This window comes from Thalassophryne amazonica, chromosome 7 (assembly GCF_902500255.1).
Source record: "Thalassophryne amazonica chromosome 7, fThaAma1.1, whole genome shotgun sequence".
Lineage (NCBI taxonomy): Eukaryota > Metazoa > Chordata > Actinopteri > Batrachoidiformes > Batrachoididae > Thalassophryne > Thalassophryne amazonica.
The window spans coordinates 53,375,104-53,519,282 of NC_047109.1; the positions used below are offsets into that span (position 1 = coordinate 53,375,104).

At 42.0% G+C, this 144,179-nt stretch overlaps 5 protein-coding genes across 6 annotated transcripts in view; 2 read left to right on the forward strand and 3 right to left on the reverse strand.

The window, feature by feature from the left end:
* The first annotated feature begins 29,343 nt into the window (after positions 1-29,343).
* On the forward strand, positions 29,344-73,751 carry si:ch211-225p5.8 (uncharacterized protein LOC555567 homolog). The gene is made up of 5 exons (XM_034174175.1): positions 29,344-29,464; positions 69,061-69,227; positions 69,720-69,954; positions 73,346-73,514; positions 73,695-73,751. The coding sequence occupies exons 1-5, from the start codon at positions 29,422-29,424 to the stop codon at positions 73,738-73,740; spliced, it is 660 nt and encodes a 219-aa protein (XP_034030066.1). The 5' UTR covers positions 29,344-29,421; the 3' UTR covers positions 73,741-73,751.
* Positions 36,898-56,218, reverse strand: LOC117513926. The gene is made up of 4 exons (XM_034174174.1): positions 55,923-56,218; positions 54,852-54,967; positions 45,664-45,741; positions 36,898-38,970 (listed from the first exon to the last, which is right to left on the reverse strand). The coding sequence occupies exons 1-4, from the start codon at positions 56,186-56,188 to the stop codon at positions 37,802-37,804; spliced, it is 1,629 nt and encodes a 542-aa protein (XP_034030065.1). The 5' UTR covers positions 56,189-56,218; the 3' UTR covers positions 36,898-37,801.
* Positions 73,752-98,729: 24,978 nt separating the features above from the next.
* On the forward strand, positions 98,730-99,405 carry LOC117513930 (potassium voltage-gated channel subfamily E member 1-like). The gene has a single exon (XM_034174177.1). The coding sequence runs from the start codon at positions 98,791-98,793 to the stop codon at positions 99,196-99,198; it is 408 nt and encodes a 135-aa protein (XP_034030068.1). The 5' UTR covers positions 98,730-98,790; the 3' UTR covers positions 99,199-99,405.
* A 2,562-nt stretch (positions 99,406-101,967) lies between these two features.
* dnajc28 (DnaJ (Hsp40) homolog, subfamily C, member 28) lies at positions 101,968-103,258 on the reverse strand. The gene has a single exon (XM_034174176.1). It carries the CDS (start codon positions 103,230-103,232, stop codon positions 102,087-102,089), a length of 1,146 nt encoding a protein of 381 aa, XP_034030067.1. The 5' UTR covers positions 103,233-103,258; the 3' UTR covers positions 101,968-102,086.
* A 10,651-nt stretch (positions 103,259-113,909) lies between these two features.
* pycard (PYD and CARD domain containing) overlaps positions 113,910-144,179 on the reverse strand; it is a 76,288-nt gene continuing 46,018 nt past the window's right edge. Inside the window, exons 1-4 of one of the 2 annotated variants that reach the window (XM_034174180.1) lie at positions 130,729-131,043; positions 116,558-116,596; positions 116,133-116,186; positions 113,910-114,579 (exon numbers count right to left, since the gene is read on the reverse strand). In XM_034174180.1, coding sequence (XP_034030071.1) covers positions 114,323-114,579; positions 116,133-116,186; positions 116,558-116,596; positions 130,729-130,981 — 603 coding nt within the window. In that variant the 5' untranslated portion in view covers positions 130,982-131,043 and the 3' untranslated portion in view covers positions 113,910-114,322. Of the gene's footprint in view, positions 114,580-116,132; positions 116,187-116,557; positions 116,597-130,728; positions 131,044-144,179 lie in introns of those variants that run through there. The other variant, XM_034174181.1, reaches the window with a different exon arrangement.

Below are 144,179 nucleotides of genomic sequence, written 5' to 3' on the forward strand. Positions count from 1 at the left end.
ATTACATCCTCCAGCCGACCAGTGACGCATGCTACATTGCTTACTGAACTGCTACAAGCTGTTAAACTCCCATCAGAACTTGCTCTGTGCAAATGTGCTGCACACACAAAAGGGACTTATACTGTATCCAATGGAAATAGATTAGCTGACAAAATTGCTAAAGAAGCTGCTGCCGGGCAATTTCCAACTTCTGACAGTTATATTGCCACCACGTCCACACCATCGTTCATTGACTCTGTCATCCTAAAAAGTCGACAGAGACAAGCCACACCCTCTGAGATTCAAGTGTGGCTCAAAAAGGGTGCTGTTCTCAACTCTGATGACGTCTACATGCATGATGACAAACCTGTTCTCCCACGCAGCTTGTTTAAAGCTGCCGCTATTGTGACCCATGGACCTTGCCATGTGTCAACAGGGGGTATGGTGAGTATGGTTAACAACCATTACGCAACGTTTGGCTTTGATAATTTCTCAAAAACTTTTTGCAGACCATGTACTACATGTGCAAAATACAACCCACAGAGTAATGAAAGACCAAAATGGGGTAGATTTCCACCTCCCCCATATCCATTCCACACTGTTCATATGGATTTCATTGAGCTCAACCAAAGCGGACCATACAAATACTGTCTGGTCCTCATTGACGCATTTTCAAAATGGGTTGAAATAGTGCCATTGAAGCATGCAGACGCCATCACAGTTGCCAAGGCTTTATGCAAGCATATAATTCCAACATTTGGCATTCCACGGCGACTCCGTTGCGACAATGGAAGCCATTTTGTGAATGCTGTCATCGACAAACTCTCAGATAATCTAAACATGGAAGTAAAACATCATTGCTCCTACCACCCACAGAGTGCAGGTCTAGTGGAAAGGACAAATGCTACAGTTAAGAGCAGACTAAAGAAATGCATGGAAACAACAAAAAGGCCATGGCCAGAATGTCTAGACTTAGTCATGATGTACATGCACATTACACCAAACTCCACTGGATTGTCTCCTTTTGAAATACTACATGGAAGGCGATTTCATTTACCTGACCTCAGTGGTAAGTCTCCCTCCCCTGAGGATGAACAAACACTGGCAGATTACATGAGGAAAGTTTTGTTACAAAAAGATGTTCAGGAAGCACATACGCTGCCGAATGACTCTGCGTCCCCACAGGTGACTAACAACATCCAACCTGGAGACTGGGTGTTCATCAAGGTCATCAAGCGAAAATGCTGGTCCGATCCATCCTGGGAACGCCCCTATCAAGTGCTCCTGACTACACCTACTGCTGTAAAAATCGCTGAATGTCCTACCTGGATACACCTGAGCCATTGTAAGCTGCAGCGTGTCCTGGAGCCTCCCACCGAGTAGAGGGGAAGTCCAGCTGCAAAGGGGGTTAGTCTCCAACGCTGGTGAAGCAGGGAGATCCCTACTCCTTAGGGTGAGGTTTCAGGGACACTGTAGCCTAGCAACTTTGACTGACCCTCAGCCTCCATCGGGTAGACGTGCCAAGCGCCGTCTCAACCATGGAGCTGGAGGAGTAGTCTGTTGTGTTTTGGTCTCAGCGTGTTTCGCTTTCCTTATTGCTGGCATATGGCCATTGCTGACTGAACCCTATGTGCCAGACCCCCGTTATGCTCCTGAACTATACAATGACACTCCAACACCAATGACGTCAACATATACGCCATCCTCTGCTCACAATCGACACAAGCGCTTCATCTACGAATACGACAAGGCAGAAGGCGTCCCTCACATTTACCATACCAATTCCTGGTACAGATACGCGTGGCTATTGGCTCAAACCTATAACAAAAGTAACTGTTATGTCTGTTCGCATATGCCAGTGTCATCAACACACCCAACATTGACAGCTCGTCCCTTTGCCACTACCCATGCTGATTGTATAGTTTTACGGGCAAACACAAGAGGCAATGACACAGTCAACATGCAGTGGAAACATCTGACATTAAATTATACCTGTAAACAAGGCTCGAACGCCTCATTCCGATATACTAATAACACACTCTCATGCAATAGATACCCTCCTTTTGCCCGTTTGAAGGCCAGCATCAAAGTTTCGCCACGAGTGCATGTGAAGCTAAAAACTGTTTTTTCCATTTGTTACCACAGTAAAGGAAATGTGTCTTTCGGAGCATTACGTCAACATCAGTGCCGACAAACATTTGTTTCTGTGATGATGACTAAGAATAACACCGGCTGGGCCAGTTATGTTAGCCAGATAACTGCATACTTACGGAACGGTAGTTCCTTGTTCTGGACAGTCACCATTAACCCAGTAAACTGCACCACCATTAGCAGTTTGTGTCCTTGGTCCAACACGTCGTTGTCAGGGGCCTGCCAACTAGTGCCTGAAAGCCGCACCCCATCTGTCAATGGTACCACCATTATGGATGGAGTGTACTGGCTCTGTGGGCACCGTCTATACCTCAGACTTCCTCCTATTTGGGATGGTGTGTGTGCACCTACCCAGGTGACTGACCATACCTATATTGTCTCAGCTGAACAAGCGACTGAAAAAGGTGGCAGCACCCGGTGCTGTCGGCGCAAATTAGTCGAGGTAAAACTGCACGACTCAGTGTGGGGTACGGATGTCCCTGACGACCAGAAGATTTGGAGTGATGGACTTAAGGTACTGTTTTCTACCATACCACAGATTGGCGTAGGGAAATTAATGCTATGGTATGAAACCCTCCATTATAGGTTGGGCCTCTTGATGAATGCCACGGAGAAAATAGTTACTGCCCAAAATCAGGAAATCACTGAAATACGAACTATGGTTGTGCAGAACAGGATGGTTCTAGATTTACTCACAACCTCACAAGGCGGGGTCTGCGTTATGTTGAATACCACTTGTTGCACACACATCACCGACTCAGTACACAGCACTGATGTTGAAGAGGCTCTCCTGACACTTACTAAATTACGCAACGCGATGTCCGAAGACGTTAGTGTGCAACATCCCTGGTCCATTTGGTTATGGTTCTCGTCCGGTGCCTGGTGGCAAATTTTGCTAAACTTTTTAGCCCCTGTACTTGCAATATTGCTGATCTTTTATATTCTTATATCATGTGCTCTTCCATGCCTCAAAACAATGATGCAAAAGATGATTACTAACGCCTTCGTCCAATGTAGCATTGTTAAAACTAACTTCCGCCGCACCCCCACCCGTTTCCAACCCCTGAGAACTGAAGACATCGACCCTGAAGACAATGTTGGCCCACAAGAAGACTATGGTGACATTGCTGCTTAGGATTGTTGTTTGATGTCTTTATGATGTTATGGTTGAAAATGCTACTTGCAAGTGACTGTAACGGATGTTGACATCTCACAGCAAACAAAAACGTTAAACAGGGGGTATTAATGTTGGAAAAACTCTGTACATATATGTTATCATTTTTGTTTGCTTCACCTGTATAACTTTGACTCCAAATATTTTTGAACTTCATGTTTCTATCATTTTATCATTAGTATACATTTAACTAATCAACATGTATACTATCTGATTGTGCAACTTTGAACATCATTGCATCAGTTAAAGTTAAGCTGCAAAAGTATCAACACACCCTGTGACAAGCAGGAACGGCAGGTTCCTGTGACAGGAACGGCAGGTTCCTGTTTGCACATCGTGCGACCACCGCCCTCTGTAATTATCTTGTGCCACGAGCCTACATGCTTTTCTATAGCCACAACCTGTTCTACATGCCTGTTGTAACCAACCACAACCTGTTTTACATGTCTTTTGCAACTGTCATGTTGTAACCACCCACAGTGAGTTTCCTAAATAAAAGAGCAGCGCGGGATTTCACCCCTCAGAACAAGCAGAGAAAAGCTGCCGATTCTGTCGCGGTGTTCTCCTTTGCAAAGCTCACAAAAGACTAATCTTGTTTCTGCCTGGGTTCATGCTTGGTTAATCATTTGAAACCAAGGGTTGGGCCCTTTTTGGACCTAACACTCCCGCACTAATCTTTTTCCTTTATTGAGCTTCCCGTGAGCTTAGCATGTGCCTTCCGCACTATTTTTCTCTGCTTCAGTCTCTTTTTTCTATAAATATACTCATGTTACCTTTACTTCTCTTTTACTTATTCTCAGCATGTACTACTAACCAAATTAACCCCCCTAAAAACACAGTGCATGCTATCAGCCAGCATGTTATTGACAAATTTAACATCAATTGTTCCCAAGCATCCTGGTTAGTTTCACGCACGCTTTCTACACCAGAGTTCATAACATTCCTAACATTTCACTCACACAGACACTCTCCTCCCCGGGGACACTCATTCACACGCATTCTGTCCACAAGGCCTGAGAATTTTTGTCAATCTTATCTTCTTATTTCTTATCAATTCTCTATTCCAGGTTCTTCTGGGTAAGAGACAATTACAAAAATTTCACCTGCGACTTGGGCGGAATCCAGACTCAATCCTCCAGAGCGTGCAGATTTTATAAAAGGTTTCTGCTTACCTTTTAGTCATGATCACTTTTATTTACGTTCTGGAAGGTTGGTCCGGGCCGACCCAGGTCACCGTGACGCCTCTGGTCCCTCCTGGCTCTGGCTCACCAATTTATGTCGTGGTCCTTCTCTCTATTAGTCTCAGAATGCCTTCTTGGATAACTCAAAAATGACTGCAGGTGGTTTGCAGAGAAGGGACACAACACTTAGAAAAAACTCAGCCTTGGACAGGATAAAATGCACAGAGTTTAAGTTTATTCAAGTGTTCAAAACAGAACACCCGTATAAACTGAGTCCTCTAGAAAGATTGAATATGTTCCACCCGCTCTCATCTTTTTATAGAAAACCCGCGGGCATCGCTCCTTCTTCAATATTTTATTTATTTCATTCCCCAAACATGGTTTTCTAATGGAAGCGACCTCTAGTTCACCCTAAGCAGGTGTAAAGCTTAATCATTACTATATGACAGTTCCCCCATTATGTTCTGTTAGATTTACAACTGTTTTTTAAAAAAACATCACTTTCTGCCAGCTGCACCTGGCATGAGGGCTCATTACTGCTTGGGCGCCAGCCAGCTCTGCTACCAGGTTGGAAAGTACCTGACAGTCTGAGAGACTAATGGGGCACTTATTAAGAGGACACCTGTTAGTTCAACTAGAGGACACACAGTTCAGATGGAGGACACCTGATAGTTCAACTAGAGGACACACAGTTCAGATGGAGGACACCTGATAGTTCAACTAGAGGGCACACAGTTCAGATGGGGACACTTGATAATTCAAAAAATGCCTCTACAAACTCCCGGGCTGAAAAATGTTCCCAGCACGCCCCTGCACACACACACACACACACACACACACACACACACACACACACACACACACACACACACACACAGACTGAGGAATAAAAGTGTGTCGTATGGAAAATCAGTTATTTATTCATATTATACAAAGAAGACTATGTAAATATGTTGTATGTGTCCCTGTCACATGATTTGATACATGATCTACAGTCAGACACAGATGATACATTCGACTTCAAAATAGATGTGATTGTACCGGATTGGGCTGCAGTTTCTTTTTCATTAGGTCTAGACAGCGTTCACCGTTATTTAGTTATTTTTACCATTATTTATATAGTCCGTGAATCAACCATGGTATGGAACCATCAAAGGAAAGACAGAAGTTATTCTGTCATCTCATATGTCAAAAAGTGGACAGATTTTATTAAAGTTTTGTTGGAAGATTGTCTTTTGGACAAGAAAGTATCAAACATATTTTGTTGGTGAGCCGAATCTGCTTGAATAGTTCTTTTATGTTTTGTTGAATAATGAAGAGGAATTACTTTTAAGATTAATTTTTTAACTTCTTTTGTCTCTGTTGCGGGTCAATCGACTATCTCAACTTGGTATTTATACCAGGATCCAGTTTCCCAAAAGCATTTTAAATTTGAAATGGAGTTCAACCAAGAGATGCAGTTGGTTTTCTAATATGTACACCTGGATTTGATTCCCAAAGAAGTTATCTGTGTGTCCTTGGGAAAAATGCTTCTCTGCATTGCCCCAATCCATTCATCTGTAAATGGGTACCGACCTTGGCTGAGGAAGCAATCTGCACTGGATTGGCGTCATATCAGGGGGAGTCATAGCCTCTCAGCAGCTTTACGCTACAGTATCTGGCAATAAGCACCGGCACCAACAGGCCTCAGGGCCTATATCAGATGGACAGTAATGTGATGGCCAACATTGGAGTCCTCAGATGGTTTGGAGAAATGAGGACCAGATATTGTATTTTTTGTTTGCTTTATGAAACTTTAAAACCAACAGTGAAATGTATTAAATTGGCTTTAATGTTGTTGTTCTGGACTAACTGACATCTGGTTCAAATTGGAATTAAAATGGCCACATTTGAGAAAAAGTGACTTTGAATGATTCTCAAAAAAAACAACTCACTGGCCCAAATATAAGAGTGTTCATGATTGCAAACAAATCTGAAAACAAATGGGGCTGTCATATTCGTGGATTAGACTTTTTCCTTGGCATATAAATATGCACAAGAATAGGTAGAGCCAAATATCCCTGAAATTAATGTGCCCTTCAGGACTAATATATGGCTGTTTTAATGTGCACAACTCCTGCAGCAGCTCCTGTTTAAACCCTGCAATTTTATTTGTTACTCCTTTTGAGTTTTATCAAGGCTCAACATCATTCTTGTGTTTGAACAGACATTTATTTTGGCCAACATGCCTTCACATGCCCTAATATGCCTCCATAATGCCGTCAGAACTAAGACAGAGAATTCTAAAAAAAAAAATTAGCTCACAAAATACAGAGAACTTAAACAAAATAAAACAGAAATTCAGATGAATAAAGCAGTATAACAGAAACCAACAAAAAAATTACCTCATTGGCCGCATTTACTCAAAAGGAATAAAGGTGACTTCACACAGCTTCCTCTCAATGCAGACACCTCTTCTCCTCATGTGGCTTCTAATGTGCACCAATTAACTATATCCCCTGAACGTGCAGAACAAAACACAAGTTCCCCTTCTTCTTGAGGTGTTTTTATCCAAATGAATGAACTATATTTACATGAATTTACTTTAAATGATTACTTATTTATTCCTGAACCTTTTAAATAAAACAATACTATGTATTTATTGTCTTTTTACAAGAGTATTAAAAATAATGAATTACATATATGGCAGTTGCCTTTGACAGCAGCCACATTCCCATCAAATCACTTGTGATTTCTATTATGAACAGATGTGTTGTGTGGGCCGCCAGAAGAGGATGTACTGCTGGCCCACCACCAAAGGGCGCCCTGCCTGAAGTGCGGGCTTCAGGCACGAGAGGGCACTGCCGCCACGGACACAGCCGGGAGTGACAGCTGTCACTCCTTAATTCCTGACAGCTGTCACACATTCTTCATCATCGCACTCCATAAAGACCAGACGTCATCTCCACCTCATCGCCGAGATATCATACTTCATTGGAGGTAATATCCTCAGCCGTTTGTGTCTTTTGCAATATATCTGTATATTGTGAGTGTTTGCAGGAGTACCGGTTCCTTTTTCTGTGGAGGCTGAGTGAGTGCAGGACGGCACTCTTTTCCCCTGAGGAATCACTGCGGTACTCTGCAACATATTGAGTGAGAGGTGGAGGTGGCATTGCCACCGCTGTTGTTACTGGGTGTACACACACCCACACTTGACTGTCTTTGTTCTTCGCCAGCAGTACCAGATCCGACAGTCGGGGACGGTGATCACCTGGGAATTCGGGACTTGGCGGCTCCAGTATTCACCAGGTTCTGTGGGGGCGGAAATCGTGTGGTTCCGGCTCTTCTCAGGACAGACGTCTTCTATCCTCGAGCCTGCCCACACGTCACCTTTGTAATTTGACTGTAATTATATTCTGAGATTGTCTGTATGTTCGTTGTGCACGTTTCACAACATTAAATTGTTACCTTTTGGCTCATCTATTGACCGTTCATTTGCGCCCCCTGTTGTGGGTCCGTGTCACTACACTTTCACAACAAGATGAGTGGGTCTATTCTGCTTCTAATAAAGTGACAGTCTTATGGATAGGTCTGTCCAAGTGTACTTGTTTAGTGATCATCTAATGCAGAGTCACTAATAAGCAGTTGCACTTTGCGTACACATCCATCTTCACTTGGATACAATGCGATGACTTTAGCAAGTTTCCAGTCATTTCTGGGTGCTGTGTCATCATGTATGATCACTATGTCATTGACTTTTGCATTTCTCCTTGTTTTCTGCCATTTTTGTCTTTGCTGTAGGCTCAACAAGTATTCTTTTTTCCATCTGTGCCAAAACTCATTGGCCAGGTATTGCACTCTACGCCATCTCTTGCGAAGGTACAGGTCCTCCTTTACAAAGTCTCCTGGTGGTGGTAGTATTACTGATGACTTCATGGTCAAGAGATGATTGGGCGTAAGTGGTTGAGGTCCAGTAGGATCGTTGAGTAGGTGTGGGGTGATGGGTCTGCTGTTTACTATAGCCATCACTTCGTAAAGATAGGTCCTTAATGATGAGCTGTCTAATGTTCGGAATGACTGATCTAGAATGGAGGTCAACACACTTCTGATTGTACGGATTTTCCTCTCCCAGGCTCCACCCATATGACTGGCAGAGGGAGAGTTCATGACAAACTCGCAACCTAGTTGCTTCAGGCTTTCCTGGTTCATTTCCTTTATTGCTTCCAGGAATTCTCGTCTTGCTCCAACAAAGTTGGTACCTTTGTCTGACAGAAGCTGATGCACATTTCCACATAGGGCAATAAAGGCTCGGAGTGAGTTGAGAAAAGCGTCAGTTGACAGATCATCGAGTAACTCGATATGTGAGCACAAGCACGTAAACAGCAGTCCATAGCGTTTTAACTCTTTCCTTCCTTCTTTGACATAAAACAGACCAAAACAATCCATCCCACAATAGGTGAAGGGAGGAGTTGTCTCCATTCTCTCACTGGGCAGGTTTGACATTTTCTGCTCTTCTGTTCTACATCTGAATTTCCTGCATTTGACACAGTTGTAGATATAGGATGATACTGCTTGACTACATCCAAGTATCCAAATGCCATTTGCTCTCAGTTCATTTATCGTCATGCCACGGCCTTGATGTTGTACATGCTGATGATAGTGATCATCAGTAATCTTGTCACGTGGGTGGTTTTTGGTAAGATAGCTGGGTGCTTGACATACGGATGTAATGTAGCTTGCTCTAATCTACCTCCCACTCTAAGGATGCCCTTGGGGTCCAAAAAGGGATTGAGTCAGTAGAGCTTACTTGTCTTGTCTTTAGTTAACTCTTTTCGGGACTGAAGCTCCTTGATTTCTTTGGAGAAGACTGATTTTTGAACAATGGCTATGATTTTAAACTCAGCTTCTCGTCTTTCTTCGAGACGTGAGGCTTCATTAGTTTGCTTTTGCATATTTTTGAATTCTTTCACAAATCTAATGAGCCTTGCGATTGCTTTGACTAATCTTGACCAGCCAGGAAATCTCAGAAAACGTTCTGCCAGAGAATCCACCTTTTTACCATGTGGTGTACAACAGCTTTGCGTACTTCTGGGTCCTCTGCGTCAAGTTCTCCCACCTTAATATCTCCACTGGGAAGCTCTTCTTGCCAGAGAAAACATGGGCCACTAAACCAGTTGGAAGCGATGAGGTCTTTCACACTGACTCCACGAGATCCATGGTCAGTGGGATTGTCCTCTGATGCAACATACTTCCACTGTGTTGATTTAGTACTGTCTTTGATACGTTGGATACGATTCGCTACGAAAATGTGGAAGCGTCTCGCTTCATTGCTGATATATCCCAAGACAACTTGCGAATCTGTCCAGAAGAATTCTTCAGCATTTTCTAACTCCAAATTCAGCTTTGAGCATGTCACTTGCACGTACAGCAACGACTGCTGCAGACAGCTCCAGCCTTGGTACTGTAGTTACTTTGGTGGGTGCTACTCTAGACTTAGCGAATACAAGTGAGCAATGGATTTGTCCTGATTCACTGATGGCTCTTAAGTAGGTACAGACTCCATATCCTGCAACACTTGCATCTGAGAAATGGTGGAGTTCATATTTCTGAACTGCTTGAAAACCCTTGGGAAGGTAGCAACGGTCAATCTTGACATCTGCAACGTTCTTGAGATCCAACAGCCAGGACTCCCACCGTGGCTTGAGTTCACTTGAGAGTGGCTCGTCCCAGTCTGCTTTGTCACGACACATTTGCTGTAGTATTTGCTTGCCAAGTAGCACGAAAGGTGACACAAACCTGAGAGGGTCGTAGACAGAAGCTACAGTCGACAACACTCCGCTTCTGCAAAGTGGACGCTCATTCACAACCACTCAAAACTGTAAATGGTCTGAAGCGATACACCACTTGACGCCAAGAGCTCTTTTGATCGGTTGCTCACCAAGCGCGAGGTCTTGGTTTCTTACTGTCTCTGCACAATCTTCTTTAGGAAGAGAGTCAAGTACTGGTTGGCTATTGGAAATAAACTTATGGAGTCGCAATTTGCCAGTACTGCAGAGCTGCCTTGCTTCATTTACCAGGCGGATTGCTTCCTTTTCTGAATGGAAACTGATCAGGCCATCATCCACATAAAAGTTTCTCTCAACAAACCTTATTGTTGATTTACTGAACTGTCCTTGACCTTGTGCTGCGATGTACTTGAGGCCAAAGTTTGCACATGCTGCTGATGAAGCAGCTCCAAACAGATGGACACGCATGCGGTAGACAGACGGAGTAGAGTGGAAATCTCCATTGTCCCACCACAGGAAGCGACAGTCGTCTTGATCTTCTGCTCTGAGCCTGTACTGATGAAACATGCATTCTATGTCGCACATCACTGCAACTGGACCTTTCTGAAATCTGCACAGGACTCCTATCAGTGTGTTGGTTAACTCTGGCCCTGTCAACAGGTGGTCATTCAACGAGACTCCTTCATACTTTGCTGAACAATCGAACACCACTCTTATTTTTCCAGGTTTCTGAGGATGATACTCCCCATAATGCGGTATGTACCAGGCCGGGCTTTTGTCCAGTTCTTCAGGAGGCACCTTTTATGCATCTCCACACTTTATGGTTTCATTCATAAACTTGGTGTAGTCTTTGTGGTATTGTTTGTCTCTTTCAAATCTTTTCTTTAAGCACTTCAGTCGGTGTTCTGCACAGCTCTTGTTGTTTGGTAGACTTAGTCTGTCCTCTTTGAATGGCAAGGGTAGCTCACAATGTCCATCTTCTTGCATTCTCACTCCATCTGTAAGCCCGGGTTTGCGGGTTATTGTGGTTTTGAATTAATGAATGAAAACACAATCAAATAATGCATGTAACTATAATAAAAATGGAGCTGGAGTAACCAAACAAAGCAAACTTAATATTACAATTTATTACAAATCACAAAATATATAATAAAAAAAAATAAAACAATTTAAACCAGAATTTATATATAAAAACAAATATAAAAAAGTCACTCTGCGAGCAGTCAGTCACGATGACAGCCAATCCACAAATACTTCCTGCTGTCATCTCAGGGCGGGCCCTGCTATCCTCCACTCGGCACGACACACTCTCTCTTGACGGGGCGTGGCTTCCGCCAATCACCAAGCGCGCAGCCTCCTCGTCACTGATCTCTCCTCGTAACACCTCTCTTCGTCGCCGCAGCTTCCGTGCACCTACACACACACACCCAGGCCAGCGAGCGCACAACTCCAACTCCAAGGAAACTCCGACTTTCTGATTAAAACAGGCTCCTCCTGCTGTTCCGCCGAAAATCTCTGTCCTCTCTCCAAAGAAGCGAGGTGGAACGGAGCAAAAAAAGTCCTCCTTCGTTCCACAAAACCCCGTCTTATATCCACTCCTTCACGCTTACGCTCCAGGTGAACTAATTACAATAATCCAAAAGGAATCAGGTGCGCCCATGGTCACCTTAGCAACCAAAAGGAACAGCACAGTTCAAGTCAGAACATCTCACAGAAGCTGGATTACATCCCCCCCTCCTTATCGTTGCCAGTCCCTGCAACGCACACAATACTAATCAGGGTAACGGGCCGGTGGCCGGCCGAAGTTTACACGGGTAGAACGGCGAAGCACGTCCTGGGGGGCCTCCACCAGTCGCTGTTCAACCGCGACCGGCCAAAACCCATACCATACGGGGATCTCACATTCCCCCTCCTTCCGGATCCCTTCTTCTACCCCTAATCCTAACTCTCTCTGGGGGGCAGTACACACCTTTAGAGCATTCCGATGCACAGTCTGCTCCCTCCCCCCCCGCTCCAGATGCACCCTGTACACGACTCCAGTATCCCCTACGCAATCCAAAATTACATAGGGTTCAGGGTCCCACCAGGTACTCAACTTACCCTTCCCCTCACGACGTCTATTTCGTATCCACACTCGTTCCCCCGGCACTAAGGGCAAAGCCCTAGCCCTCTTATCATATTGACCTTTACGTTGAGAAGCCTCAGCAGCTGCCCTCTGGCACGCGATCTTGTAAGCCAACAACAATTTACAACGATGGTCTTTCACCCACCCCGTCAATCCAAACGCTACTGGCTCAGGACTCACCCCCAGGCCAACATCCACGGGAAGCCGCAGATGCCTACCAAACATCAAAAATGAGGGAGCATAGCCCGTCGCACTGTGCACTGTATTATTGTAGGCATGAACCAACTCAGCAATATAATCTGGCCACCTCTGCTGCTTTTCTTCTTCCAATGAGCGGAGCATATTCAATAATGTCTGATTAAACCGCTCCACACCACCATTACCTGCAGGATGATACGATGTTGTCCTACTTTTACTTATCCCATATAACTTACAAAGCTGCTGCATCAGGGCCGATTCAAAATTTGGCCCACGATCAGAGTGGAACCGCGCAGGACAACCAAACTGCTGTATTACATGCTTCCACAGCACCTTAACCGTCATCTGCGCGGCCTGATCCAATGTGGGAACTGCCCATGCGAAACGAGTGAACTGATCGGTCATAACCAAAATGTTCTGGTACACATCCGTCGGCCGGCCAAGGGTTAAAAAATCCAACCCAATGACCTCCAACGGATAAGTGGCCCCAGTTGACCCCAGCGGTGCCCTAGGCTCAACACGGCTCCTTTGAAGGCTACACCTGACACACCTCTCCTGGAACGTTCGTACCTCCCTTTCCATATCAGGCCAGTAAAACCTTTGACGAAGCTGAGCAAGAGTCCTATCCACCCCAGCATGAGCCCCAGCCTCATGAATCTTTCGCCACACTTCCTCACAACGACAGCCCGGACACACAATCTGACGATACTCCTCATGGCTCCTTCCATCGACAAAAATTCGGTATAATATACCCTCTATCACCATCAATCTTTCCCATTGCCGAAGCAATTTCTGAGCTCGGCCCGTTAACGCCAAACGTTGCGAGCGAGTTGGAACACTCCCCTCAACAACATACCCCTTCACAGCCTGGATATCCAAATCCCGATTCTGAGCCTCAATCCATCCACCCTCAGGTGTTACCTCAATACCTGCAGTGACTGGCAACCCCCGGTCATGTTCCTTCTCCAACACCATAGCCCGCTCTGATTGGACCGGACACCTTGACAAAACGTCAGCATTAACATTAGCTTTACCTGAACGATACTTCACTGTATAATTAAAGGAAGCCAACTGTGCCACCTACCGCTGCTCCACTGCCCCAAGATGGGCAGTTTGCAAATGGGCCAAGGGGTTATTATCTGTATAAACAGTAAACTCCACCCCTGTCAAAAAATCTTTAAATTTTTCCGTCACTGCCCATTTCAAAGCCAACAACTCCAATTTAAATGAGCTATAATTCACATCATTCTGCTCACTGGGATGCAGGCTCCGACTGGCATACGCCACAACACGTTCCTGTCCATCCTGAACCTGAGACAACACAGCCCCAAGCCCCTGGTTACTAGCATCGGTATACACAATAAAAGACTTATCATAATGAGCATACGCCAGAACCGGAGCCTGTGTTAAGGCCTTCTTGAGGGCGTCAAACGAGACCTGGCATGCTGCAGTCCAATCCACCTTCCTCGACTGCGACTTCTTGTCCACTCGGACACCAGTCAAAAGCCTATTCAGGGGCCGAGCTAATTTAGCGAATCCTGCAACAAATCGCCTATAATACCCGGCTAATCCCAAAAATGCCCTGACCTGCTTGAGAGTGTTCGGAATCGGCCAATCTAGAACAGCACGAACTTTCTCCGGATCTGGTCTCACGCCCTGCCGATCTACCACATGTCCCAGGAACGCTACTTCTCGTTGCAACAACTTACACTTATCTGGACGCAACTTTAAACCATGTCGCCACAACCGCTCAAACACCTGATCAAGATGCTGGAGATGGGAAGAGAAATCGGCAGAATATACAATGATGTCATCCAGATACACCAACAATGATTCCACCATCTGACCATTCAAACACTGCTGCATCAACCGTTGGAAAGTTGCGGGCGCATTACAAAGTCCAAATGGCATCCGCTCAAATTCATACAAACCCAGCGGGGTAGCAAAAGCCGTCTTTTCCCGATCATCAGGATGCATCTCAACCTGCCAGTACCCACTAGCAAGATCCAACGTCGAAAACCATTCCGACTGGCCAAGACCAGTCAGTGTCTCCTCAATACGTGGCAAGGGAAATGCATCCTTATGCGTAACTGCATTCAATTTCCTATAGTCTACGCAAAACCGCCAACTACCATCCTTTTCCCGCACAAGAACTATAGGAGCTGCCCAAGGACTACTACTCTCCCTTATCACTCCCTTCTCAAGCATCCCTGACAGAAGGGTCTTCACTTCCTTATACAACATCGGCGGAATCGGACGATACCTCTCCCGTATGGGGGCAGCATCTCCCGTAGGGATCCTATGCTGTACCACATTTGTCCGCCCAAAATCTTCTTCATAACGGGCAAATACCTTCTCCCATTTCCGCAACAAAGCTTGCAATTCCCGTTGCTGTTGTTCGGACAACTCCGAACAATCCTCGCCCATACCAGTTACCACAGGCAGTTCCAAACCGGTATCAGCAGTGGCAACGTTCACCAGCGAGACCTGGACAGCGCCATCTTCCCCAAGTGAGAAAGCCAAATTATGTAAGCCCGGGTTTGCGGGTTATTGTGGTTTTGAATTAATGAATGAAAACACAATCAAATAATGCATGTAACTATAATAAAAATGGAGCTGGAGTAACCAAACAAAGCAAACTTAATATTACAATTTATTACAAATCACAAAATATATAATAAAAAAAATAAAACAATTTAAACCAGAATTTATATATAAAAACAAATATAAAAAAGTCACTCTGCGAGCAGTCAATCACGATGACAGCCAATCCACAAATACTTCCTGCTGTCGTCTCAGGGCGGGCCCTGCTATCCTCCACTCGGCACGACACACTCTCTCTTGACGGGGCGTGGCTTCCGCCAATCACCAAGCGCGCAGCCTCCTCGTCACTGATCTCTCCTCGTAACACCTCTCTTCGTCGCCGCAGCTTCCGTGCACCTACACACACACACCCAGGCCAGCGAGCGCACAACTCCAACTCCAAGGAAACTCCGACTTTCTGATTAAAACAGGCTCCTCACAACCACATCAAACGTACTCACAGACACGGCAGGGTCCTCCCCTGCCGTTGCGGATAATCCACGTCGTGGCGTCTCTCCAGCAGGAGTATTTCAACTGAAACCAGTCACGTCAGCGCCGGTATGGCTCCTTTTTTAATGATCACTTCCTCACCCGCTGCTCCTCCTGCTGTTCCGCCGAAAATCTCTGTCCTCTCTCCAAAGAAGCGAGGTGGAACGGAGCAAAAAAAGTCCTCCTTCGTTCCACAAAACCCCGTCTTATATCCACTCCTTCACCCTTACGCTCCAGGTGAACTAATTACAATAATCCAAAAGGAATCAGGTGCGCCCACGGTCACCTTAGCAACCAAAAGGAACAGCACAGTTCAAGTCAGAACATCTCACAGAAGCTGGATTACACATCCATTATTGAAATGAAGTGCAAATCTTCTTGCGAGAAATGAGAGTCTTCCACTTTCCTTTCATTGAAATCAGACTCAAGCACTTTAATCACATCTAATGGTGTGACTACTTCCTTGACGTGTGTACGACAGATGTAATGTACTTCCTTTGCCAAATGATCCGATGGTGGACTGGGTATCACTTCCTTGATAACGATCCTGCGGCTGCATCCAATAGCATCTCCATAGTCGATACAATGATCAGCACCTCCTACTATTGTCCAACCAAGATCTGTTCTTTGGGCAAAGGGCTCATTGTCTTTTCCTGCCACTACGTCTGTGGGTACCAATGCTTGTGACCAGTTATAACCTATGAGCAGACCAACATCGCATTCAATCAGAGGGGCGATCTCTTCTGCAAGATGTTCTAAGTGAGGCCATGCTCTTACTATCTTGGGTGTGGGAATATGACTTAGATTGGCAGGGATGTACTCACTTGTATATGTCGAGGGAAGATTAATTCTCTTTGATGAGTAGAAGCCTCTGACTTGTAACCCTGAGAGCTTTTGGCTTGGAATGATTGTATCTTTGGATGACAAAGTAGAGCGCTTTAATTGCGCACCTTTCTTTTCTGTGTCCAGAGCATCTATGGCTACTGTTGATGGATTCTGTTAAAGCTTTGGCTAGTGCTGTTGCTCCATCTTCCTGTATGACATTGCTTGTAGGTTGCCCTCTTGTGGTGTTTTGTGGCATAGCAAATGGCTGTGCACTTGGATTGAGGCTAGAAGATACAAGATTGGGTTCAGGCTGACTTACTGACTTAAGTGTGGTCTTCCTTGATTTACTCCTTTCATGCAGAATGTCTGATATGTCTTCATCTGAGTCTTGCTCATACACTTTAAGGCGTGCTTTGGCAGCATTAATTTGCTTTACAGTTTCTAAGCGTTCGAGCTCTCTTCTCTTTTGCTCTAATACTCTTTGGTTTTCAGCATTCTCTGCTTCTTGTTTTGCAAGCCTTTCTTTATTCTCTAATTCGAGATCTTCAAGTTTCTTTCTTTCGTGTTCCATTTCTTGCATCACCTTGAGAATGGCTTCAGTTGCTGCCAGTTCTGCTGCTGCTTCTTGCCTTTTGACAGACAGTTTACTTGAGCAGCTTGAACGTACACTACTTGAGCCCTTGGATCTTTGTGAGGCTGCTGAAATGAACACTGAGCCAGCTTCACTCCGTCGCACTGATCTCTTTTCTATAACTCTCTCATCTCCTGCTGCGAGATTTTCTCGTGCTTGTTGTATGATCTTTTGAGAAACTGCATCGCATGTGTCCACTCTGCGACGAGTGTCTCCATCAGGAGTTTCATAACTACGAAGCTCTTCATAAGCTCGTTTCACTTCTTCAGAAGTATGTCTTATTTGAACAATGTGATCGTGCAGTCTTGTGCTAACAGGTTCAAGTACTGTTTTAGCTTGTTTAGCAGCAGTTTTCCATTTGTCATAACTGACTTTGAAGCGAGCTTGAAGCTTATTTACCCTTTCTTCATGCAATGCTTGACCTTTCTCAGTGAGTATTCTCATTCTTACACTTCTCCTCAAGCCCTCTTCAGCAGCAGCTTGACTTGCACTTCCCTCTATTGGACTTGTGTCTGAAGCTTGTTCTTCAAGACCTCCTTCTTGCTGCAACGTCACAGCTTCAGTGTCACAGTCTTGTTGGTTGGCCACAGGGTCGGACTAGGAACAAATTTTGGCCCTGGCATTTTTCCTCTGGACCAGCCCACTATTGGCCCGACGAATCCAACCCCAAACACGCACACCCACCCGTCCATACCGAACCCCCAATGAACAAATACTATACAACTAAACACCATGAACACACACACCTAAACACACACTTTCACTGTCATTTCACCTTGATCATAGTACAAAACGGAAGCAAAAGCACACAAGCGGAAAAAAAGATTTTGTGTCTCCAAAGTGTGTGTGTGTGAGAGAGAGAGAGAAAGGTATTGTGTGTGTGTGTGTGAGAGAGAGAAAGGTAATGTGTCTGTGAGAGAGAGAGAAAGAAAGGTAATGTGTGTGTGTGTGTGTGTGTGTGTGTGTGTGTGTGTGTGTGTGTGTGTGTGTGTGTGTGTGTGTGTGTGTGTGTGTGTGTGTGTGTGTGTGTGAGAGAGAGAGAGAGAGAGAGAGAAAGGTAGTGTGTGTGTGTGTGTGTGTGTGTGTGTGTGTGTGTGTGTGTGTGTGTGTGTGTGTGTGTGTGTGTGTGTGAGAGAGAGAGAGAGAAAGGTAGTGTGTGTGTGTGTGTGTGTGTGAGAGAGAGAGAGAGAGAGAGAGAGAGGAGAGAGAGAGAGAAAGGTAATGTGTGTGTGTGTGAGAGAGAGAGAAAGAAAGGTAATGTGTGTGAGAGAGAGAGAGAGAGGAGAGAGAGAAAGGTAATGTGTGTGTGTGTGTGTGTGTGTGTGTGTGTGTGTGTGTGTGTGTGTGTGTGTGTGTGTGTGTGTGTGTGAGAGAGAGAGAGAGAGAAAGAAAGGTTGTGTGTGTGTGTGTGTGTGTGTGTGTGTGTGTGTGTGTGTGTGTGTGTGTGTGAGAGAGAGAGAGAGAGAGAGAGAGAGAGAGAAAGAAAGGTAATGTGTGTGTGTGAGAGAGAGAGAGAGAGAGAGGTAATGTGTGTGTGTGTGAGAGAGAGAGAGAGAGAGAGAGAGAGAAAGGTAATATGTGTGTGTGTGCGTGTGTTTAGTTTATCTTACCTTACAGCAGACAGTCTCGGGGAACACAACCACTTATTCAGGGTCTTTTTTGTGTTCGGTGTTGGGTGTTTTTCAAAAAATAAAGACAGCTCGTTTCGGTTAGGGCGGCTGAAATGATCCATAGCAGGCTCGGCCTCAGACGTAGCTGAAGGGACGTTGACAGTAGAAGCACTAGCATGATGAACTTCAGGTTCTGTCATCTCCTGTGCGTTCTTTCCCACGACCTGCTCACTGGACACGGAATCCTCCGATTCCGACCCAACATAGACATCAATTGGCTTTGAGCCTGGAGTAACCTCTCCAGTAAAGTTGTCCTCATTTTCGCCCATTGTAGTAGGGACATCGGGAGCACTAGCAGCAACGCTAGAAATTGGCCACAGCAAACAAATGATCTATTTTAAAACACCCGGAAGCCTCAGCTTGTAGAGCTTTCTGCTTTTTGTCCCGAATCTTCTCCGCTCCCCCCTTCCTCTTTTTGCCACCTCTTTCCATGATTTATCTAGTGAAAATATATGCGTGACATGCATCCGTGTTCCCATGGACCTGCGCCACTCATCACATCAGCAGGGTTGCCAGATGTGACTGACTGATGATTTCCAGCCCAAAAAAAAGCTCAAAAACCGCCTGGATGCACTAAATCTCACCCAATTTGAACAAAAGTCTATTGATCTCTATGGCCATAAATCTACAGAAAAACATTTTTTACCCGCAGACGGCCATCCTAAACAGCCCAACTGGAAAACTGCCCAATCTGGCAACACTGCACATCAGACGGAAAACGGCAGCCTTTAGATGCATACTCCCATGCACCGCAACACATTTTTTGCAAAATCTTCGGACATAAATCCGCCAAATACAAGAGGAACATCGTAGTTTTGCTTAAACAAAGTAATATTTATTATAATTTAGGTTGTTGCAAGGATTACAGTTTAAAAAAAGAAAAAGAAAATTACACCATATTCCAACCGTCACAAAGATGTTTACTACAAGTAAAGAGTACATAAACTGCACGTACCTCCCTATCAATTAATAGTAAAAGTTAAACCTCAATAACGGTTTTTTGAGTCGTCACTACCTACTCACAGTTATAAAGTAGAGAATGGGGCCGGTGGGTAGAGAACGGGGCCGGTGTGAACTTGGGAGGGCCGGCCCACGCTCATCTAAACGTGCAGCGGCCCACCGGGCAAATGCCCAAAATCACAGGTTACCAGTCCGAGTGTGGTTGGCCATGTCACTGTATGTCCTGTGTAGGTACTTCAGGCTTTATTACTTAACTGCAAACTCTCTCTCTCTCTCTCTCTCTTTCTAGCACGAAGCAGGCTGAGTTCTGACTGTTACTCCTTTTGAGTTTTATCATTCTTGTGTTTGAACAGACATTTATTTTGGCCAACATGCCTTCACATGCCCTAATATGCCTCCATAATGCCGTCAGAACTAAGACAGAGAAATATAAAAAACATAAATTAGCTCACAAAATACGGAGAACTTACACAAAATAAAACAGAAATTCAGATGAATAAAGCAGTACAACAGAAACCAACAAAAAAAAAATTACCTCATTGGCCGCATTTACTCAAAAGGAATAAAGGTGACTTCACACAGCTTCCTCTCAATGCAGACACCTCTTCTCCTCATGTGGCTTCTAATGTGCACCAATTAACTATATCCCCTGAACGTGCAGAACATAAAACCAGTTCCCCTTCTTCTTGAGGTGTTTTTATCCAAATGAATGTACTGTATTTACTTGAATTTACTTTAAATGATTACTTATTTATTCTTGAACCTTTTAAATAAAACAATACTATGTATTTATTGTCTTTTTACAAGAGTATTAAAAATAATGAATTACATATATGGCAGTTGCCTTTGACGGCAGCCACATTATTTGACCAGTGAACCCACGTTATGCTCTTTTAGCTGCTCAAACTGTATCAGGGAAGATTTTAACCTAATAAAGAGAACAGTACTATCAGGGCCGCTGCTAAGGTTTTGGAGGCCCTAAGCATAACTGGTCAGGGAGGCCCCCCCACCCCCATACAAGAGAAACCCCCCCCCCCCCTCCCCCACACACACACACAAACAAAAGTTCTACTCAAACCGTTACTATTTATTAAAGCGTTTAAGTTTAGCGTTTAAAGCTACATCAAATCAGCAAAGCCAACGCAACCTAGCTTAAGCAGCACCACTGAACATTAAGTAATCAAAACAATTTAAACCTTTAACACGTACTTACCAGCAAGGGATGCACGGGCATCATCGTTTTGTTTCTTTTTCCTCCGTTTTTCAGCTCCAGTCTCCTGCTGTCGCGTCATTGTTTAATTGTGGCATAGTGGCAACTTGTCGTCTCGTGTCAGAATCGAATGTGGGCTAGCAGTGCTACTTCAGTTAGGTGCAGGGTTGCCAGATTGTGTGTTTTCCCATCCAATTGGTTTGTTTAGGGTAAAAATATGGCACTGGATGAGTTTTTTGTATAGAATTGTCACACACATTTTAAAAATCAGTTCAAATTGCGCAGGATTTAGTGACTCCATGCATTTTTGAGCATTTATTGGACTGGAAATCGTCACATCTGGCAACCCTGGTTAGGCGACACAGCGAACAGAGAAAGACGCAAACAGGGATGTACCATTTCAGGGAATCGGGGCGGGGGTGGATGGGGGCTTTATATTATGCAAAAAAAACTGTTAATTTGCCCCAGTTAAGTAATGGGGTAGGGGCCTACACAATGTTTAAAGACAGAAACGATGGGCCTATTCATAAATAATTCATATTAATTTTGAAATGTAATAATCAGTGTTGCCACAGTTACTTTGATAAAGTAATCCAATTACTGATTACTGATTACTCCTTGAAAAGGTAACTTAGTTACTTTACTGATTACTCAATTGTAAAAGTAACTAAGTTAGATTACTAGTTACTTTTTTAGTTACTTTCCCCAGCTGACGACAACAACCCTCTGCCACCTCAACATGACAATGATACCTGTTTTGCCAAAACTCACTTTATAGTCACCCTTTCTTGACTTCAATGAAAATAAATACTTGTTTTATAAAAAGTTAAATAATCTTTCTTGACCTCATATTTAACTGTTGACAGCACTGTAACAGTAAAACTTGCTATTTCTAACCTACATTGTTTATAAATGTAACTATTAAATTCTAACATTTTTCTAACATTTAAATTCTCTATAAACATTTTACTTGTCAAAATTATTATTATTTTAAGTAGTATTAGTAGTTGTAGTAAAAAAACGGCTTCAAAACTGGACCTTTAATCTAGGGATGTTGTGGGGGAGGGGGGCACATCCTTGCCCCACGCCCCCATTCCATCTGGATTCGCCGCTGCTTTGGCGTTTGAGCACAAAGAATGGATAACATTTATTTATTCAGAAAACATGACCAGATTTACAGGTAAGAAAGGTTTATTGTGTTTTCACATCATGTGGTCCTCAGAAAGAGAGTTTAGGAGCATTTGAGTGGAAAAAAGTTGCTGACGCGTCGCGGAGGATCAGCTGTTTTTACGAGACGATACGGAGCGGCTCAGCTCAGAATTATAAATAAAGGAGAAAAATAAAGCATAAAAATGACTTTGTAAAGCTCAGTGCAGGTGTGCTGTTTTCACCGCGCTTTAAGAGGTGAGGACGAGTCGTAGCTGATGAAAAGCTCACAGCTCGATTAAAGTGGGCAGTTCAGTCGAACCCCGACCTCCTGCCCACAGACCAAGTTTAATGCTGCTGTCAACCCACAATGAAAAAATAATAGTAACGCACAGTGACTTGGAGAAGTAACTTTAATCTGATTACTCATTTGGAAAGATTAATGCGTTAGATTACTCGTTACAAAAAAAGTGGTTAGATTAGAGGCATCACTGGTAATAATGTAATAATTTCAACACATTTTTCAGTCAATTGGAGGCCCTGCAAACTAGTGCAATATGGTTGGTGCCTCACGCAGGCTGCGTAGTCTGCTTATGCCGAACGGCGACGCTGCAAACGGATCCAGGTAGGCCGACATTGTCTTCGGAGTGATGCAGGTGGATGGACGGTACTTATAAAGGGAGTGGTTAAGCGAAAACCTCACGCTAACCTAGAACATAACCTGCTCGGAGCAGGTTTGGCGCAAAGCGTAAGTTGCCGTGGCAACATGCCTCGATCGAAACCTAGCCACCTTTTGTAGTACGGGTTAACCGGGAAGTTACTCTACACGTCATCACCTGAAGTTACCCTGATAAGCCAGTAACCCCGCTTCATAGTACAGGCCCCAGGTGCTCCTCACAAGGTTTCTGAAAGAGGAGTGAAAAGAATTATCAGATGAGTTGTCCAAGAGCTTAAGGACCACTTCAGAAAGATCTGGAATTAGCACGTACAATTGTTTAAAAGAAAACAACAGGTAATACACTCAACCGCCACGGTTTGTGCACACTCACAACATAAGACTCCAGTGCTGAAGAAAAAGCATGTTGGAGCTCATTTATAGTTTACTGCACAACATTTAGACAAACCTGTGAAATACTGGAAGAATATAGACTGGTCAGATGAGACCAAAACTGAACTCTTTGGAGGCCATAATACACACCATGTTTGGAGGTCAAATGGCACTGCACACCACCCCAAAAACACCATACCAACCGTGAGGTGTGGAGGTGGGAACATCATAGTGTGGGGCTGTTTTTCAGAATATGGCACTGACAAACTTCATATAATTGAAGGAAGGATGAATGGAGTAAGTGGGTATAGAAAATGGATGGATGTTTATTTCAATTCCAGTGTTGGATAATCTTGAGAATTAAAAGTTAATTGGTCTTTGAATGGACATACGTGTATTTTTATGCAATATTACGAGGTCTGTCAATAAAGTATAGGTCTTTTTTATTTTTTTCAAAAACTATATGGATTTCATTCATATGTTTTTACATCAGACATGCTTGAACCCTCGTGCGCATGCGTGAGTTTTTCCACGCCTGTCAGTGACGTCATTCGCCTGTGAGCACTCCTTGTGGGAGGAGTCGTCCAGCCCCTCCTCGGAATTCCTTTGTCTGAGAAGTTGCTGAGAGACTGGCGCTTTGTTTGATCAAAATTTTTTCTAAACCTGTGAGACACATCGAAGTGGACATGGTTCGAAAAATTAAGCTGGTTTTCGGTGAAAATTTTAACAGCTGATGAGAGATTTTGAGGTGATACTGTCGCTTTAAGGACTTCCCACGGTGCGAGACGTCGCGCAGCGGTCCCAGGCGCCGTCGTCAGCCTGTTTCAAGCTGAAAACCTCCACATTTCAGGCTCTATTGATCCAGGACGTCGTGAGAGAACAGAGAAGTTTCAGAAGAAGTCGGTTTCAGCATTTTATCCGGATATTCCACTGTTAAAGGAGATTTTTTTAATGAAAGACGTGCGGGCGGATTGCAGCGTCGGCTCGCAGCCGCCGCGACGCTCCGCCACAGGAAAAACACCTCTGTTGGAAGCCTTAAGGACAAGTTGGAACATGTCCAGCTGTTAAACAATTTCTCATATACTCACTCCACTGAAAGCCATCAAAACCCGCCTGGATTTTACAAATGGTTATCAGCACGGAGGTGTTTTTCCTGTGCCACTGCACCGCGCCGGCTGCGTCCCGACGCGCGGACCCGTCCGCACGTCTTTCATTAAAAAATCTCCCTTAACAGTGGAATATCCGGATAAAATTCTGAAACCGACTTCTTCTGAAACTTCTCTGTTCTCTCACGACGTCCTGGATCAATAGCGCCTGAAATGTGGAGGTTTTCAGCTTGAAACAGGCTGACGATGGCGCCTGAGACCGCTGCGCGACGTCTCGCACCGTGGGAAGTCCTTAAAGCGACAGTATCACCTCAAAATCTCTCATCAGCCGTTAAAATTTTCACTGAAAACCAGCTTAATTTTTCGAACCATGTCCACTTTGATGTGCCTCGCAGGTTTAGAAAAAATTTTGATCAAACAAAGCGCCAGTCTCTCAGCAACTTCTCAGACAAAGGAATTCCGACGAGGGGCTGGACGACTCCTCCCACAAGGAGTGCTCACAGGCGAATGACGTCACCGATAGGCGTGGAAAAACTCACGCATGCGCACGAGGGTTCAAGCATGTCTGACATAAAAACATATGAATGAAATCCATATAGTTTTTGAAAAAATTAAAAAGGACCTATACTTTATTGACAGACCTCGTATATCAATGGAATAAAATGGTCTTAAGATCTACAATAATATTATCAATTATTGTGATATTTTCTAAGGCAGTATATCATCAAGCAAAATTTTTCATGACAGGTGCATATAACGTCTTTACGGATTTGCCAAATTAATCACAAACAAACATAAGATCTAACTAAGACTAATTTTGGACATAAACATTGAAAATGCATCTCCAATTTCAGAATATTTTGATGAATATGAGGACAAATCCTTGAATGCCACTTGCCAGGTGACGTACTGAATGAATGGTTTTCCTCATTGGATTGTGTGCCATTTTCTCTCAGTAACTCTGAGGTCATTGCGCAGCAGTCGGAGGGTATCGCTGAGCCATGGGTGAGGTGGAATAGCACAAGTGGGTCTGGTGGATGGAGGACACATGCTGTCCAGATAAGAGCTCAGTGTGGAACAGAGACATGATGCAGAGGATCAGTGGCGGTCCTAGAGTGATTTACTCCCCGGGCGAAACCCCCTGCGTGCCCCCAAGCCCCCCAGCTCACACCAACGTGGCCACCACCTCCGCCCCACCACCCATGAAAACACTAACTTCGTCCAGAACACCCACAATCCCACAAATTAACTCACAACTGCTATTTTCAAGAACAAATTTCCGGTTTTAATGTCTACTGCAATAACAAACACAAAGATAAACAATAATTACTTCAATAAAGTTTTTGAACATAAAAAAACAAAAGACTCAGTGACTTCACATTACAACTATGTACAGTACAGGTATTTAAGAAAGCTACATCTACAGCACCACCCGATGGTCAAAATATTGCACGTCATTCAGTTTTACCAACAGAACTTTGCATTATCATAGAGTACCATTCACCATAATGAACAAGACTTAAACCTCCATTAAAGTCACACCATATAAATAACAAAAGAAGTTAATCTGTATATTACAGAATACCATGAAGTGACAAAAAATGTACAAAAAAAACCCCTATACATTAAAGTGGCAAAAATGGTAAAGCGCAATCATGTATCATCATAAATAAATGAACTAATGACAGAGGTAAATTCTATACCCATTACTGTACACATAAGAAGAAATAAACACTGTTGTGTATCATAAGTAACAGGAAGCAACAAGTGAAGAAGTTAACACTCTTTAAAGGCAAAAATGGCAAACCACAATAATTTGTCATAAATAACAAGAAGTGCAAAAAAAAGTAAGAGGAAAACAGTCTATATACAAAAGTTTGCAGGAGGGCATCATAATTGTTTGCCACAGTGCTCACTATCCGTGATGTGAAATTCCATCGAGTAGGAGCATTTCTGGGCAACCTTGAGCAGCCTGCAGACTCAAGAAAAGACATCCTCTTTGTGGATTTTGAGAAAAATGTGGCAAACCCAGAAAGTGATGCAAAAAATATTCTGCACTCAGATAAGCATTTAGCCCCCTGAGACAGAACCAGATTCAGTCTGTGTGCATAGTAATGCACAAACATTGCACTGGGGGCTATTGCTTTAACTTTGGCCTGCAAACCATTGAGAGCTGAAGCCATGACAGCAGCCATGGCTTCTTCGTAAGGAAGATTATCAAATGGCTTCGCCAAAATCCGGTCCACAACATTCAAATTGTCTGCCATTATGTGCAGCTTGCTAGCTCGCTAGCTGGGACTGGCGCGAGGCTAGTGTGAAGTTTGTCCGCCTGTGAGTGCTTTGTTACGGTGAAGGAGCTCAGCAGCACCCGCTGCTCGGTAGGGACAGAAACTGCGATAGAAGTCAGAAAGAGTGATAGAAGTCAGTCTTCAAACACAAGCAGCTACAAAAAAAAACACACCAGAAATAGAAGCTCGATTTGTCGCTAGTCGTTTTTAACAAAGAAAATGCCGCTAAGAGGATTAGGAAAGTCTTCGGTTTAACTCAGAACAGAATGAAAATTAAAAAATGCTCCCACGGATGTTTACACCAAAAGATCGCTGATTCGCTCATTTCGCTATCAATCAAAAAGGGATTCAGCCTCAGACAGATCATCCAATCATCATGCAGAAGCTGAGCATCCGGGCCTGCCCACTGCCCCATAGACCCCCAGACACGCTGAGCGTCCGATGGGCGGGACAAAGCCCAGCATTTATCCAATGACTCGTCTCGTTTCGAAGCAGTCTTTGTTTCGCTAAAACACTGTGAAGCTGCGGGAATACGTAAATCAATACATAACTTTTTCCTTTGCTCGTTTCTCCTTTTCTTCTTTCTTTTTCTTTAGAAATTGGGCACCTGATGGCTCTGATCGTTTCCTATCCATGATTATGTCTTACTCCGTTTCGACCCCCTCCTCGTCCAAACATTGAATGATTCCCCCCTCCCGCTGCACAAACTCTGCACTGTGCAGCGTTGCTCACCTAACGCGAGAGGTGAGATGGGGGGGGGGGGGGGGCGCTCTGCCGTAACGTAACCACGAACTCCCCCGTCGGGACAACCCCCCCCACCCCCCACCCCGGTTTTATTTATTTATTTATTTATTTATTTGGACAGGTTTTTTTTGTTTGCTTGTTTTTTTCGCACGCTCGTGCCGCCCCCCAAGCGATGCCGACCCGGGACACTGGTGCTATGGCAACAGGACATTTATGGTTCGCTCTGCAGGGTGTTTGAGGGATTATCACCACACTGTCACAGCTCAATGTGAAATCCTCACAACCACCAGTGCTGTAACAGTTTATCCTTTCAATTACTCAACAGCTTGGATCTGAAAATAACAAAAATGACCTTCAAGTGAATTCCCCTGAAAACCTTCTTGAACATGTACTTTAACAGTCAAAACACCGGAGCAGGCCGAAAGAACCTCATGGCATTAGCTGCCTCTTCAAATTCTGAGTGGGACTTTTTTTAAATCATTATGTTTATCCCAAACAGAGAGTTGTGCCACCTCAGCTTTGGACCTGGACACTGGGTGGACAACTCCTTACCCAGAAACAACAAACTGGAAAATACAGTGCATCCAGAAAGTATTCACAGCACTTCTCTTTTTCCACATTTTATGTTGTAGCCTTATTCCAAAATGGATGAAATTCTTCCCCCCCCCCCCTTAAAATTCTACACACAATACACCATCCCTACAGTGAAGCATGGTGGTGGCAGCATCATGCTGTGGAGATGTTTTTCAGTTGCAAGAACTGGGAGACTAGTCAGGATTGAGTGAAAGATGAATGCAGCAATGCACAGAGACATCCTGGATGAAAACCTGTTCCAGAGCGCTCTTGACCTCAGATAGGGGTGATGGTTCATCTTTCAGGAGGACAATGACCCTAAACAAACAGCCAAGATATCAAAGGAGTAACTTCAGGACAACTCTGTGAATGTCCTTGAGTGGCCCAGCCAGAGTCCAGACCTGAATTCAATTGAACATCTCTGGAGAGATCTGAAAATGGCTGTGCAACGATGCTCCCCATCCAACCTGATGGACCTTGTGAGGTGCTGCAAAGAGGAATGGGCAAAACTGCCCAAAGATAAGTGCGCCAAGCATGTGGCATCATATTCAAGAAGATTTGAGTCTGTAATGCATCAACAAAGTATCACGCAAAGGGTGTGAATACCTATGTACGTGTGATTGCCTAGTTTTTTATTTTTAATAAATTTGCAAAATAAAAAATCATGTTGTCATTATGGGGTTCTGTGAGTAGAATTTTGAGGGGAAAAAATGAATTTCATCCATTGTGGAATAAGGCTGTCACATGGCAAAATGTGGAAAAAAGTGAAGTGCTGTGAATATTTTCCAGATGCACTGTACAAAGGGGACACCCATGTATCACCTGGTTGCAGCTGAATGATGTCTACTTTAGGGGGACGAGTTGGTTGTCTGCCTGGCTGGCACCAGCACACGCTCACAGTCCTGACTCCCAAACAGGTGTGATTTGCTAAACAAAACATGACCAGGCTGGTTTTGCATGAGACCTGTCAAAGGTGAATCTCTTTACAATAGAAGTTCCTATAAAAAAAATAGTGCAAAACAATGCATTAAGTAAATCCTTCAATATGAATGAATGAGTTCCCTTTTCACAAAAACCAAATGTAGAAACATTTTAGAAACACTTTTTTTATTATTATTATTTGTTGAGAATATTGTTTAGTCCAATAAATATGAAGAAAGTTGTCAGCAGTTTTACATTAGTCATGTTGTGGATCAGGTCTCATCGTCTCAGATTTCCTGCTGGCTTTTAGCACTTACATCGTACGTCTCTCTTGGATTCACACTCTAAATATAACTGCCTTAAAGTCAAACAGGACTTAAGGGACACGACTGCTAAAAACCAGTCTCTTTTACTTTTTCCTCTCTAACCGCTCTTTGTGTTGTGAGGCCTGCACTAATTTTTGCCCTGAAATTGGAAAAACTGGAAAACTTTTAAATCTAACTGGACAACAGGGTGAATGGATTTGTCGCATACAACATGGAATTAATGAGGACACGTGAATAACCGATGTAATCACACTCTGTTGCTGATTATTTTCAGCAGTAGATTCACAAGGATTTACATCATTTTCAACTAAAACCTGCTCCAGCAGAAATGATGTGTCACTTTCCTCTTCTGGTCATCTGGAGTCTTTTCAGTAAGTCCACAATCATCAATTAAAAACAAAAGACAATTGAACTCTATTGATATAAGTATTTGAATTTTATTTTTTATTCGGTGGGGAGGGGGGTGCCTCATTGTGTTCTGTACACTTATTTTCCCTTTCGTATGGCTAGCGTACTGGCATAGTATGTTACTATGCTTTTAACTCTTTTAAATTCATTTTATTAGTAAACGGAGCAGGCCGCAGCTTCGACTTTATCTAAATTCTGTGTCTTTTAGTGAAGCTCAGGGCTAGTGGCCGGCAATCACCTTAGAATTTCTTCGGTTTGTCTTGTTGCTTAATGCTTACAACTTATACCTTTTTTGTTGTCTTTCTGCTGCCTGATTCTGTTGTTTTTCTCTTTCTGGTTGAGGTGCAGCTCCATCCAGAGATGGGACTGGGCGTCTTATTGTGCAGGACTCCCGTCCTGTGCACAAGCATGGACTTCCAAAATTTCCTGTATATCTGTATTGTCAACTGTGTTGGTAGCATGGCCCAAGCAGAGGGTCACCCCTTTGAGTCTGGTCTGCTTGAGGTTTCTTCCTCAAATCATCAGAGAAAGTTTTTCCTTACCACTGTCACCTGTGTGCTTGCTCTAGGGGTTGGTAACATTAGACCTTACTTGTGTGAAGCGCCTTGAGGCAAGTTTGTTGTGATTTGGTGCTATACAAATTAAAATAAATTTATGGGAACACTGGACATTCTATTCCGTATCAAATCACGAAGAAAAATTTATCAAATTTGTTGTTACTTTACAGAAGGGGAAGAAAAAGCAATATTAGGCTGCTCCAAAAAAAGAGTTAATTTTTCTTTTCAAACTCAAACATTTACTGTATAAAATGAAAAATGCTTGAAGATGTATCTTTCCTGTGAATCACTGAACTAATATTTTGTTCTATAAACACTGTTTCTGAGAACTGCTTCACATCTGTGTTGCATGGAGTCGACCAACTTTTGGCACCTGTGAACAGGTATTCCAGTTCCTCTGCATTTCTTGGTTTTGCTTTAGAAACATTTTTGATGTCACCCCACAAGTTTTCTGTTGGATAAAAGGTCCCAGGATTGGACTGGCTGCTCCATAACATTAGTTTTCAGACAACTTTTTTGATCCCTAAAAGGGCAATTACGTTTACACTCCAATTACCTCAGACAAGATACAGCAATTAATCCACAATTATTACTTGTTTACTGTAATAATGGCACACATCAAAATTAAAGACAACACATATACATTTAACATTGTTTATGTGATCTAAACTTGAAGCAGTCCGTCATCCGAATTGAGACAAAGTGGGTGAAGGCTGCAGCAGTAAAAACTGCGCTGCCTTCGAGGTGGCAGGGAGGAAGCCACAGAGAGACACGTGGGGGGAATCATGCATCTTGTGCAGATGAGTTAAATTCCTGTCAATTTCTGTCCGTGTGTGTGTAAAGTCTGACGTTGCTAGGCAACAGCAGGCGGGGGTGGGGGGGTAGATAAGAACAGGGAGCCGAATTCCTTCACCAAGACTGTCGATCCTTCTGGGGGAAGAACAATTTTGTTGGTCTAGAACCAAGATGCTGCTCGCTTACTGGTCTGTTTGGGGTTGTTGTCTTGTTGAAACACCCGTTTCAAGGACATTTCATCTTTGGCAACATGGCCTCTTCAAGTATTTTGATGTATTCAAACTGATCCATGATCCTTGGTATGTGATAAATACACCCTACACCATAGTATGAGAAACATCCCCATATCACAATGTTTGCTCCACATTACTTCACTGCCTTCACAATGTGCATTGAATTCAGTGTTTGGGTGTTGTCTGACAAACTGTTTGTGGCCCCTAGACCCAAAAAGAACAGTCTTGCTTTCAGCAGTCCACAAAATTTTGCACCATTTCTCTTTATAGACCAGTCAGTGTGTTCTTTGGCAAATTCTAACTGCTTCAGCTGGTCATTTTTCAGCAATGGGACTTTGTGGCGGCTTCTTGCCCATAGTTTGGCTTCAAGTAGGTGTCTTGTTGCAGTACTCGGGTAACTTTAGACCTACTATGATCACCCAGGAGTTGATCATTGGCTGAGTCTTTGCCATTCTGGCTATTCTTTGATCCATTTGAATGGCAGTTTTCCATTTTCTTCCACGTCTTTCTGGTTTTGTTTGCCATTTAAAGCAGTTGACAAGTTTTCCCCTGTCCAACCAACTTTTTAATCAAAGTACGCTCTTCTTCTGAACAATGTGTGGAACGACATTTTTACTCATTTTACCCATTTTACTCAGGTTTTCAGAGAGAAATACATTTGCTGCCTTTTTCCTTAAATAAGGGCCATCTCTTTGATGCCCATTTTTTCCACAGAAAGAAAAATGCTTTTTTTTGGAAGTCTAATATTTGTTTTTTTTTTTTTATTTGGAATAGAATGTGCAGTGTTCTCAATGCATTTGCGTGTATGGAAATAAAAACTATATTCCATTTACTCACTTTTTTAAACTCTCTGCTATTATTGTGAATACAACATATACATTTTTGTTATTTATTTTAGGTTCAGTTTGTCAGGTATTGTGTAGGTCATCAGTAAAGAAAGTCTCTCTCAGTACAAGGAAGCGCAAATAATGACATAAATGACTATTCAAAGTATTTTTATGCTCTACACAGAAACATTTGATACCCTGTGGACAGGGCATCTGGAAAGTATTCACAGCGCTTCACTTTTTCAGCATTTTGTTACAGCCTTATTCCAAAATGGAGTAAATTCATTTTTCCCCTCAAAATTCTACACACAACACCATGACATTTTTTTTTGTTTTGTTTATTGGAAATGTATTAAAAATAAAAAACTAAGAAATCACATGTCCATAAGTATCCACACCCTTTTCTAAAGTTTGTTGATGCACCTTTGGCAGCAATTACAGCCTCAAGTCTTCTTGAATATGATGCCACAAGCTTGGTGCTCCTATCTTTGGGCAGTTTTGTCCATTCCTCTTTGCAGCACCTCTCAAGCTCCATCAGCTTGAATGGGGAGTGTCAGTGCACAGCCACTTTCAGATCTCTCCAGAGATGTTCAATCGGATTCAGGTCTGGGCTCTGGTTGGGCCACTCAAGGACATTCACTGCTGCCCAGTCTCATGCTCTTTTTTTCCCCCATGCTCCCGTCACAAAATGAGCCACATTTTTGTGACTTTTTTTTATTTTTTTTTTACCATTTCTAACCCTCCCTTCCCTAACCCCCACTTCACCCCATATTTCATGCTCCTGTCATGAAAATGCAGTGCTTTTCGGGACAGGAGCATGAACCATAGATTAATTTACTTTTCATGATGTCACAACATGGTGTGAGATTGGGTTTTTCACAGTTATCTTGAAGCCAGACCTTTGATATCTTGGCTGCATGCTTAGGGGGCATTGCCCTGCTGCAAGATGAACCATCAATGTGTCAAAATGAGCATTTCTACATTGGTGGCTATGTTGGGGGGGGGGACATTTTAATTTTTAGAGTGGCTTTTGGTCTTTTTTTTTTTTTGAAAAAGTAAAAAGTTAACCCCAGAGCCATGTCCAAGACAAATTTGGTGCTTGTCTCACTAAGTGAATGATTTTTCACTTATCTACTGTGCTCTTTGGAACACATCCAGGTAAATTGTGGTACAGGCTTTTTTTTTTTTAAACAGGTATGGTGTCATCGCCATCAATAACTGGAGCACGTGCGAGACACAAATACGCTAATACATTGTTTTAAAAAAAAAGGTTATGTTCCAATTGTGTTTTGGGGCTCCACACATTACACCTCTTACAACCCAGAAAACGAAAAGCAGTGAGATCAATTACTGCCTGATGTGTGTATGTGTACAATTTCTACATTCACCAAACAGGGTACGAGAGGATATGTGTTATTTAATGTGAAGGCTGACACACTGTACAAGTAACAAATACATTCCACATTACAAACATGCAAAAGACAAACCATCCACAATAACTATTACTCGAAAAACCTAATTTAACTGATAAGCTAACATTGCTATGACAGTTTTGTTTCATTCAGAACTCGAATTTTTATTATCACTGAAATCATCCAGTGGGCTCTTGATCTCGCAGCCTTTACCAGCCCTGTACCTACATGCCTCAAAGCATCACTTTTTTTTTTCTTTTGACTTGCAGCAACAAGCTCCTGTAGTGCATGTAGTAGGCGACAAACAGTAAACTCAATCAGTCCACGAGGTGCTGGCTCCTTTGTCATGAGCACAGGCTCCAGAATGCCAGCTGCAAAATCCTAACTACAATTTCTATTTGGTGTCAGTGTAACAGATCATATTATGTAAAACATTGGACACCTTATTTTCATTTTTCATTCAGGAACACATGCAAAAGTCCCTTGTTTTCTTTGCTCAGTAAGTTGTTTTTTTTTGGGGGGTGGCGGGTGATCTGAAAATGACCCAATGTGGCTCAAAAAAAAAAAAAAAAGCCATACTCAATCTGAACTGTGGGTTTTCTACAGCCCGTGACACCCCTACCATTTGGTGGATAATTACCCTGTATACTTGAACATTTGGAGAAGATCGGGTGGAACTGTCAGCTCATCAACACCTGGCAATGAGTAGGGTCAGATGATGGAGTAAGCCACCAAACTGACCTGGAAGGCCTAAACATTTGGTGAGGGTTTTCTTGGAATGTTTGGTGGAAGGCCTTCAACTTACACCTCTGAAGAAACTTCTCCAATGTCCCAAGGGAGGATGGGGACATGGAATCAGAGTGGTCCATGTTCCAAGACCTCCACTGTTGAGGCAGATGCTTTCTGCTGTGCCCAGACGGCTGTTAGTGCTTGTCATGATGGCAACCCAAGATTCCACTGGTGGACATTGGCAGTAAGGGAAGCTGTCAGGTTGAAGAAGGAGGCCTTTTGTTTCTGGTTGGCACAGAGGTCTCTGGAATCAACAGACGGGTAACAACAGGCCAGAAAGACTACAGCTTCAGTGGTTGCCGAGGCAAAATCTCAAGTGTGTAAGGAGGATGGAAAGGCCATGGAGAATGACCTTTGGTTAGCGTCAAAGCGGTTCTGGCAAACTGTCAGGCAACTCAGGGAAGGGAGGCAGTTCTTAGCCCAGGCTGTGTTCAGCAAGGGTGGAGAACTGCTAATCTGGATTGAGGATATATAGTAAGGTGACAGAAAGAATGCGAAGGATTTCCTCAACCCTACTGACATGCCTTTCATAGAGGAGACAGGGATGGAAAACTTGTGCGGATCTGGTGCCATCTGCCTAGCAGAAGTCACTGAGGTAAAAACTCATCAGTGGTGAGTTGCTGGGAGCGGATGAAAATCCCTGTCAGATGCTCAATTGTGTGGATGTTGTTCAGCTGTAATGACTGACACACCTATACATTATTGCATGAGAGTCAGGGACAGTACCGCTCGATGACAAACTTGGGTGGTGGTCCCCAAGGGGACCAGAGAGTGTATTCCACTTACAGAGGAATCACACTTCTCAGCCTTATAGTGGGTGCTGAACCAACTCATTAACTTAAGTTCCTACAGAAATTTATTTATTGACTAAAAGGGCTTTTAAGAACATATAGTAACTTACAATTTAAAACAGAATTAGAAAGCTGAAAGTCAAAGCACCATTAGCAAACATCACACAATTCACCACCAGCAGCTTCATAGCACACTGTAAATCAAAGTTTCATTACAAATAAATTCATTAACTGTAAATACTGGGAAAAAAAATGTAAGCTTTGATTTCTATAGTTTGGTGACCAATTAATCCACAGAACTGAAACTCAATAGGCAAAAGCTCTACAACCTGCTGACTACTTCATCAATGCTAAAACACTCGGCAAACTAGTGAAATGCGACTGTAGGGCACCGGTTGACACAATGTATTCAGGAAGATAAAGAGAAGCACATCCACTCCGTATTGTACTCATATGTTAGCAGCAGAACCTTAACGGACAGACATTCACTCATTTTCTATAACCAGTTATTCCAATTAAGATTCACAGGGGAGCCAGTTAAATCATCACTTTTCCTTGTCAACATTCTACCAGCTGTGTTCTGGATTAGTTTAACACTTGTGCTACAACTTTCACAGGTTCTCCTTTCTTATAGGCCATTGAATAAGCATAAAAAAAAATTCATTTTAAAGTTTTAGTTCTGTGATCGCTGCTCAAGAAGCTACCTGATCATTTTAAGAAATACAGTTTGGGGGCCTCATGTACAAAGTGTGTGTACGCACAAAACCAATGCCTTACGTCCATCTCCACTCTAACGTTCAGATGTATCAAAAGTGAAATAACAGTGGAAAGATGTGATTTTTTTTTGGTGCGTACGCCAATTTCTGGGTTTTCACATACGCCATGTCAGTAAGTCTGTACATGAGGCCCCAGATCTTCCTGAACAAATCTATCAATTTTGCCAGAGGTAAAAGTTGCACATAGAGTGTTAATAAAATTTTGGCTTTCGAAAATCGCATCCTCTGTCATTTCAGGAGGGGTGCACGAACCAATGGCAAAGGAAAAGTCGGTTTCAGGAAATGCTTAATTTTTTTCTCTCCCTTGCTTAAAATTTTTTGTTGTCCAACTGATTATTCTTTAATTTAAAGCATGCCGCATGGTTTTTTACGTCCTAGTTAGCAAGACAACATAAAAGTACTCTTGATTGATTAGTCTCTCTGCATACATGTGCTAATAATTAGTGGTCGCTGATGTATTTTATTCCTCTCTCTGAGCGTTGGCAGGTGCATTTCCGGGAAACGTCTCACTTGGCAATTCTCTGCATTTCTCGCCGCGTGACGCACATTTCAGAACGAGCAGAAACATCTGGATGACTGACAGAGGGAAACAAACCTGCTCCATCTGAAAACGAAGCTTCTGAGCTGCCGTTCAAAAGTGATGGCTCAGATTTACAGGCAGGAGATGACACACTTCACCCTGAAACTCTTAACATTTTCAGAGTGTCAGATTTTTGAACCTAAAGTGTGGTGATGCAGTTTGTGTGGATGCTGGTTACTGAAGCTGTGGACATGGACGTGGGGACCTCTCCATGATGCTGTTTGTAACAGACTTCCTGACACGGACATGGATTTGTTACATTTGAAAAAGTCAGAATACATTATTTCCAGGAGTTAATGGATGTTACTTTACATGTCACAATCGTCAGAGAACTAAAGGGAGCTGTAGATGACGATCTTGCATGCACTTCTTTAGATTGTGTGGCGTTTACATTTGGAATTAAATCTATAACAGTAAGTCTGGCATGTTTAGGATTTTACCCCTTTTGTGTTTTGTGGCAAGTTTTTTTTTTTTTTTTTACTTTGAGTGTGAATTTGCAGCTGGAATGTGTGTGTGTGTGTGTGTGTGTGGCTGCAGGTGCACTAAACCTTCTCAGAGCTGCAGCTTTTACCATAACTGCATCAAAATGAACACTTTTCACTTTAAAACAAGTCATCATAACACAACATCACACTTATGTAAACTCTGGAATTAATCTGTGCCTCAGTTCTTAACATTAGCAGCTACATTCCATTGAAGTGCACGCTGGGAACGCTGAGTTCTCACGAGTACTTTGTTTTTTTCGGACGTCTCCATAGCCGTTTGCTGCGAATGCCATATACTTTGAAACCAGTCACGGAAATGCACAAACTAATCCTGGTGGATCATCGGATGGTCACTAACAGCCTAAATCTTAATTGTTATGATTTAGGTGCGACATGTCCTTTAATGTCAGGAGGACTCATTCATATCTCAAATTCCACCTGTAGTACAGTATTCTTGAATTATTTAGCCACTTTGATAATGCGAGCACGGGCTTCATTTCAACTTTAACAAAATTCCTGTTTACAATGCTTCAGTCAACAGAATCATACAATTACTTACACACACACAAACACGCTATGATAATCCTGACCATAAAATAAAATAAAGATGTAGCCTCAGTACTTATGAAGGCCATAATTTTGTTATGTGAAAATATTCCTTTTTTATTTTATGTCTGAAAACATGACCAACACCCCCTACCCCATGTACTGGATCCATCCTTATGAAACACAAGGAATGCTTTTATCATGACAATTTCTAAAAGAAATGCTGTAAATATGTAAGTACACAAAGCAATGTGTACACAATCAGTTAATTTCCTGTATCTTAGGATGTTTCATTTAATCCTTTGATACAAAAATAATTTTCATAGTTTCACCAACTTCTCAAGTTTAAAACAGTATCAAATTTTAACCCTGAGAAAATCTGATCACAAAATAAACTAATTATGTAAAGTTAAGTGTATCACACAAGTGTTAACGAATATTTGAACAGCTTCTCACAATCTAAATTCATTGTGATGTCAACTTCCCCATTTTTACTTTTAGAATCCCAATTATCTACGCAGGTTCTCTGTGGGAACATAATTTTCACAACCAACACAAGCGCACAGATCTGTACAACGGACATTATATGTTCGGCACAAGCACCCGCCTTTGGCACCTGATGCTAGTGGTTCACAGTTGGTTTTCTTACAGCTGCAGTTAATCAAGTCAAGTATATAGTCCGGCAGTGGTGGCTGAGCTTCCCTACTTATCTCCAAATCACCTATGATCTTCTGCCCATGTCCATCTGGACTATGAACCTGAGGATCCTGCTTGAAGGACTGTCTGTGATTGGCAGCCTGATAATCTGCCCTTTCCGGATGCTTTTTCAGAGAGTCCTTGGCAGGGGGAATGCTAGTTTCAGACTTAGTAGCCATCAGGAACATATTGGATCTAGCTTCACTGACTGAAGAACAGCTTTGGCCATGACCAAGACCTGAAGGATAACTAGTACTTTTGTTTTGGATCAATGACATCTGGCCAACAGCATCTTTAACAACATTTTGGACCGTCAGATCACCCACAAACACAATGTCACTCTTACACAAATGTAATGGCCTACAAAAGCAAATACATGGATTTGACTTTTGAATTCGTTTTTTTAACCTACCACTTTTGTATCCTTTGGCATCTATACCTTCCACTTCCTTTATCATCTGAATGAAGATTTTGTTAAGTTCACTAAGTGGCCAGACCTCTTTTCCTTGGATTAGCTTTTCCTGAATGATTTCATCATAAAATTTCTGAAATGACTGCTTATATTCTCGCGGTGCAGTGTTAGCATTTCCCTTTGACTTGTAATTCCAGGCTATGTACTTCCGATAACAAGAGCGGTGGTATTTCACTTCTACTGCTATGAGATCTCTTTCTTGAATATCAAGTAACAGTTGCTCATCTTGTTTGATTTTTGCTGCTTTGAGCAAGTGATCACCATGCACAGCTGCACAATGAATTAGCGGTTCTTTCATATGCTTGCGTGTTAGCTTTTCTTTGGTGTACTTAATACGCCTACAGATGACACACTGAACAGGCAAAATATGTTTTTTGCCAGGAAGAGGTTGAACTTGGCCATCAGATATTGATGAGCGCAAAAGCCACTTGGATAAGTGCACACCATGTTGTTCTTTTGCAGTTTCCTCATGAGTCCCAGTGAGAGATGTTAAGTGGTCTTCTGCATTAGCTGAGGAAAAAACAAAAACAAAATTACATAAATAAGCTATAGCAGGCCCCACTACATTTTAGCTTTTCTAAAATATCCAAACTCTCCTCAAATCATCAAAAAGGGTTAAGTGTTTTATATACAGGCCGTGAACAGCAAAGGACTATGCATGAATTCATAGACACCATACACTTATTTCCATTTCTTCTTTAACATTAAGTCAATTTATTGGCGACTAAACACCTAAATTATTACGAACTATAGTAAGAATTTTGGGGTGTTGTTCACGAGTGGCAGTAAAATGGAGCATGAGACTGACAGACAGATTAGGACTAAATCTGATACAGGTAGCATGAACACAAGTGGCGGATATGTGATTCCGCTATCAGGTACATAAGGACAACTATGAAGAGGATGAAGAGTGGGGGTCCAGATAACATTCCAATGGAAGCACAGAAATGGCAGTTTCTAAACAGATTGCTTAGTAAAATCTTGGAAAGCGACAGGATGCCTGAGAAGTAGAGAAGTGTGCTGGTTCTGATTTTTGAGACCACGTGTAATGTGCACAGCTGTAGTAACTAAAGAGGCATAAAGTTGATCAGCCACAGCATCGAGTTATTGAAAAGAATATTGGAAGCTTGGCTGAGAAAAGAGGTAAAGATCTGTGAGCAGCAATATGGTTCCATGACAAGAAAGAGCACTACAGATGCAATGTTTGCTCAGAGTGCTGGTGTAGAGAAAGCCAAGTATAGAGAAAGCCAAGGATTTGCACTGTGCTTGTGGATTTAAAGCAGTGGTTCTCAAATTGCTCCTCAAGGACCACCTATCCTACACATTTTCCATCCCTCCCTACACTGCCACAAGCTGATTAGTTCAGTCATGTGTCCGTTAGTACGTGACTGGTTGCACACCTGAATGTCCTAAATCAGCTTGTGGCAGAGCAGGCAGAGATATAAAATGTGTAGATTAGGTGGTCGTTGAGGACCGGTTTGAGAACAATTGATTTAGAGAACGTTTATGGCAGAAGGTCAACAGAAGAGTTGTGGAATTGTATGAGGAAGTCTGGAGTGTGAGGGTGGCACAATATATGTACAAGGACAGTGTGACAATATTGAGATGTGCAGTAGGAATGACAGATGCATTCAAGGTGGAGGTGGGATTGCACCGAAGATCAGCTCTGAGCCCTTTCTTGTTTGCAATGGTGATGGAGAGATTAATGGAGAAGTTCAGACAGGACTGCCCATAGACTATGATGTTTGTAGATGACACTGCTCTGTAGTGAAAGTAGACACCAGGTTTAGACTAGCCTGGAGATGTGGCGATGCACTCTGGAGAGAGGGAGAATAAAAGTCAGCAGGAGCTAGACTGAGTACTTGTGTGTGAATTAGAAGTAACCTAGTGGAATAGTGCAGTTGCAAGGAGTAGAGGTGGTGAGGGTAGATCAGTTTAAATACTTGGGGTCAACTATCCAAAGTAATGGGGAGTGTGGTGCAGAGGTGAAATGAGGCAGGAGTGATCTGTGATAGGATATCTGCTTGAGTGAAGGGGAAAGTTTACAAGATGGTAGTGAGACCAACTACCTTGTGCGGCTACAGGGCCGCAGCACCTAGAGGGCAGTCCAGGGGACCTCCAGCAGGAAATTTTGAAATATTACATGCAATCTGGTGCAATTCAAAACTTAAATGATAGGCATTTCTCCGTCACATTTTCTTGCTCATTTTAGTCATAAAAAGTAGACTTTCCCATACTGGCAAGATTATGGGCCTATAATACAGCTGTAGTCAGAGGATTACATGTACTCATGGGCATGAATGTCATGATAATTTTCAGCTTTTAATGATGTCCTTGAACTGTTCTTTTGCCAGGGTGGAATGATTGTACAGCATATATCATTAATGACTTTAAAAAAAAAAAAAAAAGAGAGCAAAAATAAAAAATAAAGTGACTGATCACCTGCTGATTTCTTCCTAACATTTGGACCACATAGCCTCTTGTGATCTCAGCGCAGTGGCTGAATCAAATCAGCGGTATTGGACAGTGCACAGTCATGCAAAATCTTATTAAATCAGCAACAAATCTTTAATATCTGCCCTTATTTGAACAGGCAAACAATAGAGAGATGCCAGCACTGAGGTAAAGCTTTCATGTTTGACTCAAAGCATGAGCAGCTGCATTCTAGATCATCTGGAGACCTCTAATGCTATGTTGATAGGGAAACGCATCTAGGAGTGGTGTAGGAACAAGGATAAGCTTGCAACCCTGGCCAAAACAGCAAATCCCCTGCCTGGTGGGGGGAGGAAAGTGCGTTATGAGGAAACTGAAGGGGAGCTGCTAAACTGGTTCCATGAAAGGAGAACGGCAGGCGTCCGCGTGACAGGGAAGAGTCTGACATTTCAAGCACTGCAGCTGCATAAGCAACATGGAAACCAGGGCCCGTATCCACAAAGCAGCCTAAGTCTAAAAATCGCTCCCAGTGATGTTATTCTAAGAAAAATTTTGGAATTCCTCGAATTCTTACACATTTCTTAGAATTTTCCCTTGGTAAGATGAAAGTTGTTCGCAAAGCACCTTAGACCTTAGAGCTCCTAAGGTGCCAAACTGGTAAGAGCAGTGAGGAGGACTTTTAAGAAGACCAAGAGTGTCTTAAGCAAACAAGATGTCGGAAGACAGAGGAAGGAGAGATATTCCCCGTGCGTAGGATGACAGAGAGTCAATAACACACTGCCAGTTTGATCTACGTAATTACTTTATGTTCATTTGTCTTAATGTATTCATAAATTGTTTAGGTTGTTATATTCACACATTAATATTATCATTATCTGTATTATTATCAGTATTTGATATTTTCTTTTATTACTTCTATTTTGTCATTTGATTTTTAAATGGACAACAATGGAAATAAGTGTTTTCACGTTCTTGCGTCATGCATGTAATTTTAATGTATTTACAATTAGATTATGCACTGACATTAAACTTACTAAACTCACACTTGTAATATGTAGATAATCGGCATGTGAATGAGACATGTTCAAACATCTTCAAGCTGTTTAACCATTAATTTTGGGGTAAACTGCGTGGAATAATGAAAGACAAGTGAGAGCTTTTGTTTTTTTGGCACTCTGCCACTAGGAGGGGGTCTTATTTTACAGATAAAACAACACAGGGACGGCATCAAACAATACACTTTTCACTTACAGTGACAACATGGTGACATTTAACTCACTAAATCAACTGAACTACAAAAACACAATAAATCAATAACACTAACAACACTGTTAAACTAACATGAACCACAATAACATTTAAAACCCCAAAACCCAGGACTCCCATAATGCTTTGCAGCACAAAAATTTAGAGGTTTAGCGACCGGCCCCAGCGACCTGCTCCAGTTATTTTGCCGAGTGTCACCATCATGACATTAAATTATTTTCATGATTACGCATTTCTTAATGCAGTTCAGGTTATATGATCGGTTGATTTTACTGTTCATCCATATGTAGGAGTGCAGAGTGCATTTTCTTTCCCCTTCCCTTTCTGTGACAACCAATCACAGTTCTTACAGGACCACGTCATACCTAGCAACAGGGTCAACCCCGCCACCTCATTAAGATAGGAGTTTGTCAATTCCTTGCCCAGAGTTGCTCTGACACCTCTTGGGTCTCTCTGAGGCTGGGTGTCCTTGACAGGATATTTTAGTCTAAGTTAGGAGCTCTTTGAGAGGACTTTTAGATGCACAGAGGATACGGGGCCAGAACTTCAGAGCCTCGATTGGCTGGTATTTGAAGTTTTTGGAATGTCATATCAAGCTGACAATGCACTCATGTTGTTCAGTACCCAAAAGAACTAACAGATAACAAGGTGGACTATGACAGTCCTGGACACTAGCCACAAATTCTAAACTTCATGGATGGCTTATGTTTTGTCAGGGCAATGAGGTAAGATGTATTTCATTTTACTCTGTTCTCTCAGGAATTTACAATTTCACTACATGCAATGTGCTGAAAAAAAAAAAAAATTACAGGTGAACCCTGTTAACGTGCGTATGCGTAACTTGCTTTTCAGCTTTACTCAGTGGAGTTAATGAGGTTCACCTGTACAACTCGCACAAGTTGGGGTCCACAAAATGAACTGCGAGTCATCTGAAACTGTGAGCTAATGAGGTTCACCTTTAGTAACTTTTATGTAAGAAAAAAAAATGTAATTTGTTATTATAAGCATAATACATTACATTTAGAAGTTGGTTTATTAATTTTATTATCCATTTAAAATAAAGATACTGGAAAATGTTACTTTCAGTTAAATTAGCATTTATCTTTAATACAATGTCAGTCAATTCTAGTGCAGGAGACACTTTGTATTCTTTAAATATTCATTGTATTAATGAAATTAAAGATGACCCCCCCCCCCCCCCCCCATGTTTATGTATCAATATAAACATCGTTCTTGGCCAAAACAAATCTGAAAATATCTGCATATTGAATACGGGCAAAAATCACATGTGGGAGTAATGGGTTCAGCAGAGCTTTGTTTAACATCCTGAAAGAAATTTTGATTTATGATTTGGGACAAGTCCCATTTTATATACAAAAAAGTGAAACTGTTCACTTGTCCTACTGACATTTGGGACAAAATGCTTAATGTCCAAGCCTGTTTTGTCAGCAAATTATTTAGATGCCAGCTACAGGCCAATATTCAATGCAACAACACTGGGAAAAAAATTAATAAATTATGCAGGTCTACAGCAAATTCAATTCAGCATCGTCATCTCCGTCCTTGTCTCTCTCTTCAAATACTTGTCCTGGACCCTGAATCTGTGTCTTTGTCATCACAATCCTCAGCAGGCAGTAGTCAAGAAGGAAAAACACTTGTCATTTTACAACCCCTGGCAAAAAGTATGGAATCACCGGCCTCTGAGGATGTTCATTCAGTTGTTTAATTTTGTAGAAAAAAAAGCAGATCACAGACATGACACAAAACTAAAGTCATTTCAAATGGCAACTTTCTGGCTTTAAGAAACACTATAAGAAATCAAGAAAAAAATATTATGGCAGTCAGTAACAGTTACTTTTTTAGACCAAGCAGAGGAAAAAAAAAAATATGGAATCACTCAATTCTGAGGAAAAAATTATGGAATCACCCTGTAAATTTTCATCCTCAAAACTAACACCTGCATCAAATCAGATCTGCTCGTTGACATTGACCCTGTGCCATGACATTAACCCTACGTGTCATCTTGCAAGGAATGTTTTCGCAGTTTTTGCTCTATGGCAAGATGCATTATCATCTTGAAAAATGATTTCATCATCCCCAAACATCCTTTCAACTGTCCAAAATATCAACGTAAACTTGTGCATTTATTGATGATGTAATGACAGCCATCTCCCCAGTGCCTTTACCTGACATGCAACCCCATATCATCAATGACTGTGGAAATTTACATGTTCTCTTCAAGCAGTCATCTTTATAAATCTCATTGGAACGGCACCAAACAAAAGTTCCAGCATCATCACCTTGCCCAATGCAGATTCGAGATTCATCACTGAATATGACTTTCATCCAGTCATCCACAGTCCACGATTGCTTTTCCTTAGCCCTTTGTAACTTTGTTTTTTTTTTCTGTTTAGGTGTTAATGATGGCTTTCGTTTAGCTTTTCTGTATGTAAATCCTGTTTCCATTAGGCGGTTTCTTACAGTTCGGTCAGACGTTGACTCCAGTTTCCTCACATTCGTTCCTCATTTGTTTTGTTGTGCATTTTTCGATTTTTGAGACATATTGCTTTAAGTTTTCTGTCTTGACGCTTTGATGTCTTCCTTGGTCTACCAGTATGTTTGCCTTTAACAACCTTCTCATGTTGTTTGTATTTGGTCCAGAGTTTAGACACAGCTGACTGTGAACAACCAACATCTTTTGCAGCATTGCATGATGATTTACTCTCTTTTAAGAGTGTGATAATCCTCTCCTTTGTTTCAATTGACATCTCTCGTGTTGGAGCCATGATTCATGTCAGTCCACTTGGTGCAACAGCTCTCCAAGGTGTGTTCACTCCTTTTTAGATGCAGACTAACGAGCAGATCTGATATGATGCAGGTGTTAGTTTTGGGGATGAAAATTTACAGGGTGATTCCATAATTTTTTCCTCAGAATTGAGTGATTCCATATTTTTTTTTCCTCTGCTTGGTCTAAAAAAGTAACCATTACTGACTGCCACAATCTTTTTTCTTGATTTCTTATAGTGTTTCTTAAAGCCAGAAAGTTGCCATTTGAAATGACTTTAGTTTTGTGTCATGTCTGTGATCTGCTTTTTTTCTACAAAATTAAACAACTGAATGAACATCCTCCGAGGCCGGGGATTCTATAATTTTTGCCAGGGGTTGTATCAGTAACTAACTACGAAACAACATGCTTCTATACTCTTTGCTTTATCTATTGTTATCAAATTGACTATATGTCTGTCCCTCCGTTTCTTGTCGTGGCCTACTGTGTATCTCACATGACAGAGCTCAGTCTTCGTTCTGTGCTCGCAATGGGCTCTGCATCTCTCCAGGATCCTCTATGGCTGCTGCTTGTTGTACCTTACCAAATGAGTGTAATCTTTACAATCATACTATTCTTTAAACAGTTCTTCTTGGTATAAATAATTATGTTTTGTTCTATTGTTCATAGTCATATCTGACTGTAAATCTCACTTATGTCACCTATTTCTCCTACTGTACCTGTCAATTCCTGTGTAGTAGAACTGGGCTCTTCCTGAACGCCTCCCTCTGAAGGACCAGCACCGGTATTATCTCCACCTTTGCACAGGACAAAGTGGGAACACAACTTATTTTACAATTGTCTGGAAACATATTGGTGTCTGTTCTTTTTGGAGACATGAAAACTTATTTTACTCAACAAAGACCTTGGAAAAACACTAGCTGTTGGAAATGGAGTCATTACATAGTTTGTCCAGCAGAGGGCATTGTGATATTATTGTTTAAAACCACATTAAGTTGTAAGATAGAGGCAAAGTGACCAATTGACATTTTCAATCAGAGTGGGTGTTTTACAGCCACAAGAGACAAGTGGTCACTATGCCACCAGTAAGGCGGGGCCAAAACAGACAAGAAGTCTATTTTACGCAAATGCTAGCGACAGCGTGACGTATGCTGGTTGGTTGTTGGTTATACTATTTATAGTTATTTATAATAAAGTTCCTGTTTAAACTGTATAAATAAAGGCTTAATTATATTTCTTTGTCATAAGGGTTTGAAAAAATGTTTGGAATGTGCAATTTGTTTTTTTATTTATATAGTGGCAGATATATCGGTATCAGAATTTTGCTCCCCAATATCAATATTGTGTCACCACCAAACCTCCAATACAATCAGTTGGGCTCGGTTCATAACAGGCTATCCCAGTTCAGTTACGTACAACACCAAGTCAGGGATGATACAGAAGATGTAGAAAAGAAAAGAAAACCCCACAGTGATTCTTATCTTTAATTTGACACTTATTTCATTTCAGACCGTACAAAGCCAAAATATTTCATGTTTTGTGTGGTCAACGGTTTACATACACTCATAACGGGCATGAATATCACGGTAACTTTGGGTTATTAATGATGTCTTTGAACTGTTCTTTTGCCAGTTTGAAATGGCTGCACAGCGTACACCATTAATGACTTAAAAAAAAAAAAAAAAAAAAAAAAGAAGAACTGGGTGCACAAGTTTGAAATGATTTTGAATCTTCTCTAATCCACACAGGGTCAAAATTGTAAAAAAAAAAAAATTAAAAAAAAGGCTGAAATATATACATTAAGCTTCTGGGATGGCCTTCCCAAAGAAGACCTGGCAACCCACCAGAAAACAAAAGTAAAGAGCTGCCCCCTCGGTCAGAACATCAACAAACAGTGCTCCGGCTTCAAATGTTTACCCTGACGGAGCACGATCAAACGGGTTTCAAGCTGTACTCACTAGGAATACCCAATTTTAAGATGTTCAAACATGACTGAAGCTATTAAAAGACTACAAACACCTGGAAGTTACCACGCACTAGCAAGATTTTATAAATTGGGATGAAATTTTGGAACATTTGACCCTGATTTCAAAGCTGGTGCTGATGATGGTCGAAATTACTACATATACTCAACAAAAATATAAACGCAACACTTTTGGTTTTGCTCCCATTTTGTATGAGATGAACTCACAGATCTAAAACTTTTTCCACATACACAATATCACCATTTCCCTCAAATATTGTTCACAAATCAGTCGAAATCTGTGATAGTGAGCAGTTCTCCTTTGCTGAGATAATCCATCCCACCTCACAGGTGTGCCATACCAAGATGCTGATTAGACACCATGATTAGTGCACAGGTGTGCCTTAGACTGCCCACAATAAAAGGCCACTCTGAAAGGTGCAGTTTTGTTTTATTGGGGGGGGATACCAGTCAGTATCTGGTGTGACCACCATTTGCCCCATGCAGTGCAACACATCTCCTTCGCATCATCCGTGAAGAGAACACCTCTCCAACGTGCCAAACGCCAGCGAATGTGAGCATTTGCCCACTCAAGTCGGTTACGACGACCAACTGGAGTCAGGTCGAGACCCCGATGAGGACGACGAGCATGCAGATGAGCTTCCCTGAGACGGTTTCTGACAGTTTGTGCAGAAATTCTTTGGTTATGCAAACCGATTGTTTCAGCAGCTGTCCCGAGTGGCTGGTCTCAGACGATCTTGGAGGTGAACATGCTGGATGTGGAGGTCCTGGGCTGGTGTGGTTACACGTAGTCTGCGGTTGTGAGGCTGGTTGGATGTACTGCCAAATTCTCTGAAACGCCTTTGGAGACGGCTTATGGTAGAGACATGAACATTCAATACACGAGCAACAGCTCTGGTTGACATTCCTGCTGTCAGCATGCCAATTGCACGCTCCCTCAAATCTTGCGACATCTGTGGCATTGTGCTGTGTGATAAAACTGCACCTTTCAGAGTGGCCTTTTATTGTGGGCAGTCTAAGGCACACCTGTGCACTAATCATGGTGTCTAATCAGCATCTTGATATGGCACACCTGTGAGGTGGGATGGATTATCTCAGCAAAGGAGAACTGCTCACTATCACAGATTTAGACTGGTTTGTGAACAATATTTGAGGGAAATGGTGATATTGTGTATGTGGAAAAAGTTTTAGATCTTTGAGTTCATCTCATACAAAATGGGAGCAAAACCAAAAGTGTTGCGTTTATATTTTTGTTGAGTGTATATCAAGTTTGATCAAGATAGGCAAATATGGATCAGAAAGTTACTATGCTTTAAAACCTGCCCCAATTTGCTATTCGGGATGAAACTGGAAGGAACAGCACTCTGTGGAGTAGCCCCATTAATCTGCTTTATCTAATCGACAACCAGCTTTATGTGTTTGAGATAATTGTCCTGTTGGAACACTCAATTGTGGCCAATTTTCAACTGTCTAGCTGATGATCTGAAGTGACGCTAAAGAATTTGGAAGTAGTCACCCTTCTTCATTAATCCATCCACTTTATGCAATGCACCAGTACCACTGGCAGCAAAACAGCCCCAGAACATGATGCTTCCACCGTGAAGCTAGACAGCTGGTAGAGTGTTATTAGGTTTGAAAGCCTCTCCATTACCCCTCTAAACATACCTCTTGTCACTGTGGCCAAATGGCTCAGTCTTTGTCCTGTCTGGCCATAAAACTTTTCTCCAATAGGCATTTGGCTTGTCCATGTGGGTAGCTGTAAATTTCAGTCTAGCTCAAAGGTGTCGATTATGGAACATCTTTCTTGGTCGGCACCCTCTCAGTCCATGGAGATGTAAAACCTGCTTCACTGTAGACAGTAATGCTGGAGTTCCAGCAGTTTCCAGTTCATGGCAGGCCTGGGTTTCGGTGGTTCCTGAACATCCTACTTTGTCAAATTTGCGGATGACACTACTGTGGTTGGGCTGATTCATAACAACGAGACGGCCTACAGAGAGGAGGACCTGAACCTCACTACTTGGTGCTCCCTAAATAACCTGGCACACTCAAAGACAAAGAAGTTGGTGCTAGATTTTAGGCAGAAGAGGGAGGAACTCCCCCCTCCACTTCTCATTCAGGGAGACACCATAGAGAAGGTCAGTCACTTCAAGTTCCTGGGAACATACAACCCCTGGCAAAAATTATGGAATGACCGGCCTCGGAGGATGTTCAGTCAGTTGTTTAATTTTGTAGAAAAAAAGCAGATCACAGATATGACACAAAACTAAAGTCATTTCAAATGGCAACTTTCTGGCTTTAAGAAACACTATAAGAAATCAGGAAAAAAAAAATTGTGGCAGTCAGTAACGGTTACTTTTTTAGACCAAGCAGAGGGAAAAAAATATGGAATCACTCAATTCTGAGGAAAAAAAATTATGGAATCATGAAAAACAAAAGAACGCGCCAACACATCACTAGTATTCTGTTGCACCACCTCTGGCTTTTATAACAGCTTGCAGTCTCTGAGGCATGGACTTAATGAGTGACAAACAGTACTCTTCATCAATCTGGCTCCAACTTTCTCTGATTGCTGTTGCCAGATCAGCTTTGCAGGTTGGAGCCTTGTCATGGACCATTTTCTTCAACTTCCAAAGATTTTCAATTGGATTAAGATCCGGACTATTTGCAGGCCATGACACTGACCCTATGTGTCTTTTTGCAAGGAATGTTTTCACAGTTTTTGCTCTATGGCAAGATGCATTATCATCTTGAAAAATGATTTCATCATCCCCAAACATCCTTTCATTGATGGGATAAGAAAAGTGTCCAAAATATCAACGTAAACTTATGCATTTATTGATGATGTAATGACAGCCATCTCCCCAGTGCCTTTACCTGACATGCAGCCCCATATCATCAATGACTGTGGAAATTTACATGTTCTCTTCAGGCAGTCATCTTTATAAATCTCATTGGAACGGCACCAAACAAAAGTTCCAGCATCATCACCTTGCCCAATGCAGATTCGAGATTCATCACTGAATATGACTTTCATCCAGTCATCCACAGTCCACGATTGCTTTTCCTTAGCCCATTGTAACCTTGTTTTTTTCTGTTTAGGTGTTAATGATGGCTTTCGTTTAGCTTTTCTGTATGTAAATCCCATTTCCTTTAGGCGGTTTCTTACAGTTCGGTCACAGACGTTGACTCCAGTTTCCTCCCATTCGTTCCTCATTTGTTTTGTTGTGCATTTTCGATTTTTGAGACATACTGCTTTAAGTTTTCTGTCTTGACGCTTTGATGTCTTCTTTGGTCTACCAGTATGTTTGCCTTTAACAACCTTCCCATGTTGTTTGTATTTGGTCCAGAGTTTAGACACAGCTGACTGCGTAAAACCTGTGCCAAATCAACATGCAGATCCACCTTGGATTTGCTGTGGCGACCCCGAGTGCAAACAAGGGAGCAGCCGAAGGGACTTTTTTACTGTGAACAACCAACATCTTTTGCAGCATTGCATGATGATTTACTCTCTTTTAAGAGTGTGATAATCCTCTCCTTTGTTTCAATTGACATCTCTCGTGTTGGAGCCATGATTCATGTCAGTCCACTTGGTGCAACAGCTCTCCAAGGTGTGTTCACTCCTTTTTAGATGCAGACTAACGAGCAGATCTGATATGATGCAGGTGTTAGTTTTGGGGATGAAAATTTACAGGGTGATTCCATAATTTTTTCCTCAGAATTGAGTGATTCCATATTTTTTTCCTCTGCTTGGTCTAAAAAAGTAACCATTACTGACTGCCACAATCTTTTTTCCTGATTTCTTATAGTGTTTCTTAAAGCCAGAAAGTTGCCATTTGAAATGACTTTAGTTTTGTGTCATGTCTGTGATCTGCTTTTTTTTTTTCTACAAAATTAAACAACTGAATGAACATCCTCCGAGGCCGGTGATTCCATAATTATTGCCAGGGGTTGTACATTTCTCAGGACCTGACATGGGGCACCAACACCAATGCCCTTGTAAAAAGGGCACAGCAGCGTCTGTACTTTTTAAGGTCACTGAGGAAGGTCAACCTGTCACAGAAACTGCTGCTGTCCTTCTATAGGTGTTCTGTAGAGAGCATCCTCACCAACAGCATCTTGGTGTGGTACAGGAGCTGGTTTCAGGCTGACAAGAAGGCTCTGGAGAGAGTCAGGAAGTCAGCACAGAACATCATAGCAGCGCAGCTGTCCTCTCTGTCAGACATCTATAACACCAGATGTCTGCGCAGGGCCAGAAGCATCAGCTTCGATGGTTCACACCCCGGGCACAGCCTGTTCTCACTGCTGCCTCTCACTGCTGAGGAAAGAGGTACCGGTCCATCAAGGCCCACACATCCAGACTCACCAACATGTTCTACCCAAGTGCAATACGAGTATTGAATACACATTAGCCTTCAGTCTGCACCATTCATTACATTTATTTTTTATAAAGGTGAATGCAATGAATAGCACAGACTTCTATTTGTATACACCTACTGGCTCCCTTGTAAATACATGTATATATTCTTATTTGTCTTTTTATATTTACTTTTACACCTTTGCACTACGGGAGTTGTCTTTTAATTTCTTTGTACCTTGTGTATGACGACAATAAAAAGCATTCTATTCTATTCTAACCAATTTCCAATCATCTGAGGAAGACAGTTTTGGTCTTCTTCCAGACCGTGGTAAAGCGATGACACATCAGACTAACTTCTACTTGCACACAATGATCTGAACTGATGATCTTGGAATCTGCATTTATTTAGAAATCGCTCCAAGAGACCTTTCCATCTTGTGTAAATCTACAATTTTCCTTCTTAGATGTTAACTGAGCTTCATGGACGTTCTTATTTTTCTGAGTATTGTCAGTCCAAAGAGTCTTGTCAAACACATCCTTTTTATGCTGGTAAAGAGAAGCTACCAGTTGTAGTCAATTATCATCACTAATAAGGAATTAATAGGCCGTGGCCTTATCATGATAAAAGACATTGTAGAACTTCTAGTACCACTGATTAAAAGATTCAAGTGAATGTACGTTTGAGCCTGCATGTATAATTGTGGCTGTGTGGATCAGAGAAGATCCAAAATAAATTTCAACTTGTGTACTCATTCATTCATTTTCTGAGCTCATCCAGGTCGCAGACTCGTGTACTCAATTATTGTTTGTTTGGTTTTTTTTTTTTTTTTTAAAGTCATTAATGATGTATTCTGTACAATTATTCCACCATGGCAAAGGAACGGTTGAAAGACATCATTATCAGACCAAAATTACCATGACATCCAAGCCTATGATGAGTGTCTGTAACCTTTCAACAACAACTGTAATTTCTTTTAATATACATCGATTCTTGAACATTTCTATGTCAATGAACATGTCTCTGGCTTAATTTACATTCATTCATGAAGAATGAATGTGATAAATCTGTCAAAAATTGAGTAACCATACTGGAAGGAGACTAGTGGGGGAAGCCACCAAGACAACCCTGAAAGAATTACAGGCTTCTGTGGTTGGAGAAACAGTGCATAGGGCAACTTTGGTCTGTTGCATCACCAGTTATAAAGCTTTATGATGACATGATATAGGGGAGAATTTTCTTGAAAGGAACATGCTAAATTTCAGCTGCAGTTTGCTAGAACGCACATGGGAAACCCAGAGTTGTATGCTAGCGACATTAGCACGTTTAGCAGATGTCGGTAGCTTCACCAATCAGGTTCATTTAATGCAGGATTACTGACAAAATACTCGGCTCATAACTTATGATGTCTACAACAAAGTAAACTGTTAGAACCACCGCACAGTCCCCAAAAATATTTTATAAGTGTTAATAATTACCCAAACCCAGGTTAAACCTTTGTCCCACCGAATATTAAAGCCATGAATAATGAGCCACGTATGGATTTGCCAGAAATTTCAATTATTATTTGAATAATGATGCATGTATAAATCTATCACGTAGCTGCTATGAAGAAGCCTCTATGTGCTTCTAAGTACCCCACATGTGGCAGGTATCAGCCTCTAATCAGCCACGACTGACCTATCATTTGAGCCTGTCCAGCCTTGAATGGCTCGTGTCACCACATATGATCCATGTAGCACCATGTAACGTGACGTTGGTGCACGTTTAAGCATGGGTTTGGACCAACTCTTGGTCTTCACCACTCCCACAAGTGGTCCCTTTAAGTGTGTTTTCAATTCACAGCATAAATTCAAGATGTCACTTTTTTTTTTTTTTTTTTAAACAGTCCAAAAAAAAAGACCCTCCTGCAGAGTCCAGCCTGTGTGTGTATCCGTGCACCAGGCTGCAGTTCACCTGTATTCCAGAGTCATTAAATGTGCTTCTCGCTGGCTTTATTTCTTCCGCGGCTCACCGGTGATCCAACTTTTAACTTTGTGTTTGTCCGTTATTGTCTGCAAAATCACTCTTTTGCGAGTTGATGTTCTGCGTAAATGCTCGTTGAGTGCAAGTCATTGCATCAGTGTGCACACACAGTGGAGCTCATCTGATCTATTATAACAAGATGTTAAATCAATCATAAACATACTTTTACAGCTGCTTATAAAAAGAAGGAATGAACATGCAACTGTTTTACCATGCTATTACAATAAAAACAAATACTTATCTTCTTTTAAGCTGATCCAAATACGTTCGCCACCTCAGCGCACGAGACAGCGGGGGGGTGTCAAGCTGTAACAGTCCTCTGTGATTCCAGAAGCGATTAGAGGTGTTTTCAACTGGCAAGCTCTGACAGAAAATGATTAATCAGCCACAAAATAATTATTTTATATACAGCGTCCAGCACACAAAGCAGGTGGGACTGTCACAATGAAGTGTGCAAGAGGGCGGAGCCAAAATAGGTTGTCCAAAATAGCCCATCCTGTCCACGTAGCCGCCAGGTGCTTGGATAATGCACTTTTAACCGCCTCGTCCTCAGAACAAACATGCCTCTATAATTCTTGTAGTACCTCAAACACAAACCGCCCCATACTGTTGCTAAATTTTGAACTTCTTGAAATTAGCACCACGCTGAGAGATGAGCCTCGTTAGCCGAATAGTCTGCCTCTAAGAGCATCTCAGAGCCACTATTCTCCCACGACTGTTGAATAACTGGACTCATTCCAAAAAATAAATAAATAAAAATAAAAAAACATGCTATGTGGATCATTATCCATCCTTCATTATTCGGTGGGACCAGGGCTTTAGGTGGCTTGAGCTATAAGAGAGGGGCGTGTTGAGGCATCTTTTGTAACATATTGAGCCACCTACACTCCACCCCTTTATGCATTAATGTGTTCATCGTTCAGCTGCTGTGAACATGGCGCCACCACAACATAACCCAGACACGGGCTTCATTTCGGCTCTTCCGGGAATCTATAGAAAACCAGTGGGTGGCATCACACAGGCTTTGTGGAGCATCTATACATGCTTATATACTTATACTTACTTGCTGCAGCAGCATAATGGCCACTGAATGTATACTCATGCCTGATATTGTGCAGCAGTTTGTTGGCTTAACACTGCTGCCTCAAAGCAAAAAGGTCGTGGGATCGGGCTGCGTCTGGTCCTTTCTCTGTGGAGTTTGCATGTTTTCCCCATGTTAAGGTTGGTTTCCTCCAGGTGCTCGTTCTTCCTCCCGCTTCCAAAGACATGCAAGTTCGGTGAATAGGAAACTTTAAACTGACCATAGGTGTGTGTGTGAATGGGTTTATCTATATGTGGCCCTGTGACAGACTGGCGTCCTGTCCAAGATGTGCCCCGCCTCTTGCCCTATGACTGCTGGGATAGGCTCCAGCCTCCCCGTGACCACTGATTGGAGTTTGCAGGTATAGGGAATTAATGGATGAAATTACTATAAGCAAATGACAAATTCTAATTTGTGCTGTAAATTAAACTGACAGTTTATGTAAACAATGGATTTTCCTACCTCTGTCTCTTCTCTGGTCTGCCTTTTTCTGTTTGTCTTCAGCTCGTTTGATATGGCTGATGTTGCAGAAATGACGATAGCACTTAAGGTGATATCCTGGATTGCCACGGCGTTTCCTGCAGGAAAACAATTGAAAAATGCGAGAGCATGTGCAAATTACACTTAGTGTGCAATAATACAGTTAAACATGAAATAACGGAAATAGTCCCATATACTCAGACACCACATTTCTTCATGTACATGTATGCAGACTAATGAGCAGATCTGATTTGATGCAGGTGTTAGTTTTGGGGATGAAAATTTACAGGGTGATTCCATAATTTATTCCTCAAAATTGAGTGAGTCCATATTTTTTCCTCTGCTTGGTCTAAAAAAGTAACCGTTACTGACTGCCACAATTTTTTTTCCTGATTTCTTATAGTGTTTCTTAAACCAGAAAGTTGCCATTTGAAATAACTTTAGTTTTGTGTCATGTCTGTGATCTGCTTTTTTTCTACAAAATTAAACAACTGAATGAACATCCTCCGAGGCCAGCGATTCCATAATTATTGCCAGGGGTTGTAGTATAAAAATGCAATTATTTGCACAATATATTTACACATTTTATTTTTTTAACCAAGTTAGTCCCACTAAGATCAAGATCTCTTTGCAAGACAGACCTGCACAATTATAACGTTTTCAACCCACCTAACCTACAGGTCTTCGGATGTGGGAGGAAGCTGGAGCACCTGGAGGGAACCCACACAAACACCACACATAAAGGCCACAGGTGGGAATCGATCCCATGACCTTCTTGCTGTGAGGCAAAAATGCTAACCACTAAACCGCCCGAAATGAGACATACACATTTCTACAAATGTTAAAAATTGTAAATTAAAATAAAACAACTAATAACACAAAAATCGGTCGTTCTGTAAGTTTTCTATTTTTTTTTTTTATACGTGTTGTCTTGTCCGCGAACGTGGCGGCGATATAATAAGACTCCCCACGAGTTACATACTCGTGTTATCAGGGCAAGGCTTGTGTGAGCGTTTGGCTAAGTTGTTCTAATTACACAGGAAAAAATCTTACCTTTTTCTGACCAGTCCACTGTACTGCAGACCACTTGGAAGAACAGCACGCGGCTCCACGTCCGTGTTGACGAAGGACAGGGCGATGAGAGCTTCAGGGCAATTTAAAGGCTGCCATCGCCTGCAGCACTCTCTAAATTTAGCCCAGCTCTTTTCACTGAATTTCAATATTTTGGTTTTGGCATTAGTTAGGTGCATACAGCAATACAAATAACTATCTGTCTCACCATCTGCAGCAAAAATAGACTCATCTGATGAAGACGCCATCCTGCACAGCGCGCTGCTCCAACTCAGCTGTAACAAGCCGTGTCATTGGTCGATGTGTCGGAAAACTCATTGTGATTGGTTCATCTTCTTCGGGGTGTTCTGGCGGCTGGCAGCCATCTGAAAATGCAATCCGGTTAAGTGTGACGTGACGCATCATGTGATTTTCAACTTCCGGTTCCAAACAAAAAAGGCGCGCTGTCATTAACATTTTGAGAACTGCACTGAGACGATCTGATCAGGCTGCACTTACACTGTTGCACACGGACAACAGCATTAACACCGCAACATAAAACTCTCCTGGATATATTAACTGGGTTTTTAGAAGTTGTTACTGCGTTTGTTTTATGTAATAATGTCAGACGCTCAGGTCGTTTCTCTGTTATTTTCAATGGGAGTTGCTGTGAGCTGCGATCGCTTCCCGTTCATGTCGTTCGGGGAGAAAACGAAGTTTGCACTTTAACGTCCTGTTTATTGTAATAAATATTTTTTATTAACAAACAGACATGTATAGTTTACCTGTTCATTATAAATATGTAAAGTAAAAGAAAAAAAAGTTTTATTAATGCACAAAACACAAACTAAACTGTAAATCCTTAAAAGGATCAAACAGACCGGATACCGCCACCAATTGTAGACTGAAAAGCTTCAGACGGACGAGCCAGCAAAAGACGGAGAGGAACAACAGCACTTTCCACATTTTGTTATGTTATAGCCTTATTCCAAAATGGATGAAATTGTTTTAGTTTTTTTTTTTTTCACTCAAAATTCTGCACAAAGTACCCCATAATGGCAATGGGGGGGGGGGGGGGGGGGTGTTGCATTTTATTTATAAACAACAACAACAACTAAGAAATCGCATAGGTGTTCAAAGCTTTTACCATGAACCTCAAAATTGAGCTCAGGTGCGTCCTGTTTCCATAGATGTTTCTACAGCTTAATAGTCCGCCTGGGGTAAATTCAGTTGATTGAACATGATTTGGAAAGGCACACACCTGTCTATCTGAAACAATCCTTCACTTGGTGATACAAGCATCAGATGTGGCATGAATGTTTTATATAAATCAGTGTTGGAGAAAATCCAATATGGCGACCAGGTAGGGGTCAGTGAAGAATTACACAGGGGTCAAAATTTAAAAATGCTCCAGGATTAATACATGGAATAGTTTTGACTGTGTTGAATGCTTGGTTTGCAAAGTACATGTGAAACAATGTCGACATTGGATTCTATGGCATGTGACATGTAATGTAACAAGAGCATGATCCATGGTGCAAACTATTCCTTTTTAAAACCCTATTAACTCAACCAATAATTTGTATCACATTTTACAAAGATTGGAGCAACTTTAACTTTTGATCCCTGTACAAACTGAAATTGACCTTTGTCACCATTCTTACTGTTTTTACCCCATAACTCCATAACATTCAGTCATATATAGTCCAAACCATAGGCGTAGGAGGTGGGGTCTGGGTCTTGTCAGGGGCGTTTTTTTGGGTTTGGTTAGGGCCCGGTTCCTCTCCAGCCCCGGTGGGCCTTTGACCATTCGTCATTGGTGTTACCAGGGTGTGGTGCAGCGGGAACATACCTCAGTCGGAGTGGTGGGCTGATCTGTTGCCGTTCGCCATTTCGGTAGTTCCACCCCTCCCGATGGGCTGGTGGTATGGTCGGTTTGGGGCACCGGACGTATTTCCGGTTTTCCGCTGCGCTTAGGGGATGGGACTGGGTTAGTTTTTCCTGTTTCCTTCCCCAGCTTGGTAGTTTTGTGCCGTTCACCAAAATTAAGCTGACGATAGGCTCTGGGAGTGATCTGGGGTCTTTTGGTGTGCTGGGGGGGGGGGGGGGGGGGGGGGGGGGGGGTAACAGGGTTTGCCGGTTGTTTTATTTGCCCCTGGGGTGGTTTAATGAGGTCCGCCGGGGGTTGGATTTTTGTGTTTTTTATGTTTCCTTCCAGGTTCCACCTCCGGGGTTGATGGGACGGTCCTCTGGGGGGGAATTGGCTTGTGGGGCCGACTAGCCAAGTGTGGCCGGGTCTGGGGTTCCTGGGTTGTGGGGAGGGTGCCTCCTGGGGTTGATGGTACGGTCCTCTGGGGGGCGCTGTTGCTCCATGTATACCTGGGGACCTCTGTGGGATTCCGGCTTTGGCTGTTACTCCTGGAACTGGCGGTAAAGGTCTTCTGGGGGGTGTGTTGGGCTCTGCAAGTCGTTCTGGGGGGGTTGTTTGTTATTTTTCTTTGTGAATTTATGTTTGTATTGTGTTGTTGGGGCTATGTTGGGTTGTTGGATTTGGGTGTTTTTCTTTTCTTCCTGGGGTTGGATGGGACGGTCCCCTGGGAAGGGTTTGGGTGGGTTTTGTATTTTTCTTGTATGTTGGGTTGTTTATGGGACTCTTTTGGGGTTTTTGTTGATGCCAGCTGGCCTTCCAGCTTGGGAGCGTTACGCCGTCTGCTTCCTGTCATGGACCCCGGAGGGAGGTACTGTTCTCGGGCCTGGTCTGTTCGGTCGCCGGGAGGCTTCCCGTTGATGGGGGGATACTGTTGTGTGTTGGGGGGTTTGGCTGGACATTTTGGTGTTGTTTTCTTTTCTTTGCTCTCCAGGTGGTATGCAAACTGGTTTTTGTCTGTGGAGAAGGTGCTGGCTGAAGAGTCCTTCACCCTCATCAGCATTATTAGCTGCACCTGTGGATGATGCTCACGTGTAAACTTAAAGACTTTCAGCTGAAGCAGATAATGAGATGGCGTTCTGCATTTAAGCCATGAGTGGTTCAAGCAGAATTGCCGGGAACTCGACCTTGTGACGTTCATTTGTGAGACGCTGAGGACCGCGCCAGGGTTTGACACATCGTGCCTGTGAAGGAGGACGGGTGAGGGACACATGCTGTCAGCATACATCAGAGGTGATGATTGTCTGAATAAGTGTTAACAGTAATTTGGTATTTTGTTATGCAGTATATTTGAACATTGATGAGAATTGTGCAGCTCACTTCTCACTGCCGTGGCGTACGGAATGATGATCCTCCACCTGTTGTGAGAAGCTGCTCATTTACATAAAGCTTAAATTCAGACCTGAATGTGTTGCTGATAGTGTGTGCCTTTGAAGGATATTTGTTGTAGCTGTTGACTTACCTCACCTTTTCCATCCTTCACAGAGTCAGTTTGTCGTATCCACCTGGGGGGTGTTCGGCGGTGAGTCTGGGTCCAGAAGCGTCGGGCTTCGATCCATTTGGGCGCTGGAGAGCGCGCCGTCCTTCACCTCACCAGACAAACCGCACATTTATGTTGTACACAATTATTGCACAGACGGGAAATAAACTTGTTTTTGGTTTTGGAACTGCTTTCTGGTTATTTTAGCGCTGGGTTCAGTCAGATGCTGGTCGCACTCCTCAACTCGCGTCTGCACATAACAGTTTACATTAATTGCGAAAATAAGTCTGACATTTTAGGTCATTCTGTTCTGTATTCAGAGTCTACATGGCCCATGCCCAAATTTCCCAGCCCATCTGCCCGAATTAGAGCATTTTGCCGAGCCCAGGGGGCGTTGCCTCCCCTGCCCCCCCACCTCCTACGTCTATGGTCCAAACTATATCTTTTTGAAATCTTTGTGATCAGACACATAATGTGGTATAGCTTTCAATATGACTGGAGTATTTTTAAATTTTGACCCCTGTGTAATTCTTCATTGACCCCTACCTGGCCGCCATATTGGATTTTCAAGTGGCCCGCACTTTTTTCTCAAACACTGATTTATGAAGAACATTCATGCCAAATCTGATGCTTGTATCACCAAGTGAACAATTCTGGCCAAAAATCAAACTTATCTGCTCCACTATCAGAGCACAAATCAAGTATGAAGTCAAAAGAACTGTCTGTAGACCTCTGAGACAGGATTGTCTCAAGGCACAAATATGGGGAAGGGTAAAGAAACATTTCTGCCGCTTTGATCACAATGAGGCTTTAAAATAACACTGTATCATACAGTGCATTCGGAAAGAATTCACAGCACTTCACCTTTTTTCACATTTTATGTTTACAGCCTTATTCCACAATGTATGAAATGCATTTTTTCCCTCAAAATTCTATTCATAACACCCCATAATAACATGAAAAAGGTTTGTTTGAAATAATAATAATAAAAACAAAAAACAAAACAGAAATCACATGTACATAAGTTTGCACCTTTGGCAGCAATTACAGCCTCAGGTCTTGAATATGATGCCACAAGCTTGGTGCACCTATCTTTGGGCAGTTTTGTCCATTCCTCTATGCAACACCTCTTAAGCTCCATCAGTTTGGATGGGGAGTGTCGGTGCACAGAAATTAGCAGATCTCTTCAGAGATGTTCAATCACATTCAGGTCTGGGCTCTGGCTGGGCCATTCAAGGATATTCACAGAGTTGTCCTGAAGCCACTCCTTTGATATCTTGGCTGTGTGCCAGGGCTCATTGTCCTGCTGAAAATGACCTGTCACCCCAGTTTGAGGTCAAGAGTGCTCTGGAGCAGGTTTTCATTCAGGATGTCTCTGTACATTGCTGCATTCATCTTTCTCTCAATCCTGACTATTCTCGCAGTTCCTGCTACTGAAAAACATCCTCACAGTATGATGCTGCCACCACCATGCTTCACTGTAGGCAGTGGAGGGTACAGTGCTGCTAATCCGCTAACTGCTAATTAACAAAGCTAACTTTTTCATTAGCAGATTAGCTTTTCAACTAACTTTGAAAACCATCAGTGGACCAATAGCTTCCGCTAAATTTAGTTTTGCTAACATGTTGTTTTTGCTGGTAAAGTGAGTAAAGTTTAATTGTCAAAATGTTTGTAACCCCTAAAATCATATGTTAGTTCCTGTCTGTTGTGTGTCTACTACAGTCAGGCTGGTGTTCTGTTGAGATGAGCTCCCGTAGCGTAAATTGACAGTTACTTTGTTGAGTGTAGCTCCCCCTTCGAGATGGGTTTCCCATGGTCTGGCAAAGGTGTTCTGCTTTAATGACATGCAAATCTTTAATTTTTTAACCTCTTAAACCCGAGAGTCCACAAATTTGGGGACTTGCCCTTTTATATAACATTTTAACGCTCATAACTTACCAATGCTGACACCATCATACACTTATTATACATCAAAATGTCAAGCGGTCTGCTCTACAAAGGTATCCACTTCAATCACATATCAACCAACCACAGTTCAAACACCAAGCAAATAAAGACATAAATTATTTATTTTTCATGCATTCATTTTGTGTTTGTGATCCTGGGAATGCACAGCTTACGTGACTTGACCTTTGAATTTACCCAATAGCCCCTGCAGCTCTTAAACTCAAAACTGGCTTATTGGTAGCCAACAGTGTAATCCGATATGACCGCGACTGAGTCAATACTAAAAGTTAGTGGTTAACAGCAAAGTCAGCTAAAATTTTTTTTAGGGTTTATTGGTTTAGCATTAAAAACGTTAGCTTTTCAGTTTGCGGATTAATAGTTATCCAAGCTAACTTTTCGGTTAGCTGTGCCTACCACTGACTGTAGGGATGGTGCCTGATTTCCTCCAAACATGACGCACTGGCATTCACGCCAGTGAACTCCAGGTGGGCTGCCATGTGCCTTTTACTAAGGACTGGCTTCCATCTGGTCACTCTACCATACAGGCCTGATAGGTGGATTGCTGTAGAGGTGGTTGTCCTTCTTGAAGGTTCTCCTCTGTCCACAGAGGAATACCATCAGGTTCTTGGTCACGTCACTGAGGCCCTTCTCTCCTGATCGTTCAGTTTAGACGTGTGGCGCTCATTGGGACCGTCAAAGCAGCAGAACTGTTTCTGTTCCTTTGGACCCACCATTCAAACATGCACCACTACTTTTCCCAATGTGACTGGATACCAGGAAAAGAACATTATACGAGGTCTGTGAGAATAGTATCCGACCTTTTTATTTTATGCAAAAAATCTATGGATTTGATTCATATGTTTTTACGTCAGCCAAGCTTGAACCTTCGTGCGCATGCATGAGATTTTCCACGCCTGTCGGTTGCGTCATTCACCTGTGGGCAGGCTTTGAGTGAGCACTGGTCCACCCCTCTCATCGTTGTTTCATTGCGAGGAAATGGCGGAATGATTTGGGCTTTTTTTCTATCAGAATTTTTTCAGAAACTGTTAGAGACAGGCAGCTGGAAACCATTCGAAAAATTTATCTGGCTTTCAGTGAAAATTTTACGGGCTTCACAGAGAATAAGGAGTGTTACTACAGCTTTAAAGACGCCCCACAATGGCGCACGGCACGCCGCGCTCCGAGCCCCCATCGAGAGGCAGAGACCACCACATCATTTCTAAACGGATCGCTGTGTGGAGCCGGGACCGTTGTGTGCAATTTCTCTGGTTATCACAAGAGCTGGACATCAGCCATTTTCCGGCAGATTTCACTTTTAACAAGAGATTTTGTCATGGAAAGCCGCGCGGAGGCTTCGCGCGTCACGACCGATTCGCTGATGAAGCGAGACAAAGGAACACCTCCGTTTCGGAGTGTTAGAGGACAAGTTGGGACATGTCCAGCTCTCCACAATTTCTCTTATACTCACTCAACTGGTAAGCATTGAAAGCCGAGATAGGCTTGTCCCAACTTGTCCTCTAACACTCCGAAACGGAGGTGTTCCTTTGTCTCGCTTCATCAGCGAATCGGTCGTGACGCGCAAAGCCTCCACGCGGCTTTCCATGACAAAATCTCTTGTTAAAAGTGAAATCTGCCAGAAAATGGCTGATGTCCAGCTCTTGTGATAACCAGAGAAATTGCACACGACGGTCCCGGCTCCACACAGCGATCCGTTTAGAAATTATGTGGTGGTTTCTGCCTCTCGATGGCGGCTTGGAGCGCGGCGCGCCGTGCGCCATTGTGGGGCTTCCTTAAAGCTGTAGTAACACTCCTTATTCTCTGTGAAGCCTGTAAAATTTTCACCGAAAACCAGATAAATTTTTCGAATGGTTTCCAGCTGCCTGTCTCTAACAGTTTCTGAAAAAATTCTGATGGAAAAAAAAGCCCAAATCATTCCGCCATTTCCTCGCAATGAAACGACGACAAGAGAGGTGGACCAGTGCTCACTCAAAGCCTGTCCACAGGCGAATGACGCATCCGACAGGCGTGGAAAAACTCATGTATGCGCACGAAGGTTCAAGCTTGGCTGACGTAAAAAAATATGAATCAAATCCATATATTTTTTGCATAACATAAAAAGGTCGGATACTTTTCTCACAGACCTCGTATTTATGAAAAAGCTCTCTCTCTCTCTCTCTCTGTTTTTTTTTTTGTTTGCTTTTTTTAAATATGCACGTTTAAGGTTTGGCGTGTTTCAGGGTAATGATAGGACTAATATTTTGGAGAACTAATATTTTGGAGAAATTAGCGATATTCTGTAACAATGGTGAACAATGGTCGTTGATATCACCATTAATCAGTCTCTGGTAACCAGACAAGCTCTGAACAAAGGAACTATCTCAACCTTGCCAGTTGTAAAACATAACATCAACTACATGTGCCAAATAATAAATACAATTATTCACAAAACTTTCATTTTAATTTCATCTACTTTCAGTTAAAATCATTATAGAAACATTCCATAATTTATTACCACCCTTGAAAAATGTCAGCTACCTATCTAGAACCCGTTGATTCCCACAGACAACACACTAGTTTGGTCTTTATTCTGTTTATCAATGAACTCCCTGATACCCCTGGTCCTATCAGGCCTCCTTATGTTTGTAGATAATGCCAAGATATACAGGGCTGTCAGGTCAGAAAAGAACTGATCAAACGTACACCATGACAGGGTCAAATAGTGATCATATCACAATGAATCAATTGGCAAAAGAGAATGACCCAGGAGTCATGGTGGGTCAACATTTAACCTCTGAGGAACCCATCAGCACAAAATCACCTCCCATTAGGAGCTTCCACTACCTGGATGAAGCTACCTTTACACAAATCTACAAAGCCACAGCAAGACCCCATCTTGAATATGTGGCACTGGGGTGGATTCGTAGTTGTCAGGCAGAATGGTCTGGAACTGCAGGACACAAATGCACGACTCAAGCAAACAGCTCTGGTTTTTAGATGGTTTTACTGTAGAAGACAGCGGAGGTTGGTGGCGCATGTGGGATTCCAGATCAGGGGAAAAAAATCAGAATATCATCTAGGTAAACGAAAACAAACTTATTAAGATACTCGCGCAGCACGTCATTTACCAGATTTTGGAACACCGCCGGGGCATTAGTAAGACCAAAAGGCATGACCAGGTACTCGTAGTGTCCTGAGGGCATATTAAAAGCGGTCTTCCATTCATCACCTTGCTTGATACGAACCAAATGATATGCATTGCGAAGGTTGAGTTTTGTGAAAATTTTAGCTCCTCCTAGGAGCTCGAAAGCAGATGAGATGAGTGGCAGCAGATATCGGTTCTTTACCGTGATGTTGTTTAGCCCCCGGTAATCAATACACGGGTGAAGGGTTTTATCCTTCTTTTCTACAAAAAAGAATCCCGCTCCTGCAGGTGATGATGATGGTCTAACTAAGCCTGCGGCCAGAGATTCTTGAATGTACTCATTCATGGCATTGCGTTCAGGGGCCGACAGAGAATAGAGTTTCCCTCGGGTGGGCTAGCCCCGGGGAGTAATTCTATTGCGCAATCGTATTCCCGGTGAGGTGGTAAAGATTTAGCTTTGCTTTTACTAAACACTGGTGCCAAGTCATGATAGTATGATGGCACCCCCACTAGGTCCGGGTTGGAAGTGGATTGAGCACTAGCAGGTATAGACAGACATATATCGTAACAAGCAGGCCCCCAGGAAATAATTTCTCCCCTAGCCCAGTCAAAATTGGGACCATGTTTTTGTAACCAGGGATGCCCCAAAATAGCTGGGTGAGTCATTTTATCAAAAACGTGAAAACTGATAGATTCAGAGTGGTTTTCAGAAATTACCATCTGAACTGACTGCGTGCAGTGAGTAATGCACCCCACTTCATGACCATCAACAGCGCGCACCACCAGAGGGTGCGAGAGCTCATACAGTTTAAGATGTAAAGACTCGACCAGAGAAGACAAAATCAAGTTTGCATCTGAACCAGAATCCACAAATGCAGGCACAGATACTGATGAATGGTCAGAAATTAATTTAGCCAAAATTACATTTTGTGCTGAGGAAGGAGAAATCGTGTTTTGACTCACCCAAATCTCGGCTTGTGGCCGCATGGTGGCACCCCTGGCTTGACAATAGGTTATCATGTGATCGGAACGCCCACAGTAAAAACAAAGTCCTTTTTCACGGCGTCGCTGCTTCTCAGTGGAGGAGAGACGTGTGCGAGATGATTGTACTGGCTTTTCAGGGCTGCAGTGCGGAGATTCTGAGCAGACACGGCTGTAGGAAGACGAGTGGGTGGGAGGTCTTGCAGTGCGTCGAGCAGGAAGCCGGGTGGCACGGCGAGGAAGGTCCTGTAGACGTTGGTCGGTCCGGATGGCGAGTGCGATGAGCTGGTCGAGGTCCCCAGGCAATTCAACGACCACCAACTGGTCCTGAATGTTTTCGGCAGGACTGCGGTGTGGAGATTCTGAGCAGACACGGCTGTACGAAGACGAGTGGGCGGGAGGTCTTGCAGTGCGTTGAGCAGGAAGCCGGGCGGCACGGCGAGGAAGGTCCTGTAGACGTTGGTCGGTCCGGATGGCGAGTGCGATGAGCTGGTCGAGGTCCCCAGGCAATTCAATGGCCACCAACTGGTCCTGAATGTTTTCGGCAAGCCCCTGAAGAAAAACATCATGGAGTGCCATGGGATTCCAATCACTTTTGGCTGCCAGGATGCGGAAGTCCACAGCATAGTTGGCGACTCGGAATCCACCCTGCCGCAGCCTCATGAGGGCACGGGCTGCTTCTCGCCCCGGAGAGGTGTGCTGGAAAACCGATCGCAGCACAGCTGTAAAAGCCGGAAGAGACGCACAAGTTGCAGATCAGCGACCCCACTCCACTGTTGCCCATGCTAAAGCACGACCGGTCAGGTGAGTAATCACGTAAGCTATCTTCGCCCTGTCGGACGGGAACTTAGAAGACATGAGCTCAAAGATCAATTCACACTGTGTAATGAAAGGTGTGACGTCACCGGACTCACCTGAAAAACGTTCAGGAGGTGACAGCAGGTTACAGTATTCATGTACAGGTACGGAGGTCGATGCAGACATTGATGGACCTGAAGGAGGCACACTGGTGCTGCCAGTGGCTGGAACAGTAGAAGCCTGATGATCAAACACAGACAGAAATTGACCCATCTGGGTGCTCACCGACTCCATGAATGAGTTTTGGTTTTTAGCGAGGTCGCTAAGCTGGGAAGAGAGTGTGGTGAAGCGATCCTTTTGCTGTGCGAGCTGCTTACTGTGGTGTAGTACCGCCAGCTGAAATGAGTTTGAGCCGTCTGTGTCCATTGTTGGCCAGTTTGTACTGTCAGGCAGAATGGTCTGGAACTGCAGGACACAAATGCACGACTCAAGCAAACAGCTCTGGTTTTTAGATGGGTTTACTGTAGAAGACAGTGGAGGTCGGTACACGAGAAGGCAGTCCAGGAAAAGCAGCAGTACAAGAAACATCAGGCAATCAGGCATGGTCAAAGCAACAGGCTGGAGGTCAGGTACACACAAAGAGGCAGGCAGGACAATGGAACGCAAGAACAGAGCTGGATTGAAGGCACAAGGCACGACAAACTGGCGAGAGACAAACACACCCAGTGAGCTAAAATAACCGTAGGTGGTAATCAGCAAATCAGGGACAGGTGTGCATGGAAAGCACCAGAACAGGGCGTGGCCAGAGAAAGAGAGAGAGAAACACCCAGCAAGAGAAGAAGCCAGCCATACCCAATGAAACGCAAAAAAAATAACTAACAGCACAAAAGAACAAACAACCCAGAACACCAAGCAAAACTCAAACCGTGACAGTAGTAAAGAGAAACTCATCACTCAGTTAGAAAATGTCCAATGACAAGCCACCAAAATGGTACCAATACTTCATAATCTGAGCTACTGAGAGTGGATGAAGAAGCTGAGTCTGCCAAACCTCCACTATAGACACCTTGGAGGTGAAATGATACACAATTACAAGATGGTTACACACTTGTACGATGGTGTTGGGGGGCTTAAAATGCATCTGGATGTTATCAGGAAAACGAGAAGGCACAAGTTCAAGATGGGAAGATTCAAGATTCAATACTTTATTGCCATGCAACCAATGCAAGTTGCTAGGGATTTGTTTCAGTGTGCTCGTAAACAACAGACATAAAAAGCATAAGCATACACACAATACTTCACATAAAATCACACACTTTATATCTGAAGAAAAAAAAAAGACCCCCTCAACCTGAGTCAGGTTAAAGTGTCAAGTGCAAACAGACTCTCAGCAGTGGCTTGTTAAAGTGCTAAGTGCAGTAGTATAGTACGCAGCAGATACAAAATGGACATATTGCACTAAAATGCTAAATAAATAAATATATAAAAAGATAAAAAGAAATACAACAATGTATATGAGCTCAGACATAGTCATAAAAACCTACTTTCATAAGATGCTGGTGCAGGGTAGGAGAACTATTTAGGTGCTTAATGGCTCTGCAGTAGGTGCTGTTGAGAAAGCGTGACGTTTTAGTGGTTATGGCTCTCAACCTTTTACCTGATGGGAGGATGTTGAAAAGGGAGTTAGCTGGATGTGACTGATCTAGTAGGATCTTCAACCCTTTCCGACAGATACGTTTCGTAAATAGTAGAGATGGGAGGGAGTTCACAGCCAATGATCTTTGAGGCTGTGTGGACTATCCTATCCATCTGCATCCTTTGTTGAGCAGTGGAGTTGCCATACCAGATAGTGATGGAAAATGTCAGGACACTTTCAATAGCTGCTTGGTAAAACAGCAGCATCCCCATACTGGCTACCCCAAACCTCCTCAGCTGGCGTAGGAAGAAGAGTCTTTGGTGTGCTTTTTTGGTGATGCAAGTAAGGTTCTCATCCCATTTCAGGGAGGAATCTATCGTAGTGCCCAGGAATTTAAAACTGTTCACACGTTCCACCTCCAATTCGTTAATGTGCAATGGCAGGGATGCCTTCTTTTGTCTGCGAAAGTCAACCACTAACTCCTTGGTTTTCGCTACATTTAACTCTAGATTATGAATGTGACACCACTGTATGAGTGAGTGGACCTCATTTCTATAGGCACTATCGTCCTCACCAGAAATTAGACCCACTAGTGTAGTGTCACCTGCAAATTTAAACATTTTCACAGTGTCAGTTTGCGATGTGCAGTCATTTGTGTACAAGGAATATAAAAGAGGTGACAACACGCATCCCTGGGGAGCACCAGTGCTTATATATTTAACCTTGGAGGTGTTATTGTGGATTTTGAATTCGGGAAGTCGAGATGCCAAACAAGAATAATTTCACACATCGTGTCATCAACATATAGCGCAGTCTGCCCGCACAGGTCATCAAAGCTCCCTGTGTTCCAACATTTGAGAGAACCCACGCGGCTCGCACCAAAAGACCGTTCCTCTACCAGGTCAGCCAAAGGGGAACCCCCCGTTAGCCAAGCTAGCGGGAACGTCTTTTCAATTGGGACCCGGGACTTTCATCCCGCTACATGTGGTATATTCTTCTTTCTTATACAATCTCACTTTTGCATCCCATTATTTTATTTGTTTTGTGGTGAAGGTGGGGTATTTTCTATATTTTTAAAACTATTGGTCGAGAGTGAAGGGGGCAGTGAAGAGCAAGATGGCTGGACACAAATGTCTGTGATTCAAGCTGTGGTCAGTTGTGGTAATAGTTTCATCAGGAATCTTCTGTTTTTCTGTTTTTTCTCCTTCTTTTTATTTTGTACCCCCCCAGTGTCTCAGTGTCATGGTGGCTGTTCAGAGGTTGACTCCCTGACTGAAGCTGTTGCAGGACAGACCTTCATGTTGGGCTGCATCTCCTGTAAAAAACGAGAGGAAGTGTCCGCCTACGTCACTGTAGACTGGCACTTCCAGCCACTGGGTGAGGAGGAGTTCAGGCATGTGAGTACAAACAGCTGCTTTGACTCCTTGGCATGTTTGTAAAATTAGGCTGAAGTGTGTGAATGACAAGGGCTCTGTTCTGTCAAGGCATTCACACTCTTGAGTAAGGCAGCGCTAAATGCATACATAAGCTGTTCCCAGTTTTCATGTCTCTTGAATGAGTTATGGTGGTATCATGATTCTCTACATTTGAAATTGCATCACCTCTCTGCAAACAAAAAGCAGCTTGTGACCTGCGTTTGTCCAGAATGTTACCTTTCTGTTTATCGACTCGATAAAGTCAAACACACATTCATTTAATACTGTATGTGACATCCTGTACAAAATCTGATAGAAATTGTGCTCATAAAGAAATATTAAAATGTGTTTAGTTGTTCAGTATATGAGCCTGTTATTCTGGAACAGGTACAGTACATATAGTATGTTTAGTACTCTTCCACTGGATTAGAAGACTATTTCATCTTTTTTTTCTCCATTATCTCCTTCTCTCAGATCTTCCACTATGACCACCCTAATGCTGAAATCCTCCATGAAGATTTCAGCTCCCGTCTGGTGTGGCACGGCACACAGGGCCACGATATTCAGACAGGAACCATTTACATACACAACGTCACGTTCAATGACACGGGCACATACCGGTGCACGTTCAACCGCATCCTTTCTCTGCCACTGTATGATGAGAGTGTCACTGTGGAGAAGGAGGTGGAGCTCAGTGTGGTGGCTGTAGGTAAGGTGGCAAGTACCTGTTTAAAGAGTGTCCTCACGCATTTCTTATGCATCTCTTCATCAGGGTATAATTGGCCTTTTGAGTACTTTTGGTTTTACCTTTATAATTTACCTTTAAAAAGTGTTTACCTGGCCTTGTTTAGTGTAATTTTTTTTTCAGCACAACCTCACCTGTCTGACTTTACAGTTTCTCATTCATTCTGACACAGTGAACCTAAAATCACACAAAACATAAAATCGAAGTAGAAAAAGTTTGTTTGTTTTTTTGACCTGAAAACCACAAACTTGTTGAACGATCCATTTTCCTAACTTAAAATGTAAATATAAATTGTAAATTTCAAAAACATATGTACAAATGTAGCAAATGGAAAAGTTAAATACAACTATTTACATAAATGCTTCAGGCATTTTTTTGTACAATTATTTACAAAACAATCAGACACCTCCAGTGTGTCCATCCACTTTACAAACACCAGAGGCCCCTTTCTTATCCATCTTATAGATCCTCTTTCAGATTTTTTGTGAGAGCATTTGCCCTCCCTCTGGGGCATCCTCATCTGTTCTCCCTGTATGTGCCACATGCCCCAAACTTCATGTTAGCCAGGTCCACGAACAGTTTGGGACTTGTGTAAAAAATGTACATGTAAATGTGGTACCCAGTACCAAGCAAAGGTGGCTGGATCAGGTTCATGACCACATCCTACGACAGCCCGTGCTCACTTGTGGTCACAGTCTTCCCAGTGTAAAAGGTGAACTTGAGTGTGTAGCCATTACTTGAAACAGCCAACACAAAAAGTTTCATGTCCCATTTTGTTGACTTGTCCTTCAAATATTGAGTCATTTCAGTTTTTGCCTTTGTCGCCACCATCCTTTCATCCACTGCCAGCTCCTTCCTCGGGTGGTAATAAGCCTGGCAGGCACTGAGGATGTCATCATAAAGAGACCTGACTCAAAACAGTTTGTCATGACCTGCTGTTCCCTTTTTCTATCATTTTCTACATCCTCATCTGGATCACTTAGGTGGATGTTCCAGAATATCAATCTAAATCTGTCTCTGGACATTACTTTTATTGGAAAGGCCACAGATAAAATATTATTTTGTTTCCAGTAGTCCTGGAGACTTGGCAGTGACACCAACGACATGTATATCAGAAGTCCAAAAAATTTGTACAGATCTTCCTTTTCAATGTCTGTCCAGTTGTGTTTTAACCCCTAATGCCTTGTTTTTTGCAGCAATTTTATTAGTGTTGGTGCAAATTGTTCCAATTGTGTCAGTTGTAAAAACCAAAAGAAAAAGGTTTTTTGGACTTTGGATGGATAGTGTATCAACCTGGACTCCTGGTGTTCTCCGAGGCTGAAATCTGCTTACTGCTGGAGCGGTGTCTGCATCCTCCTCCGTGTTCCAGTGTCTCTGCTGTGCGTCCAAACGGAGATCTGGATCTGGAAACAGAAGCACACGCTCCGACCCTCTGTTCAGATCTCCATCCATGCGTTGGTGGATCCACCTGCTTTGGTTGCTCCTCCAGAACAAAAGAGGGATCATCTCTTTCAGCACCAGAATCCTCACTGTTTCAGACTCTGACAATGCACTGCATGCATTGGCCACAAAATCTGTAACCAGGATCAGAGCAGGATCAAACTTTGTCAGGTGATCAAAGATACTATCCTACATAATGCTTTCAAATATGAAAGAAATTTTATCTTTTTTTGACAGTTATGAATGATTGAAAATTCATTCAATGTTAAAGGATAGGGATTTTTCCAATTTTCCAAGATTTATCCTGACTTTGACCTTTGACCCATGACACTGAAAATTTTATTAGTTCTTGTCTATCAGGATATGAATCCTCTGTTAAAACAACAACAACAAAAAAAACTTTGTCACAATATATGCAATCTTGTGGGTTACAGGCTGTTCACAAACAGACAAACAAACAGGGGTGAAAACATTACCTCCTCCAATTTAGTTGTCAGAGGTAATCATCATCATCATCATCACCATAACTGTATTATCTTGCCAACCAAGATTTGTACATGCAGCCAAATCATAAGTCATACTGAACAAACTGAAACCTTTGTGGGAGATTAACTAATAATGAAAGGCATCAGAGGTTTGATACATACCCTGTGAACTCTGATCACTGCAATGTAAGTTTTTACTACATGGCTACGACACTACGCGCGTTCTGATTGACTGATTTCTGGTCTGATATTTTGCCATATCAGACCGTTACCATGACAATCTGTCTGCATCGCGTATTACATCATCATTGCAAACCATAAAGCTAAAAACACGATTAGAAAAACCAAGTCAGACGTGAACATAGTCCATAAATATCTAAACAGCATCGGAAAAAACACAGATTGAAAGCTTACCAGCTAACGACCGGACCATCTGTTAGCAAGTTCTTCATGGAGGTGAAGTGAACAGGTCTGACTACGAGCCGTCAGCAGCTTTCATATTTGGGCGATACTGTAAGTTTGTGTGTTTTATGTATATACGTAGTAGCCACATAAAATAAATGAATTATTAACTTCACTTGCCCAGTCTGTATGGTAATATCGGACCTCAGTATTTTTAGCTCGGTCTGATATTTTTCTGTACAGACCTCGCGTTCAGTTAATAATCCTTTAATATGAGGAAAGAGATGTATATCTCTGAGGTCATGGCACACTATTTGCTGATCAATGTGAGCTTTCGATCAGCTGTCCATATTAGTTGCAGATGTTTTTTTTTTTGCATTTATACATTCATTCATTTTCTATACCTGCTGATTGTAATCAAAGTCATGGGGGGGCTAGGGCCTGTGCCAGAAGTCAGGACAGGATGCCAGTCTAACACAGGGCCTCATTCACACACACACACGTCAATTTCTTTGGGAACGGGAGGAAGCCTGAGCAACAGGAGGAAACCCACACCAACACGGGGAGAGCACGTGAACTCCACACAGAAACAAGAAGACAGGAAGTGATCCCAGACCTCACTTATATCAACTGATTGCAAATATTTGACTGATCAATATGAGCGTTTCAGCAAACCTCTAGCCACATTGGGAGCAAATATATTATGGTAAGCATGTTTTGGGGGGGTGTTTTGCTTGACAAAGATCTTTGAGCGATCTGTCCCAAAAGTTCATCACCTTCTGGACACACACACACACACACCTTTATATTTACTTTCTTATCCTGTCGAGGGTCCCACCGCAGTGTCGACGTTGAACCTGGTCACGCCAACAGTCCATCACAGGTTGAATACACACAGATACTTTATTTACTCTCAGAGGCAGGCCTGCAGTTATGCCCTGATGATGGCAGAGGCAGCAGATGTGCACAGCACACAAAGGCAGAATTCCTGTGGAGACACTTTGTAATGCTCTGCCATCACTCTGCAGCCAATCGGGAGCTGACAGCAGTGATTTCAGAGATCATGATGTGTGTGCTGATTGTGGTGCTCCAGCTGTGGCTGATTGTGGTTCTGGTCTACTGTTACAAGAAGATTTCAGCTGAGTACGAAGCCCGCGATGCCCGTAAAGCCCTCAAAGCCTCCACAGTTCAGGCAGCGTGAGTCTTTTCTCACACTAAAGTCGTTAGCACCTTGTATATGTATGTATGTGTCTATATATATATATATATATATATATATATATATATATATATATACATATATATATACATATACACACACACACACACACACACATACATACCAGTTTTCCTGTTATTTATTTATTTATTTTGTAGACTGTTAGAATCCAAAGACAGCTGTGATGGGGTGCAGTTGGAGTAACACCATTAGCAGTGAGTATGATGTGTATCCAGATCATCACACAGAACAATAAGGCATCTATCTTGTGAAAATGGATATCTTACTAGTCTCCATTTATCAACCAGATAAAAAGGCCAGCGACCCAGCTGTGATTACTGCACTCTGCTCCCGGTGACACTGATGATGTGGATTTTTGAACGCCTCAGTTGCACATTTGGATTTGAAACTTGTATGATGATTTAATCAAAGGTTAAAGTGCACACGGTCACTCAGCAGATTCAAGCCTTTGCTTTCACTTCAGTAGGACGCAACATCTGATGGCTGCTTTTGGGACTGCTGTATTTTTTGAGTTTCTGTATTTGAAAAAAGATATTCAAAACAAATAATAAAAAAAAAAACTTCTTGCTAATCCAGTGTAAAACACCACAATAGATTGACCAGTTGTTTAAATTAAATTACAAATGTTCCTATTTTATTTAAAATCTATTGAAATTTCTTATGACTTAGTTCTCTTAATTCCTAATCAAGATCACAGCAGTGATGGTGGAAAATCGTAGCAGTATTTTCCTATAAGCTTTAGAAAAGCCTACACTTGTACACGGTAAAATGTAATGAGTGCATGAGTCCATTCGCTCCAGCTTATTAACACAACAGCTACAAACATTAAATGCTGTCATCTTGTAACACGCCTAAATAAAATAGCATACTGTATAATGAAGACTCATGTGATCTGATGTGATGTTTAACTTTCATATACCAGATCAATCCAACAAGAAACTCTGTTTTTCTTACATAATGTACCATCAGCCTGTCTGTCACCTGCTGGATGCTGCATGAGAGAAATTAGGAGCAGGTGTGGTTAAAGTTACACAAAGCATGAAATAAGCTTAATTTCCAAAGCCACCAAGGCCAATGTTGCATGTGAAATAAATGACTGGTTGCTGTGTAGATGTGGTTCATTGAGGTAAAGTCATCATATGAGAGCAGAATAGCCTAATTGCTCTGGGAAAGTATTTTTTTTAAAGCAAAATTTATGGAGATTTGACTTAGAATTGTTGTCTGTTGTTTGTTAAATTGTGCTAAATGTCTTGCCTCAGGACAAACTGATGACAGCTCTCCACTTTCATTAAAGCGATAAGCCTTTTAAGGCCTATTTCACAAAACTTAGAAAATTTAGTTTCTACCAAAAATCACGCATTATAATGTAGGTTTACTTTTGTAATGTTGCAAAATTACAGCTCATTTTAATCAATAGGACATCTTTATTTGGGGGAAATCCCATAGTGAACATTGTGTTTTCCTTCATCACTGTCATGCAGACCAACTACAGGAGGAAGTGCTTGTGCACGTGTGATGTTTTGAGATTAACTGTGACCCATCTTACATTAACATACACAAGATTTCTTGTAAATCACTTTCAAATCTACTAAATGTTGGTCATAGCATCTGATCCTTTGAATTTCTCCCCCTCAGGGGTTGAAATTCTAAATAGTTTCCAGACAGCATGAATTTTGATCAAGTTAGCAATATCATATTATGAATCCCTTTTCTAAATACTAAGGAATAAAATTACAGTGGTGCCAAAGAAAATGATTTGTCATGACTTAAAGCTTAAAAAAAAACCCAGTGGCACTATACCTCTAAAGACTTATTATCAGACAAGTGTTGATATCTGAGGCTAAGTTATGGCCACAAAAGCAATTGGCTTTGTCAATTCATGGACGTTCCAAGGGTGTACATGCAAACATCTCTGTAAAATGTCTTGTAAATCACTTCAGACATGTTATCTGGTCACCAAAACAGCATTTTTTGATTTAGAAGTGTTTATTTCTCACTAACTTTCACAAAATATGAGACACGTTAGATTTATACAGAAATACAGCTGTTTCAGAGCATATTTCGCCATCTTTAATGATTTTTTTCCCAGTGAACAACCAGCTGACACCACATTGCCTATTCACTTGGATTGGCAGTCACCATGTCACGCCGCTCACAGGCGCATTGCAACAAGGCAAGCAAACCAATCAATTTCCTCGGGCCCTGAGCTGGCCTGGGACCCCCAGACAACGACTGGTTATGAATTTTATGTAACGACAAACTGTGTGAGCACCACTTTAAATTCTGTGACAGTCAATGCAGGAAAGTGCAGCCCAGTTGCACAGTGGAGCTCATCTCAATGGGTACTAGTTCATTTCGACGGGACTTGGGACACCAGCAAAATATAAAACTTCAGCAATCATGAAGCTGAGTTAGTTGTCAGGAAGCCAGAAAAGAAAGAAGAGAAAGGAAGAGGAAGAAAAAAAATAGGACAGTGATAAGTGATCAACAAAATAAAATGTTTATCTTAGCTACCTGTCTTGCAGTGTTATTTTAACAGTGTTGCATCTTCATGAATTATTAATGTCCACTCGTGAACTGAGTTTCCCAAAAAATAATCTACTGAACCATACTCAGACAACTTCTTTGCTCTCACATCGCCCTCTGCCGGACGTACGAGTAAAACACCCAAGGACTTATATGTAGACATACAAACATAGTATCTATGATACTACATCTCCTCTCCCTCAAGTTAATAACTTATACATGTTCAGATTTAAATTTTACTTTTGACTATTTTTAATAACATTTTTAAAGTCTGTTTGATTTAGTTACTGTGATTTATTGAAGCATTCTGTAGTCACTACACAATTTGGACTCTCTTTATATGTTGGCTATTATGAGGTGGTGGGTTTTTTGCAAATGTTCAAATGCACTGTCAAAGAAATATTTTATTGATGTAAAGTGTGAGCTTAAATGGTGTGTCTATGCTGTGGTTCATGTAGGCTTTGGGCAGACAGGGTGGTGGGGGGATCTCCAAGTCCATTTTGCTTGGGGCCCCCATATGCCTTGAGACGGACCTGGCCGCTCAGCATTTGCATAAAACAGTCTTGTGGTCTATTTTGGCCCCATCTAACTAGGGGCAGAGCGACCGTTGTCTTGCCACTGCAAAATGCACACTCCCGATTGAAAATGAACGGCAAGTTGTCGCTTTGCCTGTCGCTCCTAAACAGCTGTATTTCTGTATAAATCTAATAGTTTCTCTTATACATAATTTGTAAAAAGTAGTGAGAAATAAAACTTCTAAATCTAAAAATGCTGTTTTTGTAGCCAAATTTAAATTTTTCATTTTCAGTTTCAATTTATTTTCATTTATATAGCACCAAATATCAACAAAATTGCCTTAAGGCACTTCACGCAAGTAAGGTCTAACCTTACCAACCCCGAGAGCAAACACACAGGTGACAGTGGTAAGGAAAAACTCCCTCTAATGATTTGAGGAAGAAATCTCAAGCAGACCAGACTCAAGGGGTGACCCACTGATTGGGCCATGCTACCGGCACAATTTACAATACAGGAAATTATACAGGAAATTGTGGGAAATAACAGAGGTGTTAACAAATAACACCTCTGAAGTGATTCACAAGACATCTTACAGAAATGTTACAGTCATTTGTTGCTAATGTGACTGCAGAGTAACACCAGTTTTAGTTGAGTGTACATGCAGAACATCATGTCTATTGTCTCAATAGGCATTTTTAATTTTTTTAATGTATAAATTAGGTAAACATTTTCACAACAATCTTCAGCCCTATTTGCTGTTCTGGAAAAGACAGAAGTAATGTCTTTCAAAACTAATGAGGTTTTGAATTGGGTAGCTCTGCCAAAGAACTGAATAGTTTTAAAAACATTATGTACTAGTAATATTTCTTTATATTGTGTGTGCAATGTTGTATTTATGCTTAAAAAAATACATGGCCTGAAAATGAAAATGCAATAAAACTTTGAAATCTTGATCACATTTACTTATTTGCTTGGCACAATAGGATGTGTGCAGAACTTTAAGGGCACTCAAAGAAAGCAGAATCCCAGTCGTGCCCTTGCTTTTCCTAGTGTACAACTGACGCAGTTGTATTTGTCACACCCATGCACACCTCGTGTAAATTGCATGCAGTATTGTGCTCATTTGTGCACCCATGGACTTGTTGATCTTAAAATATGTAGTCAGATGAATTTTTGTAGCATTACTATCATGTGTCATTAGAAAGCACATGCACCATAGAAAACAAAAATTCAATTAAGTGCAACTTAAATTGGGTGCAGATTTCTCCTGTTATTTGTGTGGTGCAGTATTCAGATACGCCTTACATAAGAAGGTTGACGAAACATGTAAACTATGTTTGAATACACAACAAAACTGAAACAAAATTAAACAAAATAAAAGTAAACAGTAATGAAAAATACAAAACTTTATCTTACTGCTTCATGTTGGGTAACTGCTGACATGTGACAGTTTGGTGCAGATCACTTGAGTGCACCAGCACATTCTGGCCCTTTTCGACTGATGACAATCTGCATGGTTTATTTCATGTTATGCCTAAAACAAACAAAGAAACAAACAAACAAAAAAAAAAAAAAAATAAAGTAAAAAACACCCATGACTAATTAAGCAAATAAATGCAACCTCTTTGCATCCTGCACATCACTTCATGCTCAATTGTGGAGTTTGACACGCCCCTTTCACTGTCATAAATCATGAGCTAGTCTGTCAAGATACAGCCCACTGTCAGTTTAAATATGACATTATTTATTTATGTATTTATTTAGCCATGATGATCCATGTAATATTTCCTAAGAAATTCACGAAAGTGTAAAAAGTTCAGATGTGTATCAAAAGTGAATCCAGATTCAAATCCCACCCACAAACATGACTAATGAAGCACAAAGAATTAGTGAAAGTACATTTGCAGAGGTTTTATGTGTAGCAAAAGCTTTTTTTTTTTTTTTGCTAATGCTTAGGCTAAAGCGTGAAATCCAAAACGTCTTGAAACAACTGCTAAAACACAATGTCACAATACCTTAAATGCATTTTCTGCTTTTCACTTTGCTTCCAATTCTTCAACACAGTTGCTGCAGAACAACGCACATGGTTTCCTACAGTAGACACTGAACTCAAAGATAAAATACCTTGTTATCATTGGGAAAACACTTTTAGTAAAAATGCAAAACACATCTGGTAATTGGAAATACTTATGCATACATCTGAAAACTCACCACCAATTAGTCTGGCCTTTAGCACCACAAACAGACCTCAGGTAAGACATTTAGTCAAATCTGCAATCATGGAGGGGAAGATGCAGCGGATGAGGACAAGGAAGACAAAGACAAAGAAGAGCAAGAAGGAGAAATGTTTCAGATGAAATTCGAACAACTTTGGTGGACCATGTGATCAATCACGGCCTCACACAAAGAGACTAGACAAAGGGTCCACCCAAACCTCAGCCACCACATGAGAAAAAGTAAAAAGATTTTGACTTCATTGTTTTGTGTAAAACACATCAGTGTGTTGCTGTTGATTTGAAAATGTTTCAAAATGGTGCAAGCATGTGTGTATCATTTTGTTGTTAGGGATTGATAGGTTTTGATTGTAGGGTTTCATGAATGATGATATATTGAAGCAATGCAATGCTTCTTCTTCACTCCTGTCCAATAACAAGACAAGGTGACAAATAACAAGACACCTGCATTGTGGAATTCTTGTGTGTGGACTCTCAGATTACTGGCATACAAGCCCTGTGAGAAACACTGAATGTGGTCATAACACACAAGCAATATTCAGAACGTTGATATTTAGGGGTTACACGGCATGTTGTAGCGTCAAAATATTTTTGTTTCTCCTACAAATACTCTAAAGGAATGACTGTTTAAATGATCCCAATGATTTTTTTTTTTTTTTACTGCACACAGCATCTGATGATGAGGTCTGGATTAGATGGAGGAGACAGAATTGCTCCAGTCTTACAGATTTTTGTCTCTGACATTTTTCTAACAGACACAACTGTATGACACAGATACTCTCGCATGTTACAGTTCATCTTACTCATGCCAAAGTATTTTTCTGTTTGAAAAGCAGGGCTTTCCCTCCATTTCAAATTCTAATATGGAGTCATAAATGATGGAGTTCTCAGCTGGTCAGGCCTTTGATACAGAAACACAGAGGAGGCTTTGATGCTTCTGTTTCATTACAGCCTCTTTCATTTGTTTCAACAAGTCAAAAGTTCAAACACTTTCTTCATTACATTAATTCCACACAGAAACTCTTTATCTGTAACTTGTCTGTATTTAGCTTTTCATTCTTTGTTTCACTGATCATTCTGTGACAGTAAATGATGTACAGCTCTGTACACAATCTTATCAAACAGCTAAAACCTTCAGGAAGAAAAAGCTGACTTCTTACTTCAGGCTGTGTAACATTAAAATAAAAGACACTTGTGAAGTCTGGCTTTAAACGTAGATTTAGCTGAAATGGCCAGATAAATAGGGAGCATTTTGTGAAACTTAGGCAGGGATTGTGTTTTAATTAATGTGTTTTCTGAATGTGTGGCTACTTTTTATTAAAATCAACCTATGAAGTCTTCCTCAGTCTTGATCTCCAACAGAAGTGAAGAGAAAGCACAATTATAAGCACTCAAGAAAATTTGGATAAATAAAAAAACAAATCAAATATGTTCACCATCTTCACTGTGACTTACTGTCTGCGTAGATTCTTGGATACATCTCACCATTGTGTCAGGCCTTGTACAGCCGTAAAAAACAACTTCATGATTGCGTGCAGTTTGGAGTCCCTTGATTGAGAGAGTAGCGACATGACGAGTCGAAAAAAAATGGTTACGTGACTCATGGTGCCATCTTGGGGCCAAAATAGCATTCACTGTTAATCTGTCTGCATGTAAATCCAGCTATTGTATTTATTCGCCGAAAATGCTGGGTTGTTGTGCATTTGAAGGCACAAATAGACACAACTAGGGCTTCAAGATGTACAGATTCCCTTCGCATCTGAACAGAAGAAAAATTTGGGAAAATAAAGTCAGTTGTGTGGGATGGAAGCTGACTTAATCACCAAAGCTTTGCGAGTTTTCCCAGTAAATCATTATCATAGAAACCGGATATTCGCAGTCACCGGACAAAATAAGTCCCAAAGTTTTTGTATTGTTTTCCATATAATAAACACCATATATATATCAGATTTTGTATAACAGATTTTTCACTCACATCAGATAAAGTGTCCCGTCCGATCGCAATGTATTTCCATTAAAAAACCTCAAGCAGTCTGGACGTGCACAGTAGCAGAGGTACAAAATAAAGCTCAACGCTTTGACACGCGCCAATTTGAGGGAACTGGGATCAGTCATTTCCGTGATTAAAAAAAAGTCTGTTTATTTTTTTTACACCGTGTTCAGTCTCAGACCCGCAGCCTTGACGTGCACCTGTTAAATCACACAAAACCCAGTTATTTGACCCTTTTCTGCTTTCACTCCTTTGTCTGCCATCATATTTTAATAGTTTTGTACTGCGCACATTGGTTACATTTCAGGATCACAAACATTTGGCAGAAAAGTTCACAACTTTACAACCCAAAGTCAGAAAAAGAGGAAATTGTGCAACTTACCTTTGAATTAGAGGTGATGATTGTTGAGGGTCAAATTAGTCCAGAATAAAGCATAAACCAGCGACGGAGAACTGTCATGCACATCATTGCATGCCAAGGAGTTATAGAGCTGCAGAAGCATAAATCGGGCTTTAAATTCATTAAATACATCATGATAAATTGTAAATTTGATACCTTAACTACAACCCCAATTCCAGTGAAGCTGGGACGTTGTGTGAAATGTAAATAAAAACAGAATACAAGGATTTGCAAATCCTCTTCAACCTATATTCAATTGAATACACCACAAAGACAAGATATTTAATGTTCAAACTGATATACTTCATTGTTTTTGTGCAAATATTTGCTCATTTTGAAATGGATGCCTGCAACACATTTCAAAAAAGCTGGGACGGGGGCAACAAAAGACTGGGAAAGTTGATGAATGCTCAAAGAACACCTGTTTGGAACATTCCACAAGTGAACAGGTTAATTGGAAACAGGTGAGTGTCAAGATTGGGTACAAAAGGAGCATCCCCAAAAGGCTCAGCCATTCACAAGCAAAGATGGGGTGAGGATCACCACTTTGTGAACAAATGCATGAAAAAATAGTCCAACAGTTTAAGAACAATGTTTCTCAACATTCAATTGCAAGGAATTTAGGGATTCCATCATCTACAGTCCATAATATAATCAAAAGATTCAGATCATCTGGAGAACTTTCTACACATAAGTGGCAAGGCCGAAAACCAACATTGAATGCCTGTGACCTTCGATCCCTCAGGCGCCACTGCATTAACAACTGACATCATTGTGTAAAGGATCTTACCACGTGGGCTCAGGAACACTTCAGAAAACCATTGTCAGTAAACACAGTTCTTTGCTACATCTACAAGTGCAAGTTAAAACGCTACCATGCATGGTGAAAGCCATACATCAACAACATCCAGAAACTCCGCTGCCTTCTCTGGGCCCGAGCTCATTTGAAATGGACAGACGCAAAGTGGAAAAGTGTGCTGTGGTCTGATGAGTCCACATTTCAGATTGTTTTTGGAAATCATGGACGTCGTGTCCTCCGGACAAAAGAGGAAAAAGGCCATCCAGATTGTTACCAGCGCAAAGTTCAAAAGCCAGCATCTGTGATGGTATGGGGGTGTGTTAGTGCCCATGGCATGGGGAATTTACATATCTGTGATGGCACCATCAATGCTGAAAGGTACATCCAGGTTTTGGAGCAACACATGCTGCCATCCAAGCAACATCTTTTTCAGGGACATCCCTGCTTATTTCAGCAAGACAATGCCAAGCCACATTCTGCACGTGTTACAACAGCATGGCTTTGTAGTAAAAGAGTGTGGCTACAAGACTGGCCTGCCTGCAGTCCAGACCTGTTGCCCATTAAAAATGTGTGGCGCGTTATGAAGCGCAAAATATGACAACAGACACCCCAGACTGTTGAACAACTGAAGTCGTACATCAAGCAAGAATGGGAAAGAATTCCACCTACAAAGCTTCAACAATTAGTGTCCTCAGTTCCCAAATGCTTATTGAGTGTTGTGAGAAGGTGATGTAACCCAGTGGTAAACATACCACTGTTCCAGGTTTTTTGAAACGTGTTGCAGGCTTCCATTTCAAAATGAGCAAATATTTGCACAAAAACAATAAAGTTGATCAATTTGAACATTAAATATCTTGCCTTTGCGGTGTATTCAATTGAATATAGGTTGAAGAGGATTTGCATTTTACACAATGTTCCAACTTCATTGGAATTGGGGTTGTATTTTTATATCTATTTTTATAGTCCCTGTACCTGGATGTGTTGCTGTTTGTGGTTAAATGATAAAGGAAAAAAAATGTTGAAAACATAAAAGGTTTATTCAGTAGTACAGCGCAGTTGGACCCAAAATGGCACCACATTCTCAGTTGAAGCTACTCTCTCATGCAGGGAAATGGACCAGGCAGTTACTTCAATTTCAGTTTCAATTTATTTTCATTTATATAGCGCCAAATCACAACAGAGTTGCCTCAAAGCGCTTCACACAGGTAAGGTCTAACCTTACCAACCCCCAGAGAAACAGTGGTAAGAAAAAACTCCCTCTGAAGAAGAAACCTCAAGCAGACCAGACTCAAAGGGGTGACCCTCTGTTTGGGCCATGCTACAAATTCAGTTCACGGACGAATATACAAGAAATGCTATTGGTGCACAGGACAGGAAGATTGCCAACACGAATACAACTCCCATCTCTGGATGGAGCTGCACCTTAAACAGAGAAAAAACAGAATCAGACATTAGAAAGACAAAAAATATTGTATAATTTGCCAGCATTAAACAACAAGAAAAACAGAGAAATACTAAGGTGATCGCCAGCCACTAGCCCTAAACTTCACTAAAAGACCCAGAATTTAGGTAAAGTTGAGGCCGCAGCCCGCTCTAATTACTAATAAATGAATTAAAAGAGTAAAAGGCGTAAAACTGTACCAGTATGCTAGCCATATGAAAGGGAAAATAAGTGCGTCTTCAGTCTGGACTTGAAAGTATGACAAGAGAAAGCTCTGTGACCCGCAGACTTCTTATTCACCTTAGGGACACAAAGTAGTCCTGCAACCTGAGAACGTAAAGCCCGGGCCGGTACGTAAGGTTTAATTAGGTCAGCTAGGTAGGGAGGTGCCAGTCCATGAATAATTTTATAGGTTAGTAGCAGAACCTTAAAATCTGATCTCACTGGGACAGGAAGCCAGATGCCAAAATGGGTGTAATGTGGTTGTACTTTCTGCTTCGTGTCAAAAGTCTGGCTGCAGCATTTTGAACCAATTGGAGACCCCTAATGCTAGACTGCGGTAAATCAGAAAATAGAACATTGCAGTAGTCCAATCTAGAAGAGATGAATGCATGGATCAGGGTCTCAGCATCAGCCATAGACAGGATGGGACGAATCTTCGCTATATTTTGCAGGTGGAAGAAAGCAGTCCTAGTAATATTTCTAATGTGGAGGCCAAAGGACAACGAAGGATCAAAAGTTACCCCAAGGTTCCTCACTTTGTCAGTGTGATGTATGACACACGAGCCGAGGCTGAGTGTTAACTGGTCAAATTGACGCCGATGTCTCACTGGACCAAGAACCATCATTTCAGTCTTATCAGAGTTTAAAAGTAGGAAGTTTCTAGACATCCAACTTCTCACTGCTGCAAAGCAATCTTCTAAGGATTTTTTGTGAACGAGATTACCAGCAGTTATCGGCATGTATAACTGAGTATCATCTGCATAGCAGTGAAAGGTAATCCCAAAACACCACAATATGTGCCCAAAGGGTGCTATAAAAAGGGAGAAAAGCAGGGGGCCTAAGACAGACCCCTGTGGAACCCCAAATTTCATGTCACTAAGGTTAGAGGTAGTGTTACTGTACAAAACACAGTGAGAACGACTGGTCAAGTATGACGTCAGCCATGCAAGGGCACTCCCAGTAATCTCAAAATGATTTTCCAGCCTATCAAGTAGAATATGATCCACTGTATCAAATGCAGCACCGAGATCTAACAGCACCAGAACCGTAGTGGTGTCCAAATCCATTGTAAGCAGAAGATCATTCACCACTTTAGTGAGAGCCGTCTCTGTGGAATGATATTTTCTAAAAGCAGACTGCAGTGGCTCAAAGAGATTATTCTCAGTAAGATAGCCTACGAGCTGCCGTGACACCACTTTTTCCAGAATTTTAGAGAAAAATGATCGATTTGATATTGGCCGATAGTTTTTCAATACACTAGGGTCAAGATTAGGTTTCTTAAGTAATGGTTTAATCACTGCAGAATTGAAACATTTAGGAACAGATCCAGAAGTTAAAGAAAGATTAATAATTTCCAGCACAGTCGGCCCAAGAGTGGGCCACAGGTCCTTAAACAGTTTTGTTGGTATAGGATCAAATAAACAGGTTGAGCTTTTTGTTGACATTACAAGTTTTATCAGCATGCCTAGTGAGATACTATCAAATTCTGTAAATCTAGGTAATACCCCAGTAGTGGCGCCCACCTCAATAGCAGGGTGTAGTGGCTGGGTTAAGGCATGCCGGGATATGTTTAACCTGATGTCTTCTATTTTCTTCCCGAAGTAATCCAGGAAATCTTGTGCTGTAAAAGGAGAGCGAACTACAGGTGGTTGTCCATGCATAAGTGTTGCCACCGTGTCAAACAAGAACTTTGAGTTATGCTTGTTTTTGTTGATCAAATCAGAGTAGTAGGTCTGCTTTGCAGCCAATAATGCATGCTTATAGTCTAAGATAGCATCATGCCACGCAAAGTGAAATACTTCTAATTTTGAACAACGCCATTTCCGTTCTAGACCTCTTGCTTTATGCTTGAGGTCACGCAGATAATCACTGAACCAAGGTGACTGTGATTTGGGGAAGCGCGATTTTAACACAGGTGGTGCAATCATGTCGAGTGTAGTTTTGAGCACTGAGTTTAAACTATCCACAAGTCTGTCTGCTGACTGGGTAATTTGTCAAATGTGAAGCTAAGACATCAGGCAGTCTAGCTTCGAGTTCAGTCTTAATTGAGGAGTTGATGCATCGCTGCAGTGATAAATAAGGTTGTTGTTCCACTAAACACGGCAGTGAAACTGTAAACTTAATAAGTGAGTGATCAGACACCACTGATGTAAGAGGCATGATGTCAATATTTGTGACAGCAATACCACATGCGAGAACCAGATCCAGGGTATTTCCACTAATGTGCGTCGAATCCCGAATGCATTGCCGAAATCCTAATGTATCCACAATTTCCATAAATGATTTGCAGAGGGGATCAGAAGGGTTATTTATATGAATGTTAAAGTCACCAATGATCAGAATGTTATCTACACTAGTTGACAAGTTAGAGATGAACGCACCAAATTCATCTAAGAATTCAGAATATGGGCCTATATACAGTGACAAAGTAACACACAGGGTTGGTCGCACACAGAAACATTGCGACCAACTGTGGGCATGATGCCCTGGCACTGGTACGTAAGCTGGAAAGGACTGCTAAAAAGATAGCTAACTTTAGAAACCACTTAACCTAAGATGCAAACAAAACAATGTTATTCCCAAATGCATGAAGCAAAAGGCACTAGAAGCAGGTCACACAGCAGAAAAGATCCAGAACAGTTACCTTAGGAGGATTTTGGGTCTTAGAATTAGAAGGCTTCATTTTAAAATATTAGACTTCCAAAATAATCTTGATAGTCTTTACAAAAGGTTAGAAACCTTAGTGGGGGAAGAGGCCCATAATAAGATCACAAAGTTCATAGTTAAAATTCAAATTTAAAAAGTAAGGAGTGGCAAATCAGGAAGTTTCACAACCTTTTAGTGCAGAAAAGGCGTACTTTCAGGGGGAGTAGTTTTAAAGATACACCCAGACAAATTAGTGACAACAGGGAAAATTGGGTAAAGAATCTATCCGACAGGGTTCTTACACAGACAGAAAAGGATGTGCTCGCTAAAGGACTAAATTTCTCAGTGACCCCTAAACATATACCGACAGTAGATTACATCACTGCAGTTTGTCAGAGTCAGAAGCTGGGGACCTCCGTCTAAGAGTCACAGCAGTGCTTAACAGTGCTAAGCCTCCTCCGTCCAACATCACAGTAGAAGAACAGAAAGCTTTGGCAGCACTGCAGAAGGACCAAAGCATCCTTATCCTGCCAGCGGATAAAGACAGATGCACAGTGGTCCTGAACACATCGGACTACGAGGCCAAGATCAACAACTTGCTCAGTGACTCCAGTACATACGAACGTCTGAAGAGAGACCCCACGAGTGGCTATAAGAAGAAAATCATTAGGTATCTCCAAAACCTGGAGAAAGAGGGACTCATCGACAGGCAGACATACTACAGACTGTACCCGGGGGACACCACTCCATGCATCTATGGACTGCCCAAAATCCACAAACAGGACGTGCCACTCAGGCCTATTGTATGTAGCACAGATTCCATCACATACAATTTGTCCAAGTACCTCAAGTGGATTTTGGCTCCTCTAGTGGGTAACTCAGACCACCATGTGGAGAACACACAAGATTTTGTGAACAAGATCAAGGACCTGCAGCTGGAGGCAGATGAAACTATGGTGTCATTTGATGTGACTTTGTTGTTCACCTGCATCCCCACCGCTGAGGCCATCTCAGCTGTGAGGCAGAGACTGCTGGAGGATGTGTCTCTACCTGAAAGGACCAAACTCAAATCAGACCACATCTGCCAACTCTGATCTGTCTTAACACCACGTATTTCCTGTTTAGGGGGAATTACTACAGGCAGATCCATGGTTGTGCGATGGGGTCCCCGGTATCCCCCATTGTGGCCAATCTGTACATGGAGCGAGTGGAGAAGACAGCCTTGACATCGTTCACGGGCATCTCTCCCAGTCACTGGTTCAGATATGTCGATGACACATGGGTTAAAATCAAGCAACAGGAGGTCGAGGACTTTACAGAACACATCAATTCGGTGGATTCCAATATCAAGTTCACATGTGAGGATGCCAGAAACAACCATTTAGCCTTCTTGGACTGTGATGTTACGATTGGAGAGAACAGGCAGCTCCAGACAGAGGTTTACAGAAAACCCACTCACACTGACCAATATCTGCTTGTTGGCTCAAACCACCCCCTTGAACACAAGCTCAGGGTGATCAGGACTCTTCAACACAGAGCCCTACAGGTGCCCACAACTGCAGAGGGAAGGGTTAAAGAACAACTTGTACGGAAAGCCCTCACAGTATGTGGGTACCCACAATGGTCCCTGGACAAAGTGCAGAAGTCCCAGAAAACAAAGAGACCGGATAGACAGGAGACGGAGACAAGAAGAAGAGTGTCTCTCCCTTATTTAGCAGGAGTAGGGGAAAAACTACAGAGGATCTTCAGACAGCACAAAATCCCAGTTTACTTTAAACCGGTTAACACCTTGATCCTGTCCTTAGTTCACCCTAAGGACAGGATCCCTAGTTACAAACACAGCAATGTAGTGTATTATATCAGATGTCAGGAAAACTGTAATGAACACTACATAGGTGAGACTAAGCAACCTTTAAACAAGAGGCTATACCAGCACCGCAAAGAGGTCGCCAGTGGACCTCAGTCTGCAGTTCATCTCCACCTGAAAGACACTAACCACACGTTTGAGGACAAGGAAGTTAAAATCTTAGCCAGAGAGAAGAAATGGTTTGAGAGAGGTGTCAAGGAAGCATTCTTTGTAAAACAATTGAAACCCAGCCTTAACCGGGGGGCGGGTCTGACACGCTTTGTCCCCTGTTTACAATGGGGTACTCAGGTCTAAGCAGTTTCAGTCTTTTGTTCATGGTAATGAGTCATTCACGTCATCAGGAGAGTCGTCAAGGGAGCCATCAGGGGAGGCTTCCATCCCATCATTAGGAGAGTACACAATAGGTGCTAATTAGAGCTATTGTTTAGTCACTAGCTTATAGCAGTCGGCCTCTCGGTAGGAGGGGTCTGGTTAGGTTAAAAACTACAGCTTTTGTTGGCTTCTGGTTTATTCTTCTCTACAACAGTCAAGACATAAGTCAGACTACCAGAGCAAGAATTTTAGCTGAGGAAGCTTCTGTGATTTGAAGCGAAACGTCCTCACGTCAAGCAACCCAGTCCAGTCGAAGATTCAAGCTTCTCTACTAAGCATGATTATTACTACAGATACAATTCAACTCCCATTCACCAACCAGATCCATCATTAATTTTATTTTATTCTTCACAAATAATTGATTTCACACTCTCAGAAATACAAACGTAGTGCACAAGATTTACAGAGGTCCACAAAGCGAAACAGTGATCAGCTGATTCTATGTTTACAAATAGACACTGCCTGGGTCATAGTCAACGAGTCAGACGTGAATTTTCAGTTTGTATGCAGCATAAGCTTCAGTTTTTCATCCTTGGACATCGGACATCCTTGGACACCAACCACAAGTTTGAGGACAAGGAAGTTAAAATATTGGCCAGAGAGAAGAAATGGTTTGAGAGAGGGGTCAAGGAGGCATTCTATGTTAAACAGTTGAAACTCAGCCTTAACCGGGGAGGGAGTCTGAGACACGCTTTGTCCCCTGTTTACAATGGGGTACTCAGGTCAAAGCAGTTTCAGTCTTTTGTTCATGGTAATGAGTAATTCACGTCATCAGGAGAGTCGTCAAGGGAGCCATCAGGAGGCGTCCGTTCCATCATTAGGAAGGACAGGTGCCCTGTCATTAGGAGGGTGCTAACTAGAGCACAATAGGTGCTAATTAGAGCTATTGTTTAGTCACTAGCCTTAGCAGTCTGCCTCTCGGTAGAAGGGGTCTGGTTAGGTTTAAAACTCCAGCTTTTGTGGCTTGCTTATTCTTCTCTACAAGAGTCAAGACAGACTACCAGAGCAGGAATTTTAGCTGAGGAAGCTTCTGCGATTTGAAGCGACACGTCCTCGCGTCAAGCAACCCAGTCCAGTCGAAGATTCAAGCTTCTCTACCTTGGACACCAATACATTTTCACAAAAAAAAAAAAAAAAAAAAAAACTTTCCAGGAATCAACAGGAAAAATAATCAAAGTCTGTGTTATTCTCGCTGCCCACACAGTCAGTCATGATGCCTCGAGACTGCAGTTTACACCTCTCGCTCTTTGACGTCACGCGTCAGACCCAGAAGCGAGCCAGAGTGTGAAAAGGCTTATTAAGGGACTCCAGTATGAAGGGGACTTGAAACCCCGCCTCAAGGGGGGGGTTAGATCATAAACTTACCATGGCTTGGTCTCTGTCTGGCGCCTGGTGTTAAAATTGAAAGCCCAACAACCCTTGCCAAAAAAATATACTGAGAAGTATATAAAAAGTAAACTGGAAGTATACGTGAAACATAATTGCATGTACTACTTTTTGGTAAGGGAAGGACAGCTCCCTTGTCTGGAGCTCCAGCTTGCCAAGGTTATAAGTTCATCATGGAAGAGATGAGGCCAATTTAAGGTTTTAAAACTCTGCCCGCTTTGCGTGTTTATTGAAAAAAAACATAAGAAGCATTTGGTACTGCTTTATTTATGCAAATGATTTATTTACTGACGGGCAATAACGCCACCTGATAAAACACACGCACACATGCGGGAGTCTCTGCTGACACAGAGTCGTTGCTTTGCAGGAAGAAAGAAACAATTTTTTATTTTTTTAATAATTACATTCTGTATAACGGCTGAGTGGATCCTTGTCATTTGATTGGTACTTGTATGTTGTCACATGATGTGGATTAATTCGTCCCATTTGTGTTGATTTGCATTTAGAGTGCAGTTTGGTTCCATTTGGAGTGCAAATTTGGTTCCATACGTTTGGTATCATTGCACTCTGCGCGCGTGCGCATGCACGCGCACGCACGCACACACACACAAAACAAATCCACTGCACTGTCTAGAGGCTGTTTGCAGGAAGTTAGAATGAAAAGCTGGACTAATTTCTGACATTTTTTTTTTTTTTTTTTGCTGCTGCACTGAGGAGTACAGCTGTGTAGTACACGTGTGCACAAGCGGGACTGAGGAACTACACCAAGTCTTTTTTTATTTATGGAAGTCCAAAGTCAGTGCACTGCATCACTGGACTACTCGTTACAATTTGGACTTTAGCAGCAGTGGAACACCAAAATCGAAGTCCCTTTTCTGTTGTTTAAATTAATAAAATATTAAATGACAAGGATCAGTTTTAGCCGTTATATAAAACAAATAATGAATGTTTTTACATTCTTTCAATGGAACAAATATTTAATGAGGTGAAAGCTGGAACAAACCATTCAACTCAGCTTCCCCTCGTTGAATGTGTTCCAGCTTTCACCTCATGAAATATTCATTCCATTGAACTCATAAATACTCATTATTTGTATATTATGTTTTAAGTACTCTTTAATTTTACGTGATTAAAAAAAGCAGCCTTATGTCGAACAGCATGCTTTGCTGCGCAATGTTTAAAATAGTTACGTTTATTTCTTTTAATTATTAATCCATAAGAGAAATGAAAGAATTCCCTGTATTTATTCCAAAATACTTGTTTTAAATAATTACATTTCTATTTGAATTATTCCATAAAACAAATCACCCTGCGCAATGTTTGAAATACATTTATTTTCTTAAAGCGGTTACTGAAGCTGAAGAAAAATAATCATAATTAACCTGTGAGAAAATGTTTTAAACAATCAATCATTCCATAAAACAAATATCCAATGATTAAATAATTATTACATTTTTATTTTCAATTACTCTTTAATTTCAGGTAATTCAGAATTTAAACATTTTAAAACACTATTTATTATTCCACAAAACAAATCATCCAATAATTAAAATAATTAAATTTTTTTAAGCATTACCTCTTTGGAACACCAGCGGCTGTGTGTGTTTATTCAGGTAAAACTGGAGTTGCATCAGGAAGGGCATCCGGCGTGAAACTTGTGCCAACTACCAATGCGGATCTGGCTGAATCCGCTGTGGCAACCTTGAACACATAACAGGAGCAGCCGAATGGACAACAACAACAACATTTTTTAAATCATTCTTTAATTCAACGTAAATCAGAAATAAAAAATTATAAAACAATTTTAAAAAATAAACACTTGTGGGAGAGGCTGGAGCAAGGGCAGGGGAGGGGTGTGTGGATGATTTCCGATGGCAGAAAGTCCTTCAGTTTCGTCTCTCCCAGGACACATTGGGAGATGTATTTTCCATCTGGCTTGGGAATGCCTCAATAACCTCCAAGAAGAGTTAGAGGACTTGGCAGAGGAATGTGGGATGATCTGCTTGGTGTACCATGACCTGGACAAGTGGCAGACAATGAACAAATGAACTTTCCATACCATCCCAACTTTTTCTGGAGTTGTAAAACAAATGTTAAGAACAATCTCCTAATTTGTAACATTAAAGAAAGACAATAATCCTGAATCTACCCAAACTATGGTTCATGATCAGTTTACCAACTTTTATGAAAACCAGCCTGGTAGATTTTCTGTGATACTGTCGACAGATAAGCAGGTGCCACCATAATTCTCCATAACATGTTTGGTGTGTGGTTGAGGCAGTATGCACACGGCTGTGACAGGACATTTGGAGGTGACTGTGGTGTAACTCAACCCTGTGTGGGCTACAGTCTGCCTGAAAGCAGCTTTGTTCTTGTGCTGCAGACGAGCACACTGCTAACAATGACCACACAGTCCCACAAGTAAGGTTTTATTTTGCATCCTAAATAATGGCCACAGTCATTCTGACCTGCTGCACACATTATTAGACATCAGGAGCAAGCGAGCCTCGACGCTTGGTGCTGTAAAGTTGTGTGTTTGGGGAGCAGCACAGGTCAGTCTGTGCACTGGGCCTATGACCTTCCCCAGTGACCTCCATGTTTCATTAAATGTGTTGACATGCTGAGGGTGCCACATGTTGTTGCTAAAGTCACGAGCAGAGGAGGGCATGCTGTGAGGCTGAGATTAGGGGGATATGTGCACTTTTATTCAAGGTCTGGTTTTAAGAAATCCAGCTTCTCATGGAGGCAGCGTCTGAACCTGACCAGCGGCTCCTGATTCAATGAGGACATCAGCTGGTTCCAGTCCTTGTTAAGGTAGGCTCTTTTAAGTTGTTCACCTGATAACTGATCTGTTTATTAGAACAATGTCAACTATCAAACTATCAAAAAGTCCTGGCCCAGACGGCTATTCTGTAGAATATTATAAAGCAAACTCTGATATTTTAGGCCCACTCTTGAAGGACTTGTACGCTGAAGCCTTCTCCAAGGGTTGCCTTCCGGGCACCTTATCTGAAGCCACAATTTCCCTAATTTTAAAGAAAGACAAAGATCCCCTCCTCTGTAGTAGCTATAGGCCCATCTCACTCCTTAATGTTGACTTTAAAATACTTCCTAAAATTCCAGCTTCCCATCTTCAACGTGTCCTACCTTCAATAATTTCTTTAGATCAAACAGGTTTCATGATCGGACGCCATTCTCACCATAACACCAGGCGTCTTTTGGACATAATCCACACCCCATGCTCTTCATCTCCTGAGATCATAGTAGCCCTTGATGCACAGAAGGCCTTTGATCGTGTAGAGTGGGCCTTCCTTTATGAAGTAATGGACAAAAATTTTCATTTCATGGGTCAGACTTTTATACTCTCTACCCATGGCCTCGATACGGACCAATAACACCCTCTCCCAGCCCTTTGGTCTTGGGAGAGGAACGAGACAGGGCTGTCCTTTATCGCCCTTATTATTTGCTATTGCCATCGAACCTTTGGCCATTTTTTTGCGATCTGAAGAGAGAATTAGAGGAATTACTAGGTCTGGTTCTACTCATAAAGTGTCCCTTTATGCAGACGACCTGCTTCTGTACATTTCTGACCCCCTGAATTCACTTCCCATACTTTTTAATATTTTGGATAATTATGAACATTCTCAGGTTATAAGCTAAACTATCAAAAAAGTGAACTATTCCCACTTAATTCCTTAGCCAAAGCACTACCTCAATGTTCTTTTCCTTTTAAGATAACAGAATCTGGCTTTAAATATTTGGGTGTCTTTATCTCATCTTCTCTCTCTGATTTGCTAAAAATGAATTTCTTGACACTTTTAGACAGTGTAGGAAGAGATTTTGAACGTTGGTCCCTTTTGCCTTTGTCACTGGCAGGCCGAGTGAATTCAATTAAAATGGCTATCCTTCCAAAATTTTTATATCTTTTTGTTCCTATACTTGTTCCATGTTCCTATACTTCTCTCTAAATCTTTTTTTGACAGGTTGGATAAACAGATATCCCAATTCTTATGGAATGGAAAGCCAGCTAGAATACATAAATCTATTATGTTTTTGCCCAAAGCTGAAGGTGGTCTTGCACTTCCTGATTTCAGAAAATATTATTGGGCTGTTAACATTCAGAAAATGTTATATTGGATGTTAAAGGATGTAGGTACGCTGCCGATTTGGGTGCAAATAGAGAAAGCGTCTAGTCGTTATTCACTGTCTTCTGTACTGTGTTCCCAGCTTCCCCTTTCACTAACTGTCGTCAAGGATAATCTCACTGTTAAACAGACCCTTGCCATTTGGAGACAATTCAGAAAGAACTTCGGTTTGACTTGTCCTTCCACTTTAACCCCTATATTTGGAAATTGTAACTTTATCCCTTCTGTTACAGAGGTGGTCTTCAGAATTTGGTATGAGAGGGACCTTTGTAAAGTTAAAGATCTTTATAGGGACAATGTTTTTTCTTCTTTTGCTGATCTTTCAGTCAGATATCAACTGCCAAATTCTCACTTTTTCCGTTTTCTTCAAATAAGGGACTTCGTCAAAAAACAATTCCCCCACTACCCAAACAGACCTCCTGAAACCTGTTTGGATAATATTTTAGGTGTAAATCCTCAACGGAAAGGCTGCATTTCAGTTTTATTTCATATGATTGATGAAATTATGCCAAGATCATTTATTTCAACCAAAAGGGTATGGGAGGAGGAAATGAACCTGACTTTATCTGAACAACAATGGGAATCAGCTTCGAAATTGATACACTCATCCTCAATCTGTGCACGCCATTCATTGATTCAATGTAAAGTTTTTTATAGAGTACACTACACAAACACCAAATTGTCTCGGATTTATCAGTCGGTTATTGACAAATGTAATAGATGTGGGCAGTCACCAGCTAACCACACTCATGTTTTGGGCCTGTGCCAAACTAACCACTTTTTGGACTAATATTTTCGACACACTCAGCCAGGCGTATGGTCACACTCTTTGTCCTAACCAGGTGTCTGCCATATTTGGTGTGTCGCTTGATGCCAATATTCCGAGCCCCCTGAAACGGGCTCTGTCTTTCACTACCTTGTTGGCACGGAGATTGATCCTATCTAAATGGAAACTTTCCGACCCTCCTTCACACGACCACTGGTTGACGGATGTACTTTCAAATTTAAAATTGGAAAATATTAAATTATCACTCCAGGACTCCCTCAATAAATTAAAAAAAAAAAACAACTTGGTTTTCATTTGTATCACTGGTGGATTCATTAACAATAATTCCAGAGGTGAATATTGGATAAAATTTTGATTGTTAGACTGGTGATATATCATTTTGTCTTCCACTTCTAACTCTTATTTTCAATCCTTTAAAATTCATAATAACTAATATAAATATTTTTAACTGCACTGGTCACCCCTTTATATGTGTGTGTTGTGGGTATGTGTGTGTCTGCATATCTTTATGTTGCACAAGCAGGGACTGGTACTCTGCTGTGTGGATGGGTATGGGGTGTGGGTTTGACATGTATTTTATTATTGCAATTTGTTTCGTTTTACAATTATCATTGTATGTCATATTGTTGAAAATTCAATAAAGAAAGTTGGATTAAACAATGTCAACATAAATTACAGCTAACTGCCAAGCTGCATCACTGAGCAAAATAAAAAATAAATATTATTTATATTATATATATATATATATATATATATATATATATATATATATATATATAGAACCCCTGGCAATAATTATGGAATCACCGGCCTCGGAGGATGTTCATTCAGTTGTTTAATTTTGTACAAAAAAAGCAGATCACAGACATGACACAAAACTAAAGTCATATCAAATGGCAACTTTCTGGCTTTAAGAAACACTATAAGAAATCAGGAAAAAAAATTGTGGCAGTCAGTAACGGTTACTTTTTTAGACCAAGCAGAGGGGAAAAAAATATGGAATCACTCAATTCTGAGGAAAAAAATTATGGAATCATCCTGTAAATTTTCATCCCCAAAACTAACACCTGCATCAAATCAGATCTGCTCGTTAGTCTGCATCTAAAAAGGAGTGATCACACCTTGGAGAGCTGTTGCACCAAGTGGACTGACATGAATCATGGCTCCAACATGAGAGATGTCAACTGAAACAAAGGAGAGGATTATCAAACTCTTAAAAGAGGGTAAATCATCACGCAATGTTGCAAAAGATGTTGGTTGTTCACAGTCAGCTGTGTCTAAACTCTGGACCAAATACAAACAACATGGGAAGGTTGTTAAAGGCAAACATACTGGTAGACCAAGGAAGACATCAAAGCGTCAAGACAGAAAACTTAAAGCAATATGTCTCAAAAATCGAAAATGCACAACAAAACAAATGAGGAACGAATGGGAGGAAACTGGAGTCAACGTCTGTGACCGAACTGTAAGAAACCGCCTAAAGGAAATGGGATTTACATACAGAAAAGCTAAACGAAAGCCATCATTAACACCTAAACAGAAAGAAACAAGGTTACAATGGGCTAAGGAAAAGCAATCGTGGACTGTGGATGACTGGATGAAAGTCATATTCAGAGATGAATCTCGAATCTGCATTGGGCAAGGTGATGATGCTGGAACTTTTGTTTGGTGCCGTTCCAGTGAGATTTATAAAGATGACTGCCTGAAGAGAACATGTAAATTTCCACAGTCGATGATATGGGGCTGCATGTCAGGTAAAGGCACTGGGGAGATGGCCGTCATTACATCATCAACAAATGTACAAGTTTACATTGATATTTTGGACACTTTTCTTATCCCATCAATTGAAAGGATGTTTGGGGATGATGAAATCATTTTTCAAGATGATAATGCATCTTGCCATAGAGCAAAAACTGTGAAAACATTTTGCAAAAAGACACACATAGGGTCAATGTCATGGCCTGCAAATAGTCCGGATCTTAATCCAATTGAAAATCTTTGGTGGAAGTTGAAGAAAATGGTCCATGACAAGGCTCCAACCTGCAAAGCTGATCTGGCAACAGCAACCACAAAAAGTTGGAGCCAGATTGATGAAGAGTACTGTTTGTCACTCATTAAGTCCATGCCTCAGAGACTGCAAGCTGTTATAAAAGCCAGAGGTGGTGCAACAAAATACTAGTGATGTGTTGGAGCATTCTTTTGTTTTTCATGATTCCATAATTTTTTCCTCAGAATTGAGTGATTCCATATTTTTTTCCCTCTGCTTGGTCTAAAAAAGTAACCGTTACTGACTGCCACAGTTTTTTTTTTTTTCCTGATTTCTTATAGTGTTTCTTAAAGCCAGAAAGTTGCCATTTGAAATGACTTTAGTTTTGTGTCATGTCTGTGATCTACTTTTTTTCTACAAAATTAAACAACTGAATGAACATCCTCCAAGGCCGGTGATTCCATAATTTTTTGCTAGGGGTTGTATATATAAATAAATAAAAGAAAAATAAATAAATAAAAATCAAGAAAAAAAATCAAATCAAATTCATCATCACACATGGGTATCAAAAATTGTCTATATATATATTTAAAATTTTGATCCAGATTGCTCATTAGAAGTGAGTTTAATATAATCTGGTAATAAATTCCATTCCGTCATACCCCTAAATATGATTGTGTTCTTAATGGCATTAGTTCTAGCAACAGGTAGCATAAAGTTTCCCACCACAGCATGTCCGGTTCTGTATCTACGATTTTCTGAACTGAAAGAAAAATTCTTAAACAAAATATAAGGTAACTTAGTGACAATAATCTTTCTGGTAAAAATGATAAGTGAATATGAAAGCCTGTCTTTGACTAACAGCCAGTTTAAATTTTTGTGCACTGTGATAATATTAGTCCTCTAACTGCACTTAAGTTTTATATGAGCAGCCCTATTCTGAATAATCTGTAATTTATTTATCATTTCTCTAGTGGCATTTGACCAAACAACTGGGCAATAGTTCAGGTATACTAATAGTAATGCTTTAATAGCATGATTCAATGTAGTACAACTTAAAAACCTTGCATGTCTTCTCATAAATCGATATACCCCTGCCCATTTTTACAAAAATATTATTTATGTTTTTCCATTATAATTTTGAGTCTACCATTACACCCAGCAGCTTAGTCTCATGTACTTGATTTATTATCATATTATTAATTTTGATGTTTAATATGGGGTTTTTCATAATAACACAACTGGAGCCAATAATCATACAATTAGTCTTTACTGTACTGAACACTAGCTTATTAGATGTTACCCAGTCAACTACCTTGTGCAGTTCCATATTCAAGACAGTTTCTAAATCATTGTGTGAGCGTGTTGATGCATAAACGATAGAATCACCTGCATACATCACTATACAAGCTTTACCAAAAATATATGGTAAATCATTTGTGAAAATAGTAAACAATAGTGGACTGAGACAGCTCCCTTGTGGCACACCACACACTACACTCCTGGTGCTAGAGAAGCTGCCATTAAAAAACACTGTCTGTGTTCTGTTAGACAGGTAACTATAAAACCAGGTAAGAGCTGGTTGCTCAAAACCGTAACCAGCGAGTTTTTCCAATAACCAATCATCGTCAATGATATCAAAAGCAGCAGAGAAGTTGAGAAACACAGTACCGACTATATTCTTCTTTTCAACCTCTCTGAGCCAATCATCAGACATATGAGTCAGCGCAGTGGCAGTGGAGTGACTCTTTCTATATGCATATTGGAAACATTGTGAAAACAAGGAAGCAGCTGAAGGGACATAGTTCTAAACGTAGAGGGGCTAAGGATTAAGAATTCTGTTGTGTGATTTCATTTTCTGTCTTTGTCTCACAGCTTCATTTACATATTGCTGAAAGCCCGGCAGAAGTCAGCAATGCCGCTTGTCAACAGCACAGAGGTGCAGTCCCTCCTGGTCTCCTTTCTACAGCACTGCTTCAACAGATCCACAATACCGGCTGCCTCCACACCTCAAAACTACACTACCCAGCAGGCTGTGCAGCACACAGCTGCAGTCGGGGCTCTCGCCCAGACTGAGGGCATCATGTATATTATTATGGTAGTTGGTGCTTTCAGCTTCTTCACATTTGGCATCATGCTCAGCTACATTCGCTCAAAGAAGCTGGAGAACTCTCACGATCCGTACCACCAGTACATCGCAAACGACTGGAGCAAGGTGGTGACCCCGTCCAGAACCGTGGCTGAGGCACTGCAGAGGGCAGCCAGAGGTGGAGGAGAGCCTGTGGTCATCTCTAACCCTGGAATACCCGAACAAATAGACTAAACATTTGTTAGCCAAAGTTCTCCCTGCTGGAAAATTCTACGAATCACAACACTAAAATTTAAATCCAATTATTTTGGTTAATTTTAGATGTGACACAGGGACAATTAAAGTGCTATCAGTATAGTTTAACATATGCAACTTCACAAATCATTCGCATTATAAGTTTGTCTCATGTGGTAATTATCATTACTAATAAACACAACTTGCTTTATGAGGCGTTCACATTATCAATGTATGTGTGTGTGTGTGTGTGTGTGCGCATGCGCTAATGGGATTTTTTTTTTTTTTTTAAAGACTACGTATTAACCACCCATCATGCTTACTTACCACGTCACATGGTAGCATGACACAGAATGCAATGGATGTTGACCCTGTTTAATCTATACATTGGAGACCAAACGTTCAACACAGTCAAAACTATTAGAATTTTTTAATCTTATTTGCTCAACCAATAATCTCCATAACTTCTGACCAAAATGCTAGCAACTTCAGCTTTTCACCCCTGTACAAACTGAAATTGACTTTTGTCACCATTTTTGCCACATAACTCCACAGCATTCAGTCATAGATGGTCCAAGCTATACGTTTTTGGGATCTTTATTATCAGGCAAAATAATGCGGTATAGTTTACAATATGACTGGAGCATGTATTAATGTTGGCCCCTGTGTAATCCTTCATTGACCCCGACCTAAGTACAACCCCAATTCCAATGAAGTTGGGACATTATGTGAAATGTAAATAAAATCAGAATACAATGATTTGCAAATCCTCTTCAACCTATATTCAACCGAATACACCACAAAGACAAGATATTTAATGTTCAAACTGATAGACTTTTTTGTTTTTGTGCAAATATTTGCTCATTTTGAAATGGATGCCTGCAACATGTTTCAAAAAAGTTGGGGCAGTGGCAACAAAAGACTGGGAAAGTTGATGAACGCTCAAAGAACACCTGTTTGGAACATTCCACAGGTGAACAGGTTAATTGGAAACAGGTGAGTGTCATGATTGGGTATAAAAGGAGTATCCCAAAAAGGATCAGCCGTTCACAAGCAAAGATGGGGCGAGGATCACCACTTTTTGTGAACAACTATGTGAAAAAATAGTCCAACAGTTTAAGAACAATGTTTCTCAACATTCAATTGCAAAGAATTTAGGGATTCCATCACCTACAGTCCATAATATAATCAGAAGATTCAGAGAATCTGGAGAACTTTCTACACGTAAGCGACAAGGCCAAAAACCAACACTGAATGCCTGTGACCTTCGATCCCTCAGTCCGCACTACATTAAAAACTGACATCATTGACTTCAGAAAACCATTGTCAGTTAACACAGTTCGTCGCTACATCTACAAGTGCAAGTTAAAACTCTACCATGCAAAGCAAAAACCATACATCAATAACATCCACAAACGCCGCCGCATTCTCTGGGCCCAAGCTCATTTGAAATGGACAGACGCAAAGTGGAAAAGTGTGGTGTGGTCTGATGAGTCCACATTTCAGATTGTTTTTGGAAATCACGGACGCAGTGTTCTCTGGACAAAAGAGGAAAAAGACCGTCCAGATTGTTACCAGCGCAAAGTTCGAAAGCCAGCATCTGTGATGGTATGGGGATGTGTTAGTGCTCATGGCATGGGCACTAACACATCTGTGATGGCCCCATCAATGCTGAAAGGTACATCCAGGTTTGGGAGCAACACATGCTGCCATCCAAGCAACGTGTTTTTCAGGGACGTCCCTGCTCATTTCAGCAAGACAATACCAATCCACATTCTGCACGTTACAACAGCGTGGCTTCATAGTAAAAGAGTGCAGGTACTAGACTGGCCTGCCTGCAGTCCAGACCTGTCGCCCATTGAAAATGTGTGGTGCATTATGAAGTGCAAAATACGACAACGAAGACCCTGGACTGTTGAACAACTGAAGTCATACATCAAGCAAGAATGGGAAAGAATTCCACCTACAAAGCTTCAACAATTAGTGTCCTCAGTTCCCAAACGCTTATTGAGTGTTGTTAGAAAGGTGATGTAACACAGTGGTAAACATACCACTGTCCCAGCTTTTTTGAAACATGTTGCAGGCATCCATTTCAAAATGAGCAAATATTTGCACAAAAACAAAGTTTATTAGTTTGAACATTAAATATCTTGTCTTTGTGGTCTATTCAATTGAATATAGGTTGAAGAGGATTTGCAAACACTGTATTCTGTTTTTATTTACATTTTACACAACGTCCCAACTTCATTGGAATTGGGGTTGTACAGCTACCACCCTGGGATGGCTGTCAAACACTTTTCAAATCCCTATCGATAGGTGACCAAAATGCCAAATCAGATCATATACAGTTTCAGAGTGGTCGTGACATGCCCACTTTCAGAGGTATAGATTAATGTTTCTCAAACTTTTTCAGACAAAAGACCACTTAATCAATTTAAAAAAAAAAAATTATTGTGGACCACTCGACTTCCCAAATAGCAAAAAATGATAGGCTTGCTTACCACTGCAACAGAATACTACAGCAGCATATTACTATTAGACTTCAGCGTAAATTTTAAACAGTTTGAGAAATATGGTGTTAGAATATAACTTTAAAATGTCATATTCTACCAATAAAATCACATACGACTCTTTGAGAAAGGCCTGGATGCGTTGTGCTGATTCACGTTTTCATCTGTGACCTTGTTGACCTCCGGTGGAGCTTTGCGAGTGCAGCAGATTGTGCAGCAAACAGAGATAAAGCATAAAGTATTTGGCAAACGTCTGAAGTAAACCTACAACAACCGTATTATCGCACAGAGAAGAGTGACATCAATAAGAGCTGAAATATTCACTGAGGCGAACAATAAATGAACTGCTGATCTAATTTTTTTCCTCAACTGTCATTTTCATCTAAGTAAATTCTGCATCCAAGACATCAGTCGTCGTTTAGCGTTCTGAGTCTTGACTACTTCACCGTGCTTATTTGTTAACTCTTTCCTTCTGTCTCGCATCCTTTCCTGGTCCAGTCTGTGTTGGGGAGCTCCTCTCTCGGCGCGCTCAATCTCACGCGTCAGACTGAAGTGAACCATTTGCAGGCTGAGTATCGGCACGATGAGGTTGAAATTGTCCACCTGCTTGTTAAGTTTCATCAGCTCCTCCTCCACAGACGCGCACAGCTGCTCCCACTGGCTGTGCTCTTTGGGGGTCATTGGGTCACCCAGTTGTGCCCTTCCATCCAACAACCTCTTACGGATGCGTGTCACTGCCTCTCGGATGTCACGCTGCGTGACCACCCATGGCGGTTGATACCCATTGTCTATGAGGATGCGGTTGAGGTTGTGGATCATGGGGTCTGCATATGGATTGTGCGCAAACTTGTTGAGGGGCTTTCCGGCTCCGCTCAGGTTTTTGAAGTCTCCGCGGGCCATTGAATCCTGGATCAGGTCCTCCACCAGTCTCTCCACTGTCTGGGTGATCTTGATCTTGTGGCTACGCTGACGCTCGTCTCTCTCCGCCAGGGACCCCTCTGCAGCGGCTGCCCTCTCATGTTCCCTCTGCCGGTAGTCTAACACTTGCTCAGCCGCTTGGTCCACACGGATCTGCCGGTACTGACGCTCACGCTGGCTGGGTGTGCCAGAACCTATACCCTCGTAACTGAGGTAATGCCTGTGTTGAATCGCCCTACCTTTGAACTTATCCTCATCTTCCTCTTCCTTATGCCCATCAGATAGCTTGGACTTACTCTGATGTGCCAACACAGCACGGTACGCCTCCTCAACCTGAGCAAACAGGGCCGCATTTGCAGTGGGAGCCCCGGAGTCTGGGTGATAGAGCCTAGCCAGGCGCATGTAGGCCTCCTTCACCTGCGTGGGACTGCTGTGCTCATCAGCAGACAGCTGCAGCAGCTTGTAGCTCTCTTTAAGGCTGCGGCTGATCTGGGAATGGTCACTGAGCGCTCTGTGCGGGAGAGCATCTCGGAGTAACACGAGGAAGAAACGGCCATGGGAGAATAAATCACTGCAGGAAACCAAGAGGCGCAAACTGCAGCTCATTTCTGAGACATTTCTGTGAAGCAGATAACAAAGAGAGGCACTATAACTGGCTTTCAAAGAAGTACAAGAAAGCTCACAGCAGATACAGAAAGTCTGTACATACTTGGGCTTGGACATATTTTAATTACTTTTTACCATTTTATATATACAGCCCCTGGCAAAAACTATGGAATCACCGGCCTCGAAGGATGTTCATTCAGTTGTTTAATTTTGTAGAAAAAAAAGCAGATCACAGACATGACACAAAACTAAAGTCATTTCAAATGGCAACTTTCTGGCTTTAAGAAACACTATAAGAAATCAGGAAAAAAAAATGTGGCAGTCAGTAACGGTTACTTTTTTAGACCAAGCAGAGGGAAAAACATATGGAATCACTCAATTCTGAGGAAAAAAATTATGGAATCATGAAAAACAAAAGAACGCTCCAACACATCACTAGTATTTTGTTGCACCACCTCTGGCTTTTTTATAACAGCTTAGTCTCTGAGGCATGGACTGAATGAGTGACAAACAGTACTCTTCATCAATCTGGCTCCAACTTTCTCTGATTGTTGTTGCCAGATCAGCTTTGCAGGTTGGAGCCTTGTCATGGACCATTTTCTTCAACTTCCACCAAAGATTTTCAATTGGATTAAGATCTGGACTATTTGCAGGCCATGACACTGACCCTGTGTGTCTTTTTGCAAAATGTTGTCAGTTTTTGCTCTATGGCAAGATGCATTATCATCTTGAAAAATGATTTCATCATCCCCAAACATCCTTTCAATTGATGGGATAAGAAAAGTGTCCAAAATATCAATGTAAACTTGTGCATTTATTGATGATGTAATGACAGCCATTTCCCCAGTGCCTTTACCTGACATGCAGCCCCATATCATCAATGACTGTGGAAATTTACATGTTCTCTTCAGGCAGTCATCTTTCTAAATCTCATTGGAACAGCACCAAACAAAAGTTCCAGCATCATCACCTTGCCCAATGCAGATTCGAGATTCATCAGTGAATATGACTTTCATCCAGTCATCCACAGTCCACGATTGCTTTTCCTTAGCCCATTGTAACCTTGTTTATTCTGTTTAGGTGTTAATGATGGCTTTTGTTTAGCTTTTCTGTATGTAAATCCCATTTCCTTTAGGCGGTTTCTTACAGTTCAGTCATAGACGTTGACTCCAGTTTCCTCCCATTCGTTCCTCATTTGTTTTGTTGTGCATTTTTGGATTTTTGAGACATATTGCTTTAAGTTTTCTGTCTTGACACTTTGATGTCTTCCTTGGTCTACCAGTATGTTTGCCTTTAACAACCTTCCTATGTTTTTTGTATTTGGTCCTGAATTTAGGTGTTAATGATGGCTTTCGTTTAGCTTTTCTGTATGTAAATCCCATTTCCTTTAAGCAGTTTCTTACAGTTCGGTCACAGACGTTGACTCCAGTTTCCTCCCATTCGTTCCTCATTTGTTTTGTTGTGCATTTTCGATTTGGAGACATATTGCTTTAAGTTTCCTGTCTTGACGCTTTGATGTCTTCCTTGGTCTACCAGTATGTTTGCCTTTAACAACCTTCCCATGTTGTTTGTATTTGGTCCAGAGTTTAGACACAGCTGACTGTGAACAACCAACATCTTTTGCAACATTGCGTGATGATTTACCCTCTTTTAAGAGTTTAATAATCCTCTCCTTTGTTTCAATTGACATCTCTCGTGTTGGAGCCATGATTCATGTCAGTCCACTTGGTGCAACAGCTCTCCAAGGGGTGATCACTCCTTTTTAGATGCAGACTAATGAGCAGATCTGATTTGATGCAGGTGTTAGTTTTGGGGATGAAAATTTACAGGGTGATTCCATAATTTATTCCTCAGAATTGAGTGAGTCTATATTTTTTTCCCTCTGCTTGGTCTAAAAAAGTAACCGTTACTGACTGCCACAATTTTTTTTCCTGATTTCTTAAAGCCAGAAAGTTGCCATTTCAAATGACTTTACTTTTGTGTCATGTCTGTGATCTGCTTTTTTTCTACAAAATCAAACAACTGAATGAACATCCTCCGAGGCCGGTGATTCCATAATTTTTGCCAGGGGTTGTGTGTGTGTGTATATATGAGGGCTGTCAATAAAGTAACGGTCCTTTTTTATTTTTTTCAAAAACTATATGGATTTCATTCATATGTTTTTACGTCAGACATGCTTGAACCCTCGTGCGCATGCGTGAGTTTTTCCACGCCTGTCGGTGACGTCATTCGCCTGTGAGCACTCCTTGTGGGAGGAGTCGTCCAGCCCCTTGTCGGAATTCCTTTGTCTGAGAAGTTGCTGAGAGACTGGCGCATTGTTTGATCAAAATCTTTTCTAAACCTGTGAGACACATCGAAGTGGACACGGTTCGAAAAAATAAGCTGGTTTTCAGTGAAAATTTTAACGGCTGATGAGAGATTTTGAGGTGATTCTGTCGCTTTAAGGACTTCCCACGGTGCGAGACGTCGCTCAGCGCTCTCAGCCGCCGTCGTCAGCCTGTTCAAGCTGAAAACCTCCACATTTCAGGCTCTATTGATCCAGGACGTCGTGAGAGAACAGATAAGTTTCAGAAGAAGTCGGTTTCAGCATTTTATCCGGATATTCCACTGTTAAAGGAGATTTTTTTAATGAAAGATGTGCGGACGGGTCCGCGCCGACGCGACGCTCCGCCACAGGAAAAACACCTCTGTTGAAAGCCTTAAGGACAAGTTGGAACATGTCCTGCTGTTAAACAATTTCTCATATACTCACTCCACTGAAAGCCATCAAAAGCCGCCTGGATTTTACAAATGGTTATCAACACGGAGGTGTTTTTCCTGTGCCGCCGCACCGCGTCGGCTGCGTCCCGACGCGCGGACCCGTCCGCACGTCTTTCATTAAACAAATCTCCTTTAACAGTGGAATATCCGGATAAAATGCTGAAACCGACTTCTTCTGAAATGTCTCTGTTCTCTCACGACGTCCTGTATTAAACATCATTTAAACAAAATGTATTATCGCTAAACCAAAACAGATGACCAGCACTATAAATATTCTTAAAAACAGGGGGGTCTTGATGGAACATGGGTTATAAATCCTGGCCCATACATTTAAACACCACAAATTTGTTTGTTCAAACAAGACCTTTGTCTTCTCTTGTGCAGCTGCTGTTTCTCTCTCCTTTACAATGGAACAGCACTAAAATGCCTGAGAAAAGCCGTAGTGGAGAATTGAAGTTTTCAGTAGGTTGAGATTCAAAAGCTAAAGTGTCCCATTTGCTATCTATTTAGGCTATTTAATGTTAGCAAATATGAAGTTTCTCTCCCACTCAAGTAAATCTCTGTGACCATGTGTCAAGCTTTGAGCTTTTGACACCCTGACTGCAGAAAGATAGTTTGATCAAAGTTAAAAATGTGTAGCAAAGTTTAGTGGCCCTACAATTCACCCATCCATCCATTTTCTACACCCACTCACTCCATTTAAGGGTCATGGAGGGCTGGATCAGCAGGGAGCAGTCATAAGGTGAGAGGTGGGCTATACTCTGGACAGAATGCCACTATCACTCAGAGCCCTACACTTAATTTTCTGCAGAAATGCTACAGTGTTTACACACAAATCAGACTATTTTTTTTTTTTGCAGGCTGTCAAAACTCTCTGTAACTGCCTTCTACTGTATGCACTGGCTCAGTGTACAAAGGTCAGTGCAGTGTTAAAACAATTTTAAATTGTTCATGCTGCCTCTGTGGACTGAATAACACTACGTCATGCAAGACTGTCGTCACCACACACACACACACACACACAAGTGATGGAGATGTCCAAAATATGTTTTATCACAATATTGCAAATACACAATGCAGACACTGTCCATAGATTCAAACTGTACACCTTGAGTCGTAGTGATGGCAACATTGAAATGGTGTGCTGAAACATTTCAAGATTTTTGTAATACTTATGTTCAAAGTCCACATCAAAAGGAAACACCTGTGTGCCGATCCTAAATGGTTCTTTAATGTCACCGTTTCGAAACATTCCAATGGATTTGCCACATCTGGCATAACGCAACGGAATAAACTGTGTGCATTTTGATTTACAACACTTCATACTCAAAAATAAGTAAAACTTGCATTATTCATGGATTATTTACACTGTAACAGCATAATATCACATTTCAGCAAACAGACACATCTCTCCATACCAGGAACAATCTGTGCACCTTTTGACTGAATATTCTCCAAATCATGAGAGATTTTGGTTAAGAGGAGAAATCATGTCACACTTATCACAGTGAAACAAATTATTTTCCTTAATTAAAAATAAGAAAAATACACAACACAAATGAGTATCCAGTGGATGCAAGTACTCCCTTCAACAATAAAGTCTCTCTTCATATACAATTATAATATAAAACAAGAAAAACAAAAGAAACAATTACAGATATGTAAAGTTTATACAGAATGACACGTCAGCTCAAAGAGAATGCTTTAACATCAGATCATTTTTAAAATTCAGTCTTTGCAAGGGAAACATGGAATTTAGTCACTCAAAGCCACTGTGGAAAGATGTTTTGAACATTCCACACAAATATTTTTCTGATTCAACAGTTTCAGTCACTCCGGTTTCCTCCCACATCCAAAGACATGCAGGTTAGGTGGATTGGAATCTTTAAATTGGCCGTAGGTGTGTGAGTGGGTGTGACTGTGTCTGTTTGTGGCCCTGTGACAGACTGGCGTCCTGTCCTGGGTGTACCCGCCTCGCGCTCTAGGACTGCTGGGACAGGCTCCAGCACCCCGTGACCCTTAATTGGACTAAGCGGTTGAAGGTGAGTGTGTGTGGTTTCAGTCGGTTCATTTTTGCCATCGTTTGTAATACTACTTCTCCAACTTTTCCACTGTGGACTGACCTCACAAGATCATTACAAAAATGTGCTTACTGCCCATAAACATTTGGACACTGGGAAAAAAAAAACCAAACAAACAAAAACTGATGTTCGCCACAGAATCAGCATTTTTAATTTAAAAACAAACATTGAAATGATCTACAAGTGTGAACCATCTGCTTTTATTTCAGGGCATTTTTTATTCATAAACAACATGGACTGAGTTTCCTTCCTCCTGAACACACGTGACTGATTTAGTTCTTGATGAAGGCAGGAGGAAGAGGTTGATTGTCCTAAACTCGTCAGAATCTGTGCTGCTAATATTGTTGGAAGTCACAACAAATGTCAACTAGTTACACTGAGAACCATTTAATTTCAGTTCTTTAAGAAGTGGCACTACTCGAAGAAAAAAAAAACTGATTTAGGTAAGAGTATAAAGTCGAACCTTGACCTTGCTCATAGTTTACTTGTAAGTCGAATATATTGCAAATGTTGTCCAATTTAATGAACATAATCCAAAAGCATCAATGTTTGAACAAAATAAGGTTATATTTAGTCTAGCTAGCTTCTCTTTAACGCGTCTTGTTCTGACACACACACACCTCCTCCACTCTGTCCTGCACGACTACACAAGTCTCAGACTTTAGAGAAATATAAACAATATTTGTCATTATTTTTGAAGTGATAAAATATAAACTCACCAACCGACCACTGTTCTTCTTCTGGGTTTATGGTGGTTGACAAATCAGCTTATAAATATATTACCGCCATCTACTGGACTGGAGTGTGGCGCCGAATGGTACCAAACGCATGCGCGCGCGCGCACACTCAATCTGTATCTGTTATATTACTTTCGTTTGAAAGTGTCAACAGTTGGCTACGTTTGCTCCAGTGCTTCTACTAGGTTTCAGGCAGTTGATCCATTACCGCCACCTACTGGATTGGAGTACAAATGCCAAGCTGTCGTTTCTGAAATATTCCCCTCCCACCCAACACAACCAAACTCCTCCATCCAACTGCCTGTTATTTTCAATGTTTTTTTTTGTATCACCCTGATTTTATTGCCAGTTTCCAGGGCAGTAAAATTGATAGGATAAGTGTATGATTTATCAGCTCTATTTTTGTTGCATCCCATGAGAGCTGGTTTATAGGACAGATATTTGCTGTAATATGTTATAAAGCGACATCCTGGATGAAAACCTGCTCCAGAGCACTCTTGACTTCAGACTGGGGTGACAATTCATCTTTCAGCAGGACAATAGGCCTCATTCACCAACAACTTCTTAAGATTCTTAGATTCCTTCTGAAGCTGTCCCTAAAAAGGTTATTAAGAAAACAATATGCCAGATTCATCATTGTGTCCTTAAACCGCAGAATTGTGCACAGTGCACAGTGTGTTTTAAACTGATGAATCCCATCTCCTCGTAAACTGAAAGCGCATGCCTGGTGTAACAGAAACAGTCCATCGATGCCCATAAAAGGACATGAGACTGCACGGCCGTGAGCAGACAGATTTTTTTTAAAGAGGAAACAAAATGCTGAAAGCAAAAAGCCAATCAATTTCAGTGCAACAGGCAGAGAGAGAGAGAGAGAGAGAGGGAGCGAGAGAGAGAGAGAGAGAGAGAGAGAGAGAGAGAGAACTTTGGCAGTTCAGAGGTGGAGGTACTACTGCAGGAAATAAGCCACAGGAAGAAAATTCTATTCAGTAGCCTTACTGCAGGTTACACCAACAAAAAGCATGCACGGGAGGCTGTCACACATGCAGTGAATGCTTCGATTTAAACTCCGACACACACACACACACACAAAATCTCAAAATCCCAACAGGAGATACAGCAGACACCCAAAAGCTGTCTGAGTTGAACCAGCGCATCTCGGATAACTTTACGTTCAGATTTTGAAAACATATAAACTTCAGTCCAATATCCTAAACTTGCCATTACAAGTGGAGCAAATAAGTTAATGGGGCTATCATTTTTTTACAGTGTACATTTATTTAAAAAAAATACCCAAATCATCTAAACGCAGCCTATAATAATGAACAGAGACATCACAGTAATATCACTGCAATATCATATTTTAATGAACTTCATGTAGGCTTGTTGCATGGCAACATGTAGACTCACTTATTGTTTCCTGTTACAGAGTATGTCACATTTTTGTACGCAATTTTTGCACCCCAGAGATGATATACCAATGGTGCAGGGCAGCTGTTTATGGAATGTCAGTAACTGTTAAGGTATAGTTAAGATTTAGTTACCATTTAATCAGCTATGTCTTTGAATTTCTTTGATACCAGGTCCATTAATGATACACAGGGTTTGTGTACGTTATGCTCAAAAGCACTCCAGTTGTTACAGAACCATCTTGGAACTATGCCATGAGTTAGAGTGCACTATTGTTTGGTACTCACAGTACATCTTGGTCTGAACATTTCAAGCAGTAGCTAACAGTTCCAACAAATCTCTCTCAGTTGCTGTACATCATGTTTTTCTGTACGTCACATTTGTGTATCTCATATTGGACCAGAAATACGGACATGCTGTTGGAAGAGTATTAGTTTTAAGAAAGTAGACTACTCAAAATATAGTCCAAGAATCTTCAAAATGCTTCTTTTTTTTTGCCCATGGTGAGGTGCTCTGAATGTTGATTCAGCCGAGTGTCCACACTGAGCAGGTACTAAGCTCTGAAACTTTATAGGTTAATACTCCAGACACTACCCTTTAAAATTTAATATTCCATTACATGTTTCAAGGTACTTCATTTTCTACCATATGGTGGCCAGAAATTTACACGTTACGAGCGCATAAACAGACAACGCAAGAAATGTGACAAGTTGGCACTGAAATGTGCGTAGGAGTGCTCCTGGGTGTTCGTAGATAGGAGATAGGAAAACATTCACGAATACTACAATCTTCGTAGAAACTTTATAAGCAGGACTCGGGAACCAATTTTTTTTTTTTTTTTTTTAAGAGTGGTTTGTGAATGAGACCCAATGACCCTAAGCACACAGCCAAAATATCAAAGGAGTGGCTTATGTATGTGTGTGCGTGTGTGTGTATATATATATATTCTATTTCTACCTCATTTTATTTTATTGTATTGCTACAAGTATTATTATTGCTTATCCTTGCACATGCTGTTTGATGCACATTTTCCTCTACTCACACCCATCTTGTGTGTTTAAGAGTTGATGTAATGTGAATTTCTCCACTGTGAGATCAGTAAAGCCTTATCTTCAGGACAACTCTGTGAATGTCCTTGAGCTGCCCAGCCAGAGACCAGACCTGAATGGAATTGAACATCTCTGGAGAGATCTGAAAATGGCTGTGCAGCGATGCTCCCCATCCAACCTGATGCAAAGAATGGACAAAACTGCCCAAAGATAGGTGCGCCAAGTTTGTGGCATCATATTCAAGAAGACTTGAGGCTGTAATTGCTGCCAATAGTGCATCAAGAACGTATTGAGCAAAGGATGTGAATACTTATGTATATGCGATTTCTTTGCTTTTTAACAAATTTGCAAAAATTTAATTAAAAAAAGTTTTCATATTGTCATTATGGGATGTTGTGAGTAGAATTTTAAGGGGAAAAAATGAATTTACTCCATTTTGGAGGAAGACTAACATAACAAAATGTGGAAATGCAAAGTGCTCTAAATACTTTCTGGATGCATTCTGTGTGTGTGTGTGGGGGGGGGGGGGGGGGGGGTCTCTCCAACCCTGCTCCTGGAGGGTGCCTGTCCTGCATATATTTTTTAATTATATACAGTGCATCAAGAAAGTATTCACAGCTTTTTACATTTAGTGAGGTACAGCACATTTACTTTGAGATCCTTTCCATGCTACCAGACATGTCTAATACCATTTTTGCCTATTCAGTGGTGACAAAAAGTGGTTTACTGTGTTTTTAACTTGTGCTATGGCATTACAGTGTGAAGCTGTTTAGCCAGTGTTTGTGCTCTAAATTAGTGAATTAAAATAGCTTTTGTTGTGAGTCAAAACATGAACCCAAAAACATCTCAAAAATATGGCCCAGGTTTAAAATCGGATGTTTCCCATATAAGTAAATCATTTTGCGATGCCTTTACTTTTAGGTGCAGAGCAGGTGGCTCTGGCATAGGGGTTTGACTACCAACCTAGATTGAGGTTCAATTGCAGGCGGGTGCGTCAGGTGACTTGTATCTTTGGACAAAACACTTAAACTGCCGTAAACAGGACTAACTTTTGTTGGACATACAGTACCAGTCAAAGGTTTGTACACACTATCCTACTGAAGTGAATGGGACAGTGTGTCTAAACTGGTAGTGTAAACCAATTCTGGAGGAATTGTACTTCCATCGTCAATATTATATGATGCTATAATTAAACAGAAAAGTCCACTGCTTCCCAAGGAGTTGTGCTAACAAGGCTCAAGGTCAGACAGACAGGGTGATTCCTATTTTTTGTTTATGGGGGTATAATAACTAACTGGCAAACACAATTCAATGCATGTGTTTCCGCTAGCTGTATAGGGCACTGCAGTCTCGTTTGCAGGTGGGCGCTAAAGGGGTAAAATATGACGCATACAACGTAATTTCTCTACTTCTGTGGGAAAAACCACGGCACTTTATCTGGGTTTTTGGGCAAATTACATGCAAACAAAGTGAAAATGCAAAGAAAAAGCGACGATGCGGTGGGAAAGTGGACATGTATTGCGGTTTGTTTATGACCCGGAGCTCAAACATGTCAAAGCCATTTTGCAGGTGAGGGAAGGCAGCTACTCTGGTTAGCTGTGTAGGCTAAAACTTACTGACAATGCCTCCCATTTGCCTCGTCCTCTCTTCTGCACTGGCAAGCGGAAAAATAAATACTTTTAGCAACTGCTTCGGTGATTGTTACGGAGCCCGCCTAGGGACATGGTGGCTAATTTTTTGGCCTAGATTATTGCGTTCCCTCGCAATACCGTAATATCATATTAAAGCTCATGCCTATCAGAGCACACAGTGAGTGGAATCAGGTGGGGGGAAACTGAACGCATATGCGCGCACGCACACACACAGGATTCACAAGAATGGGATCCCGTGTGATGAGGGAGTAAGTTGCTACAACTTGCACAGCTGTAAGAATCTATATGAAATATAGTTTATTTATACAACAGCATCTGGCATGCATATCTCAGTAGCCACGCAGGCTTCCAGATCCTTGGAGTTCCCCCCGAATAAAGCACATGGCATCTTCTAGTACATCATATCTCCACCGAAACAGACCGTTTTTCTTTAAAATATGCTTCAGAGACTTCATGCACATAATCACATTGTGTCTCACAGACAAAGCCTCCAGTATATTATTGTATGTGAGCCCCAGGTTCTGGTTATCCATGATGTGCAAAACATCCAAACGATTCAGTGAACCTGTGTGTCACCAGGCTGGAAATATGGACTTAAAAGTTATTGCCAGGGAACACAAAAGTATTGCGAGGAAATGCAAAAATCTGGGTCAAAAAAAAAATTTAACCACCATGTCCCTAGGCAGGCTCCGTAGATTGTAGCCACAAACAAAACAGTACACCATTTTCCCGTGTGAACTTATGCTGTGTATATATCGCAGAGCGCAGATCCCTGTAGGTGGTCAAATCCCATGATATCACACAGGGTTCAAAGGAGACTGTGCTGCCCTATTGTTTTAAGAGCAGCTTGTTTACAAACAAGAGTATCACACAAGGTTAAAATAATCTTTTATATATATATAAAAAGTAATATATATATATATATATATATATATATATATATATATATATATATATATATATATATATATATATATAAAGTTTACAAAATTGTCATAAAGTGAGAGTCCCAATAAAAAAAATCACATAAAATGGTGAATCTGCATAAATGAATTTTTTTTTTTTTTAAAAAGACCACTTAACATGGAAAAACTTGTTTTCTTATCAGTCTCATTTTACATAAGAGAGTCATATTTATCCTTATTTGTTAGCTAAAAAAACATGATTAATTTCTGGTATGATTCTGTAATATATATGATATACCTCTGATTTAGAATCAAATAATTGTTTTGTTTTTAAAATTAAATGCACTAATCGGAGCATGTGCCATAACAATCATATTTTAAAATTAAGTATTTCATACAAACACACTATATAGCTGTTTGCTTTTAAACCCTCTCAGGCACGTTAGCATTCTATTAAAAACATGTTGATGAGGGCACCATTTATCTGAAGATGGGATGATCACTTCTTGAGGTCATCAACAAGGAAACTTTCATTTTGCAGGAGTAATTTATAGAAGATATCTTTGCACTTTTGACCTCCTTGCAGGGGTCCATTATAGACCGCCCTCATCTTCGCCTGTGAGGTGGGAAGACCCATGATTGTGTCATACATTTCTCGATTGACAACCCCCTTGGCCAGTAGCTGGTCCAAAATTGGTCCAATGTTTCTCACTCGTTGAATCAGTTCAGCTTCATGCTCGTCCACAAAGTGTTTCCCTGAAGCGAAAGAGAGAGAGAGGGGAACAAACAGCACTCAGTGGTGATTGGCTGGACGTAGACACACGGACGTCACTTAGATTGGCATATATCTTCGGAACCAATCAGGGTTTCACTTCAGTGTGGTGTGTCGTACTGTTTAATGCACAGTACAACTGAATAACTGAACTCATCAACTCTGAAAACAACAATAGCGCAGAAAAGTGATTATTTAAAAGAAGAAATGTCACACGTTACTGTAAAGACAATCTAAGCATGAAGGCCAACACTTTACAAGTGTAAATAAGTGTGTGTCTCTGTGTCCTTTGTTGGGGATAACAGCCATGTAATCCCGCTGTTGCAGACAGAATGGTCAGCCCCTAAAAACTGGTCCGCTCTGCCTCCACTACTCATGCGTCATTTAGGGGTTTAGCAGCTTGTCTGAGACGGAGTCTCTTCACCCAAAGTGATCAAATGGATTAACCCCTTCTAGGCCTGTATATCCCATCGATGGGAAATTTCACTTTTTATTTGTGAGATACTGACAAGACAAAATGAGGCAGGTAGTAGGGGGTTAATGAGATTATTAACCATCAGATGACAAAGTAAAACCTCTTAAATCATTCTAAAGTCAGTTCTAAGCAGAAATGAGGCCATTTTAAGCAGAAACAAGGTGATAATCGGTGACGCTTTGAAATAACCGACACGCAATGAACACATCAGCTAGCAGCTATACGGCATTCTGATCGCTTCCTGTCTTTTATGATTAAATAATGTTGACTTTATGTGGAAATGATTGTTGTACAAAAGCTTCAGATATCTGTTGCTGAGACAGATGATGACTGAAGTGCAGTTTGAAGCAGAAAGGAGATGACAATCAGTGAACCGCTGCTAATGTCACATAAGGAGTGAAGGCAGGGCAGACAGATTTTTAGGGGGGACCATTCGGTCTGCGACACCGTGCCAATGCACGTTATGATATTTCATACAGGTAACACTACAGTGGCTGTGCTGCAGAAGCTTTGAACTTCGGCGCTCTCGTGTCCTCTCAATAATATGCATGCTCGTAATGCAGGCACTCTGCACACCTTAAAACAGAGTGCAGATTTCTGTACCATACTGCCATAATGTGCATTCATATTGCTTCATCCTGTGGTGGATGGACGGCTTAATTTGCATAAGTTAAAACAAACTTGTCAAACTGATTTGCTATTAAATAATCTTCCTGAGATAACTGTGCTGCACATTTTAACAGATAGTATGGTTGGTTTAATTGCTTAAATAATTTTATGGCATAAACAAATCTATTTGTGGACACAATAGTTCTAACAACAGTCACTGCTTTAAAATAGGTAATTTCTTCACCTGTGCAATTGGCGTCATTGGTACAGGGTTTTTGTTTGCTCTTAGCTCGTACTGATCACAGAGCCAAGTAACCCCCCCCCCCCCAAAATACAACAAAAGCTGATAAATTCACTGCCAGCAAACAAAATCTGGTGTCTAGCCAATGAACAAAGTTCACCATATCTTGACTTTTCATCTCATTCCAGTTCTTCATCTGCACCATAAAATACCTGTGGACGCTTCTGCTGCTCCCAGTCCGCTTCCTCCTGCTGAGGCTCCTGAAGCTGAGAAGAAGTGAAGCAGAATAAAGCTTCAACGGCCACATGCATACTTCTGTGTTTCCATGAATAATGCAAACTGGTTTCAAGGTGCTATATCTCACTGCACAGTTTTAATTTACACTGTCAGTCTGAAGACATCAGGACCAGTTAAACTAAGCTGTTGACACTGGTGGTCTTCAGTGACCAGCACTGTGCATGGTTTCCATTTGTCTCTGCTCTACACCTGTCTCAGCTCTTGACTGGCTGAACATATTTACTCAGGTGTAGCTAGAGATGTTTAAAACTAAAAAAAAATTAAACTTGCATGTCCTTTATCATTCAGAATTATCTATAATAACTTGTTTGTGAAGTGATGTTAAAAAAATAAAACTCACCAGAAGCAGATGCCATGGACTGACCACATGTCTCTCTGTCTGCAGAAGAAACAAGGCAACAATGTTTGACTGTCAAGTTTTGAAATACTGGAATATAATGTGTAACACGACATGTTTCATATGTGGTATGAATGCATGTTTGGGCACTAGTAGAGGGCCTAGCTGAGACATGTGTGCACATCATTTAGGAGAGGATAACTCAGCTGTTCTAGACTAATATAACCCAAATGAACAACTTAGGATCTGTGCCAAAATCTCTACCCGGGATGAATAGCCCGAATATGACCGCTCTCTTTTTCATCCTTTGTGTTACTTCAAATACAGCTGTATTTTCTAAACTGCAGCAGCTATACATTTTCCAATGTATTCAAAATGTTCAGATTATATAACGGCTGAGTGGATCCTTGTCATTTAATTGGTGCTTTGTATGTCACGTGACATGGATTATTCATCCCATCTGTGTTGCACTGCATTTAGAGTGCAATTTGGTTCCATACGTTTGGTACCATTGCACTCTGCACATGCGCACACACAAAACAAATCTGCGCTGTAAGCCATCTGAAGGCATGAAAAGTTGTTAGGAAGACGTTAGAATGAAAAGCTGGACTTTTTTTTTTTGCTGCACTCAGGAAGTACAGTCTTTATTTGGGGGGGGGGGGGGGGGGGGGAAATTACATGCACGCACAAGCGCCATCTCAGGATGGCACTTAGCTTTAAAACAAACAATGGCGAAGTTTGTGTTGCTGACGGAAGATGATTTGATAGAGCTAATTGACGGTGATAGTTCTTCTAACACACACACACACACACACACAAAACAAATCCACTCCGCTGTAAGCCATCTGAAGGCATGAAGAACTGTTCGGATGACAAGCTGAAAAGCTGACGTGATTTTTCGCTGGACTGAGGAACTACACAAAGTCTTACTACACGTCACAATTTGGAATCTTATTTAAAGTTTGTGTTAGACATTAGCAGCAGTGGAACACCAAAATGTAAGTCCCTTTTCTGTTGTTTATAAATTAATAAAATATCAAATGACAAGGATCTATTTTAGCAGTTATATAAAACAAATAATGACTGTTTTTACATTCTTTAAAATAGAATGAATAGTTAATTCAGTGAATGCTGGAACATACCATTCAATGAGGCCTTGTTGAATGGTATGTTCCAGCATTCACCTCATGAAATATTCTTACCATTGAACTCAAACATTATTTGTATAATGACCAGTACGTTTCAGAGGGTCATAGAAAAGTGTAAAATTTCTATTTTGATATTTTAAGAGAAAATGTCTAAAATAAGTGGGTCAACTTATTACCATACATTGAAATAAAATTAACATTTGCTAAATACAATGAAATTTTACTTTCAGTCATACTGTTATTAATGGAATATTGATTTAAAGTGAAAAATACAAAATAAAACTTCTTTCTTTAGCAGCTAGCAGTATCTAGTGATCGGAAATGTTTTAAAGATTATCAGGGAAATTTCCCAACAGCCAACAGCCCAGAAAGTTCAAGTTACTAAATATGTGGTGATTCCGGATTGTATGTAAGTTGTTTGACCGAATGTTTCCTAAAATTCTAAGGTTTTGTCAGCATATGAATAAAAAAATAAATAAATAAATAAAAAATTGACTCTGAATCCCATTCACTAATGACCAGTCTTTCACAATACATCTTGAGAGCATTCTGAAAGACTGGTTATGTTATCAACATGTTATAAGGCAGCATCAAGGTGGTGATGGTGCTTATGAGGTGTTGCTCCAAGATGGCTGTTGTTGTGAGACATGTTGTTCTGGGACGGGTGAGTAGGAGTACAGACAGTATAGCCACTATAGGCAATCGGATGAAAAATCCTTCTTTACATTCCGTTCCAGTAAAATCGGTGTAAATGATCTTTATGCAATAATTTTGTTAAAAATATACAAAAGCACATTTCACAGAGTTCAACTCAAAAAGTCTGCACAACAGCAAAATGTAAATGTCAGAAAAAAAATAATTTCACTGAGAAGTGGAACCCCACGTGATTTGTCTGGACCAACCACTGCTCAGCTTTCACATCCTAGCAGCGTGTAAACAACATGGCTAGTGCCGCGAGGTATGTTAAGGTTGTTGATTTGCTGTAAATCCTGGTGAAATGGAGGGAAGTCCTTTCATAATGTTTTCACGGAACACCCGGACTTTGGGTTTCACCATCGATTCCCTGACATAAATTTGATCGCCAAGGTACATTATAGAATATTTTGTAAGATTTTTGGTCTCATTGTTGATGGAGTACTTGAAAAGTCCTGTTTACTTGTTTAAAGGTTCTTCCTTGACATGTACATGTATGCTCACTGTACACAGCAGACATACATGTACATTTAGTATGTTTTTATTGAATACATTTGTACCCAGTAATTAAATGTGATCCTTCTCACTTCTTCGGCTGAAAAGAGAGCCAAAGATCAAGATGATGTTCTACTGAATGAACCACAAGCCAAAAAAAAAAAAAACCCTGCACTTGTTAAGAAGTGGCAGCACCAGCCTGGTTCAGAAGTCAACTATTTTACCAGCAACCTGTATCATATGCAATAAAGTAGACAAGTGGATAACCACCGGTGTGTTTGTTTCAGATCATGTTTTCCCTAAGTTTGTCTTGATAAGAGTTAGGCCCAGTGCCGACACTGAGCCTGTTACCTTATTAACATCAAATATTTTTGAAGCTTTTGTGTAAAATCAAAAACACTCTGCAAGCTTTTATATCTAATTCACAGTGAGGAAAATAAGTATTTGAACACCCTGCGATTTTTCAAGTTCTCCCACTTAGAAATCATGGAGGGGTCTGAAATTTTCATCCTAGGTGCACGTCCACTGTGAGAGACATAATCTAAAAAAAAAAAAAAGAATCCAGAAATCACAATGTATGATTTTTTTTAAATAATTTATTTGTATGTTACTGCCACAAATAAGTATTTCAACACCTGTGAAAATCAATGTTAATATTTGGTACAGTAGCCTTTGTTTGCAATTACAGAGGTCAAACATTTCCTGTAGTTTTTCACCAGGTTTACACACACACTGCAGCAGGGATTTTGATCTACTCCTCCACACAGATCTTCTCTAGATCTTTCAGGGTTGGAGTTTCAGGTCCCTCCAAAGATTTTCTATTGAGTTCAGGTCTGGAGACTGGCCAGGCCACTCCAGGACCTTGAAATGCTTCTTACGGAGCCCCTCCTTAGTTGCCCTGGCTGTGTGTTTGGGGTCATTGTCAGGCTGGAAGACCCAGCCACGACCCATCTTCAGTGCTCTTACTGAGGGAAGGAGGTTGTTTGCCAAAATCTCACAATACATGACCCCATCCATCCTCCCTTCAATACGATGCAGTCGCCCTGTCCCCTTTGCAGAAGAGCACCCCCAGAATATGATGTTTCCACCCCCATGTTTCACGGCTGGGATGGTTTTCTTGGGGTTGTTCTCATTCTCTAAACATAGTAAGCGGAGTTGATTCCAAAAAGCTCTATTCTGGTCTCATCTAACCACATGACCTTCTCCCATGCCTCCTCTGGATCATCCAGATGGTCACTGGTGAACTTCAAACGGCCCTGGACATGTGCGGGCTTGAGCAGGGAGACCTTGCTGCCCTGCAGGATTTTAAACCATGACAGCATCATGTGTTACTCATGTAATCTTTGTGATTGTGGTCCCAGCTCTCTTCAGGTCATTGACCAGGTCCTCCTGTGTATTTCTGAGTTTTCTCAGAATCATCCTTACCCCACAAAGTGAGATCTTGCATGGAATCCCAGACCGAGGGAGATTGATTCATCTTGTGTTTCTTCCACTTTCTAATAAATAATCATAACAGTTGTTGTCTTCTACCAAGCTGCTTGCCTGTTGTCCTGTAGTCCATCCCAGCCTTGTGCAGGTCTACAGTTTTGTCCCTGGTGTCCTTAGACAGCTCTTTGGTCTTGGCTATGGTGGACAGGTTGGAGTGTGATTGATTGAGTGTGTGAACAGGTGTCTTTTATACAGGTAACAAGTTCAAACAGGTGCAATTAATACAGGTAAAGAGTGCAGAATAAGAGGGCTTCTTAAAGAAAAATTAACAGGTCTGTGAGAGCCAGAATTCTTGCTGGTTGGTAGGGGTTCAAATACTTATTTGCAGCAGTAACATACAAATAAATTCTTAAAAAAAAAAAAAAAAAAAATCATACATTGTGATTTCTGGATTTTTTTAAGATTATGTCTCTTAGATTATGCACCTAAGATGAAAATTTCAGACCCCTCCATGATTTCTAAGTGGGAGAACTTGCAAAACCGCAGGGTGTTCAAATACTTATTTTCATCACCGTATTTATTTATTTTATTTGGCACACACACACATACAAGTAACTTCTTGGCATAACTTCTGCAAGTTGTGCCAAGAAAACTATTCAACTGCAACAAAAATGGCCTGATATGTTGTTAATGTTGGTATTCTAGTACATGAATGAACATAAAAAGGCATAAATATTTTCCATTTTGCTGATTTGGGAACATTATGACATCTTTGTATTTTTCCATTCAATCCCATCCCATTTTTCCATTCAATCCCACTTCGAAGAGGAAGGACAGACTGGGGACTCAGAGGCGGACTCACCATCACCCAGGCCGAAGTCACCGAGGTGGTCAGAAAGCTTCTCAGTGGCAAGGCTCCTGGGGTGGATGAAATCCGTCCGGAGTACCTCAAGTCTCTGGATGTTGTGGGACTGTCTTGGTTGACACGTCTCTGCAACATCACGTGGTGGTCGGGAACAGTGCCTCTGGACTGGCAGCCTGGGGTGGTGGCCCCTCTGTTTAAGAAGGGTGTGTTCCAACTCCAGGGGGATCACACTCCTCAGCCTCCCCAGTAAGGTCTATTCCAGAGTACTGGAGAGGAGAATTAGACCGATAGTCGAACCTCGGATTCAGGAGGAGCAGTGTGGTTTTCGTCCTGGTCGCGGCACACTGGACCAGCTCTATACGCTCCATCAGGTGCCCGAGGGTTCACGGGCACGGGAGATCGCCCAACCAGTCCACATGTGTTTTGTGGATCTGGAGAAGGCGTTCAACCGTGTCCCTCGAGGCCCCCTGTGGGGGGTGCTCCAGGAGTACGGGGTCCTTTTGTTAAAGGCTATCTGGTCCCTGTACGACCATAGCAGGAGCTTGGTTCGCATTGCCGGTATTAAGTCAAGCCTGTTTCCAGTGCACGCTGGCCTCTGCCAGGGCTGCTCTTTGTCACCGGTTCTGTTCATTACCTTTATGGACAGAATTTCTAGGTGCAGTCAGGGTGTACAGGGGATCCGGTTTGGGAACCACAGAATCTCGTCTCTGCTGTTTGCAGATGATGCGGTTCTGTTGGCTTTGTCAAATCAGGACCCTCAGCGTGCACTGGAGCAGTTTGCAGTGAGTGTGAAATCAGCACCTTCAAATCCGAGGCCACGGTTCTCGACCGGAAAAAGGTGCTTTGTCCTCTTCAGGTCAGTGAAATGTCCTTGCCTCAAGTGGAGGAATTTAAGTATCTCGGGGTCTTGTTCACGAGTGAGGGATGGATGGAGCATGAGATCGACAGACGGATCGGTGCAGCATCTGCAGTGATGTGGTCGCTGTAGAGGACCGTCGTGGTGAAGAGAGAGCTGAGCAGGGGGGCAAAGCTCTCGATTTACCGATCGATCTACGTTCTGACCCTCACCTATGGTTATGAGATTTGGCTCATGACCAAAAGAACAAGATCGCGAGTACAAGCGGCCGAGATGAGTTTCCTCTGCAGGGTGACTGGGCGCTCCCTTAGAGATAAGGTGAGGAGCTCGGTCACTCGGGAGGAGCTCGGAGTCGAGCCGCTGCTCCTCCACGTCGAAAGGAGCCAGCTGAGGTGGCTTGGGCATCTTTTTTGGATGCCCCCTGGACGCCTCGCTGGAGAGATGTTCCGGGCATGTCCCATCGGGAGGAGGCCCCGGGGAAGACCCAGGACACGCTGGAGGGACTACGTCTTGTAGCTGGCTTGGGAACGCCTCGGGGTTCCCCCGGAGGAGCTGGGGGAGGTGTGTGTGGATCGGGAAGTCTGGGTGACTTTGCTTGAGCTGCTGCCCCTGCGACCCGACCTGGATGAAGCGGAAGAAAATGGATGGATGAATGGATGTATTTTTCCAAGGTTTCTGACACTGAAAGCTATCCTTGTTTAGTTTGCAGGTTTTCCTCAATTCAAAACAAATTACTGTTCTTCCACAGCATAAGAGGACATGTTTACAGTCTTTGAGGCGATTCAGTTGTCTTGGTGAATTCCTTCGAATCATTATTGTTCTCATCACAATTCATTTAAATTCCCTTTTGGAAGATCGCTTTGTAATGAGGAAGGGAAGCTGGCAGGGCAGCATCAGATGGACAACATGCATGGAGACAACCTATTTTAAATTATGTGCTCCACATCTGCCCTATAGACAAGAAAAACTTGGAAAGCTTGATGATGATGATGATGATTACTGCTTTGGGTGTTTGCTATAACAGCAGAAAAGGAAAACAGGCATTTAAAAGTTAATGTGAATTGCAATAACATTTATGACATGTAATATACTTTTTTGGGGGTATTCTATCAACATGGACAAAGTTGATATTTTTAAAAAATTAAAAATTATAAGTTTTAGGATGCAGTCTACACAAGTCTAACATTTCTAAAAATGATAATACAATTGACGGAATGATTGACAGAACAGCAACACCTACTTCCCAAGCTCTGTGTATTGATAACCAATCTCAAAATAATGTAATAAAATGTTATCATTACAAAGCAGAAAGTCCCCCTTTCATGTTTCCAGCACAAACTTATCTCTTTTCTGTCATGAATAGCAGATCGCCATAATGGAAAAGTTACCCTCACTAACACTAGATGATAACAACAACAACAACAATAATAATAATAAGTACACAAGTCACATGTGAAATTTAACACATGACTTTTTATCAGGTGGAGCAGGTTAGGTCTATAAGCTGAACAGGTAAGCCATTCTGTTATGTCAACTCTGTTCTGCCATTCCGTCGCTGTTCTATCAAGAGTTTGGTGCTTCTAATGCTGACCTACAGCTTTATATAGTGGCTAAATAAGTTGATTATTTTTTGACGTGATCATCTCATCAATACTTGTTTTGGGTGTAATATAAGCAAAAATGACCCATTCCCCCAATTACCAGTTGTTCCTGTTCCATTCCGCCTGTAACTCTGGCAATTAGTGTATCCCAAGTTCCACTCTAGATTTCTCCCGTTTGTGCATCTTAAATGTGTTTAACTTTTCAAATTAGACATGTTCGTATTTTAATGTACAACCAGTGTTATTTTCAAATAGACCAAATCTACTGGAACGAAAACTTGCTTCTGGGAAGATTCTAGCATTGATCTACAATGGCATTTTAGTACGACGGCGTTTTAGGGCCAAATCGAGTTTTTTTTTTTTTTTTTTTTTAGGCTTCGAGAATAAAGTCAGAATATTACGAGAATAAAGTCGTAATTTTACGAGACTAAAACTCATAATATTACGAGAATAAAGTAGTAATTTTATGAGAAAAAACTCAAAATATTACGAGAATAAAGTAGTAATTTTATGAGAAAAAACTCAAAATATTACAATAAATAAATATGTAATTTTATGAGAGAAAAACTCTACATCTCAAATGAGATCTGTGGCTGCTTTGTAAAGTTGTACTTCAGCATAGGTTTTACAAATAAGGAACTTCATCTTTTGACCCATCTGCACCACATTATCTTTAGTATCAGAACTTTGAAAAGAATATACAAGAAAATGTGTCTATTCCGGAAGAGGAACCACAAGGAGTTTGCCTGTAATTCCAGCGATTAATAGCTCCCGAAATCGCCTCTTTCATGGATGAGACGGCTGGAACCACAGAATTGCTTCTCGTATAAATACAACTTTATTCTCATAAAATTACGAGTTTTTTCCTCGTAAATTATGACTTTATTCTCATAATATTATGAGTTTTTTTCCTTGTAAATTATGACTTTATTCTCATAATATTACGAGTTTATTCTCCAAGTCTAAAAAAAAAAACCCTCAATGTGGCCTTAAAATGTGTCATACCGTCATACTGGTCCAATCGCCTACTACTACTACAAAAAAGACAACACCACTGTGCGACCAACAGAATACTCCATACGTACACAACGTAATACTGTGCTTTTGTCTTACATCTTTAAAGGACATGTCTTACGTTTTTTAACATCCCAGTTAGCAAGACAACATGAAATTGCTCATGATTGTAAGGGTCTTTACACACATGCTAATAATTAGTGATCTCTGATGTATTTTATTCCTCTCACTCTGAGCGTTAGCAGGTACATTTCCGGAAAACGTTTCACTCAACAATTCTCAGCATTTTTCAGTGTGTGATGTCCTAATTAGCAAAACAGAAACATCCCAATGACTGACAGGCAGAGGGAAACGAATCTGCTCTGTCCAAAAACGAAGCTTCTGAGCTGTCGCTCGAAAGTGATGGCTTGGATTTACAGACAGAAGAAGACACACTTCACCCTGAAACTCTTAACTTTTTCAGGGTGTCTGATTTTGGAGTCTCAAGTGTGGTGACGTGCTGTTTGTGTGGATGCTGATGTGTACGTGGGGACATCTGACACTGTTTTTAACAGACTGCCTGGACATGGAGATGGATTTGTTACATTGGAAAAAGTCTTAATACATTATTTCCAGGAGTTAATGATGTTATTTAATGTGCTACAATCATGAGAGAGATGAAGCTGGAGCTGGCGAGCACGCACATGCTTCTTTGTCCGTGTGGAGTTTACATTTGTAAACCAATATAACACAGTAAGTCTGGCATTTTGTTTTTTTTTTGTGGCAAGCTTTTTTTTTTTTTTTGCTTTGAGTATCTCGTGTGTGTGTGTTGCTTGTTGCTCCTCTCAGTTCGCTCCAAAAAGTAATGTCTCCAAGACGGTTTTTCCCCTGGCAGCAGATGTATTGTTGTTGTAGGATTTTTTGTTTGTTTGTTTTTTTTTTTTTTTACCTCCGCCAAGGAGGTTATGTTTTCGGTCGAGTTTGTTTGTTTGTCTGTCTGTCTGTCAGCAGGATAACTCAAAATGTTTTGAACGGATTTGGATGAAATTTTGTGGAGTGGTTGGAAATGACAAGAGGAACAAGTGATTAAATTTTAGTGGTGATTCGGATCACGATCTGGATCCAGGAATTTTTTAAAGGATTCTTCACCATTGCGGGATAGGGGGAATTTTGACATTCTAGTTTCTAACTCCACAAAAACAAGGCAGAAAGGCTTGAAAAAAATTAGGGTGTAACATAGTCAAATGTTCTATCAAACAACAAAGTTTGGTGATGATCGGATCTGGATTCCGGATCTGGTGATCCAGAATATGCAAAAATATAGGGAAAAAAATAAAATGTGTCAGTGTGAGGTGACAAATGAAGCTAGATATGCACAACTAACACCAAATTGTAGCTGAATCTGTACTGATCCAGTAAGGTGTCATCAGATTTGATGTAGCTTCAAATGTTATGGAGCTAGATCCAGAAGAAAACCGCCATTACTGAAAAATCGTTTTTATACAATAACTTTTGAACTAATAAAGCCATAAAGGTGATTCCAAGTTCTAGTGCTATGTTTTCATGGTCAAGGATGTCAAATATAAAGGAAAGAAAAGTGTATGTATCATAGTTTTGGTTGTAACACGGAATTGTTGAATAGATCACTGTGCCAAGGAGGGAATCTCTTGAGGCTCAGTGACCCTATGGCCTTATGTAGCACATGCAACACTTAAAAAATAGCTCTATTTCAGAATTTACTGTTATTTATTTAGAGAAGTGTTTCATAAATGTTAAATTAATATATTTGCAGTTTAGTTTAATAAATTGAATTTTGTCTCTTATTTGTTTTTGTCTATAAGCACATGCAATATCAATATCAGTGCTCAGATGACAGTAGCTTCTGGGAAAGGTGCAAGTTGCAATAAACTGTGATGCCAAGCGCTAAGGACACATGCTATCCAGTCACAGCAGATGAAACTTTTTTTTTACTAGCAATCATCATTGTTAGACTTTTTTAGGTTCAATGATTCCACAGCATGTAGATGTTATGGCGTCAGTGACCACATGGCCTTGGCGGAGGTTTGCACTCCCCGAGTGCTTCTAGTTTTAGATTTTATTGATAACAACACTCATAGTCAGTAATGAAAGTGAGCCATGGAAGAAAAAAAAAAAAAAAAAAAACTGAAAATTTTTGGCAAGGGCCAAAGGGCCGAAGCCGCTAGTGTGTGTGTGTGTGTGTGTGTGTGTGTGTGTGTGTGTCTGGGGGTTCTCGCGCAGAAAAGTTTGAGATGTCAGATGCATTCTGGCTTTTTCTGGCCTATTTACCACTAATAAAATCTCCAAAAAATGTAATTTTTTTGTTGGGTCAGGTCAATTTTTCCACCCCAGTCTTTTCACACAACTTGTATTGTGCTACCAGCCTTTAATCAAAAAAAAAAAAAAAACATATATTGTGGTTCAGAAAACTACACTGTAAACAAAATGACAATTCAAAGAACTCAACTTTATTTTTAGACAAATGAGAGAGTGTGAAAAGTAATGCATACATGTAGTAATGGTAGATTCATTCATTCAACAAATGTTTAAATTTCTGATGTGGGACAAGAAATATATTTCTTAAAATATAAAGACATATGAAACAGCACTGTGCTATTTTCTTTGATTATTTGATAGTTAAAAAATTTAATTAAAAAAAATCTAAGTTATTTAAACTTGAGGCTTTTCTTTTAGTTGCAGCAGTAACAATTAAAAAACTGTTGGCTTTATTTGGTAAAAAATAAAATAGGTTGAACACTCAGTTTGACAGTGGCTGATTCAACATCAGCTGCAGCTAAAAAACTAATGTCACTTATTTTCACTCACTAACCTCAGGCAAATTTTTGTCTGTTGCTCAGACTCAATCTTGTGGATCTGACTTGCAGACAGAGTTAAACTCACAGAAATTATATACATAGGCGCCTCAAGACTTGCTGCAACATAATCCAGCATCACCAGGGTCTCTTCACAATAGGCTCGCACCAGAGTCAACCGGAGTCAATGGAGAGTAAGCAAATATGCCAGTATTTTGTGCTGCTTATGGGTGCAATAACCAGCACAGTATAGAAACCAGATCGCACGGGATTACCTTTCACAAGTAATATTGAACAACAGTTTTGGTTATTTTACCATTTGTAATAGTATGTCATCGTAACACGATACTTACGTGTAACATTATTACATCAGGAACTGGTACTCTCTCTCATTAGTTCTCTTTCCATCCAACTAGTATCGCAACTCTTAAGCGAATTTTCGTTAATGGAAGAGTGCATTTGTGCACCTTTCCACCCACTTGTTATGCACTTTTGTTTCCCGGGATAAGCCATAGGCAGTGGTGGGCACAGCTAACCAAAAATTTTGCTTCGATAACTGGTAATCAGCTAACTGAAAAGTTAGCTTTTTTAACGCTAAACCAATAAACTGCCTAAAAACTTATCGGAAGCTACAGATAACTTTAAATTTTGCCTCCCATATGCTACTACATTACTACATACTACAACCCCTGGCAAAAATTATGGAATCACCGGCCTCGGAGGATGTTCATTCAGTTGTTTAATTTTGTAGAAAAAAAACAAGCACATCACAGACATGACACAAAACTAAAGTCATTTCAAATGGCAACTTTCTGGCTTTAAGAAACACTATAAGAAATCAGGAAAAAAAATTGTGGCAGTCAGTAATGGTTACTTTTTTAGACCAAGCACAGGGAAAAAAATATGGAATCACTCAATTCTGAGGAAAAAATGATGGAATCATAAAAAACAAAAGAACGCTCCAACACATCACTAGTCTTTTGTTGCACCACCTCTGGCTTTTATAACAGCTTGCAGTCTCTGAGGCATGGACTTAATGAGTGACAAACAGTACTCTTCATCAATCTGGCTCCAACTTTCTCTGATTGCTGTTGCCAGATCAGCTTTGCAGGTTGGAGCCTTGTCATGGACCATTTTCTTCAATTTCCACCAAAGATTTTCAATGGGATTAAGATCTGGACTATTTGCAGGCCATGACATTGACCCTATGTGTCTTTTTGCAAGGAATGTTTTCACAGTTTTTGCTCTATTGCAAGATGCATTATCATCTTGAAAAATGATTTCATCATCCCCAAACATCCTTTCAATTGATGGGATAAGAAAAGTGTCCAAAATATCAACGTAAACTTGTGCATTTATTGATGATGTAATGACAGCCATCTCCCCAGTGCCTTTACCTGACATGCAGCCCCATATCATCAATGACTGTGGAAATTTACATGTTCTCTTCAGGCAGTCATCTTTATAAATCTCACTGGAACGGCACCAAACAAAAGTTCCAGCATCATCACCTTGCCCAATGCAGATTCGAGATTCATCACTGAATATGACTTTCATCCAGTCATCCACAGTCCACGATTGCTTTTCCTTAGCCCATTGTAACCTTGTTTTTTTCTGTTTAGGTGTTAATGATGGCTTTCGTTTAGCTTTTCTGTATGTAAATCCCGTTTCCTTTAGGCGGTTTCTTACAGTTCGGTCTCAGACGTTGACTCCAGTTTCCTCCCATTCTTTCCTCATTTGTTTTGTTGTGCATTTTCGATTTTTGAGACATATTATGTTTTCTGTCTTGACGCTTTGATGTCTTCCTTGGTCTACCAGTATGTTTGCCTTTAACAACCTTCCCATGTTGTTTGTATTTGGTCCAGAGTTTAGACACAGCTGACTGAACAACCAACTGCCACATTTTTTTTTTTATTTCTTACAGTGTTTCTTAAAGCCAGAAAGTTGCCATTTGAAATGACTTTAGTTTTGTGTCATGTCTGTGATCTGCTTTATTTCTACAAAATTAAACAACTGAATGAACATCCTCTGAGGCCGGTGATTCCATAATTTTTGCCAGGGGTTGTAATAACTACATTAATGTAACATCTTAAAATGTACAAAGTGATATATAACACATATCTGTTCATTTTAAAATAATGCACTAATTCTGAAGATTTGAACATTAACACAGAGATCCCCAAAGGGGATTATGGGTAACTAAGCCTCCACTCATACTGATTGGTTGGTTAATTCTATGTAAAAACCAACACAAGTGAATCAATGTAACATGTTGGTGTTTACAAATAAATGTGCTTTTGTAAAATATGCTTTTTTTTTCATTTGTATAAAAAATAAAATTTTTCAAGATCCCGCTAGACAGCGCCTAAGCGCATGTGTGATGACATCACAACTCTATCCGGTTAGGGAGACAAGGTTTCTTTCAATAACAAGAACTGTCAAAAAACTTTCTTGTGTGTTGGAATTGTGTGACGATAGGAATTGCCGCTTGAACGCTTGAATAACGATGTCAGTCGCACAAAGAAATCAAATAATAGTGAAAACATGTTTGGTGCGGTGTTATAACGGATCAATCAGTCGCTCCGTGAGGAGTCATAACATCAAGCCTTGTTCACATGGCAAGATAATTAGGCCGATATCGGACCCGATCTTCCCCTTCCAACAATCTTAAGGACGCCCTGATAATCGTGATGACGCTAAATATAATGTTATCAGATATTCCTGCGTCTCATAATAACAAACCGAGTCTGCACAAAAAGGCTGTCGGCAAGACTGGTGGCAAAACTTGGAACTACTTGTATAAACAAACATACTGCATTAAAGATGTCATAACTCCCTTAATATTTTTCGATTTTGATGATTTTTTTTTATGGCCGAAAAAAAAAATATCATCAAAATCGAAAAATATTAAGGGAGTTATGACATCTTTAATGCAGTATGTTTGTTTATACAAGTAGTTCCAAGTTTTGCCACCAGTCTTGCCGTGCGAATAGCCACTTCCGCGCGCGCACACACACACACACACACACACACACACACAAATCCTTAATTCACATGAAAAATCTCGATTACTGAAAGAGAAATTTTTAGATAGAAATCAGTGTTCGACCGTTTTACAACCTACAAACGAGCTTGCTTTTTAATATCTGACAACAAGAGACTGTGTGTCTGCTTCGCTCATGTCGTTCGAGTCTTTACTTGTTCAACAGTACGAAAGTGAAAGTTAAAATATTCAACTGTTCGGACTGTTCTTTGTTACTTTACCGAGTGTCTCCGCCGCCTCGTTGCAGTCAATGTCTCTGAGGAGCCCCAAAACCACCGGAACAGCTCCGCGTTCGGTGAACGTGGACACCAGGACGTCTGTGACCTCTAAACATTTTTTTCCCTCCACCTTGTTCCGTTTGACCCGAGGCTCCTCTCTGCGGTCCAGCAGCTGGTGGCAAAACTTTGCAAACTGGTCCTGGCTGAGGTCCTCCAGAGTGTCCAGAATCATCTTTTTGATAGTTTTTCCGGACATTTCTCAGCGCAAACTTTTTTTCCTTTTCGCGGTTCGTGTACGGGGCGGAAACACCTGTGCTGCATTCAAGGACTGTAGGAAATATATGAATATGTTCACAAATGTATTATTTTACCATTTCAGCCCTATTTTGATGGAATCATTTATATGGGGATGGGCCAGTGTACTGGATTAAAATATTTTCAGGCAAAAAAAGATTCAAAAATTGGATTTTTATTTATTCATTTATTTTTGCACTTTAAAAATGCAACAATGTACTTTAAAAAGTACTAGAGGCAATTTTTAAAATCTGAATATATGCCTCAGACCTGCAATATTTTGGATTGTTTTTCCATTCAAAACTTTTTTCCATATTGTGATTTTTTTTTTTTAAGTTTCAGGCTATTGTCCCTTATTTTTACTTGGGAGTTGTGGTATTACCAGGTATGCTCAGGTTCTACTGATCTGCCTGAATGTTAAAGTGCTCCGATACTTGCACGACCTGTGTCGTGCAGGAGAGTAAACTCATCTTTAATGGATGTAGACTGAATGTGAGAGGGGTGCCGGCGCATGCAGTTGCGCAAAGAGAATTTTGAAATGTTAAAAAAAAAATCTTTCACGCATAAATGTCATGCAACGTAGCAAGATCTGCTCACCAACACTACGTGCAGCGTGTCAAGTGGAGTAAAGAAGAAGTGAACAGAGTGAGTGGTTGTGTCAGCCCCCTGCATCGGAGCGCAGCTCATCTGAAGGATTATAACGAGATGTTAAATCTGTCATAAACATACTTTTACAGCTGCACACAAGAAGGAAAGAACATGCAACTGTTTTACCAAGCCATGACAATGTAAACATGACAATAATTACCTTTTTAGATAGCTCCAAATGCTTTCTCCAGCTCATTCAGTGTGCACGCATGAACAGCTGCTGCTGGAGCGTTCTTCTGTGATTCAGAAAGTGATTAGAGCAGTTTTCAGCAGCCAACTTAAAGAGAAAATGATTTATCCACTACAAAATAATTATTTTATATACACAGCATCCAGCACAGAGTGTGTGGCAGCCAGTAGAACAAAGTACAGCATCCAGCTGGGAAACCAGCGGGTGGGATCCTCATGACGACATGCATGCATCAAAGTCGTGCAAGTGTCAGTGTTGTGTGGGCCGCTGAAGAGGAGGTACTGCTGGCCCACCACCAACAGAGGGCGCCCTGCCTGGAGTGCGGGCTCCAGGCACCAGAGGGCGCTGCCGCCTTATGGGAGCAGCCAGGGTGACAGCTGTCACCCATCACTGGACACAGCTGTTCCACTCAGCACGGAGGTATATCAGTAGGACGGCGTCTCCACCTCAGTGCCGAGATATCACCTTAAGATAAAGGTAACGTTCTCTGCTGTACTTCGTACATTATTATATTGTCTTTCTTGTTGAGCATTGCAGGACAGCTGTTTACAAGAAGCCGTAGCTTCAGATAAGTACTCACCTTCCTGCAGCATTGTGACGTGAGGTGGAGGCGACTTCTCCCCTCCTCTGTGTTACTGGGTGCAGCCGCCCCCACACCTGTGTGTTTACTGTTCTCTTGCCAGCAGTACCGGATCCGACGAGCGGAGGCAGTGGCCACCTGGGAATTCGGGACTTGGCGGTTCCAGTACTTCCAGGGTTCGGTGGCAGAGGAAATCCGGGTGGTTCCGGTTCGACGTGGACGGACGTCTCCTACCTTCGAGCCTGCCCACACGACACCAGTGGAATTCGGCTTAACCCCAAATTGTCAATTGTTGTATTAGTTGTGCACGTTTCACAACAGTAAAACCTTGTTATTCACCTTCTCCATTGTCCGTTCATTTACGCCCCCTGTTGTGGGTCCGTGTTCCTACACTTTCACAACAGGATATCTCGGCCAGCGTCATGGATCCCGAGGGGCGTCAACCGGCTGTTGAACGGCCAATGGAAGAACAGGGCGCGTCGGCGTCTTCGGGAGGGGTAATCGGTGAGTTGCAGCGGATCCTCACCGCTTTCACCACTCGGATCGATTTAATGACCGAGCAGCACGTTCTCCTAAACCGCAGGGTGGAGGCTCTCGCCGCACAAGTGGAAGCGCGCCCTCCGGGCGCCGCTGCGGCTCTCCCTCCCGTGGATCCTGCGCGTGATAGTGACGTTCCACTGGTCGTTCAACGGCCCCTCCCTCCGTCCCCAGAAGCATACATAAGCCCTCCAGAACCGTACGGAGGCTGTGTGGAGACATGCGCGGATTTCTTGATGCAGTGTTCGCTCGTCTTCGCACAGCGTCCCGTGATGTACGCGACTGACGCTAGCAAAGTAGCTTATGTAATAAACCTGCTTCGTGGGGAGGCACGCGCTTGGGCTACAGCGCTCTGGGAGCAGAACTCACGGCTCCTTCATACATACGATGGGTTTGTGCGGGAGCTCAGAACGGTGTTCGATCACCCCAATAGAGGAGAGACCGCTTCAACCGCGCTACTGTCAATGAGACAGGGGCGTCGGAGCGCAGCTGCCTATGCAGTCGCCTTCCGCATCGCGGCGGCGAGATCCGGCTGGAATAGCACTGCCCTCCGCGCCGCCTTTGTAAACGGACTGTCACTGGTCCTAAAAGAGCACCTGGTGGCTAAGGACGAACCGCGGGACTTAGATGGGCTCATCGATCTAGTCATACGACTCGACAACCGGCTAGAAGAACGCCGTCGGGAACGAGGCGAAGGGCGTGGCCAGGCACGCGTCGTCCCTCTCCCTTCCGGTTCCGACCAAGCTCCGCCCTCCCCACGCTCCTCTGTTCCTGCGCTCCGTGGGGCCACAGCTCCCCCTACTGACGAAGCTATGGACACGAGTAGGGCAACATTTAGGGCACCAGCTGCACAGAGGAGACGGGCCCATGGAGCTTGTTTTGTTTGTGGTGCACTAGAGCACCATGTGAGAGACTGCCCCGAGTGGTTACAACACCAACGCCCGCCCCTAGAGACTGGGCTAGGGGTGGGCCGAGACATTCACGTGGGACACACCCACATTGCTACACGACTCCCAGTCACGATCCTGTATGAGGATTTAACCCTGAAGGCCCCAGCACTGGTGGACACGGGCTCTGAGGGGAATCTGTTGGACTGCAGATGGGCCAGGGAGATAGGGCTCCCTCTGGTGGCGCTTACCTCGCCTGTGCAGGTTCGAGCACTAGATGGCTCCCTGCTCCCTCCGATCACACATAAGACACCACCTGTAACGCTGGTGGTGTCAGGAAACCACCGGGAGGTGATCGAGTTTTTTGTGACTCAGGCCACTTCCCGTGTGGTTCTGGGTTTTCCCTGGATGCTAAAGCACAATCCCCGGATCGATTGGCCATCCGGGGTAGTGGTACAGTGGAGCGAGACCTGCCATCGGGAGTGTCTAGGTTCCTCGGTTCCTCCCGGCTCCCACGCTAAGGAGGAGGTCCGAGTCCCACCCAATCTGAAGGCGGTGCCAGCGGAGTACCATGACCTTGCAGACGTGTTCAGCAAGGACCTGGCTCTCACGCTTCCTCCCCACCGCCCGTATGATTGTGCCATTGATTTGGTTCCAGGCAGTGAGTTCCCGTCCAGTAGACTGTACAACCTCTCACGGCCGGAACGCAAATCAATGGAGACCTACATCCGGGACTCATTAGCTGCCGGGTTGATCCGAAATTCCACCTCCCCGATGGGTGCTGGTTTCTTTTTTGTGGGTAAAAAAGATGGCGGGCTTCGTCCATGCATTGATTACAGGGGGTTGAACGAAATCACGGTTCGCAACCGATACCCGTTGCCCTTGTTGGATTCAGTGTTCACCCCCTTGCATGGAGCCAGAATCTTCACCAAGCTTGATCTTAGGAATGCGTATCATTTGGTTCGGATCCAGAAGGGAGACGAATGGAAGACGGCATTTAACACCCCGTTAGGTCATTTTGAGTACCTGGTCATGCCGTTCGGTCTCACTAATGCTCCCGCGACTTTCCAAGCATTGGTAAACGATGTCTTGCGGGACTTCCTGCACCGGTTCGTCTTCGTGTACCTAGACGATATACTCATCTTTTCCCCGGATCCTGAGTCTCATGTCCAGCATGTCCGTCAGGTCCTACAGTGGTTGTTGGAGAACCGTCTGTTTGTGAAGGGCGAGAAGTGTGAGTTCCACCGCACCTCTTTGTCCTTCTTGGGGTTCATCATCTCCTCTAACTTTGTCGCCCCTGATCCGGCCAAGGTTGCGGCGGTGAGAGATTGGCCCCAACCCACAAGCCGTAGGAAGCTGCAACAGTTCCTCGGCTTTGCTAATTTCTACAGGAGGTTCATTAAGGGCTACAGTCAGGTAGTTAGCCCCCTGAAAGCCCTGACCTCACCAAAAGTCCCCTTCACCTGGTCGGATCGGTGCGAAGCCGCGTTCAAGGAGTTGAAACGGCGCTTTTTGTCTGCACCAGTTCTGGTGCAGCCCGATCCTAGCCGCCAGTTAGTGGTTGAAGTGGACGCCTCGGACTCAGGGATAGGAGCGGTGCTCTCCCAGAGCGGGAAGACCGATAAGGTCCTTCACCCGTGTGCCTATTTTTCCCGCAGGTTGACCCCCGCCGAACGGAACTATGACGTCGGCAATCGAGAACTCCTTGCGGTGAAAGAGGCCCTCGAAGAGTGGAGACATCTGTTGGAGGGAACAGCCGTGCCATTCACGGTTTTCACTGACCATCGGAACCTGGAGTACATCAGGACCGCCAAGCGGCTGAACCCCAGGCAAGCCCGCTGGTCACTGTTCTTTGGCCGTTTTGACTTCCGGATTACCTACCGTCCCGGGACCAAGAATCAAAGATCGGATGCATTGTCCCGGGTACACGAAGACGAAGTCAAAACGGAACCGTCGGATCCCCCGGATCCCATCATCCCGGAGTCCGCTATCGTGGCCGCCCTCACCTGGGACGTGGAGAAGACCGTCCGGGAGGCCCTGACCCGTGACCCGGACCCCGGAACCGGACCAAAGAACAGACTCTACGTCCCACCGGAAGCCAGAGCTGCAGTACTGGACTTCTGTCACGGTTCTAAGCTCTCCTGTCACCCTGGGGTGCAAAGGACCGTGGCAGTCGTCCGGCAGCGCTTCTGGTGGGCGTCCTTGGAGGCCGACATCCGGGCCTACGTCCAGGCCTGTACCACCTGCGCCAGGGGCAAGGCCGACCACCGAAAGACCTCAGGGTTGCTACAGCCGCTGCCCGTCCCACATCGCCCCTGGTCCCACATCGGCCTGGACTTTGTCACAGGTCTCCCGCCGTCCCAGGGAAACACCGTCGTCTTCACGGTAGTCGACCGTTTCTCCAAGGCGGCCCACTTCGTGGCCCTCCCGAAGTTACCAACGGCCCAGGAGACCGCGGACCTCTTGGTCCACCACGTTGTCCGTCTGCATGGGATACCATCAGACATCGTCTCCGATCGCGGTCCCCAGTTCACCTCGCACGTCTGGAGGAGCTTCTGCCGGGAACTGGGGGCCACGGTCAGCCTCTCGTCCGGGTACCACCCCCAGACCAACGGGCAGGCAGAGCGGGCCAATCAGGAACTGGAGCAGACACTACGCTGTGTGACAGCCGCGCACCCGATGGCCTGGAGTACCCACCTGGCCTGGATCGAGTACGCCCACAACAGTCAAGTGTCGTCAGCCACCGGCCTCTCCCCTTTTGAGGTGTGCTTGGGGTATCAGCCCCCCCTGTTTCTGGTGGTTGAGGGAGAGGTCGGTGTACCCTCGGTCCAGGCCCACCTACGGAAGTGCCGTCGGGTGTGGCGTGCCGCCCGCTCTGCTTTATTGAAGGCCCGGACGAGGGCGAAGAAACATGCAGACCGGCGGCGGGCCCCGGCCCCCAAGTATCGTCCTGGGCAGGAGGTATGGTTGTCCACCAAGGACATTCCTCTGCAGGTGGACTCCCCAAAACTCCAGGAACGATACATCGGACCTTTCAAAATCCTCAAAGTCATCAACCCCGCCGCAGTGAGGCTCCAGCTTCCGGCCTCGCTGCGGATCCATCCAGTATTTCATGTTTCCCGGATAAAACCCCATCACACCTCACCCCTCTGCACCCCGGGTCCGGCACCACCTCCTGCCCGGATCATCGACGGGGAACCGGCTTGGACTGTGCGCCGGCTCCTCGACGTCCGTCGGATGGGCCGGGGTTTTCAGTACCTGGTGGACTGGGAGGGGTACGGTCCCGAGGAGCGCTCCTGGGTGAAGAAGGGCTTCATCCTGGACCCGGCCCTCCTGGCCGACTTCTATCGTCGCCATCCGGACAAGCCCGGTCGTGCGCCAGGAGGCGCCCGTTGAGGGGGGGGGTCCTGTTGTGTGGGCCGCTGAAGAGGAGGTACTGCTGGCCCACCACCAACAGAGGGCGCCCTGCCTGGAGTGCGGGCTCCAGGCACCAGAGGGCGCTGCCGCCTTATGGGAGCAGCCAGGGTGACAGCTGTCACCCATCACTGGACACAGCTGTTCCACTCAGCACGGAGGTATATCAGTAGGACGGCGTCTCCACCTCAGTGCCGAGATATCACCTTAAGATAAAGGTAACGTTCTCTGCTGTACTTCGTACATTATTATATTGTCTTTCTTGTTGAGCATTGCAGGACAGCTGTTTACAAGAAGCCGTAGCTTCAGATAAGTACTCACCTTCCTGCAGCATTGTGACGTGAGGTGGAGGCGACTTCTCCCCTCCTCTGTGTTACTGGGTGCAGCCGCCCCCACACCTGTGTGTTTACTGTTCTCTTGCCAGCAGTACCGGATCCGACGAGCGGAGGCAGTGGCCACCTGGGAATTCGGGACTTGGCGGTTCCAGTACTTCCAGGGTTCGGTGGCAGAGGAAATCCGGGTGGTTCCGGTTCGACGTGGACGGACGTCTCCTACCTTCGAGCCTGCCCACACGACACCAGTGGAATTCGGCTTAACCCCAAATTGTCAATTGTTGTATTAGTTGTGCACGTTTCACAACAGTAAAACCTTGTTATTCACCTTCTCCATTGTCCGTTCATTTACGCCCCCTGTTGTGGGTCCATGTTCCTACACTTTCACAACAGTCAGGGCACCTTTAGTTTCAGTGTCAGAGTAGTTTTTGGAATTCCAACTCATTAAAAACACCCCAATCTTTTTGTCCTGTTCATTTCTTTGACCAGAATGACAAAATTCACTGTGCCCCCCCAAAGCTCAAACCTGCTTGATATTCATGTGTTTTTATCTCATAGAGCCTGTCTGTACATTTGTGGAGGGTCATAGATGTTGGGTAGGATTGCTTTGAAGTGTGACCAGTTACAGTGCAAAGTACATTTGGAATACTTTGGATTACTTGTAACCTGTATACTTTTGGATAACTTAAAAAAAAAAAAAAATATTGAAAATGATGCACTTTATACAAAAAATGGACATGACACCTTAGGTCTTGGATGGCACCCATGCAAGCACACAACTGATTCATCCCCAAATCTCTCAAATAACCACCTCTGCAGCAGCCAGGTGAAGCCTGGGTGTCCCCCTGGTCTTCTCCAGCTCTTGGAGTCCTCAACACTCAGGCACCTGCATATACTGGACAACGCACAGACAAACATGCCACATGGTCAAAATATCAACGCTGATGCTCTCTCACAATGTAAGTGACAGTCCTCATCGTAGTCTCTCTCAGTAATTACTCATTTGATACAAAGTCATACCAGTGGTATCCAAGGTTCCTTCAAAGACACTTAAGCCTAGTGTCCACATGTTCCCGTCAGTTTCCAGTTGAGCTTCAGATAGAAATCAGGAAGCAAACAACATATCAAGCCGTAAAAGTTGATGGGGCTGAAGCTGGCAGTGACCTCGTCACTGGTGACATCTATTCACGGAATGGAATATTTCACCACCTGCTTGCCGCAATGAGCTTTAGGATAACAGAACTGGTTCAGATCTGCATCAGTGTGGTCCAAGTCTAATGCTGTCAGCTTGGAGCAGGGTTCCCAGGATGTTGCAGATGACCCAGTTAAGTTGCCACGAACTTATCAATGACCCGGTTGGGTTCCTGATGACTTATATTGGTGTCAACATTTGGAACAGTCCAAAATTTTGTTTCTGATTATCCCAATACTCAGATGGTAGGCGGCGTGTTCCAGGATGACCATGTATGGGTGATTCTTTAACTACGGGCACTATTGGCCTTGTAAATGTAATTTCCACCACACCATTGCCTTACAATATAAAGCGCCTTGGGGCAACTGTTTGTTGTGATTTGGCACTATATACATGTGCTCTGATGTCACTGTTTATCTCCATAGAAACTACCCAATCTTTCATACAAACTATTTAAAGGGACATTACAGTGTTGTGGTGGAAATTACGGCAATAGTGTGGGACAACTACATTTTGTTTTAAAAAAAAAATCACAACAGTTGTATGACATTGAATACCCCAATTATGTTTTGATTATTTTACTGATATTTTTAAAACATTAGAAAAAACGTTTCTTTACCATTCATTTTTATCATTGAAGATCAAAAGTCTGGGTGTGGGACAAGCACAAAACGGCAATATTTGCATATAATGATGCTGAAAAAAAGGTGAAAAAGTCATCATAGACTACTAGAACAAATTTCTTAACACTTTCATTGTAAAGATAACTATGAAAGTGTGAAATTTCCCCTTTTTTCTGTTTTTCATACAATATGATCAAAGGACATAATAAGTGCCTGTAGTCTAAGAATCACCCGTATGCTTGCAGATGGATTGTGGCAGGGTGGCGATTATCCCATGAGTTTGCCATTTTTCATTTTTTTTCTACTGGGACGCCAACCGCAAAATAACAGGACACATGTGGACCAGGGGTTTTAGCACTAAAGACCTCCTGTAGTCATTGGTTAACGTCTAAGTCTCACAACCATGGAGCAGGACAAGTAGCACCAGGACACTGAAGACTTTGACCTTCGTTTGTCTGCAAAAATATCATCACCAAACATCTTTGTCCAGCAACATCATGAGTACTTTTCCCAAGCGCCTCTCAATCTCAAAGGCCGCAGACCCAGAGACATGTATGTCACTACTGAAATAGGTGAACGTCTCAACAGGTTTGACTCCTTCACCACATAGATACACTACTAATAGCAGAGTCAAGGAAGTCGTTAAAAGCCTGAATTTTAGTCTTGATCCAGGACAATCTCAAACCCAGACACTCTGATTCCTCATTCAGCTTCTCACGTGCTGCATTCAGAGCATCCATTAACTCCACAAAGATCACAACATCATCTGCAAAGCCAAGGTCAGTAAAACTTTCTTTGCCAACAAAAGCACCTGTCACTAGTTTCACAACCCCATCCAACACCCAATCCATGCAAGCACTGAATAGTGTAGGAGCCAGAAAAGTCCCCTGCAGGCTTTAATTTTTCCATCAACACAAGTCAGTTAACTTTTACTGTAACAATTCCAACAGTGCATCATAAATAGGAACAGTGAATGTGCGCATTGGAAGGATAGACTAACAATCTGTTCCTTGCTTATCAATAAACTGTGCACTCCTGTAGTTACACACACCTTTTATGTATGCATTTTAATATACTCAACAAAAATATAAATGCAACACTTTTGGTTTTGCTCCCATTTTGTATGAGATGAACTCAAAGATCTAAAACTTTTTCCACATACACAATATCACCATTTCCCTCAAATATTGTTCACAAACCAGTCTAAATCTGTGATAGTGAGCACTTCTCATTTGCTGAGATAATCCATCCCACCTCACAGGTGTGCCATATCAAGATGCTGATTAGACACCATGATTAGTGCACAGGTGTGCCTTAGACTGCCCACAATAAAAGGCCACTCTGAAAGGTGCAGTTTTGTTTTATTGGGGAGGGGGATACCAGTCAGTATCTGGTGGGACCACCATTTGCCTCATGCAGTGCAACACATCTCCTTCGCATCATCCGTGAAGAGAACACCTCTCCAACGTGCCAAATGCCAGCGAATGTGAGCATTTGCCCACTCAAGTCGGTTACGACGACGAACTGGAGTCAGGTCGAGACCCCGATGAGGACGACGAGCATGCAGATGAGCTTCCCTGAGACGGTTTCTGACAGTTTGTGCAGAAATTCTTTGGTTATGCAAACCGATTGTTTCAGCAGCTGTCTGAGTGGCTGGTCTCAGATGATCTTGGAGGTGAACATGCTGGATGTGGAGGTCCTGGGCTGGTGTGGTTACACGTGGTCTGCGGTTGTGAGGCTGGTTGGATGTACTGCCAAATTCTCTGAAACGACTTTGGAGACGGCTTATGGTAGAGAAATGAACATTCAATACACGAGCAACAGCTCTGGTTGACATTCCTGCTGTCAGCATGCCAATTGCACGCTCCCTCAAATCTTGCGACATCTGTGGCATTGTGCTGTGTGATAAAACTGCACCTTTCAGAGTGGCCTTTTATTGAGGGCAGTCTAAGGCACACCTGTGCACTAATCATGGTGTCTAAGCAGCATCTTGATATGGCACACCTGTGAGGTGGGATGGATTATCTCAGCAAAAGAGAAGTGCTCACTATCACAGATTTAGACTGGTTTGTGAACAATATTTGAGAGAAATGGTGATATTGTGTATGTGGAAAAAGTTTTAGATCTTTGAGTCCATCTCATACAAAATGGGAGCAAAACCAAAAGTGTTGCGTTTATATTTTTGTTGAGTGTATGTGGTCAAAAATAAATGCAAACAAACCAATTTTGTTTCATCAAAATATTTTTTAAAATGTCCAAAGTTATTTGGCAACAAGAATGAAACAAAATGATTGCCACATTGATGAATTTACAGTAAATCATCTTTTACAGCCAGCTTTCATTAGGCAAGTCAGGGGATGGATACATGAACATTTCCATAAATACAATGCTATCTGCAAACTTGTAATCTAATAATTACTGTTATTTCAAACTTCAGTGAATTTCCCAGTGTGACTATGAAAATGTGTTTACAACCTCACATCACTTCTGTTAAATAAAAATGTACATTACAGACTGAGCCTCAGTGAAACAGTTGATTTTCAATAACAACTGCAAAACCAAGAGCAAGCCTTTCGAGTGATGTAATGTAGAGCATTTTTAATGAACAATGCATTTATTTATTTTGGGTAAGACTCATATGGCAACGTGGAATAAATTTGAGCAGTGTTGGGCACATTATAAATGGTAAAAATGGTAAATGGACTGCATTTATATAGCGCTTTTCCATCTGCATCAGACGCTCAAAGCGCTTCATGTTACTTTAAAATAGTAATTAGTTATAGTTGCACCTTCCAAAAAGTAGCCGAGTTAGTAACTGAGTTACAGCAATATAAAAGTAATTAGTTACTAGGGCAAGTAAGTATTGCATTACTTTAAAAAAAATGTTCAAGTATTTGGATTCCCCCCCTTTAATGGAACTTTAAATTCAACTGTGTTCATTTATTTATAATAAAACTGAACATTAAATGTGTTCAGTGAATTAAACTGACACTTATTAAAAATTATTAACCAAAAGCATTGTACACTAATCTACACTATTTTAATGTTGCTGTGGGACAACTTTTTTAAATGTTCGAATGTGTCAATGAACTTGCTCCCCCCCACCCGCATGACATTTAAATTCAATTGTATGTTAGATTTATAATAAAACTGAACACTTAATAGAATTAAACAGCAAACATTATATACTAATTGACACTATTTTAATGCTGCTGTCGTCCAATGTGAGACAAGACATCCATCAAATTTAATATATTATTGTAGATATTATCATTACTATGTTTATATAGTAGAACAATAGATATTTTATAAATTTGATATTTATTGCACCTCAACAGGCCACAAATGACCATCAAATAAATCTAAAATTAAATTAATGCTCGTTCACGTCCATTCTCGCCTTTTATCTCAGTGAGGAGATTGCTTCAACCAAAGCAATCAAATGGATTATTAACCATCAGATTGTGGCAAAGTGGACAATTCACTCCTCAATCGTCAAGGCAATTAGAAATCATGAATGAACATGATATGTCGGACCTCTGACACCATCCTGGGAATTTCACCCAGGGAATTCGACAATTGAATAACTTCAACCTAAGACACACAGGTTCGTTGTAATTGAGACAGAGACGTGGTTCCCAAATACAAAAAAATAATTTATTAACAATTAAAGTTCTAGTTAAAAAGATCATTTTGTAAAAAAAAAAAAAAAAACTCATTTAAAATACCACCAATTATGACCACATGAGGGCGCCCTTGCATCACGCAGCCCGGCAGCACACACAGCTGGAAGAGTTTTCCAAATGTCCACACAGAGCGCAAAGCCGCCGCAGCAAACAGGGCACATCCACTGGTCTCACAGGACGAAATCTTTCAGCAGAGCACCAGAGCAAAGCAGCAGGGCCTCCTTCCACAGCTTGGTACAAAATCCTACATTTTAAACAAATAAATATAAAACATATCTGAAAGAGGAGCTTACTTTGTGCTGTACATACCGAAACATCCGTCACAGCAATCAGCTGTAACTCTACACCACCCCAGAGCGTCAAGAGCATCACAAACTCAGCAGCGCAACACCAACGACAGCCCACAGAGATCTCAACAGAGGTACAACAAAACCATTTCCTTAAACACTCAACAATACACCTCAACGAGCCTGCAGCTGTGGCCGGCGCCTACCTGTCTTCACAGGAACGTGGAAGTGAACATGTCCAAACACCTGCAGTCAGTCTCCAGAAAGAGAAAGAACACACACACTCCCTCTTTTACAACCCCTGGCAAAAAGTATGGAATCACCGGCCTCGGAGGATGTTCATTCAGTTGTTTAATTTTGTAGAAAAAAAAGCAGATCACAGACATGACACAAAACTAAAGTCATTTCAAATGGCAACTTTCTGGCTTTAAGAAACACTATAAGAAATCAAGAAAAAAAATTGTGGCAGTCAGTAACGGTTACTTTTTAGACCAAGCAGAGGGAAAAACATATGGAATCACTCAATTCTGAGGAAAAAATTATGGAATCATGAAAAACAAAAAAATGCTCCAACACATCACTAGTATTTTGTTGCACCACCTCTGGCTTTTATAACAGCTTGCAGTCTCTGAGGCATGGACTTAATGAGTGACAAACAGTACTCTTCATCAATCTGGCTCCAACTTTCTCTGATTGCTGTTACCAGATCAGCTTTGCAGGTTGGAGCCTCGTCATGGACCATTTTCTTCAACTTCCACCAAAGATTTTCAATTGGATTAAGATC

Coding starts and splice junctions, on each gene's coding strand:
- si:ch211-225p5.8 (XM_034174175.1), top strand. CDS start 29,422: ATGATGTGTCACTTTCCTCTTCTGGTCATCTGGAGTCTTTTCA. Junction 29,465..69,060: donor GGTCATCTGGAGTCTTTTCA/GTAAGTCCACAA, acceptor GTACCCCCCCAG/TGTCTCAGTGTCATGGTGGC. Junction 73,515..73,694: donor GCCTCCACAGTTCAGGCAGC/GTGAGTCTTTTC, acceptor TTTATTTTGTAG/ACTGTTAGAATCCAAAGACA.
- LOC117513926 (XM_034174174.1), bottom strand. CDS start 56,188: ATGGCGTCTTCATCAGATGAGTCTATTTTTGCTGCAGATGGTGAGACA. Junction 54,968..55,922: donor AGTGGACTGGTCAGAAAAAG/GTAAGATTTTTT, acceptor GTTTTCCTGCAG/GAAACGCCGTGGCAATCCAG. Junction 38,971..45,663: donor TACTACACAGGAATTGACAG/GTACAGTAGGAG, acceptor TTTTTTCCTCAG/CTAATGCAGAAGACCACTTA.
- LOC117513930 (XM_034174177.1), top strand. CDS start 98,791: ATGCCGCTTGTCAACAGCACAGAGGTGCAGTCCCTCCTGGTCTCCTTT.
- dnajc28 (XM_034174176.1), bottom strand. CDS start 103,232: ATGAGCTGCAGTTTGCGCCTCTTGGTTTCCTGCAGTGATTTATTCTCC.